The sequence below is a fragment of the Chelonoidis abingdonii genome, chromosome 9 (assembly GCF_003597395.2).
Source record: "Chelonoidis abingdonii isolate Lonesome George chromosome 9, CheloAbing_2.0, whole genome shotgun sequence".
In the NCBI taxonomy this organism is placed as follows: domain Eukaryota; kingdom Metazoa; phylum Chordata; order Testudines; family Testudinidae; genus Chelonoidis; species Chelonoidis abingdonii.
Window position 1 is genome coordinate 60623711 of NC_133777.1, and position 135673 is coordinate 60759383.

Below are 135673 nucleotides of genomic sequence, written 5' to 3' on the forward strand. Positions count from 1 at the left end.
TTCCCCAAAATATTCCCCCAAGTCCTTTCACCCCCTTTCCTGGGGAGGCTTGAGAATAATATACCAACCAAATAGGTAAACAAGGTGAGCACAGACCAGACCCTTTTAGTGTCCTAAAAACCAATCTGATTCTTGAAAACAGAACTTTATTATAAAGAAAAAAGTAAAAGAAGCATCTCTGTAAAATCAGGATGGAAGGTAATGTTACAGGGTAATTAAGATTTAAAACACAGAGGATTCCCCTCTAGGCAAAACTTTAAAGTTACAAAAAAACAGGAATAAACCTCACTCTTAGCATTGGGAAAATTCGCAAACTAAGACAAAGATAATCTAATGCATTTCCTTGCTATTACTTACAATTTGTAATCTTAGATGCTTATTCCAGGTAGGGTTTTAGGAGATGCGTTTTTCCTGCCCTGGTCTCTGTCAGTCTGTTACTACTTGGAACCACTTAAACCCTACTTTCTGTATTTAATAAAATCGCTTTTTACTTATGAGTATGTAGTAATACCTGGGGGAGCAAACAACTGTGCATATCCCTCTACCACTGTTTTAGAGGGTGAACAATTTGAGTTTACTCTGCATAAGCTTTATACAGGGTAAAATGGATTTATTTGGGTTTAGACCCCATTGGGAGTTGGGCATCTGAGTGCTAAACACAAGCCCACTTCTGTGAGCTGTTTTCAGGTAAACCTGCAGTTTTGGGGCAGGTAATTCAGACCCTGGGTCTGTATTGAAGCAGATGGCTCAGCAAGACAGCGTGCTGGGGTCCTGAGCTGGCAGGGAAAACAGGAGCAGAGGTAGTCTTGGCACATCAGTTGGCAGCTCCCAATGGGGTTTCTGTGAGCCAGCCTGTCACAGTGGCAGTGACAGAACAACAGACAGCCAAAACAAAACCTCCCCCCACAGATTTGAAAGGATCTTCTTCCCTTATTCATTGGTCAGGTGCCAATGAGGTTATTTGAGCTTCTTAACCCCTTACAGGTAAAGGAGGGATTTTATGCTATCCTTAGGTGTATGTTTATGACAGAGTGTTAAAAGTTAAAGTTAATCACAATGAGTGATCCACAATCAAAACTGAAAGCCCTGAGAGATCTTCAGTGCAGGAAAGATTAGCTGAATAAAGAGCCAAGCAAGCTCATCAAAGACAGATGGAACAGCTTGCTGCTATAGAAAAAGCTGCCCAGGAACGCAGAAGGCAAAGACTGGAACCTAAGGCAGACTTAATGAAAGTCCAGTTTACAATGATGTTGGTATGTTGTTTAATAATGATGTGGTAACCATATTTAATCAGGGTAATGTCATAACCCAGTCCCAGAAAAAATATAAATGTGAATCCTCTGTATTATCTGTAACTGACAGGGAGATCTGTGAAGGGGGGTGGGAGGGGTGTTGTATGTGTTTAACCAGGTATGCTATAACAAGGAAGAGAGTGTCTCTAGCCTTGGGATTGTGGAAAATAGCTGTTTTTCCAGTCAATAAACCAGTTTATATGGTGAATGTCTGTCTAATATCTCAGGGTACGTCTACACTACCCGCCGGATCGGTGGGTAGTGATCGATCCAGCGGGGATATAGTGTCTACTCTAGACACAATAAATCGACCCCCGAGCGCTCCCCGTTGACTCCTGTACTCCACCACCACACCAGGCAGAGTTGACGGGAGCGGCAGCAGTCGACTCACCGCAGTGAAGACACTGTGATGAGTAGGTCTAAGTATGTCAACTTCAGCTACATTAGTCACGTAGCTGAAGTTGCATAACTTAGATTGATTCCCTCCCCTCCCGTCCCCAATGTAGATCAAGCTTCAGAAGTGAATCTGGAATTAGATGAAGTGCAGAAAGAAGCTCAGGAAAACATTTGTTAGAGCATATTAATGTTGATCGTCAGTTTAAAGCCCTAACTGAGGAAGGAAAGGGTAGATTTTTGGTGGGTGATGGATTGCTGGTAAGTGAAGTTTGTAAAAATGAGCCTGACCCAGATAAAAGTGATGTGCTTAAAGTAGCTCAGTGTGATGAGCAACTGTTTGTGGAAAGCAACAGTTTATCTGTTGATGAGAAAGCAAGCTGGAAGCAATGAGAGTGGGAGCATCCCCTTAGATCTTAGCAATCTAAATGTTCATCTTTATGACAGCGCTCATCCCCTTCAAGCTGAAAATATGGAGGAAGATGACAATCTTGATGATTCAAATAAATATGCGCCACACTTGAGCGACACCTGCACTATGGGATATATCATCCCCTTACTGCATGTTTGCATATCCAGTTAAATGTATTTAAAAATATCACATTATATGTAAACTGAGATACTAGCACAGAAACTTATTTGAATAAACTTAATACAATTGTCTGTACAGACTTTTTCCCAATGTATGTAATGTCTTCTTTATTACTTGTATTTTTAATAGCAGAAGTTCTGCAGTTCTCAGAGACTCATTAAAATTATTTTCCAGCACTGAAAGTCATTTTTCAAAACACAAGTTTGAGAAAATACTACATTGTCTTAACATACATCCAATATTTTATCGTGGACTGTGAAATGATCTTCTTTATGTCTCTCATTGATTTCTGTGGTAGAAGACTTTAATTTGAAATGTTTAATTGATTCAAAAGCCATAAGGGACCATTGTAGATAACACATACCACCTGCATAATATGGACCATATCTTTTACAAGAACATCCAGTCTTAATTTTAAAAGTGCCAGTGATGGAGAATCCACTACGACCCTTGATAAGTTCTTCCAATGGTTAATTATCCTCACTATAAAAAACAAACTCCTTATTTCAAGTCTCAATTTGTCAATATTCAACTTTTAGCCATTAGCATCATTTCTCTCACACCCAATGCTGCACAACATCCTTGCACAAGTTCAATCTGTCTGGGTAAGTGTGACCTTACTCAGTGAGAAACTCTTCCTAGAAGAGATTTTTTAGAGAGCATGGGAAATTTGGAAGGGCATGGACAGATTATTTCATAGGGTCCTGCTGCAATGGGCAAGGGGAAGGGCCAGGAGGCAGTACAGAGGCATGAAGCATGGGATGGCTCTGATACCTGATGGATACCAAAGATTTGCAGATGTCAGGGCCAGGGCCGGTGCAAGGAAGTTTTGCGCCTTAGGCAAAACTTCCATCTTGCTCCACCCTCCCCAGCTAACCCCGCCCACCGCCCCCCCATGGCAGCTAACTAGCCAGTTCCCCTCCCCCCTGAGGAGCCCCCCCCCCCCCCACCAGGGCAGCTAACCCCACAAGGGGAGCCCCTCCTCACAGCAGCAAACCCCCACCTCCACAGCAGCTAACTCAGCCCAGGGAGCTCCCCCATGGAACCTAATCTACCCCTCTCCCCGGAAGCTAACCCCACCCCCCTCTGCGGCAGCTAACACCGCCCACCACGGCATCTAACTCCGCCCCAGCTCTCCTCCACTGAGCACGCTGGAGCTGCTCTAATTCTCCTCCCATCCCAGGCTTGCGGCGGCGATTGGAGGAGACTTAGAGCACGGGCTGTGTGCTCAGCAGAGGAGGCAAAGTGGAGGTGATCTGGGGTGGGGAGCGGTTCCCCTGTGCGCCCCTCCCCCCCGTTACTGTGGGCGACCCTCCCCGTGCCCCCCACCCCAGCTCACCTCCACTCCACATCCTTGCCTGAGTGGGCTTTTAGGCACCCTCAACCACTAGGTGCCCTAGGTGGCTGCCTAGTTTGCCTAAATGGTTGCACCAGCCCTGGTAAGGGCCAATGCACTGTACTGTAGTGAGGGGGAGAATCCTAAACTGTTGGTGGAAGAATGAAAGGAAATGTTGCAAGTACAAACCAGCTGCCTCCACTCCTTGTGCAGGAATAACCTTCATGGGAGACAATTGGGGTCAATATTTTCTTTCACCCTTTTTGTAACATCTATACTTACTGCTGAAAAGCAACCACTTCTGAGATGGAAGACATAAATTAACCACTGCACAGTACACATGCACAAATGTAGGGGGTGAGAAAATGTTGGTCAAACGCAAGCATTTTATATTTGAGTTCAAGTTCCTCAAGGCTTGGGCTCATATTCAAAGATGCTGCTGCACTGCATTATCAGAGGTGCTGTCCCTGGGTTGCTGTCACTAGTGACACTCTACAGTCACTATGCTACTAGTCACTAAGGCAGTGTATAAAAAACAAATTGCTCATCTCATTCTAACTGAACAAAATTAAGCAAGACGCTTACATGCCCCTTTTCTTACTATTACTGGTATTGAGGTAGCACCTGCCGGCAGCCATCAGGGATTCATGCCCCGCTGATAAGCTAAATTAACTTACATATTTTAGGGAACTCTTTCTCTAACAATACCCAAACATTTTATCTCTAGTTTTAGTATACAGAACATTAGCATTTCAATCTGCCTAAATCCAAAAGCTGTTAGCTAATCAAGAGAGATTATCTGAATAGTACTTTCTATTAGAGGATAGAAAAGCACTTTACAATTAATCAATCAATCAATCCTCAACACACACCTCTGAAGCTGGTGAGTATTATTGACTCCGTTTTATAGACTGGGAAACTAGGTGCAGAAAGCAGAGCTGCTAAGGCCTGATTTTTCAAAAAGTGAGGTGTGCAAAATATGTATCTAATATAAATGGGTAAGTACCCAAACAAGGTGGATAATGCAAATGGACAGTTATATGTCTGAACAGCTATCTGCATACTCAGGATTACTCATGGCTAAACAAGGCAAACACCTCATCTGTTTGTAATGAGGCCCTAAATTATGTGACCTAGTCATGTAGGAACTTAGCTAGATGATCAAGAATGATACCTAGAATGGTACTGTGAAGTGTTAAGTCTCATTAGTGAGTCATTCTTATGACATTAGAGAAACTGAGATTACTAGGCTTTCAATCAGTATTTAATTATCTTAGTGATGGCAGTGATTCACAGCTCCCAACCCAGCATAACTTTTAAAAAATTCCCTCCCACATGTATTTTTCCAATTACCTGTCACTTTGAAATTGTGAGTGGTTTTTCATAATGGTTTTTGTTGATTTCTCAGTAAAATCATAGTAAAGCCTCTTTTACAATAGAACAAAGATCCATAAATGAGTCAATAGCAAGAACTTGTGATGCTAGATTTTTATATTTTAAATTGCTATTGAAATTACTTCAGATACTTTTGGGTTAAAATCATAGCAAAGATGAGAACTAATCTGATTTGATTTAAAATTCTCAATAACAGAGTGGTATCCATTCATAATGCATTTAATATAGAACAGACTTTATTATTCCATCATCCTTCTGCTGTTTTTTGTCACTCAGCTGTAATGCTGCCAATGTATTTTCCCTCATTCTAAAGATTATTTTTCTCATGTTTATTACAAAAACTCCTTAGAAACCTAAAACAGAAGTATGGTTCCTTTACTAGCATTATTTCTTATTTCACACATGAACCCTGCTTTGTTATTTAGGGTTGCTAGGTAGTATGCTACTTGTCTAGGTTTCTTTTAAGGTCACAGAACCACTTGGTTTGAGAAGAGAGCAAATACACATAACAAAAGTCATGGCACATGTTTGGATCTACCAGTCCAAAACGGTGGCATTTTAGTGATAATAATTCAGATAGCAGCAGAAGCTACCACTTTGCTACCAGATGAGGAGGTACCACTAGGACAGAAGAATGCGATTAAAATATTCATTTGTTCTTAATGATCTCAATGTAGAGTGCCGACAAATTATACAAATACAGGTTTTCTGTGTGAGTGAGTATCTCAAATCTCTCTTCTGTTACTCTTTTCTTGTAATTGAATGAGATTTTATAAAAATATTTACTGCTAAATTAAAGTTATGTAAAAATAGAATGTATGCTTAACAGAGTGCTCAATTGTTTAATTTGTTTTACTAGAAATAAGTGTGTAGTTTTTAAACTTCAGAAACTATCTTAATTATAAGTACAATATCATATTTAAAGAAACCCCACACTGTTTGTGTGATCTGCCTGATGGTTAGCTGAGGCCCAAGAGATATTTCTTGAGTCCAGTAAAAATCACTTCTTTAATAATAGTAAGGGAAGAAGGGGTACTCGCCTAGAACCCACCAGAACGGTGTTCAGTTCCCTGCTCTACCACAGATTTCTTGGGTAACCTTGGGTGAGTCACTCCCTCTCTCTGTGCCTCAGTGTCACCTCTGTAAAATGGGAATAGCACTTTCCTACCTCACAGATTGTGAGGTGATTGGATACTATGGTAATGGGGGACACCTAAGATAGATGGTACAGTGAGCAACTGTCATTTTATAGCACTGATACATAAAAGCCATCAATATCATGATCACCACCACCAGTTATCATGTACAATACTACTGACCTTATTGTGTTAACATTTGGTTACTACATCAAAAGCATTTAAATTAATAATTTATTAGCAGCGGTTTTGATAAAGAGGGAGTGTATTCTAGTAGTCAGAGAAGGGGGATTGGAATCAGAAGGTCTGGGTTTCAAATATGCTGCAGTATTATTGCGTGACCTCAGACAAACCACTTAATCTCTATAAACCTGAGTTTATCTATACATAAAATTGAGATGATATTTACTTATCCCTCAGAGGAGTTGTGAGGATTAATTAATATCTAATTAATCTGTGTAGGTCTTTGAGATCCTTGGTTGAAAGGTGCTATATAAACGAAAAGTATTTTTATTAATTTTAAAATTATTTGTATAAATGCTTTAGCTTCACTGACTTATGCAGGACAAAAATTATTCTTTCACAACTAGAGAGAGCGCGTCTTTCAGATATTACGTTAGCACATGCATATATCTTCAACAAGTTCAGCACCCTAGATTTGTTGGTGACAAGTTGCCCAGCTGAAGATTTGGGCTTCAACTGTGTTGCTGCCCTTGTTTTGGACAGCTGATAGCCTTTTCAATAGAGGAGAACTTGCAAACAATAAGTTAGGGGATGTTAATCTGGAGCCTGTGAACACTGACCCCCATCCCTTTAAAACTTTAATTAATTAGTTTATGATGTTACTTCTCTGTTGTAATTTTCAGCTGGTCTAGAAATTAATTTTTTCTAACATGCTGGGAAATTGCGCATTTGACAGGAAATAAATGTGTGTGAGCTTTGATGTTCTTATCTCATCCCCCTCATCCACCCCTCAGAAAATTACAGCTACACTTATTCAGTACTCACAAACAAAAATCTTTGTTCAAAGGAAGATAAAGATGCTTTGAGTGCTTTTTTTTCCTCCCTGTACCCTTCCAGAATGAGGCAGTTGAAAGCCTGAAACCTAAATCCCTGAAAAACAGAAAAGGGCAGAGTTAAGATAATACATCTCTCACCACATCCCCATACAATCTTACCTCTGCCTCTACGCAGATGACAGTAGGCTACTTATCCATTCCTAACCAAACTGGCCATTTTCTGCATGCTCACTCTAATAGCAAATCATTGCTCTTTTTCATGCTCTCCAACTGACTCAAACTGTCTTAGCTGTAGCAGTTAGATCTGCGAAAGAGGAGATTGCCTGAGCTCACATTGCAGCCTTGGGAAGCTTCCAGCTGCAGCTACAGGCTCTGAGTGCTTTTGAAAAATGTTAACAGTTTAGTTCCTCCAGAGCTTTGGGTATTAGGGAGGCATATGGTACTGTGACCAACTGAGGGACTCCTTAGAGCAGCAAGCAAAGGAGGGTAGAATTAAGGCTGTGTGCAAAAATGGTTATAAGAAACAGACAATTTTAAAATCATATAATTGGGAAGAGGAGGTAGGGAGGCTGTATCTCACGGATCACTCTATTAAATGACCCCAAATTTGCACCACAAATTCTACCTAGGATCATAGAAATGTTCAGGTCAGTCTGACTATGCATATGAATTTTAGAATATTTTGAAATAAAAAAAAAAAAAAAGAAAGTTTTGGTCAATCTTACCTATAGACCTTGGAGGGTGATACCATCATTTTGGTTTCAAATTCAAGTAACAAAATCTACTTTGGATCTTTCTCACTGTATTTATTTCCTCCTCTATTTCTCAAAACACTTCTCTTAGTCTGCTGGAAAAGGAGATAACTTCCTCCAGCATCTGTGCATCATTTGAAGCTCATGGTATCTCTCTATAATGTGGAAAAAGCTTCAGTGAGTATAGGCAATTTGTTTTGCCATTTCCAGAGGTAAAAGTAAGCTGATTGGGTCCAGAGTACTGGCAAGAGCCGGTACACAGTTGACTGTACCAGCAGGGGGCAGCTTCCCCAGTCAGGCAATTTTAAAGGGCCCTGCACTCCAGGCAGCAGATGGAGCCCCTGACCCTTTAAATCGCTGCCAGAGCTCTGCTGCTGGAGCCCTGAGGTAGTAGCAGCAGCTGGGAAGCCCTGGGGCTCCCGCAGCGATTTAAAGGCCCCGCCCCTGCTGCCAGTGAGCCCTGCCCCTACCCGACCGGAGGGAGCCCCCAACCCCCCTCAACCTGTCCCCCAAGTCGCTGAGTACCAAAGTACCGGTAACTCTCTTAAGTTACTTTCACTCCCGGCCCTTTCCTATACCAATGTTGACAAACCTTGCAAGTCATTCATAAGTTTGATTTTTTTTTTTTTAAAGTCCACAACTGCTGCCTGGAATCATTTGTTACATGAGAACGGTCCTCACCTGCTATTGATCTCTTCCCCCAAAAGTAAGTGTCTACAGCCTTCTGGCTGGAGAGAAAAACTTGAAAATGCGACTCAAAAAGTCACCAACTGCAGACGATGTATAAGACGAAGCCTGAAGGCCACACCAATCTCACAATTTTTAGGGCAAATCTCGTGACTTTTGAATCCTTAGGGCTGGCACTGTACCTGGGAGGGCTAAAGCAGCGGAGAATCCCAGTCCCCGCTACTGGCACTTCCCTGCCTGCTTGGCCCAGTGCGTCGCTCCCGTTTAACCATCATCTATAGCCTGGGTCACTAGCCGTTTGTCCCCCGTCTCCCCCACGTCCCGATATTTTGTTTTTGTTATCTGGCCACCCTAGTCACCGGGCCAGCGCCTCAGGAACCTCCACGCGCTACCCAGAGCGCAGCAGGGAGACGCTGCACCGTTCCCCTCTGGGGGGCGCAGCTCACCATTTAAGCGGGCTTTAGGTTACCGAGCTAATCAAGAGGGTTAACTGTCACCAGAACTGGAGGGTAGACTGGGTTCTTTGCCAATCAGAAACAGTATCTGTCTCCAAAGGCGGAGGAAAGCCGAACCTCTGAGCCAATCAGAAGGTGTATCTATCTCCAGGAGCGGAGAGAAGACCGGGCTCTTAACCAATAAGAAACAGTATCTATCTCCAAGGGCGGAGGGAAGGCGAAGCTCTGATCCAATCAGAAGGGAAATTTGTCTCCAAGGCTGGATGGAAGGCGGGGCTCTTAGCCAATCAGAAGGAGTATCTGTTTCCAGGGCTGGAGAACCCGATTGGGATCGGGGGAGCGCGTACGCGCGACCTGTTGGCTGTAGCCGCGCGTGCTGTGTGCTGGGGCGGGGCAGAAGGTAAATACGGGTAGGCAGTCGTGGTGAGAAAGGCGCGTCTGTGCTGTAGCCGTTGGTCCAGGATACCGCTGCCTAGCCGGCCATGGCGGTCTCTCCGGTGGAGGTGGTCGGGCTGCCGAGCGAAGAGGTGAGGTTCGTTGCCCGCTTTCCGGAAGAGAGGCGGGCGGCGGGAGGGCGGGCGGCAGCTCCTTTTTGCTCTCTCCATCTTTTCCTGCGTGGTGCCCGGACCCTCCCCCTGACAGGCCTGCTCTGTTGGCATGAGGGCCTGTGGCTGTGAGTCCATGTCGTGGGGGCCCAGTACCCTCCCCCCCGCCTGTGCCAGCCTCAGTGTGGTGCTGGGCAGTGTAGGCAGGAGAGGAGCCCAGATGATGGCTGTCGTGGGCTGGGGCTGTGCGGTGCCCTCTCAGGGCTGGCAGAAACCTACCTCTTAGGGGAAGGGATGTGACCGATCTTGGGGCTGGTCTGTAATCGTTTTTTTTTTTGGCCTCTACCGAGTGGCTGCTGCCGCCACCCAGATGTGTCTGTCTCCCTCTCTGAACGTGGCAGTAGGTCTCCCAGCGTCCTTCCCCGAGAGCGCTGGCTGCTGGGTAGTCCTGTCATCAGCGATGGCCCCTGGAGCGAGGTGTTTGGGTTGGTAACCTGGTAACTTTCTTCTCTAGTGGTAACAGAATTTACTGTTGGTAGATATCCTGGGGATTATCTGAATAAGAAAAATTAACTTCATGTTATGAATGGTTTGTGGATTGCCTGCCTCTTTGAACAAAATCTGAAACCTTTCCTCCTTTCTTGGAAATCGGTAGTATACTTTCTAAATCTACCAAAGTCAATATTCCAGTAATCTGAACTGATACCTGTTTGTAAACAATGTATAGGGAGGATGAGGGAGACGAGATGATCCACTTTTTCTAAGCATGCTAAGTAATTCTAGGTTTGGGCTGTACATTTTGTTTGGGTAGTGTTATCTTAGAATTTTAACTCTTGGGTAACAAACTGATTTTTAGAAACTTATGTTTAAGTTTGCAACATGAAGGTGGTAATGAAGAGTGTAATGTATCCAGGGGGTTTAAACTGCACATATGTGTGCAGGATGTAGATACTGGCTATCTGCGAGGAATATAGTTGTAAATACTTCATGACTCTTTTTATTAGTGAACTTTTTAACTACTACTTTGTTTCAGTTGAAGGTAAGACCCTTGAAGTTTTCCAGTGGTTGATTAATTTAGGGGTACCACTCTTATATACTATCTGTAATACACCTGTGAAATATGAGTAGGAACTAATTCCTTGAAGGACTGTTGGTGGCATACACTCTTGCAAGAAGAAATGAACTCAACTTTTGTTTTTTTCTCCAGGTATATAGTGATTAAAAGTTGTTTTTATTGGTGAGCACTTGAGTGTCCTGTGTGAAATGCTTGGAGTGTTATCTTTGAGCCAACGGGGTATATTTTACCAAAGCTGTCTTTGATCAACTCTTGTGTATCAGAACCTACACATGCTTTATGTAAATATATTTACCTTTCAACTTTTGCCACTATTTGAGTGGTTCACAAACATTAATTCATTTTTACAAAACCCCTCTGAGGTAAAGGAGTGGTATTATCCACATTTTTACAGATGGGGGAACTAAGACACTGAGATTAAGGTCTGAAGTATCCACTGACTATTTTGGATGCTCAGTTGGAGACATAGAGCCTGATTATTATTTTTTTAAGAGTACTTGACATTATGTAGCATGTATATGTTCAAGTACAGCTGCCATTGACTTGAGTTCTAGCTATGAGTGCTCAGCACTTCTGCAGATTGGATCAATGGTCTCAAACTGAACATCCAGAAAATGAGGCGCGCATCATTAGTGACCACCAGTGAAAATGTTGGTTTGAATAATTTCCTTGCATCACACAAGAACTTTATGGCAGAAGCAGGGATAGAATCCAGTTCTCTAGGTCATGTTTCAGCTGCCTTAACCTTGAGACAGTTCTTTCCCTTCCTGTAATCCCCTGCTTATTCACTACAGATGAAGGGGTCCTACAGACAATAGCCTCCTTTACTACATAACCCTGATTTGCCTCAGCAGCTAGTCTGTCTTGTGTACTGAATGAGGCAGGGGTCCTGTGGAAAAAGTAGTATGTGATCATGTAGTCAAAGAATGTATCATGATGCATACAAACAAGGGGGTTGAATTAATGTTACACAAATCATCTTAATTCTGGCGTTTCCTAACTTTTGAGTGTTTGGCTTTGTAACCTTAGTGTTGTTTGAATGTTTTTTCATGAGTAATCTTAGATATAGCTTCTCAAATCTCTCTATCCATTTCTTGCCCTCATCTACTTAGTCACTACCCACTGAACAGGAAAAAGACAAGTGTGCAGATAATTCTTTTGCAAATGCTACTGTCTCAATATAGTTTTAAAAAATCATGTTGACAAACTTCCTCTTACTCCACTTGTTAATCTTGAGCCACCAGCTTCTAATTTTCCCCAGGGGTGTTGAATCCCCGCTCATGCCCAGACCCCGCCCCATCTTCACTTCTTCTCTCAACCCCCCACCCCACTCCTTTGCTTTCCACCCCAGGCCCCATCCCCACTATGCCCGTTCCCTCAAGGCCCCACCCCCACCTCTTCCCCGCCTCATTCTGCTCTTTCCCCTGAGTGCACCCCATCCTTGCCTCTCCCCCTCCTGCCCAGTGCCTCCTGCACGCTGGTGAACAGCTGTTCTGTGGCATGCAGGATGTGCTGGGAGGGAGGGGGAGGAGTTAATTTGTGGGGACAGCAGGTGGTGGGAATGGGGGCTGCTGGTGGGTCTAAGCTTGCCTGCTAGTGGGTCTAAGCACACACTAATTGTGTTTCTGTGCATGCTCCACAGAGTCTGTGCCTATGCCTTGGGCTAAAGAAAGCAATGCTTTCAAGTGCAGTTTCCACCTCCCGGTGGAACTTTCTTTTACAATGCTTTTTGCCTGAGGCTTTTTTTGAAAATCACTCATTGGCTTTAGCTAGTGCAGAAAGAGGAGTCTGGCCTGTCTTTTGGAAATAGGTATCTGTGTGCGTGCTCAGTGTGTGCTCTGAAATTACTGTTTGCTTGGTTAAAGGGTGCAAATCCAGGTGATGGTTCGAAACTGTACATTTGTGTACACACTGAAACATGACTTCCTCTCTGCCAGGGTAGTGATGATCCTACTGATGTTTCTTAAATGTGCTTTCTTTAGTACTGGTGCAGTTCTTGGTGAAAAGTCCTTGGCTGTGGGACTTGCTTCTTCCAGGTGGCACACGAAATCTCAGCCTTACTGACTTCTAGTCTTGCATTGCTCTTACTTTCATTGGTCAAGTATTTGCTATTACTGGATCACTTTAATCTGTTGAAGTAGTATAAGGGAAAAAATTTCTTCTGCTCTGCTCTACTCTGCTTAATTGAATCTGCCACAGTATGGCACGGCTCCTGTATGAGGAGAAATTAAGAAGAGGGGGACTGAGCAGTCCCTTTTCCAAGCTGAAAGGGAAGATATGATTGAGGTCTATAAAATCATGAGTGCTGTCGACAGTAGATAAGTGTTGTTTACTACTTCTCATAACACAAGAACTAGGAGTTACCAAATGAAATTAATAGGCAACAGGTTTAAAACAAAGAAAAGGAAGTATTTCTTCACACAATGCACAGTCAACCTGTGGAACTCCTTGCCAGAGGATGTTGTGAAGGCCAAGACCATAACAGGGTTCCAAAAAATCAGATAAATTCATGGAGGATAGGTCCATCAATGGCTATTTGCCAGAATGGGCAGGAATGATGTCCCTAGCCTCTGTTTCCCAGAAGCTGGGAATGAGCGACAGGGGATGGATCATTTGATTACATGTTCTCTTCATTCCCTCTGGGGCACCTGGCACTGGCCATGGTTGGCAAACAGGATGGACCTTTTGGTCTGACCCAATAGGGCCATTCTTATGTAATGGGTGCAGCATATTTTAAAAATAATCTACTAAAATTGAGGGAGAAAAGTATCAACTGATGCTTAATTCTAGTACCTAAATAGACGTTACAGAAGCAATCTCAATTGAGTAAGCTGAAAAACAGGAAGTGTTTCTTGCATGTTTGTAGTATGACAAATATTGTCATAATACAGAAGTAGAGCTAGCAAAGAAGCCTGCCCAGAATATGACACAATATGTATTCAACCAAAATGCCTCCCTTCTATCCTACTGGAAGACCTTGAAAATAGATCTATAGCTACACAATGAAATTGCTTCTGGATGAATAACGACTTCATAGCCTACTTAGTTAAAGAAACGTATCCGAAGTCTCTCCTATGTACTCAGCCTGGAGAGAACACTTCTGATCACTTGTTGATTAAGGAGACTTTTTTTTTTTTTTTTTTTTTTTTTTGGCTTGTAAATTGCAGAGGTTTTCAAAATTTCCAAAACAGAACTCTATGGTGCCAAGACAGAGGATATTTTGAGCTCTTCATGTTGCATTTCAGGGAACAGTTTAGTAATAGGACAATATGGTACATTTCCTGCTTCCATGCTCTTCATATTTCAGATCTTGTATCCACTTTTCAGAGGACTTCCATTACACAAAAGCTCATGTTTTCTGCAAATCGCAAAAGATTTTTTTGTGAACATCTGGCATTTCATGAATTCCAAAAAGTATTCACATCTAAATTTCTCATTCCTTAGCATATACTTCTTGACAATGTAGCTTATTCATATGTTGCCCAGGGCCATCAGGCTAAGAGGTTTTTATTACCCATAAACCAACAGAGGGCTCCATGTTCCAGAGAATTTAAAAAGCAAAAAATAAACAAAGAAAAAATTAATCTCCCAATCTTTCTTATCTGTCTGAAACCAAGTAGACCTCTCCCTTTCTTTCTGTCTAGCAGAAGGACTTTCTTCTGCTCAGCCTCTTTTCTGCTTAATCCTGAGGCAGGTCACTACTGCCACTACTATTCAGCTCATGTGGCAGGGCAAGGAGTTTGGAAACCAGTGGAGAGGAGGGCAGACAGATCTGACAAGGGTGCAGGGGAAGAACTGTGACTAGCTGGGCAAACAGACTGGCTCAAGAAGCCAGGGGAAGTGTGGATGATGAGGATGGTTGAGAGCCCTGGGAAGGGAGACTGGAACTGAGAGTTGGTGGGCTGAGAACAAAACCAGTGGGTCGGGGCTAGGAATACATGGGCAAGGAGATAGAGCAGGAGTAGAGTGGAACTAGGAAGGGGGAGACTTGGATGGAGGAGTCTGGAAGGATGAGACTGAGGGAAGGAATCTAGGATCAGAAGTCTTGGAGCAGAGGCTAGAACTGGGACAAAGAGCTAGCGGTGGGACAGACAGCTTGGAGAGGACAAGGCAGAAGAGGTCAAGCTTGCAGGGATGGACAGAACAGTCTCTGCCCACTAAAGCACACACCCGTTCTGAGCCTAGGATGGATATCAAGATTCCTGAGGCTCACCATTCCTCTTCTGTCAGCAAATATTTCATGGGTTTCACAGATGTGCATCTCGTCTCGCTGCAGTGCAAGTCCACATAAAAGTTCGCTCACCTATTACTGCTGTCACTTACACCATTGGATGAAGTCTGAGGTCTGAGCCATGGAGCAAAGGTTCCAGCTTTGCTGAAATCCAGTGTGGTGTCAGTATGACACTACATGATGGAATTTGTTTTCCCTAGGTTTTTAAAAACCTGGAAAATTACACATACAACTACCCAACCTTAAGTTGGTCTCCTTGTGTATGTGTATTATGATGAAGTCTAATTACATGATCACATACTATTTTTTTCCCTCAGAACACACAGGCCTCGTTCAGCACACAGCAGAGAAAATGCTCATTTAATGAGTAGTTATTCCGTATTTTTCTACTCATAGTTTAATGTGTGGCCCATTCCTTATTTACATAACACTATCCAAACCCTGCTGTGAGGACAGAATAATTCCCCTATGGGCAGTTCTTTGGTGCTCACCACTACAGGATCTGAATGGGGCTCAAATGGTAATTACTTTCAAAATGCGCCTGTGAAATGAGTGGGTATTTGATCACACTTTACTGATTAAACTCAGAAGTATCCACTAACTTGGGGTGCCAGATTTGTGACCTGATTTTTGAGTACTTGGCATTATATAGGACTTGATAGGTTCAAATGACAGCTCCCACTGACTTCAGTTACAAGTGCTCAGCATTTCTGCAAATCAGACCTTAGTGCCTGCAAATTAGGCACCAAGAAATTGAGGAACACGCAGTTAGTCACCACCTGTGAAAAGCTTGGTTAATGTGACTTGTATAACATTGCAATGCAATTTGGTGGTAGAGGCAGATATAGAATCCAGTCTTTCATGATGGCATTCAACTCCCTTAACCATGAGACCATCCTTTATCTTTCTGCAATCCCTTACCTCATTCACTATACAGCTTCCAACTTCTGCAGCAAATAACGCATGGGTCTTACAGTTGCTTTCACTACATAGCATTGATTCATCCCCAGAGCAGCTCCAGCTTGTGCACTGAATGAGGCTGTGGTCCTGTGGAGAGAAATGTGGTCATGTAATTAAAGACTACATTGTAATACATATACAAGGATGTCAAGTTAAGGTTGCACAGGCAACCTTAATTCTAGCATTGCCTAGGTTTTGAATCCTTGACTTAATAACTAACATTTTAATGTATTTTTGGGTATACTGTACCTATTAATAAATCAGGAAATAGTAATTGCTATAGATGATATTGAATTGGAATTGTATTATAACCTACTCATTTTTTTCACCTATCCAGAACTTTCTGAAAACCTCTTGGTCTGAAACATTCCTTGCTTAATGTCACCTTGAGATGACCTTTGTGTTAAGTTTTAAGGAAAGAAGGACTTTTAGCTATGTGAGTTACTGTAGAATGGGACAAAGTGTACTTGGTGGTCAGATGCTTATTCTCCTGATTCTTTTTCCAGTTTTGCAGCTTCCCTACTAACCCATATTTGTTGTTTATAACTGAGGGAATAATCGGTTTTGGGGGCTTTTTTCCAGTTTGCAAGTGGACTGAACTTAAAATAAAAATTAAAAAAAAAAAATGGTTTGAGTTGAACCCAAACTCTTCTCCCTCCCACTTTTTTCTTCCACAAATCAAGAAACCTGAAAACTTCATTTTGGAAACACTGCTGCATGGTGTTTCCAAAATGAAATTTCCTCCTCAGGACCAGCAGCTGGTGAGTGAAATTGACGTTCTTGTCTGTTTCAGAATGGACAATGTCAACTTTGCTCTGCAGCTGCTGGGATCCCAGGGCCTGTCACAGACTGAGAACCTGGGGTTTCCAGGTACTATGGGTCTGGGACAGATCCTGGGAGCCCTAGCTGCTGCTGAGTGAAACTGACATTTGGATAAAACATGTCAGGCTTGGTGAGTAATCACTGGAAATTTCCAATGAGCTCTGCTTGTGGCAAAAGGTATCAAGCCAAATGAGCAACAGCAAAGGGGGAAATTCTCAACTTACTAGCACAAGGGTGGGCAGACTATGGCCCGTGGGCTGGATCTGGCCTGCCAGCTGTTTTAAGCCGGCCCTCGAGCTCCTGCTGGGAAGTGGAGTCTGGGGCTTGCCTCACTCCAGCTGGGGAGCAGGGTCGGGGGTTGCTCCACACTGCTTCTGGAAGCAGTGGCATGGCCCTGGTCTGGCTCCTATGCATGGAACTGCGGCCAGTAGGAGCTGCAGGGGCGGCACCTGGTGTAGGAGCCGACTGCTGCTTGTGGAAGCCCCCTGAGGTGAGCACTGCCTGGAGCCTGCACCCGTGTGCGTCTTTCCATGCCCCAACTCCTACCCCAGCCCTGATCCACCTCCTGCCTTCCAAATCCGTTGATCCCAGCCCTGGGCACCCTCCTGCACCTCATACTGTTCATCCACAGCCCCACCTCAGAGCCTACACCCCCATCTGGAGCCCTTACCCCCCCTCCAGCCCAGAGCCCCCTCCCACATCCTAAACTCCTCATTTTTGTCCCCACCCTGGATCCCACATCCCCAACCAGAGCCCGCACCCCAACCTCAATTTTATGAGCATTCATGGCCTGCTGTACAATTTCTATTCCCGGATGTATCCCTCAGGCCAAAAAGTTTCCCCATCCCTGCTCTAGCACCTTATTCACCTCACTCAAGTCTGAACATCTGATTTAATTGGGACCATTTGATTAAAATGCCTGGACAATCATTCTTTCTAAATAATGCAAAAAGCTGTAATTATGCAGCTAAGGATTAGAGTTAGGGGAAACTTCATTGCAGAACTAAGAGTGAAGAATTATAAGCATCAGTAGACCTTTAATGAGATGATTCAGTCCATACCTGTTAGTGGAAAATATTACAAACTAAAAGAGGGGAATACAACAAATGTAGATAATGTTAAAAAATAGTGTTATGTCCAGTGAAGGAAGATGAATTCATGAGTTACCATTGTTTTAATACAAACCAGTCAGTATTTCTTACTGATGAGTTGCTTATTAATTACAAGCTTTTCTGAGCTTTGTTATGATTGCCATTGAAGCTGACTAGGTAGGAACTCTTTCTTGTATAAACAAAACCCACATGGATATTTTTTGTGGTAAGAAGACTTTTAATATGGACCTGACTCCTGTTCCTCATGTGAAACAAAAAGTCATATTTTAAAAAGAAGACTGTAATGGTTTGGTGGTGATCTTCTGACACTAGTACTAAAACCAGAGCGTTTCTGTTGACGTTTTTACAGCCTTGTTCAGTTAACTATCATTCAAGTCTCTAGTGAAGTTCAAAACTTTACAACAGTCAGAGGTGTTAAATTTATGTGGTCAATGTAGTATCGTTGGAACCTGAGATGAAAGCTTACAGTATATCTATGTAAAAATACTTTATGCAAGTAGATACATAGGATTCCATGGCTTATTATACTAGTTCCGAATTAGTGATGACAGAGCTGCAAATGAGTTGAGAGCTGCAAATGGGTTTTCAAACTGTTTTTTGGGTTACCTACAACAATTCAAGTTCATAATACTTGCAGGATTGGATTAAATATCTACATAGCATCATAGCTTGTTACAAGTCACCTTCTTAGCTATGACCATAAAATAATTTGATTTATAGCTCTTAGTCTGGAATATTGATTAAAAGAGGATGAGACATTGGGATCTTCAATTTTTTTAAAAAAAGTCTTAGTCTTATTTCAGAGGTAACACTGGAGAGAGAACATAAGGAACTGGGGGGCCCGCACTGATAAAGTACAGAAACTTTCAGTTTATACAGCGGAATATAAAACTGAGTCGTCGTCATTTCAAAGTGCAGATGCATGCAGAAGTTTAGGAAATGAAGATTACTGTTGTGTAATCTTGGCCCTCTGGTACTGAGTATATTCACAGGGCCCTGGACATTCGGGAAAAAAATTGGTCACTATAGTTAAGGATCATTTAATCTTCTATTGTTTAATGGCATAGTCTATCAAACATATTAAAGAAAGTTGACGTTGTTGGCATGGCTCAAGACACACTGATGCCATTCCATTTATAAGACTTTGCCATGTGGTGACTATCTTATGCTTATATGGCTTGTGCAGTTTTATTGAGCCTTGGACCATATGCACGTCTAAAATGGTACTTTGGCTGTCAGGTCAGATTTCCCATCTTTAGTCTTATCTGATTCTGGTAAGCTGTGGTGACGAGCCTTCCCTATTTTATCCTTTGGCTCTCTTGCTGGCATCCTGGCCCTTTATAATGGGGACGACCTGTAGAAAAGGATTCCTAGAAGACGCAGTGTCTCTCAGATATGAACGGTGTATGCCTATGAGAGTAGGCCCCCAGACATGGGGTGACCTGAGATGGAGGGTACTGTCATAGGCATGTGATAAGAGACCTGAACTGGACCCTACAAAACTACTTTGCCCTTGCAAAAGTAATTCATGCTCAAGGTTTCTCAGGCATTACAGTGGAATACTCACTTTCAGGTGAAGCTTTCTCTGGCTTGATTTCCTTTCTTTACCATACCACTACATTTATTGATTGTAATGGAGAAGTACTGTTACATAGTCAGTCGGATCTTGCAAGCTAAGCAGTTTATGCCTGATTAGGAGACCATCAGGGAACATTAGGTTAATTTAGTGAGTTGGCACCCTTTCCTGATAGTAATTACTAAAGCATTGGCTCAGTATGATGTAAAGGGACATTTTTTCTCTTGGAAGTCTTGTCTTTCAGATAAGACTTAAATGCCCAAGATCACTAGACCTTGAGTCTTTCACAAACAAAAGTTTTTTTTTGAAAGAGCAAATGTGAACCCTGGCTTTCTGATGAAATTCCAGCTAAGGTAACATTATTGAATTGCATTTCATCAATTTAGGTCTGATGTAGTATTCAATTTCTGCCATTTATTGTAGCTGGCGATTTCCTTTTCACAGGTGGGTCAAATGATTTTGCTCCCTTACATGTCACATGGGTGGAATGAGGTATGATACTACACTAGAGCTGGTGGCAACAATTTTCCACTGGTTATAGTGCTGGTTTAGTGAAAGCTCCAGGTGGCCACTAATGTGTGGTGTTTTTTTTTTCTTTTTCGTTTTAACTACTTTATCTTAACCCCTGTTCAGAGGAAGACTGAATGACATTATGTTTGAACACATGAATAGCTGCAGTAATGATCCTACTGATGGAAAAGTATAAAACCAACAATAAAAACTTGTATTAGGAGGACTCAGTAGCCATTTGTTTAAATAATGAAATGGGTTTAAACATCATCCTATGTGTTCTAACACTAGTTCACCTGCACCTATTGCTGACACTTGTTATCAGGTACAAGTGGTCTGTCTATGGAGCCAGGAAGTCGGTCAGATTATGTCTTGGGTCACCAGTCCATCTGCTGTCAGCACTCAGTGGTGATCTCAACAATTTTTATACAAGTTGGCTTGTATCCATTTCCTTTTGCTGCTTTCTGATGTATAAAGATCTAAACTGTCTTAATTTTTTTAAACTTTGGACAAATCTAGAATGTTAAATATAGCTGTTCCTGATTTTGCTGAAGACTATTTGAGGGGAGAATTTCCGAACCTGTATTATTGAGCTTCACCCTAACTGAGTTGCTAATTCTAACATTCTCTTGAACAGTCACTCATTTCAGATGAATATTGTTGAACACTTGAATAAAAATTCCTCCTCCATTCAATTGCTCAGCTTCCAATGTCAAATTTTGTAATACCATTACTTCACTAATTTTCCAGTCACTTAGTGCGCTGAGATAAAGAAGAGCTGCATTCAGATATTTAGACAAAACTCAAGTATGCTTTTGGAAGGAAGATTCAGGGAGACTTCCAGGTGTTCATAGATAATACCAGAGACAAATAAGATGAGTACCCAGACTCATTGATTTATAAGTCACTTTTAACTCTAGAGATGTTTCTGCATGTATAGAAGATTCAGCACTCTGCTTCCTGATTCTCTCATTTCCAGTAATGATCATCTAGTTGCTACGACAAAGAGTCCTGTGGCACCTTATAGACTAACAGACCTGTTGGAGCATAAGCTTTCGTGGATGAATACCCACTTCTTCAGACGCATGTAGTGAAAATTTCCAGAGGCAGGTATAAATATGCAGGCAAGAATCAGTCTAGAGATAACAAGGTTAGTTCAATCAGGGAGGATGAGGCCCTCCTTTAGCAGTTGAGGTGTGAACCACCAAAGGAGGAGAAAAGCAGTTTCTCCTTCTAAAAGCATTCTTGAGGTTTTTGTCTAAAAATCTGAATGCAGCTCTTCTCTATCTCGGCGCACTCACTGACAGCAGTTTCTCCTCCCTTGACGTTCACACCTCAGCTGCTAACAAAGGGCCTCATCCTCTCTGATTGAACTAGCCTTGTTATCTCTAGACTGATTCTTGCCTGCATATTTATGCCTGCCTCTGGAAATTGCCACTGCATGCATCTCACGAACTGGGTATTCACTCACAAAAGCTTATGCTCCAATACGTCTGTTAATCTATAAGGTGCTGCAGGACTCTAAGTATGGATCTGTAAAAAGCGACAAGCACGGCTACCCTTCTGATAGTTGCTACGAATACATGCATGCCGTTTGGCTGCAGACAGGAAACAAAGTTGAAACATTTGCCTACCGTTGTTAGGCTTGGAAATTCCTGTTGAGTGATGGAATTTATTAATCTGTGATTTCGGTGTTCATTTTCAAAATGCAAGCTCCTTACAGGTTAAGTGTTGGATAGATTAAGTGAGTTAGTGGCTTGAGAAGCATGCTGGAAAGGGCACTCCATAAATTTAATATTGTAAAAAATTTTATGCTAGCAATAAATGAGTGTAACTCATGCCATACAGTGATCTTAAACTTGGTGCATTTCTGTCATGCTATTTCATAGAGACAAGGTGGATGAGGTAATATCTTTTATTGGAGCAACTTCTGTTGGTGAAAGAGAGATACTTTCACGCTTACAGTGTCTACAGTGTGGTGTTGGGGGTGTGTGTGTGTGTTTGTGTGTTTTGTTTTGTTTTTTAAGTTGCACAGAGTCTGAGCCCAGGTCAGCTGACTTGGGCTTGTGGGGCTCAAGTGGTGGGGCCATAAGATTGCAGTGTGGATGTTTGGGCTGAAGCTTCCCTGAGACGCTCCCTGCCAGGGAAAGGTACTCTATATCCTCACTAAACACAAGGTGGAACAGATTGTTTGGCGTAAGTAGTTCACCTTGAATGGTCTTTTACAATGCATGTTAAAATCTCTGCAGTTATAGGACAAAAAAGGGGGTTAATGGATTGCAGATTGTTACAATAAGTCATAAATCCAGTGCTCCAAATCCATGAATTTTAGTGTCTAGCAAAGTTATGACTAATTTACGAAATCAGGCAACTTGTCTCACTCCTTAGAGATCACCGCATCTACTTATCCAAAACATAGCTTGTGTAAAGCCAGCTTCTGAATCATTAGTTCATTCTCCTGTCTTTCTCTGCCACTCTGACTATCCTTGTGTACTGCTGTACACAAAACGCTACTCAAGTCTAGATTCTGTTCTTCCCTTCACCAGCACCCCGATTTCCATGCTCTAACTCAGTTTATTCTGTTTGTGCTCTCCATCAGACTTGAATGTGAACTTTTAAATTGTTAACATGTTTTCTCACTTGAGCTTTCAGTACTCGCACATCAGAAAAATAGCAGAGTAGGTCTTGGCAGCTATGCTTTATCTTTATACTGTGTGCAGATTATGAAGATCTTAGAAATTCACATCATACTGACTTTTTAATAGTAATCTGTCATGCTTTTGATTACTGCACTATTTGATTTATTTTAATATTATTTTGAAACTGCATTTCTTGGCTAGGTTTAATGGTGACTGTTTCTTGACCTATGCAAATGGGGGGCGGGAATAAGAACATAATTAGAACTAAAGAATAACAGGATGTTTTCACCTCAAGCCATTGTTTCATTCCAAGCTAAGATCAGTGGAAGACTTAGACATTTTAAAATTTGAAGAGGACGATGTAGAATAGCCAACATTAAACACTGATTTACTTTAAAACTGCTTGATTTATGCTAGATTTTAAATGTTTTCAAACCAAATTCCCTATTCTGCTCTCGATGGCTTATACACCTCTACCTCAATATAATGCTGTCCTCGGGAGCCAAAAAATCTTACTGCGTTATAGGTGAAACTGCATTATATGGAACTTGCTTTGATCCACCGAAGTGTGCAGCCCCGCCCCCTGGAGCACTGCTTTACTGCATTATATCCGAATTCGTGTAATATCAGGTCATGTTATATCGAGGTAGAGGTGTAATACCTTGTGTGAATTCCTTCTGAAAATGTTGCACTCTGAGTTAAAAGCATGATGCTAGATGAAATACCTGCTCTTTCTGGAAGCTGTTCTAATATATAACCTGTTGTGCAGCCTTTTTCTTGAACATTTTCTACTCTGTACTTAGAACTTTTTAAAACCCATCTTTAATTTCAAAGGTTATACCCATTCACTACTTAGACATGTCTAGAAAACGATGGTATATATGCTGTGGCATTTAAATGCCTGTCAGTTTATACCTGTCCATACACTGTTGTCATCACTATAAAGCTACTAGTTACAGGTTCAGTTTCTCTCAGTAGCTATTGATGAAGAATGCACACTAATGTGGATTGCCAGTTCCAACTCTGCTACAGAATACTGTGGAATCAGGATGGCCAAAGAGTACTTACAGTGACACGGAGTCTTCATAGTCACCATTAGCTATTTCAGTATATTTGTAGAGCAGTGATTCTCGGCCTTTCTAGACTACCGTAGCCCTTTCAGGAATCTGATTTTTATCTTGCATACACCAAGTTTCGCCTCACTTAAAAACCGCTTGCCTACAAAATCAGACATAAAAATACAAATGTCACAGCACAGTATTACTGAAAAATTGCCTTTCTCATTTTGTCTGTATTAAATTTTAGTTTGTACTGACTTCACTACTGCTTTTTACATAGCCTGTTGTAAAACTAGGCAAATACCTAGATGAGTTGATGTACCCCGGAAGACCTCTGTGTACTTCCAGAGATACACATACCCCTTGCTGAGAACCCACTGCTCTACAGCTTTGCAAAGAGTAGACTTAACTTACTATTCACCAATTCCTTTTTCTGCTTGAGGGACTTAATATCTCTGACCCTTCCAGTCATTGCCCTAAAAATATATTCAGCATGGTAGTCAGCACATCTTGTGTGCCAGTTGCTGCCTGGATTTGAGGAGTATTCTCAAATATCACGTTCTGCATAGAAAATGCCTTCTGCTTAATTGAATGCTTAATTCACTAAATTCCTGCTTTAGTCAAAACACTACAATAGCTCTCTGCTAGAAAGATACGTTACTGTTGATTATTTTTTTTCCCCGTGCTACCAGTCTGACACTCTGCTGAAAGTTAATAGCTGAAAACAATCTTTATCTGTATTGCAAAATACCTCTGATACCTGCCAACACTAATTGCTGTCACTACAGGTACTGCAGGAATGTTCAGTGTATGTCTGGAATAAGACCTATATCAGCATTTATTTTCCTGGGACTTTTATGAATTTAGACCTGGGTGCTGCTAAACTTCTAACATGAATCTTCATGATTATCATGTTTTGCTGGTGCGCCATTAACTCACCTGTTGTACAGCTTCTCTAATTGTTGAGTTAGTCACATGACCTGGTAAAATTTTGAAAGTTTTTTTTTGTGTGTACTTTTTATTTTAAGTTGGTAGAGGTGTCTATATAAGCATAACAGCAAAGTTAGCTTTCTCCAAATACCATTCTACATTAGTCCTTTTTTTGTGTATAGATGAGTTTTATGCTGACTCTTGGATTTGCATGGTTTTGAAAGATAGGAATTTCAAATTTATTTTGTGAATAGTGCCAAATACCTTTTACAATTATGGTCTATGAATCAGTACGTACACTTAAGTCCTAATACCAGCCTCAGTGAAATCCAACCCATACAAATGGGAAATGGTGCTTTTCAGTCTCTGCCAACTCTCTAAGAGAAACTTGAAGCTTGCAGAGCTCAACACCAGTTTTCCTCTGCATCACTAATGCAGATGCTTGATTCTGCAGTATTTGCACAGTTTAAGGGAGTACTGCTACAGTTGGGATCACAAAGAGGGATCACAATTTACTCACCTGCGTAGGGCCCCAGAATAGCTAGGGACAGCCCTGCTCGCATCTTTAAGAACACAAGACTGTTCAGAAAGTTGCCAGTCGAGATAGTCTTTCCTCACCACTGGATTACCATTGGTGATATTGAAATGCTAGTAGTGATTCTGGGGTACCCAGCCTACCTCTTGCTCCCCTGGCTCATGAAGCTGTATTCTGGCCATCTTAACAGCACCAAAGAATGGTTCAGCTACTGGCTCAGCAAGTGCAGAATAACCATTAAATGTACTTCTGGTAGGTGGGAGGGGTGCTGGGGTTTTTACTCACTAGATTTGATCTCTGTGAGGAAAAACATCCCAATGGTTACAGCTGCATGTTGTATACTGCTTAATATCTGATTGGCAAAGGGGGAAAGCTGCCTCAGGGTGAAGGGTGAGGTTGACCTGCTGTCTGCTGAATTGGAACATCCAGAGGGCTATTAGAAGAGCCAACCATGGACTTCTGTGGCGGAGGGAGGCTTTACTGTAGCTGACTAGTAAAGTACTCTTTTAGAGTTCTGTGATGATTTTCTGTGAAATAGTATCTTGTGTACTTTAGATTTTATGTTGGTAGTAGGGTGACCATATTTCCCAAAGGGAAAATGGGACACCATGTGGGGCTAAGTCAAGGCTTCTCTCCAAGTAGAGCTGGTGTCACTGTTCACCAGAGACCTGATTGGTCCCCCCCCTCACAGGGGTGGGGCTGTTGTTACTGGCATTGTCCCCTTGCATGGGCTGGCATCAATGCGCACCCCCCCATTCCTCTGCACTGGAGTGTTTTGACAGAAGTGGGTCTTTGTCCCATTTGCACTTGCCAGCTTGATCAGTTGGCAAGAGCAAATGGGACAAATGCCTACTTTTGCCGATATCACCTAATGAAAAGGGACTGTCCTGGCCAAAACGGGACATATGGTCACCCTAGTAAGTAGGGTCTTTGCCTGCTGCTATGAGTTCCATAATACTTGAAGTACATTCATAAATATCACTGGTCCTTTGCCTTCTGCTGTATATTCCGCAACCCTGGTGTGAACTCATAAAAATACTCTGGCTCTCTAAAAAAAAAAATAGAACTTGAGTTTTGTTAACTGCTGTTTGGCATACAATAAAATTAAAATAAAAACAAGGTTAAAAGCTTTTGGCAAGAATCCCTAGTGAAAAAGAAATAAATAGTAAACATTGATGCCCATGTATGTAAGCAGTAGTTCAGTGAAGTTCATTGTGGCTGTATACACACCAGCCTGTGATTTCTGCCCCCCCCCCCCAATAGGTCCGCATGTGTGTAGCTAATGTTCTTATCCTGCAGTGTGGTGGAAGAGGTAAGGATATACACCGCAGTGCCATGCGGAATGCTGGGGGGGGAGGGGATAAGAGCAGTAGCCAAGGAGTTCTCAATGACTGCTAAGGTTGCTGAGTGTGATCTTTGGGCTATAGGTCAACCATGCTCTGCAACTCTTGTGTATGTTGCCTGAGCAGCCACTCTGTTTTCAGTCTTTCCTCCTCTTTTGTATTCTAAAGGGTCCTCTAAGATCTTTGATCGTGGTCTAAGACAATTGCGGCTTGAAGGATCTCACAGAACATCACCTCCCTAGTCCTCTTCTTTCTCATTCTGATCAGGGTCAGATGTTCGGCAGGTGTAGAGCTGGGGGAGACCCCTCGAGGCTGCTGATCAAATCTAATAGTGTATCTATTTGTTTTTTTGGTCGGGGGGGGTGGGTGTCTCAAAACTCACTTTGACTCTCTCAAATACCCTTAATAAGAAAAGCTTATTGACCCTGTAGCTTTGGAGCACCTTGCTACAGACGTCTCTCAAGCTCAAAACCATGGTGAACGTGGCCTGGCAGAGGGAAATAATGTCACATGTTGCTATATGGTTTGTCCCCCTCCCTAGGTACAGATGCAGGGAAATGATAGTAAATATATTGACGCTGTTTTCACAGGCAATGATTTTTGGCTGATATCTCTCACTTGATGGTGACAGAAGCAAAGCTTGGCTGTCCTAAAGTTACCTTGCCCCTAGCCTGTTAACTTCTGTGGTGCTAGCCAAACTCAAGACAGAGTGGTGTGGTAAAGTGTCCTATCCTGGAGGAAGAAACAGGGCTGCCATCCATAGAAGTCATCAGGAGAGGATTGTAGAGTATCTACATGAAAGTGTCATTGAGATCTCTAGAGGATGAGAATCAGACATTGCTATTCTGATAAACAGAGGACTCCGCATAGGCCCCTGCATAGCACAACAAGCCAAAGAAATGAAAAGTGGAGGCTGATTCTACCTCCGTTTGTTGTACCTGTACCCCATTATGCTCACCTAATGTGGCTTGCGTAACCAGATTGCCATACAACTCTTTCTAGAATGTACTCTCTAACCTTTTGTTTTACTGGGATAAAGTGAGAAGAAAATAATGAAAAATCAATCAGTTTGTCTTAATTTGCACCTGGCCTATTTGCCGTTTTTATAAGAGAACACGGGCCCTGGGAAGAATGAAGGGGGGAGAAGGTTTGAGGGAAAGGAAAACAAATAAACAAAAAACATACTGCAAGGAATAATTCATGTACACACTTATCCAAACTCCCTCCCCCTTTGTCAGAGGGCTCATCTGCGCTTCCCTGGCAGGAATGGCTAGACTCCTCTGGAGTTTCAAACAATTCTAGGCTCTCAGCGTTTTTTGAGTCCACTGCCCTCCACTCCCTGCCGTGAACAGCAAGGAGGAGGGTCACTGTCAGAGGCATCAACTAGGGATGTAAATATTGTTTAAAAAGTTAAACTATTAAAATTATATCCTGGGGTCAGCCAGCAGATGCGGGCCGCCAAAGGCTGGAGATTAACAGTTAGGCTGGGTTAACCAATAAGACCAATGATTACCCGTTAATCGTTTACTATTTTACATTCCTAGTATCAACAGTCATCTGCAGGGTACCAATGGGGTGACCTCTAAGTCTGGCATGCAGGTCTGTGGTGCAGCACCAGGTCTTGTGTTGTTCTTGCTTGCTTTGTGGTATGTCTAGCATAGTTTCTTCACTTTCCATGCTGCACTGCTGCTGATCCCTGTCGTGCCCCATTGTCCAAATCACTCTGCTCCATCTATTCATAAAGTTGTTGTTTCTGTGAGTGAGCCGTAGCTGTACTTGCACAGCCTCTTCTTCCCACAGTCCAAGGAAATCCTGTACTACTTCCCTCTTCCAAGCTGGAATACATCTAATAGCTCTGTGTATACGTGTAGCTGGCCTGGTCACTTGAGCAATTGGATGCAAACAGCAAAAGTGGAAAGTAAGGAAAAGGCATTTCAAATGTACATGGGGAGGGGGAGAGGGGGCTGAAAGGAGATGATGGCAGGAGAACAGGTGTCCAGCCTCTGTGACCCATGGGCAGTGGAGATTGACTGGAATGGTCACTGTTGCAGGGACAGAGGCATTGTGGAATGTGTGCTGGAGTACTGTTAGTCAATACAACTAATGCAATGTCTACTCATTCTGTGTTGATTTTACTAGGATGAGCATGGCTCTGTGCTGCTCTGAGATGTGGTGTTACTGTGTCACTGTAACTGGCCGCTTACCAGGTGGGAAACCAATTTAAGTGTAGCCACATGTATAACTAAGTTGATGCAAGTGGATTTGTGTTGACTTAACTTACTAGTGTTGACCAGGCCTTTGATCCTACCCCATCATGAACTTCTCTCCCACTCCATTCCACTACTAAAGATTTTCAGAAGAGAGTGGTCTTGGATGAAACCATCATGGGCAACTGACTTGTTGTGACTAATACAGGTTAGATGTAGCCGTGTCAGTCCCAGGATATTAGAGACAAGGGGGGGTGAGGTAATATCTTTGAGCCTATTTCTGTGGGTGAGAAAGAGAAGCTTTTGAGCCACAGAGCTCTTCTTCAAGTCAGGGGCCCCAGCTGGAGGAATAAAAGATATCTTGCCCACCTTGTCCCTTGTATCTTGCCCACCTTGTCCCTTGTATCTTGCCCACCTTGTCCCTTGTAGTGACTAATATAGAACTCTACCTGTGGCCAACAGATATGCTTTTGAAGAATGTGGGTGTTTATTACTGCCTAATCCTCCAGTTTTAACAGTGCGAATATGGTGTTACTTTGCCATTTCTTTTTTTTTCCCTTCCAGATTAAACTCTATGTACTGTATATAAATTTTGGCTCTTCTGACAGAATCCATGAAGCCCCTTATGCTCCTAATTTCCATTGAAATCAATGGACATTAGAAACCTGAATACAAATTAAGAGCCTAAATTCCTTTGTGGATTTTGTTTGACACCCAAGTTTTTATGTAACCAAACTTCATTTTAACCACACGAAGCAGCAGACTGTAATAAGTCTCCAGTTTTGAAAATGCTGTCACAGGTTGTGCCTTTTCAAAGAGTTTTTTTGGTCTACAAAATCTTCTGAGACTGCATCTTCACCCAGTGTTAAAGTTAAGACTGGTCATGTGCAGGCCTAGCCATTCAGGTGAATAAAAATACTTGAACTACTTAAAGCTTGCACTGTTTTTTTTTTATCTCCTTTTCTGAGAAGCTCTGTATATGCTGGAATTTGTTGAATTTTGTATCTCAAGCGTATCAAACTATTGCATAAACTCAGACTTGTCTTGGGTTGTTAAATGCATGACGTGAAATACCATTCATTCTTAATTCTTGTACTGAAGCTTTATTGATAGAATACATTGTTTATGCCAACAGTCTAGTATATTCAGACTGTTGTATTGAGCTTTGTATATTTACTAGGTTAATCTAGTGTTAGCTCATGAGCTCTTGACTGACTACACTCTGGGTGGTGTGTTTTTTGAGTCTCCCTCATTGAACTGTTCAACAAACTGTCAAGTCTAATACCTGGTGGTTCTGTTTTTATGATGATAGAAATGAGTGAAGCACCAAAATCTGTTGTAGCTAATGTGTTTAACAGACTTGGGGGAGAAGCAAAAAATAGCGTAATAAAGTCAGTTGTTGTAGCTTTGCAAAGAGGGTCCTGAGTCTAGTAAGGGGTTTGTTTTGGTGGCTCGTGAAATGGGAGAGGGCAAAAGGACAGCATAGCCTGAGTCCTGCAAGATTTCCAGTCCCCCACAGGACTTCTGGGGTGGGCTTGAGATCTCACAAGATTTGGCACCAGAAGGTTTTGAGGGATTTTGCATGAGATTTGAATCCATGATAAGAGTCATGCTCAATGCTATTTTCTGTTGCTGATTTCCAATAGTTTAATTCACTCTCCCACCTTTATCTGGTCACTGCAGGCTGTGATTGTTGCCTGCTTTGGGGTTGGAAAGGAATTCTTCACTATACCAGCAGATTAGCCAATGCTGGTTGGGGTTTTTGCCTTTCTTGTAGTAGAACCTCAGGGCTGAGTTTTGGGCTACTGAATGGCTGGAATTCTCCTCCTCCCAGAGGTCACAGTATGGACCAATGTGAGTCATTTAATTGTCACAACTTTTGGCAGGTGCCCAGTGCAGGAATTTACTGGTTTAGGCTCCAGATCCAAAAAGGCAACATGGGAGACATCTCCTTTCAAGGTGGGGGCATCATGTCTAACCCCTTGGGAACAAATGCAAGCCAGGGAGTGGGGCACTACTCCAAGGGACTACCTCGCCAATGCACTTGATGGCAGTGCTGGCTGTGGTTGGGTCTATGTCCCCTCTTGCCTCAACCCTTGAAAGAGGCAGTGATGCTAGTGGACGAGTGGAGGCACCTAGAGACCCTCCTAGTGTGGTGATTGGCTCCCCCTGCAGAGGAAGCCTTCAGGAATGGCAAAGGATCAGTGAGCTGGGAGTGACTGGTGGGCTGTCCCTCAGCAGGAACTTGGGATGTAATTTGACTAATAAAAATTGTAGCCTGGTTAAAACCCACATCACATGTCATAGAATATCAGGGTTGGAAGGGGCCTCAGGTAGATATCTAGTCCAATCCCCTGCTCAAAGACAGATTGTCCTCTTCCATGCACTGAACGTGCAAAACTACCATTTGACTTCAAGGTTATTAGCCCAAAATGACTTTCTAATAATTTTAAATTTGGGGATGGGGACAATTGCTTGTTCTCCAATCTGAGGTTGTAGGAAGGAATTTTTTTTTTTTTTTTTTTGCACTCCATCATGGCAAATCCCGAAGGGCCGTAGCTCCCTTGCAGGTTGAGCATCACCTGGATCAATTTCTAGCTAGGTCCTTTAAAATGAATATCCATCCACACTATTTTATGGCCATCATTGGCAATCTTATGCCAACAAAGCTTTTGGCGACTGCATGATTGCCAGTGATGTAGCAGCATCCCCCTCCCTGAGCCTGGCTGCCAGGGGCAAGAGTTGAGTGAGCCAGATTCCCCTCCCTCTGGCATGTTTCTGGCTAGCTTGGCCCCTATCTGCAGAGGTGGGGTGGAGGGGCACCACCACCTCTGCAGCCAGGCTCTCTCAGGGAGCTGCTGCACCGCACAGAGCAGCGACCCAGAATGGTCACTTTAGCCGCATGAGATGCAGTTCCAGCCTGCCCAGACACGGCTGCCAGGGAGAGAGCAGAAAATGCCGTGGGGGGGTGGTGCAGCAAGAGGAGGACAGAGTACCCTTCACTCCCATGCAGGTAACATGGTGGGGAGAGTGGCAGCGGACCTGGGCAGGGAAGATGTCACTAGGTAGAGGAGACATGGGGCAATCACATGTTCTCCCCTTTAGATTGTCACCCCCTTCACCCACCCTCCCTTGTTTGGGGCAGCATGAGTAATTTGTGGGCCCAGCAGGGAGGTCTCAAACTGCTGGTCCCTTACAAAGCTATTATCAAAGCAGGAAATGGTTAATCCTTCTCCTTCCAAAATGGCATTGGAAGAGTTCTAGCATTCCTGGTTGTGTTGGTCTCCTAGGTCATCTCAAGAGGTCTCCTATATTAAACTTGATAAGGCCTCTTATGCTATCGTATACAGAGCCTCACAGCATGCCAACTTTGTTTTGAATATGTAGTTCCTAAATTAAGCTGTTACTGCTCTACCCTGAATAATGAGCAATCATTTCTAGGAACACCTAGAGTTTAACAAAACAAACTGTAGTGATACTGAGGTCTAGTCTGCACTAGACAAAGTTTGCTGGTATAGCTTAGCTATACTATAGCTAAACTAGCAAACCCTCCTGGTGTAGACTCAACTTAGATCAGTAGGAGTGCTTTTGCCAGTATATAGTTTATACCAGTCCCTTGACCGAAATAAGCTATCCTGGCAAAAGCACTCAGATCTGTGTAACTGTCTACATTAAGGCTTTTGCCAGTACACAAATGTAATTTTAAAAAAAAAAAAAATCACACCCCTAACTAATATTACTGGCAAAAGTTCCTAGTCTAGATCTGGCTTCACTCTCTGTTAACCATCTTTAGGTTAACTACCTACCACTTGAAGTAAAATGCTCCTGATAAGACTATTTTGCAGAAGTAATAAATGTTGACGTTTTTATATACAAATGAGCAAGCTGTTTGCGGCATATAACAATCCTTTATTCTTTCGGTTATCCTCTGTCTCTGGGAATTTCCTTCCTTACTGACTGATTCATCCTGTTGAGCAGACTTTCAATTCTTTTGGTCCTCCAGGAAAGAAATGTGTAATCTGGAGGATATTTCCCAAACATATCATGATAATTTTGGGATCTCAGCAATTCAAGTTAACTAAGATCTGTTTTTAGTATGGTGTGAATCAGTGGTGGTAATATTTAATAAGGGATGCAAGTAAAATAAATCATCCAGAATTTCAGAAGCAGATTTGTATCAAAATACAGTATCTCGATTAGACTAGTGTTCAGTCTGAAATCAGTTATGCCAAAAGTTAGTTGGGGGTTTTGGTTTTTTTGTTTTGTTTTTTTTAAAAACTGTGGTAAAAAACTTTAAATTGAGGTTGGGGTGGACTGTAACTTTATTTTATATTTCAGGAAAACACACGAATTGTGAGGGTGAAGATCATAGCTGGAATTGGTCTGGCCAAAAAGGATATTTTAGGAGCCAGGTAAGGGTATGTGCTTGGTCTGTAAAGGCGGAGTTGATGGTACATTTTTTTTTTTTTCACAAAAATATAATATTGGATAATACTCGGTTTACTATTCCATATAGTACTAATGTACATTCACGTCCTGTTAAACTTCCTTGCCAAAAAAAAAAAATGAAAATTACGCTAATTATCCAGTCTCTGACCCTTTCGAGTAAGGCTGTCAAACTGAAGACTCCTTGTTGTCTTGCGCAAGAGTCTATTTGGTCAGGTGTCGTAAGCATATCTTTCTGCAGGTAAGGCTGTAGCTAAATCACAATAGCTCAAAATATTAGCTGTGAATGCTGTAATCCCTGTTCTTATTCATGCCTTAGCAGCAGGAAGTGGCAGCTGCGTTGAATGTTAGTTAGTAGGAGCTAGACCAGTGGTCTCCAACCTCTTTATGCCCAATATCACTTTTTGAATTTAAGGGCAATCCAGGATCTACCCTGCCCCTTCCCCAAAGCCCCACCTCACTTACTCCATTCATCCCCCCTCCCCTCTGTCACTTACCCTCACTTACTTTCACTGGGCTGGGGTAGGAGGTGGGGCTTTGGGAGGGGTTGTGGGCTCTGGCCAAGACCAAGGGGTTTGCAGTGTGGGAGGGGACTCTGGGCTGAGCCTGGGGTTTGGGGTGCAGGAGTGGGTGAGGGGTATAAGCTCTGGGAGGGAGTTAGGGTGCAGGAGGGGGCTCTGGCCTGTGGCAGAATGTTGAGGTGCAGGTGGGGGTGTTGTCTCCGGGGGGGGGGGGTGTCAGGGCTGGGGTTCAGGGTGCAGGAGAGGGTTGGGTGCAGGAGGAAGTTGGGGTGCTGGCTCCTGCCAGACAGCACTTACCTCTGGCAGCTCCTGGTGAGCACCGTAGCATGGCTGCTGCTAAGACAGGCTCCCTGCCTACCCCGGCCCCACGCTGATCCTGGAAGGGGCCAATGCACCCCTGTAGCCTTGGGGGAGGGGGCAGGTGGCTCCACACGCTGCCCCTCTCTGCAAGCACCACCCCCACAGCTCCCATCAGCCTCAGCTCTCCCCGTTCCTGGCAAATGTGAGCTGCAGGGATAGTGCTTGCAGCCAGGAGCAGCATACAGAGGGAGACCTCTTCCCCCTTCCCCCACCCCGCCCACAGGGCTATGATGGCTGCTTCTGGGAGCAATGTGGGACTGGGGAAGGCAGGGAGCCTGTCTTAGCGGCAGCCCTGCTGTGGTGCCAGAGATCGCGATCAACTGAAAGATCCTTTAGGATCGACCGGTTGATCGTGATCAACCAGTTGGTGACCACTGATCTAAAGTATGGCACACAATCCACCAGCTCAGTAGATGTGGGTGACTGTAGAAGGGAGACAGGTTTCAGAGTGGTAGCCATGTTAGTCTGTATCAGCAAAAACAGTGAGGAGTCCTTGTGGCACCTTATAGACTAACACATTTTATTTGGGCATAAGCTTTTGTGGGCTAAAACTTACTTCATCAGATGCATGGACTGGAAAATACAGTAGGAAGATATATGTAGCAGTACATGAAAAGATGGGAGTTGCCTTATCAAGTGGGGTGTCGAGACAATTTAATTAAAGTGAGCTATTATCAGCAGGCTGAAACATCACTTTTGTAGTGGTAATCAGGGTGGCTCATTTCAAACAATTCATAAGAAGGTGTGAGTAACAGTAGGGGCAAATTAGCATAGGTAAATTAGTTGTTTCTTTTTTTTGTTTATTTGTTTAAGTTCTTGTAGTGACCCATCCACTCCCAGTCTTTATTCAGGCCTAATTTGATGGTGTCCAGTTTGTCAAACTATAGGCCTGTCAGTCTTACATTGTTTCCAGGCAAGATAATGGAGTAGCTGATACAGGATTCTGTTAATTGAGCATTAAAGGAGGGCAGCATAATTAATGCCATTCAATAAGTGTTTATGGAAAATAGATCCTGTCAAACTGACTGATGAAGTTTCAAGTTAGGTTGGTAAAGATAATAGTGATGCTGTAATATATTTAGACTTCTTTAAGGCACTTGTTTTTTTTAGAGCAGAGCTATTCAAAATTAACAAGTCATACGTTAAGTGATGGCTAACTGGTAGGTCTCAATATATAATTGTAAACAGAAAATCCATGGAGAGGGGGTGTTTTTAGTGGGGTCCCACAGGGATTGGTTCTTGACCCTACACTATTTAACGCTTTTACCAATGACCTGGAAGAAAACACAAAATAGCTGTTTAAAGTTTACGGATGACACAAATTGGGGTCGTGTAAATAATGAGGAGGAGAGGTCACTGATACAGAACGATCTGGATTAGTTGGTAAACTTGGTTCAAGCAAGCAAAATGCATTTTAATATGGCTAAATGTAAACGCGTACATCTAGAAACAAATATAGGCCACATTTACAAAATGGGGAACTATCCTGGGAAAGCACTCTAAAGAAGATTTGGGGGTCATGGTGGATAATCAGCTGAACATGAGCTCTCAGCGAGATACTGGTCAAAAGGGCTAATGGGATCCTTAGATGCATAAATGGGTATCTCGAGTATGAGGGGGAGAGGTTATTTTATCTCTGTATTTGGCACTGGTGTGACAGCTTCTGTAACACTCTGTTGCCAGTTTTAGTGGTCAACAATTCAAGAATGTTGATAAACTGGGGAGGGTTTTGAAAAGAAGCACAAGAGTTAAAGGATTAGAAAACATACTTTACAGAGCTCTATCTGTTCAGTTTAACAAAGAGAAGATTAAGAGGTGACTTCATCACTGTCTATAATTACCTATATGGGGAACAAATATTTCATAATGGGTTCTTTAGCAGATAAGGGTATGTCTGGAGGTTGAAGCTAGGTAAATTCTGACTGGAAATAAGCTGTACATTTTTAACAGTGGAGGTAATTAATCATTGGAGCAATTTAGGATCATGATGGATTCTCTCACTGTCAATCATTAAATCAAGATATGATGTTTTTTACAGCCTATGATCTAGTTCAAAAGGAATTACTTTGGTTATGTTCTTTGGACTACAGATGGTCAGACCAATGATCACAGTAGTCCCTTCTGGCCTTTAAATGAACAAGAGTTGCGAAGATGCTTACATTTCAGCATTTTAAAAACTAATTAAGAATAATACTGACAACTGTTGGAGTTTTTTTAACTTCAGCCCTTTTTTTCCAGTGATCCTTATGTGAAAGTGACAGTCTATGAGCCAGTGAATGGAATCTTTACCAGTGTTCAAACAAAAACAATTAAAAAGGTTAGACTTACCTTTTTTCCCCTTATTTTATCAAGAATCCAGTTAGAAAGCTAAGATGGGAATAAGTAGGACTGCATTTCCCCCTTACCTCTTTGAGGGTAAGAGTTGGGGGAATCTAAGGAAGGGAACCTTCTATAATTTATAATTTACACTATTAGTTCTGCAGCTCAGCTGTGGCATTGCTGTGGAATTCTCATTTCAATATGTTTCTTAATGGCAGGGAATGGAAAAGGGATGTATAGTCTCAAAAGTAGGCCGTACATGGGGAGGTGTGGTGCCATCATGGGGCCTTCACCTTTTCTGTCCCTTCCTCCATCTCTAGCATAGCTCACTGAAGAGCCATGCTGCTATTGGTCCCTCTATGACACGTAGAGGGGCAAGTAGAAGTTACGTTTTTAGCTCACTAACCTCAAGGCCACTGACAAATAGAAAATCAGTTGGATTTACAGGGGAGCATTTAGCAGTCACTGTTCCCCAACTTAACATGCACTCCCTAACTGCAACAGTGGCATTCTTTCTGTGCCTTTTCCATGTGCACTGGCCAGAATCTAGCAATATTTGTTTGAGTTGGCTCCCTTCTGCACTACACTGGAGGAGAGCATGAGGCCTGGTTTTGGGCCTATGACTGCTTGTATCTTAACTCGCAAAGTGAAAAACTTGTTTGTTCTTAAGAGAGTGTCACCAACTGAAATGGATGCAGATCTTCAAGCAAGACAATAGTACAAAACACTATGTGTAATCACAATATTGTCTCTTTATCTGTAGACCTTGAATCCAAAGTGGAATGAAGAGTTCTTGTTTAGAGTAAGTGCCTTTATTAGTTTGATTACATATTTTTACATTCTTTTATGTAATATGCAAGATATTTGTTACCAATATGCACTTAATACTACTAAAACAAATACGTTCACAACTTGCTGTGCTGTATTGCAAAATACCATCTTGTAGTGAATTTTCTTTGTGGTTGGGTAGAAATTTACAGAAGAAGAAAAATAGCTCGTATTGATACATCAGAAACAGACTGATTCTGTAAACTATTTGAGGTGGGTTATTAAATACTGATTTTCAGTTGAAGAAATTTTAATATTCTGAAACACTATTATTCTGAATAGACTGCTCTGCTCTTCCTAATTATGTAGTTCTGCAGCTGCATTACTTTTGGTGGGGAATAGATCTAACATTTAACTTTTTCTTAAATGGCTTATTAATCTATTTTACATGCACCAAACCAGCCTCTAGAGGGCATGCAACAACTTCAAAATTTTTATACTTAATTCTTCCTAACTTAGACTCCAGTTCAGGATTTAAAAAGATAAATCTATTTCAAAGTAAATTAGATAATTCAAAGAAAAACATTGATGAGTTGCTTAAAGTCATATTAGCCATTGTTCTGTATTGATCTGGTAGCAGTGGTAACACCTGAAAAACATGGATAGATAAGCTTGATAACTGAGCCATCAGCTTTAAACAAAGTATGTAACTACTGAATTTGTCATCACTTTTATAGAGTTATATTGGTAAAGTTTCTAGAGAAAAATGCAGAAAGATGTGCTTGCTGAGTATTGGGAGTGGGAAGTATTGGGTGAGTACTGGGATTGGGGAGGAAGCAGAGAAACAGAAGTTATTAGATCCTGTAGACTGTAAGAAATCCATTTTTGCACCATGCCATGTCTTTCCCCATCCTCTCTTCAGGATACCATTTCATGAGGCCATATGTAAGAAGGAAATTAAGAGATCCAAGACAGATATTGTAGAGTAAATAGCTAAAAATAAATACAAATAAGAGATTATGTAAGTATTTCGGAAGGGAGCTGGTGGACCCACTGGACCACCAAAAGGTAAAAATCTGGGAAGATAAGGATATTGCTGAGAAACTGTTTTGAGGTGAGGTCTTCACTAGAGCAGGAGAGTTGTTGAGGTACTATTGGAGATTGATGTGTCAAAAGAAGAGGTCCTGGATCAAATTGACATAATAAGCGTCATGCCATCTGGACCTTGTGACCTATCTCCAAGACTTCTGAAATAATTTAAGAATTAAATGGATCAGCTGTTTTGAAAAAATATGCAGCCTTGTTAAAACAGACTACTGTACTAGAGGATAAGAGGGTTGTAACTAACACCTGTATCTTTGAAATAAAGTGCTTGGAATGATCTTGAGAGTTGAGACAAGTAAGCCTGCTCATGTTCATGGTATATTGGTTGAAATGATAACTAAAGTATAGAATGCATACAAGATCATTATTTTCTAGGACTAACCAGCACAGCTTCTACATTCCATGCTTATCTAACATAAGGTCTCAACAACTTCTCACACAGTTCTTTCCCACTCGCCTCACACAATCCTTGCTTCTACAAATCTCACATTATTAAGTCTACAGGTAGCCTGACTCTTGCTCACATAAGAAGACTAACTGTGAAATCCGCTTCAAATCTCTGTCAGTTCTTTCTCTGCTTCCACAATTTGGACCTGCAAAAGGCCTCTTGATGACCCTTACAAGAGATTACTAAAGAAACTAAGTAGTCATGGAGTGAGAAGTATATTAATAGTCAAGGGTCAGTAACTGGTTAAGACAGGAAACCATTGGAATAAATTATCAGTTTTCCTCATGGCAAAATATTAGTGGTGTGACAAGGCTCCATTTTAAGACTGGGTTTTCTGTTTTGGAAAAGGGGAGAGCACTCGGTGATATCTTGCAGATAACGCATCTGCTTGGGGTTAGTCAAGACTAAAGAAGAGTGGAGTTTTCAGAGATGTGAACAGGCAAGGTGAATTTCATGCTAAATGAAATTGTGTGCCTTCATGCGCAGTAATGCACATTGGAAGGAGTAATTTAAATTACTTGTATATGTTAATAGATACTAAATTCAATTTGCCTAAGGAAAAAAGACCTGAACATCACTGTGACTAGAATAATGAACACCTTTGTTCAATGTGCAGCAGCAGTCAAAAAAGCAAATAGAACGTTAAGATGCATAAAAGATCAGGGTGGAGAACAAAATGGAAATTATAATGACCTTATAAATCAATGGTATGCCCTCACTTAGAATACTGTGAGTTCTAACTGCTGCATCTCAAAAACATAGCAGAATTAGATGGAATTGAGAGGAATTAAAGAAATGGAAAAACTCAGAGCAGAGATAATTAAGTTTGGACCCAAAAGCAGACACAATGATGAATGGGTACAACAAAGGTAGACCAAGAACTTCTGGTCACCTTTTGCTGTAACACAAGAACAAGGGTACATCGATTAAGTTGAAAGGTGGGAGATTCAAAACTAACTTTACAATTTTTCTTACAATCTAAAATTAAACTGTAGGACTAATTGCCATAGAATATCAGAGGTCGAGCTTTGCAGGCGTTACAAAAAAGAATTGTAGTCTTAAATGTATAGGAAATATGCAAGTTTATAGTAATAGGGTTTTGACAGGTATATACCCTGAAACATCAGAATTTAGAAGGCAAATTTTAATTACTGGATGGTGGGGAATGGTTACAAGAAAACTTGGGGGCAGGTTAAATTATCTGGTAAGTACAGGATTTCTTGCACCTTTATCTGAAATACATGGTACTAGCCCCTCCTGGGGACAGGGCAGTAGATTAAGTGGACTGCATTACTGATGTCGTATGGCAGTTTCATTGTTACTTCTGTGCTGTTTCACCTAAATAATCAAAAGTACCTCTGCTTCAGTGTGGGGGAATGACCTAACTAGTTTGGGCATTCTACAGCCAGGGCCGGCTTTGGCTTTTTTGCCGTCCCAAGCAAAAAAAACAAAAAAAACCTGCGCAGCAGCCAGAAAGGCAAAGGGGCAGGAGGAACGAACTTGCTGCCCGGCAGGAGCAGCAAGGGGAGGGAGCGGGAAACCAACCTGCCTCCCCGGCCGGAGCAGCAAAGGCGGGCGGCAGGAAACCAACCTGCCTCCCCGGCCGGAGCAGCAAAAGGAAGGGATGGGAAACCAACCTGCTGCCCGACTGGAGCAGCGAAGGGTGGGTTGGGAATTCCGGGAAACCTGCCTGCTGGTCGGAGCGACAAAGGGGAGGGGGGCTGTTGTAGCTTCCTACTCAGATTTGAACCTTAGCGTTCATAAACTGAGAAGCTAGCATGAACCCTCTAAGCTTAATTACCAGCTTAGATCTGATATCGCTGCCACCAGCCAGGAATTTCCAGCCTGGGAACTCCTCGGGCTCACCAAAGTTCCCTGGGGGACCCCAAGACTCAGATGCCCTGAGTTAAAACAAAGGAAATTACACTCCTCCTCTGTTCCTCTTTACCACACTCCGGGGCTTACTCTGGACAGTACAGCTTCAAGTCCTTGAAACACAGCACGAGAGGATTAAGTATCTCTCTCGCTCCCCCTCCTCCCCCTGAGGCTTTTCAGATCCACCCTCCGTAGATCTAACACAAAACGATAATTCTCTCCCTTAGTTCTTAGCCTACCCAGAGAAAACTCAGAACAAGGTCTTAAAAGAAAGCTTGTATATAAAGAAGAAAACCAACATATCTCTCTGTATCAAGTTGACAATACAAGGATCAATTACTTAAAAGAAAAAATTGAATAAAACCTTATTCAAAATGAAATACATTTAATAACATTCAGCTACGACACATGAAACAAACACAAAAAAGCCTATGTTTTTACTACTTTGTACTCACAACTTGGAAACTGAAGGGTTAAGAAGCTTGAAGATAGAAATCTCTTCATAGCCGAGAGGACAAAAGACACAGACCAAACATTCCACTCTTGAGCTTTAAAAATCCGGTTTCCTGATTGGTCCTCTGGTCAGGTGTTTGGTTCCCTTTGTTAACCCTTTACAGGTGAAAGAAACATTAACCCTTAGCTATCTGTTTATGACAGGGGTGTGAAACAAACCTGCCGGCCGGAGCAGTGAAGGGGGGCGGGGCAGCAAAGGGAGGGAAAAACAAAAACAAAAAAAAGAAAAAATACCTGTGGAGGGACGGGCGCGCGGGTGCAAGGGGACTCCCAGCCCTGCAGACCCCGGACAGCGGAGTGCGCACCCCAGCTAGCGGGGGTGGGGGGGCTGGAGAGAGAAGGGGGTGGCCAGGGCTTCCTTAAGCGGGGCGCTCGCCATGCAGCCCCTCGTGCCGCGCCGCCTGCTGGGAGGGCTCCGCGCCGCTCCAGTGGCCGGGCTGCCGGGCCGGGCTTGCTGCAGACCCGGCACTGCTCCCAGCAGCTCCCCTCCTCTGCGCTGCCGCCCCCTACAGGGCGGCAGAAGCAGCAAACCAAAAATAAAAAAACCTGCAGGGGCAGTGGAAGTGGTGAAGCGCCAAAAAAAAAAAAATATTAGACAGAATGCTGCCCCTTGGAATCTGCCACCCCAAGCACTAGCTTGCTTGGCTGGTACTTGGAGCCGGCCCTATTTACAGCATCATTGGAGCTCCCAGAAGAAGTCTAGCAGTAGTAATGGCCCTCCTACCTTGATGACTGCCTGATAAGAGCCAATTCATAAAGATGTGCATCTCCTTTATCCCCTGGTTTAAAAAGTGAGACATGATGGAACCGGGGTTTGATCATAGCCCAAGCCTTACCTCATTGATTCCAATACACTGATTTACTGGATGTAGTAGTGGATTTTCAAGCCCTTGTGCCCAAGCTACTAGATTTCTTTGTCTCAGAAGCAAGGTCAGGTTCTACCACTCAACTTGAGGTCCAGTCTGACAGCCTCAATGCTTGCTGGATGAATGTGTTATTTATTGTTCTGCAAGAGTTCTTAGAATTTCTTCAGAGCAAGAAATCTTCTGCAGGAAACTTATTCTGAAGTGAAACTGCTTCTCCATCTGGGAAAGATGGTGAAGATGAAATCCTTCAGTCTTCCATTCCATTTGTCTTGGACTATTGGATCTCCCTCTTATTTCTGAAAGTTTGTTTTTCTATTGGAACTTGGCATTTGTATTCTTTCCTCCTACTTAAAGAGCTTAGTCTATGTTTTACCTCCTGTTCAAGAGCAGTCTCCATTCTGAGACATGCTGCTTTTGAAACTGACATTGCAAGGAAATTCTGGTAATAGCTCCATATATTGAAAAAGAGGGCATTCCTGGTGGTGAATCAATTAGGTAAGTTTACAAGATAGAGGAATTAATGGATGACCCATAGTGACACACTCTATGCTGTATCCTTATAGGGTAAGGATGATCCTTGTCCCTATGTAAACTTCTCCCAAAAGTGGCTTCTAATTTGAATTAAATTAATCCTCTAACCTATGGTATTTTACCATAAGCGATATTCACTACCTAGGGTAGCTGAGTTATATACCATATGGGACTAAACCATTTTGAAAATCAGTTACCTTCATATGCTACACTAAGGGTTGCTCGTTTCTACCCAGATTGTCAAAGTGGATCCAACTCCCCATCACTGCTGTCAGTTAGCAACGATCCAGATACCAAAAAGGAGATGAGGATATTGCACCACATCAAAGGCGTTTTCTCTCTATGGAGATATTTAAGACATACAGTAGAACTCTGCTACCTGATCTATGGCAATACTTTCATGCAGCATTATTTACAGGATTTAGCTGCTATATGATACGGCAGGTTAAGGAGAGCAGTCTTACAATCTTTTTTCAATTGTTTTTATAATGAAAAATACAAAAGGGTTAATGACCGTATATATTCCAAAAATAGTGCACAGTGCAGAATTGCCAATAGAATTCTGCAATTTTACAACTTGTTAAAGCTGCAAGACCAGACAATACTACATACACATAACGCGATAGGATGGGAGTCACAGTAATAAAGACCTAAACGAATAAGGAGAAGTAAAGAGAGAACAGGGCGAGAATGGGTTAGATAGCATTCTTTAAGTATCTCAAGATTATTTTTTCCCCAGGATCCAAATATCTTCAAATTCATGAAGTTGCTCTCTACAGCAATTGGCAATTCTTTCTTTGGCTAATTACTCCTACAGTTCCAAATACCACTGTTCTGTTCTGGGCACAAAGCTACTCTTATACTTTGGTAAAATCACGTGCTTGATGTTGATCATTGCCCTCAAGAACCAAAGTGTGTTTGCGACAGAGGAAACCCAACCAGCAGGCTATTGAAGTCCAATACTATTTTAATCTTTGTGTCCATCTCTTTCCACAGCTGATGGACGGTCCTGTAGCATATGCATCAGGATTCTTTCTTTGTTGCAGCACCAACAAATATAAAAGTAAAATAAGATTCCTCAGACCCACCTCCTTATGTTTCGGGCTGCTTGACAACACAAGTGATCTGAAATTTTCTAATGAAAATAATTTCATTGCACACTTTTCCATCTTATCTGGACAATTAGCGTGTAGGGGAAATATACATTAATGGACATTGCTGTCCAGGAAGTACGAAGCTTGCACGTCCAAGGTTTGCTCATAGTCAGAAGTACAGATCTGTACCGGCAGATCTTTCAGAAAGAACCAGAGTAATGCTAGCTTTGCTCTGACAGTTGTAAACATTTCAGATATACAAGGTTATTTGTACATATAGGACGGATATTACCTTGTACAGGGGTGTTGATGCAGATACTAGGGTGAGAACTCCTGGGTGGCACGCCACTTTTTTCTGTTCAAAAACTTAGTTGTGACACTTCCATCAAATTGGTTAGTTTTCTTTGAACAGCTTGGTTCCTGCAGCATTTGTTTTGCCGTGGATGAAAGCAGGCAGCCTTATGTGAAATAAAGTGAAGTGTAAAATATGCTTCATTCCTGTAACAATTCATTTGCCTTTCTGAGTTGTATCACATCTCCACTCAAGAACTTTTCTGTTTTGACTTAGAACTCTCTATAGTTTTTAGTAACAACTTGTCAAATGATTTCTTCAGAACAATGGCTGTTCAGTCTCAAATATTCTGTGCCGAACTTAATTGTGTAGAACTGTCCATCATTTTCTTTAAACACAATAAAGAGTTATCAAGAACCAATGTGTGGCTGAAGCCAGACAAAATGAAATTAGGCACAATTTTTAACCGTGATGAATAGTAACCTTTGAAACAAACCGCTAGGGGCAATGTTTGATTCCTTGTCGTCAGATCAAGACTGGATGTCTTTCTGGAGGATATTCTTAGTGAAACGCAAGTTATTGGGCTCAATACAAGAATAAGTTATATATTTTGGCCTGTAAAATACAGGAGGTCAGATTATGTTATCTAAAGCTCCCTTCTGGTTTTAAATTCTGTGAATCTATAAATGCACAAGGTTTGAGTCAGCGTTTATAGTAATCATATTAAAAGTTCAAATTAATTTAGAAATAATTAAGCATTTTATAAGGAATTGTCCTTATAGTGCCAGATTTGTGACCTGTCTAACTCTTCCTGTTTAAGCTTACAATATTTAGCAAAAACAAAATACTACAGCTTTCCAAATACCTTGACTAACTAATAACTGTTAATCTCTTCCTCTTTCCTAGGTTAATCCTCAGCAGCACAGGCTTCTTTTTGAAGTATTTGATGAAAACCGTTTGGTAGGTAATTGTATATTAGAATATTTCTGTTCTTGAAGACAAGCATGAAATCACGTTTAGATGGACATGTATTAAAAAGGCAGCTCTGTAAGAAATTAATTTTGATAAACATGTCAAATTTAAGGCTCATCTTTTCTTGTTTTGAAGTCACTACTTTCTGTAATTCAATACAAAATTACAAATTTTGGAATCCAGTGTCGTAGATATAGTATCTGCTTGTTCATAATGTTTTCATGGATTAGTCTTTCACCTGATTTAATTACCTTTATCATTTGAGTGGTTGTAAATGTTACAGAAATTTAATTTTGGTTGTGGTGACTCTCTTAAATGATCTAATACTTGTTTTACCACTGCCAAAATCCCTGTAGTAAAGATAAAGGTTTCTCTGAGATTAGCCTGGATTGATTTAAATCAGTGATTAAAACAGCAATTTTTATCATAATTTAAATCAGCAAGAAGGAAACATGGATTTTTAAACTTACTTTGCAATTTTACCTTACCTAGAAGGTTCATTCCCATTCTTCGTTATGATTAAATATGTTGACGAAACCAAATATAGCCTTCTAACTAAAGTTGGTGCTAGCTGGGAGAATACACTAGATCTATACACATTTATTTATGAAATAAACTTTAACATACACTTATTTGAATTCTTAATTTTAACATTTTTGCTGAAAAGGTAAATTATGTTTCTTTACTAGATGGCTTTTTACTCAGGATTTGTGCCACCCTATGATTGGATGAAAACTGGAATTCAGTTAAAAATGTATAGAAAAAGCATTTAAAAATTGGTTGGTTTTTTTTTAAACATTATAGTAATTATACTGGATACAGAAGAGAAGAAAAATTATCAAAATCTTAGATTTAAAAAGTAGACTTATTAAACAACGTATTAACTGTAGTTAATGAATTGACTTTCTGGTCACCCATGGGCCAGATTTTCTAAGGTACTTAGACACCTAAAGATGCACATAGGCATCTATCCTTTGTAAGTGCCTAGTGAGATTTTCAAAAGCACCTATCTGCATCTTGAGGTGCCTAAATATCTTTGAAAATCTGGCCCCATGTCCTTCAAGTTCTTAGAAGTAGTAGAGCTTATCCTCTCCCACCTGGTTTTAAGTCATATAGAGGCAGAAGAAAACAAGCTTTCCTGCTTTTTCAACTCTCAATCAGTTTCTTAACTTTGAATGAACTAGTACAAATGAAAAGAAATATTCTCTCTGCACCTACTATGTAAATTGAAACTAAAAATATTTATGGCAAAAAATTTTCTGCGAAACCAAAACTGAACATTTGAATTGATATCAAAAGATAGAGGGTTTCCCCGATTTTGTATATATTTTAAAAAGAAGCACCTTTTAACTCAACTCTGATGGAGCATATTTTTTTTTAAATTGTATTAATTTAAGCAAATTTTAAGGCTTAAATTTGAGGTTATAAAACAAGTTGTTATAACTTGAAACAAATTTATTTTTAGAACTCCAAATTTGATGTTTTTGCTAATTTTTAGTTAAATATTTCTGTAATGTTATATTAAATACTGTTTTTTATCTACCTTCTTGGAGACTGGCCATTAGAGCATCAACTTTTTCAGCAGATTGGCAAATGAATCCCATAAAATGACACTTAGGCCTTGTGCTTCAGCTTTCATTCAAACTATAGTAAGAGTGCTCAAAAGGCACTAGGATTTGACTGTTAACTAGGAGTACAATTTCTAGAAGCACCTGTATCCCATTTTCAAAAGTTACTTAGGCGTCTAAATCACTTAAGCACTTGTGAAAACTTTACCCTAATGAAAGTATTTAAAGGGAAGGAAAAAGTATGAAGGTAAAAATCATGATATAAAGATGGGCAGAGTGTGAGCTTTTGACATTAATGAGAAAAGAACCATATGAGTGGAAGGGACCTCAAGAGGTCATCTAGTCCAGGCCCCTGCACTCATGTCAGGACTAAGTATTATCTAGACCATCTCTGACAGGTCTTAAAAATCTCCAGTGACCAAGATTCCACAGCCTTCCTAGGCAATTTATTCCAGTGCTTAACCACCCTGACAATTAGGAAGTTTCGGAAACCTCTCTTGCTGCAATTTAAGCCCATTGCTTCTTGTCTTATCTTCAGAGGTTAACGAGAACAATTTATCTCCCTCGTCCTTGTGACAACCTTTTTTGTACTTGAAAACTGTTATCCTGTCCCCTCTGTCTTCTTTCCCAGACTAAACAAGCCCAATTTTTAGAATCTTCCCTCATAGGTCATGTTTTCTAGACTTTTAGTCATTTTTGTTGCTCTTCTCTGGACTTTCTCCCATTTGTCCATGTCTTTCCTGAAATGTGGTCCCCAGAATTGGACACAATATTCCAGCTGAGGTTTAATGAGTGTGGAATAGAGCGGAAGAATTACTTCTCATGTCTTTGTTTACAACAATCCTGCTAATACGTCCCAGAATATTTGCCTTTTTTGCAATAGTGTTAACTTTATGTATCGCTTATGATCTTTTATGACCCCCAGATCCCTTTTTGCAGTACTCCTTCGTAGGTTGTCATTTTCCATTTTGTGTGTGTGCAGCTGATTGTTCCTTCCTAAGCGGAGTACTTTGCATTTGTCCTTTTGAATTTCATCCTATTTACTTCAGATCATTTCTCCAATTTGTCCAAATTTATTTTGAATTTTAATCATATCCTCCAAAGCACTTGTATCCCCTAACTGATTGGGATTGTCTGCAAATTTGATAAGTGTACTCTCTGTGCCATTATCTAAATCATTGATGAAGACATTGAACAGGACTAGAACTGATCCCAGCGGGACCCCACTGATATGCCTTCCAGCATGACTATGAACCACTGATAACTACTTTCTGGGATAGGCTTTCCAACCAGTTATGCACCCACCTTACAGTAGCTCTGTCTAGAGTGTATTTCCCTAGTTTATGAGAAGATCATGCGAGACAGTATCAAAGCCTTACTAAAGTCAATATATACCACATCTGCCACTTTTCCTCCCTGCCCCCATCCACAAGGCTTGTTACTCAGTCAAAGAAATCTGTCAGGTTTGCTTGACACAATTAGTTCTTGCCGAATCCATGCTTAAAACTAAACGCAATATCTTATTACTCAATCTACAGTGTAGTTCAAATAAGTGTTGCCTTTTCTGAATTGCAGTGCCTTCTCTCACACTTCATAAATATGAGACTATTGCTGAACACGTACATATTCTCTCAGCTGCTGCTGGGGTAATGCTGACAGACCCTGTCTGTCAGCGGATGGGATCTAATCTCGGGCCTTTGAAGCTTAGTGCATGAGCCCCTACTGCATGAGCTAAAAGCCACATAGTTATTAGCTAAGGCTGTAGCAAACTCATCAATCTTTAGATCAGGGATTCTCAAACTTGGGCTCATGACACCTCAGGGGGTCACAAGGTTGCAAGCTGTCAACTCCGTGGGGCTGGCAGCCCCAAGTCCCCATTAAATTACATTATTTCCCCCATTTTTAATTTATAAGGGGGGGTCACGCTCAAAGGCTTGGTGTATGAAAGAGATCCCCAATACAAAAAGTTTGAAAACCACTGCTCTAGATGGTCCAGGTGCCACTAGAGGGGGACAGAGTACTACACCAGACTTGCATGGGTTACATACTTCCTCTAACTCAGGAAGTACGTCCCACACTTCAGAGACTTCCCGGATGATATCCTGGATGAGACCCTGCTTGTAACGCTGACAGATCCCAGTTGTCAGCTGGCAGGATTAAACCTGGGATCTCTGAACCTTAGTGTATAAGTCTCTATACTACATGAGCTAAAAGCTACATGGCTGTTTGGGTGAAGCTGTAGCAGACTCATCAATCTCTAGATGGACTAGATGCCACTAGAGGGGAACAGAGCGCCACACCAAGCAGGCCTGGGTTACACTGGCAACAGGTTTCATAGATTATTTTTCAGTATGCACCTTCGTCTGCATAGGATTCCAATATTTCTTACAGAAAAGACAAAATTCTCTGCCAGCACCAGACTATGGGAATTCTTCATCAGCCTTGTGAACTTCCTCATTGTGATCTTAGAAAGAAAGCATGGTAGAATTGCTCGTGAGGTGGAGCAGTCTTAGGAGATATGAAGAAGTAAATATGGCTTCTGTCTTCAAATCATTACTAGAAGACAAGATTCTGTGTCAGGTCCAATTGTACCCACTAGTAGGATTCTAGTGTAGCTGAGTGGACTGACAGAGACCAGCTAAGATACTTACAGGTGGCCAGACACTACTGTTTTTGCTATCCGTAACTGGATAAATGTTAAATTATGAGAAGTCTTGCTACTGCAATTCTTGTTTACAATCAGGATACTGACTGGTAACAAAGACTGCTTCTTCCTGGTAGAGCAATTTGATGTGGGAGAATTAGTGTGCTCTGTACATGGTATGCACAGCTATACAGTAAGGAAAGTACTGCTGAACCATAGTCATCACTGTTGTGAAAAATTGTTGAGATGATATTTGAATGGGATTGTTGCTGTATCTTGCCAACTCTTTCCCCATCTCAATCCAGAATTGTGCATAAAAAAACCCTATATCATCCTGTGGTCAACCAGGCCATAGTGGATCAGAAGTCATTTCATTGTCAAAAGTAACCAGGTAGGGTCATGATTCAAGAAACTTAACATCTAGTGTGAAAGGACACACTTAACTTAAATCCAGAGCTACTACTTCCTTGCTAAAGCTCTGACTGCTTATCTCGTGTTTAGCATAGCTCAATAAAGAAGGAGAAATAATGCTTAAAATGATCTTTGTAGTGAATAATTCTGCTTTCTTGCTATTACTAAGTTTTATCAGGTAGTAACTTTCTATAGCAAACTTGGGTTACGTGATACGTTTAATTTTGTTGTCCTTTCAACTAAATTAATCAAGTCAGACTATTAAATTATAAAGTCACTTTGGTTCTATTTTAAAAAAAATAATGTTTTGTTTTCTACCAAAACTAGAAACTCAAAATATATTGCTTAATGGTTATATATAACTTTCTGAACTCTTTTTTTGGAGTCCAACAGTTGTTTCTCCAAGTATAACTTTGATTAGTGATACTTGATGAAATAGCTGAACTGTTTTACTTATTAGTCTTTTTGTGACTAAGTTATTTTATGATGTTGATGCATTTCTAACCACAAAATTTGGGTAATGAGGTTAAATGAAGCCTGACATAGTATTAAAAAACAAACTTATTGCTTACTTGGAAACAAAGTACTGTAAACTTGGTCCTGGTTCTTATTGGAAAGGAGATAAAAACTGTTAGTTTTAGTGCACACTAACCAAAAATATAGCAAGTGGCATGTAAATATTGAGCACAAACTATCCAACAGTATGACCTAGGAAAGGATAAATGGTCTAGTGTTCTCTCTTGTTTGAGCTTTACTGGCAGCAGTAATTCACTCCATGTTAGTATGTTAGTTTCTGTAGTTAAAAGTACATTGATAACCAAATGTTTACTGCTACTGACACTTCACAGCGAGACTACCTTTTTCCAGAAATCCCACTAGGTGTCAGCAAAGGGCCTTTTCTGTCAATGTGGCAAACATCCAGAGAAATTCTGTCATTTTAGTCTTACATGTTTGGCACAAGTTACCAGTATATTTTTACCTGGATTATTCTAATTGTGTTTCCATAGTGTTTTTCATCAATGGATCTCAAAGCACTTTACAAAGGAGGTGCAATTGTAATATATTCTTGTTACTATAGTTAACTGTGAATGCATGAGATTACTATACATTCTGCATACAGTATTTTATACAATCTGGCTTTTGAGTAGTCTTCATCTGTAAATTGTATTCCATAGATTATGCAGTCATTTTAAATATGCAAGCTATACTGTACATCTCTAGAAAGACTATGTGTAAATTTCTCTAATCTGTACCTGTACAGACCTAAAGATTGCATGCCAAAAGCATGGTTGAACACTTAGTAATCTGCATCTATAATTCATAAATAACCAGATACTAGTCCAGAACATGGACTACTGGCCAACACTTTAAGCGCTTAAGTTTGAAATGTAAAAAGTTGTAAAAGTGCAAAAAATCTAACAAAGTGTACCTTTAACCAGAAAAAGGCTAAAGTATATTCATTAGGAAAGAACCTCTATGCTAGGCTGAAACCTTGAGTGACAAAAGAAGAAATTTTATGGCTTTATTTAACCCAATTACATCTCACTCAAAATGAAAACCAAAGTAATATGGCACTATAGGATTCCATGGAATGCAAATCCACGTTAAGTGTCAGCATTTAAGTGTGATTGCCCAATAGCTTTCATAGGACTCCCAAAATAACTCTCAAATTTTTTTAACCTTTTATTAGTATGAAATGGCTTAGTTCATTGGCTTTTTCATAACTTCAGACCTCACCAGTTTACTTGCATGGGTTACTATTTGGAAATTCAATCCTAGATTTGATACTCAGTTATATGGGACTTCATTCCTACCAACTTCCTGTAATTCTAAACCTATGGGTAAAAATATTAGTAGTCATACACTGCTGCAGAAAGCACAGACACGTTGGTTCAGCTAGTGTAGCTGCAACAAGAATTGCTGTTTTAAACTCAGAGCTAGAATATTCTTGGATTTTATTCATTTATGCAAATTACAGAAAGTAACATTGAAACAAGGTTGGTAGTGTGTGTTTGTGCTGCAGCTGAGTTAAGCTTGACCCTCGTTGGAAATCAAGTGCTTTGTAAGTAAATGCATTCTGACTACATTCAATCAAAGAAACGGCAATTCAAGGATTGGCTGACTTATTTTAGGAGGTGCTTTTTATTATATGCTAATTAGTATCTTGTTGAAGTTTGGGACAAAGGCTGCGGTTTTCATGGGATCTTACTTTTGTGATGTGTTTGAACTGGATCTCAACTCTGTGCAGCTGCCTCTAGCCTTTCTGCAAAAGGAGCTTTATGGTTCTTACTTGCGAACATGTGTGCAAATGAGAACAAATGGCACAACGGTTAAGATTGCATTTTGCAGCCCAAAGGAGCAACACTGATCCATTATCAGAAATCTCTGGAGATGGTTTGGATGGTAACGTTCTTGTGTATTTCCAAAGACCTTCACGGAATTCTGCACCTGATATTATACAAATTAAGGTGATTCCCAGGCAAGCTGTCTTTCCAACGGTAATGCAGAAAATAATTAATCAACAGCAGCATTCAACTGTTTCTTCATTGCAAAAGAACAACAAAAAGAGCACCTCACTGCAGATTTCCCTGCAGTCTAGAAGGTATAGTGACTGTTTTCAATCTGATACAGTAGTTGCTAGTGAAGACACTTTCATCAGTGTTGGTAATGAAGGAAATGCTTGTAACAGGAATATGGCTGATTACAGATCTAATATGCTAAACAGTAGCAGCCATTTGAGCAATACTACCATGTGCACTGGCAATCTTGACAGTGTTGCAGCGAATAACAGTGGATCCCTCAGTAGCACTGGCAGTGACTATGAATCGTGTACAGGTATCGCTAGTGATGGAGGCTCATACAGCAACAGTATAATCAGTGACTGTAGTAGTTGCACTCTTTCCACTGGTGATGATATCTGTAGCAGTATTGTATATAGTACTTCTTCATATAGAAGCACAGCAAACAAATGTAATTCCTATAGGAACAATATATATGAGGAAGATTTATGTAGAAGTAAAAATACTACTTTTGATCAAGATGGTTTGGAACAAGTGAAATTGCCAATGAGGAGGAAAACTAAAATTCCACTACGACGTTTTTCATCTTTGGTCATCTTTCCTAGGAGTCCTTCCACTACCCCACCAACTTCTCCAACATACTTGGGTCCTCTACCAAGCAGGGGATCTTATCAAACATCACATCAGTTCGTTATTTCTTCTACTGAACTGGCACATAATGAAGATCAAAGAACTTCTTCTAAAGGGTTCCTTTCAACAGCAGTCAATGGACTTCGACTATCTAAAACCATTTGCTCTCCTGGTGAAACTAGAGACATTAGACCATTTTACTTGAATAATGCATTACAGGACAAAAATCAGGCTGCAAGTAGCGCTGAGCAGACAACTTGTAAAAAAATATCCAACAGCTTCCCTTGTATTTCAGTTCATTTCACTCAGCAAAGAGAATCTGCATCAAGGGATGAAATGGTTAATGGTTGCTACAGTCCAGAGTTATCAAAAAAGGAATTAAATTTGCACTCTGATGCAAAGTACCCTAATTTAAAACTGATACTTAGCACATCTGCATGTTTACCCTCAAAAAAACATTCTGAGTATCAGATTCTTATAAACGAATTAGAAAGACCAAATACACAAATGAGGACAACCCACCATATTCTGCAAAGAAGTGTTTCATTAGAAGGATCTTGTCAAAAAGTTTCTTGCTGTTTATCCAGTCTTAAATACAAGTGTCCTAAGGCAGAGACATCCCAGTTGCACATACAGTTCACACCTGGAAATGAAGGAAAAACTCGTGGCTTTCCAAAAAATGCTAGTATCTGCAAAAGGGAATCAAATAGTACTTTGTGGAGGCCCCACAAGGTGAGGTATTTTTTTCCTTTGAGAAAAACTAACACTGTAAATCCTTCTTTGCCAGTGGATCTGAAGTAGTAGAATGATAGCCTTTGATCAAAGCATAAATACAAGGCATTTATAAATGTTACAGTTATGTTAATTTATTGAAACATTTTTGTAATACTGAATAAATTATGTATAATAAATGGGGTGGGGATGTGAGAGAACTTTTTTAAATCTCATTTGGTCTTTCCTAGAGTCTAGTTTCCTTTTTGGTCAAAATTCTCAGTCAAGCACTTAACTTCAAATATTAATTCAGAATCATAACTGATTCATTTACATGCAGATAAATGGTTTACCTTATTATGTAGTCTAGATATTGAAGTTCTGCTTGACTTAATCAAATTTGAGCTAAAACTTCAACTGTATAGCATAATCCACAACAGAATTATTTTTTGCTGAAATATCGAGATTTTAAAATGCCCAAGAATGAATGTTACTTTATAATCTTTGATTTACTTTGTTTTTTTAAAATGTTTTTGCCGTAACTTGCTGTGAGTAGAGAAGTAATTATAAGTAGATTTTGAGTAGAGCAACTGTAAAATACCATTTGTATCTGTATACACCCTGAGCCACAGGAATTTTAAGCGTTTCCTCCCCTTTTTATTCTAGCCACTAGTTCAGCCCAAGCTTTATACTGTAACTTAATATTTTTCCAACAACATTGCTGTTCAAATTAGTTCTTGAGTTTAGTAGTCTTAACTTTTTTAAGTAATAAAACTCCTTTTGAACTAAACTTGAGAAATTTGTATCTCTTGTGTTAACTAGTGATGCAATTTATATTTGTTAATAATGACAGTCAAAGCCACAAGAAAAGTAGGTTTATAAACTTGTTTAAATGATCTTTTGTTCTTGAAAGTCATTCTGAAATTCTTGCAAAATTTCAGACTCGCATAGTGCTCTAAATTAGGAATAAAAGTGGACAACAATGCCACAACTAGGCATTTTTACAAACATTATTAAAGTTTTAAGTACACACTACCCTTAGTGAAGTGACATTTCTACTATTTTACCACCTTGCTGATACAATGAAAGGGGAGTTGCAAGTGATCTGCAGTTAACACTAATCTGGAGAGTTGCTGTAGTATTACCTCGAAGTCCTATCCTGCAGATTTTAGTTCTTTCACTGAAAGTATTGCCTGATTAGGGTTTGTTTATTTTCTTTATTAAAATCACTGTCTCAGTACCTTTTTTATTTAAAACAACAACAACAAAAAAACAAAAAAAAACCTCTTAAAATATTGGTCTGAATTTTAAACTTTGACAGAAAAATCATCGCAGTGGATCATAAGTTATCAGCGTGTAATCTTTGGAGTATGTACTTTTGGAAAAAAGGCTGTACTAGATTGTCCTGGGAAACTTTAAATCAGTAAGCAAACTCTTACTTAAATTGCAGTGGTGTTGTGGTTGTGAAATATTCCCTAATATGTAGAAAACCACGTAGTCTGAACCTGCTCATTATAGAAAGTCCATTAAGAAGATGAAAAACTGTTTAATCATAGTGCTTTAAAGTGTTTCTCATGGTTTTCCACTTACAGCTGTTGTGCTGTTAATGTCACTTGTCAAAAAATGTAAAGCAAATTAAATTGTTGCAAATTCAAATTAGAAGCCCAGCCTGTGAAAACAAATACTTGAGTGAAAATTCCAGGCAAACTTCAGTCTTCTAAAGAAAATAATTTTGAAATTGAGTTTCTTGGCAGACATGTTCCTGGGTTGACCCCTCCTGTGATTCTGGCAACCTTTGAAGCACTGTGTAGCAAGTAGTGTGTATCTATTACTGAAATGTGTGGGTTTTTGATTTGGTGAGTGTGGTGTGGTGTGTGTGTGTGTTTGTTTTTTGTTTCTCCCCCCCCCCCCTTTTCTAGCAGTGGGTATTAAGTTTCATGGTTAAAACCTAGAAACATGATCCTGGACAGCCAAATTTCAAAGGGGCTGAATTGTCTTTCAGATGGTGCTCACAGTTGTGAACACACTTTTCATGCACATGTGAATTACCTTCATTTGTGCATGCAAAACAGAATGATGGCTGCCTTTTGAAAAGTGGACACTAAATATGATTTGCAGCAGTTAGTGAGTTTCAGATCCTTTGTGTAAGACAACATGCACAAAGACCCCTCTCTCCTCAATTGACCCTTGACCTTTTACAAAATGAGTTTTTACAAACAGTTCTGTAAAATAGTTTACCAAAATAAGCAAAAAGAGCAGATTGAATTGACTTTGTAGTATTTCAGCAACCTGTTAGAAGAAAAACTTTAGACAGTAATACATGTATCATAAGTCTTTTTAAAACATATAATAGATTTCTACTGTAACAGTTTGTTAATTATATAGTAAATCTAATTATAGTGGGGGTGTTGTGACTCATTTAAAAACAACTCCCAAAATATTTCTCTTGACTCCAGTTAGTCTGGGTTAGTATACTGATATGCTGAGTCTGGGTTCAAATTTAACAAGCTGATATGGGAGTAGCATTTAGTAATGTCAACTATCTGTGCAGAGCAGTCATGAAATTAAATCAGTACTTTGGTTAGAGACTCCAGTGTCTGAAGCAGTGAAAGGTCTACGCATTCTTTTTGTACGTGCCTAGCTACTAGCCTTCAGCCACATAGTATCAGGTTTCTTGCTTTCCGTAATCAACAGCTTAAGTCAAATCTGTGTTTTTAAAATTTAGTAAGAAACTTCACTTCTGTGACAGCAGGCCTTGAAGTATTTTAATTGAAAAGTGTGGGAGAATGGCTGGACCATGTCTCTCTCTTCATCTTCATTTGAAATCTAGCAAGGGAACCTTGCAGTAAGTTGTGCAATGTATGTGGAGGAGGGGAGAGGATTAAATACCCTGACTGCAATATCAAGGTGTTTGGCCTTGTCTTGCTGACTTATTATTTTAGTTCATATGCCTCTTCGTTGGGGTGGAAATTGTTCTGTAGCAGAAGTGTTGAACTAATTTACATGAATTAGGCTTTTTGAAGGGGTGGAAATGGGCAGAGGGATAGAACAAGTTACCTGGTCTCTTATAAAGGCATATTCCAAATTTGTGGGGAGGGAGGGTAGAGTAGTAGTACAAGTCTACTTCTTTCAGACCTTCAGTTGGAGTTTGCTTACATTACAGTTTCTGCTATTATGGTATGCCACTGGCAGCCATGAGGTTAACTATTCCTTCCAGATCAGAACCATTTTTACTTTGAATGCGTGAACCTGGTAACTAAATGGGAAGTCTGTCCCCAGTAATTAAGTATAATTCTGTATTAGAAATTTTAAGGTACATTTTAAGATGTATGAGGATAATGTTAATACTTTCCTTTTTTTACTTTTACTTAACTGATTTTGCCAGAGTTCCAGGTTTGGTGAAGGAAATTTTGCAGCACTTACTAGAGCAAAAAACCTTAAAACTCACACTTTTTAGAGCTCATGAAAGCTTTTGTACAGCTAGTCTTGTGTGAAGGAAACTTTCAATTTTGAACACTCGGACCCCTCTGAACAAGAGTGTACTAGTAACCAAAAATTCAGTATTCCGTAGTGAGTTTTACTTGGGGGTCGGGGGAGAAATGCTTCTGAAGTTCTTGTAGCAACTATGTCAAACTTAAGCTGCATGGAGCATCAGACTTCAGCGTGAAGTCCTATCTCTTAGGAGACTTACGTTGATCAAGACACACAGGCAAGCAAATGACAGATGCATGGGATGGATATAAGCAGCAAGCTGTGACTTTTTATTTAATGCTGGTGAGGGGTGCTATGTGCCCATGCTGTACCTGTACCTGGAGTTTAACTGGTTCTAGTGTGGGGTTTCAGAGCTACCACTATATAACCGGTAACTCAAAGTAGACACTCCTTGGCCCACTCTTAGAACTCAACTCACTGCTGAATCCTTTCTCCTTCCCCACTCTGTGTGAGAAGGGAAAGGTTATTAAGAGGGAACCTCAGTCTGGGAAGACTTCAGGTCTCCTCTGCTCTTAAGACACACAGTCTACCAGCAGAATCCTAGGTCTCATATACTTCTGGGAACTGGCCCTTCTAGGCTTTATTCGCAGGGGACACGAGCCACAACTTGTGATAAGCTAAGTGGTCTTAACTTTGCTAATGTTAAACTTTCAAGTCTGATTGTTTTCAGTCCAACAGTCCCTACGTGATGCTGCAAGGAACACAAAAAACCCTACCAGATCTTTGCCAGTTTGTCCTCAATGGGGAGAAATTCCTTTCCTGTCACAAAACAGGCAGTTGCTCAAACCTTCGGCATCTTAAAAACACTGTTCTAAACTAAAATTAAGGGGAGGCAGGGTAGGGCAGCAAGCAGGAGCAAGAGACTTTTCAAAAAAATATGGGAGAATGTAAATTGGTAGGTGGGGTGACACAAAAGTCATTCAGCTAGCCTGATCTCGTCGTCTCCTCCTCCCCGCCCCCCGGAAGTCAGCCCTTAAGGGGAGGGCAGCCCCTGTCTTGCTACAGGTGATGCATACACTCTTACATCTCCCCTGTGCTCTCCAGACACTGTTACATTCCCTACAGTCCAGTCAATGTTTCCCCTCCCATTGACTTGGGGGCGGGAGGGGCATTTTTATTGGATGTCAGAGCTAATTAGTGCATTTTAATGTTAAATGTATCATGACCTTTAGCTAAACTTAGTAAAAACTTGGTGATTAGCCTTTTCCCATTTAATCTACCATTTTTCTCTCATCTCTTCTCAAACCAGATGTCGTCTATTCCTACTTGGAGGTGTTTTTGTTGTAACATCCTTTTCTCCCCGCCCCCATGCTCTTGCTCTGCCTCTGGTTTGACTTGTCTATAAAGCAAAGCATGTTAAATTAATGTGAACTTTATCCCTGAAATTTCCCAGTAAGTTAACAAACCAAAGAGTTTGCTTTATGATTTCTTTTCAGATTACTAATCAGGCAAACTTTTATCAAAATTTTTATCATGAATGGATGCAATATCCTGGTTTTCCTTCAAGTTTAGAAATGTTTCAGTACTTTTATAAGGTGCTGGGTCAACAGCTCTAGAGACTGAAGTCTGTTTAGACTCTAAAAAGGTGTATTACAGGTTATGGCACTGCTTCCCAATAAACTGCTTCAACTTGGGGCAAAATAACTAGATATAGATAACTGTCAGAAGTTAAACATATTAATCTTAGCTCTAGAAAATTAAATGATCAGACACACAGCTCTATTTTAAGACAAGACAAAGTACTTGACTTTTGGTGGGGAGAAGACTTGTAGAAACCACTGTGTGGGGAAAAATCTTATGTAGTTTGTTTTATCAAAGATATTCACATGTTTTGACTTAACTGTGAGCCTAGCCCACACCTTTATCTTAATAGCTTAAAAAATAGTGAAAGTAACAGGATCCCCTATGTTAACTTCCTAGTAAGTATTGAAGAACATAATTAACAATTTTGCATTTCTTGGAAATTCTGAATGTTGAGGTGTGGCGTGTCTGCAAGATTCATAGTGCGCTCTCAAGCATTAAGGGAAAATTGAAGATCTTCTCCTTTTTGAAAAGCTAAGATCTTGTCATTATGGTGACTCCAGCTAGAAAGAATTCAAACCTTTTATACCAAAAAGATTATGCTAGTTGTAGCCTTCCACAGTCCTCTTACAGCCAGCTCCTATTTTGTATTTTCACCAATGTTCCTCTTCATTTCTAAGCTTTGCCCCTAAATTCAATGTTATCTATTGTTTTCAGAGTTTTATGTGGTCTTCTTTTTTATCACTTTGCCTTATACTCCTTGTTCTTTAGTTTCTCCCTCCAGCCTAGTAGTGGCCTCTAAGAGTGTGTCTCTGGTGCAGTTAAGCAGCCATGGTTTGCTCATGTCAGCTGGCTTGGGCTATGGGACTGTTTAACTGCTGTGTGGATGTTTCGACTTAGGCTGGAGCTCAGGCTCTGGGACCCTTGGCTTCCCTGTCATTTTCTGCAGGGAATCACAGGAATTCTGTGGGGTGCGGGGGGCATGCAGAATCCCCCCAAGAGTAAAAAGGAGTCTGAATTAATTTCTCATTGCCAAAACTAGCACCAATAACTCTAAAAATTCTAGATGAAGAGCTGTTAACTACCTTGTGAGGGAAGCTGATAAATAATGCATCATCACTCACTTTCAGATCAGTCTCTAAAACATATGTGCCTGTTTCTGGCTAATTCACGATTCCAGCTTCTTGAAGTCTGCAGCTCTGAACTGTTTGTAACTTTTCTTTACAGCATCAATAGTTCACATACTATTGGAGCTAAAGCAAAATCTTATTACCTTAGCCACCTGGTGTCTTCAAAATCCTAATGTGCTTGTGGAGCTGAGAGGGACCTTGAGAGGACATCTAGTCCAATCCCCTGCACTCGTGGCAGGACTAAGTATTATCTAGATCACTCCTGACAGGTGTTTGTGTAACCTGCTCTTAAAATCTCCAATGATGGAGATTACACAACTTCTCTAGGCAATTTATTCCAGTGCTTAACCACCCTGACAATTAGGAAGTTTTTTCCTAATGTCCAACCTAAACCTCCCTTGCTGCAATTTAAGCCATTGCTTCTTGTCCTATCTTCGGAGGTTAAGAAAAACAAATTTTATTCCTCCTTATAACAGCCTTTTACATACTTGAAAACTGCTATCTTTTCCTCTCTGTCTTCTCTTCTCTGAACTAAACAAACCCAATTTTTTCAATCATCCCTCATAGGTCAGGTTTTCTAGACCTTTAATCATTTTTGTTGCTTTTCTCTGGACTCTTCAATTTGTCCACATCCTTCCTGAAATGTGGTGCCCAGAACTGGACACAATACTCCAGTTGAGATCGAATCAGAGCAGAGTAGAGCAGAAGAATTACTTCTCGTGTCTTGCTTATAACGCTCCTGCTAATACATCCCAGAAGGATGTTAGCATTTTGGCTTTTTCCCCCACCAGCATTACACTGTTGACTCTCATTTAACTATGGCCCCCCAGATCCCTTTCCACAATACTCCTTCCTAGGCAGTCATTTACCATTTTGTATGTGTGCGACTGATTGTTCCTTTGTAAGTGGAGTACTTTGCATTTGTCCTTATTGAATTTCATCCTATTTATTTCAGACCATTTCTCCAATTTGTCAGATCATTTTGAATTTTAATCCTATCCTCCAAAGCACTTTGCAGCCCCTCCAGCTTGGTGTCGTTCGCAAACCTTAGAAGTGTACTCTGTATGCCATTATCAAATGTTGATGAAGATATTGAACAGAACTGGACCAGAACCAATCCTGTGGAACTCCACTTGTTATGCCCTTCCAGCATGACTGTGAACCACTGATAACTACTGTCTGGGAACAGTTTTTCCGACCAGTTTTGCACCCACCTTATAGTAGCTCAATCTAGGTTGCATTTCCCTAGTTATTGAGAGGGTCATGCGAGACCATATCAAAAGCTTTACTAAAATCAAGATATACCAAGTCACTGCTTCTTCACCCTCCCCCTCCCCCCGCCGCCAAATCCATAAGGCTTGTTACCCCTGTCAAAGTAAGCTATCAAGCTGGTTTGACACTATTTTTTTTTTTAACAAATCCATGCTGACTGTTACTTTTCGCTTATTATCTTCAAGAGGTTTGCAAGTTGATTTCTTAATTATTTGCTCCATTTTCTGTCCGGGTACAGAAATTAAGCTGACTGATCTGTAATGTCCTGGATTGTACTTATTTCCCTTTTCAGAGATGGGCGCTATATTTGCCCTTTTCCAATCTTCTGGAATCTCTCCAGTCTTCCATGATTTCTCAAAGATAATCGCTAATGGCCCAGATATCTCCTCAGTCAGCTCCTTGAGTATTCAAGGATGCATTTCATCAGGGCCTGGTGACTTGAAGACATCTAATTTGTCTAAGTAATTTTTAATTGTTCTTTCCCTGTTTTAGCCTCCTGTGATCCTACTTCATTTTCACTGGCATTCACTACGTTAGACATCCAGTCACCACCAACCTTCTTGGTGAAACCTGAAACAAACATCATTAAGCACCTCTTTCACTTCCACATTTTCTGTTATTTTTTCACCCTCATTGAGTAACGGGCCTACCGTGTCCTTGGTCTTCCTCTTGCTTCTTATATATTTGTAGAATGTTGTCTTGTTACCCTTTGTCTCTGGCTAGTTTGATCTCATTTTGTGCCTTGGCCTTTCTAATTTTGTCCCTATATGCTTATGTTGTTTGTTTATATTAATACTTTGTAATTTAACCTAGTTTCTACTTTTTGTAGGACTCTTTTCCGGTCATTGAAGGTCTGCTGGATAAGCCAGGATGGTCTCTCTTGCCATACTCCCTATCTTTTCTATGCAGTGGGATAGTTTGCTCTTGTGCCCTTAATGTCTCTTTTTGAAAAACTGCCAACTGTCTTCTATTGTTTTTCCCCTTAGACTTGCTTCCTGTGGGACCTTACCTACCAACTCTTTTGAGTTTGCTAAAGTCTGCTGCCTTGAAATCCATTGTCTTTATTTTGCTATTCTCCCTCCTCTACCATTCTTTAGAATCATGAACTCCTCATTTCATGATCACTTTCGCCCAAGCTGCCTTCCACTTTGAAATTCTCAACCAGTTCCTCCCTATTTGTCAAAATCAAATCTAGTCATCCATGAACTTTTATTTATAAAGAATTAATGGGGAACTGACCCTGGAGATAAACTACTAAAATGTTAAGTCCTGTAAGCCACTAATTCATCCACGATAAATTATAGCTCGTATTTTATGCTCTCCATTTATTGTCACAGGACCCACTACTATGGGTAGTAACTGAAACCAATCTACTTACTGTTCAAAGTAATACCTACGGTTTTAAAAATTAAATTAGGCCATCAAACAGCACAATGATAATGACTTATAAGCCACTAACAATTCAGGCTGTGTTGTATTTGATAAAGGATTAGTAGTCCATTATCAATAATGAGTCATCCAGTCCCCCCCAACAGTTTGTACGTAATCGGTGTAGTCAGGTGCACTGTGGATAGTTTTGAGGGAGGTTGCAAATTGTTTTCCAAAGCATTTATCAAAAACTTTCTCTTACAGTTTTTTGTGAAATAATTTAAATTATGTTCCAGTTCAAGATGTAAGAAGCAGCAATTCAGTGTTAAATTTGTTGTGTAAAGATGCACATTTTATTAAGAGGACTTAAAAACTCTAGCATGGAAGGCAGGACAAAGGGAGAGTGGGGGAGGGGAAATACCTGGCGCAGGACTGTGGCTCTAACTACTACAGAGATTCTGGGCAGCACTGTAGCCTATAGGACGGCCCAGGCAGGCTGCTGGGACCTGAACGGTCCTGGAGGCCTGTCTGTTACACTGAGGGCCCATCCAGCCCCTAAAACCGCTCAGAATTAAAGCTACCTTAGCTCTCCCCTTGCCCTGGGCTCAGAGTTCTGTGCCACACTTCAGCACAGGTCTTAGTTTCCCTCCAAAAGCCAAAGAGTTTCACAGGTTGATCAAGCAAGTGAAATTTTGTGACTGCCACCCTCCAAATGAGTCATTTGTTTACAGCAATTTTCTACCCCACTCTGAAGGATTGCCATCCATTCCTGTTAAGTGTTCTTTATTTCAAATTAACTTGCTTCTAAAATCTCTGATGCCCAAAGAGTTCTGCTCTGGGAATGCAGCCCATGAAATGCTTACAGCTTATTTTGGTGTTACTTTTTGAATTATTGTCTATAATCATACCCAGTTACAGATATTTACATCATTCACTTTTTTTCATCAAGGAGCTTTAGGGTAAATGAGAAATTCTGTGTGACCAGGTGCGTGAGGTAATACCTCTTATTGGGCTGACTTCTGTGGGTGAAAGAGACAAGGTTTCCTGAAGAGCTCTCTCTAGCTCAAAAGCTTGTCTCTTTCATCCATAGAAGTTAGCCCAATAAGAGAGAGTAACTCACCTACCTTGTTTCTATACATTATATAAAATGTAGACTTTATTTGAAAAAGCTGAAATCCATATATGCAAGATCCTGAGAAACTATGAATTTTTTAGAAGGGTATCAGAGTTAACATGATGCTTGAGAAAGGAGTAATTCTGGATGAGGCTACAGACAAGCATTCATTAGAGGGACTCCTATTAGGCCATATTAAAACTAAAATGTAGCTGCTCTACACTAGGAACACAGGAACAAAATAAATCAAATCTCTACTTTTGTTCTACATTACATACAAAAAGCTACATTTTTAAAATAACATTAAGGTTGCAAAGTCAATTATTCAGAAGTTAGGAAATACCAGAATTGTTTGCCGTTGTAACTTTAATTTGGCCTTGTTGTGCATGTGCATATGCGTTATAATAGCATTACAATATGATCACATACTGTTTTTACCTCCCTACTGGATTTTTACCTCATTCAGTGTATAGAACAAACTGTGCTCATTCAATGAGTACCTATTCAGTTTTTTTTGTTTTGTTCTCACTGTTAATATGTGGCTCCATGCTTCATTTACTGCTTGCTATTCAGATGCTACTCTGAAGGCAGAATTATTAATTCCCTCATGGGCTTTTCTATGGTGCCATCTCTATAAGACTGTAAGAATGGCCATACTGGGTCAGACGAATGGTCCATCTAGTCCAGTATCCTGTCTTGTTACACTGGCCATTGTCAGATGCCTCAGAGGGAATGAACAGAACAGGGTTGTTGAGTGATCCATCCCTTGTTGTGCAGTCCAGCTTTTGGTAGTTCCAGGTATAGGGACACCTGGAGCATGTGGTTGTATCCCTGACAATCTTGGTCCTTGATGGTCCTATCCTCCATGAACTTATCTCATTCTTTTTTAAATTTATTTATACTTTTGACTTTCATGGTATCCTTTGGTAAATACTTCCACAGGTTGACTGTGTTGAATGAAGAAGTACTTTTGTTTATTTTAAACCTGTTGCCTATTAATTGCATTGGATGACCCCTGGTTCTTGTGTTTTGTGAAGGAGTAAATAACACTTACTTTCTCCACACCATTCATGATTTTATAGACCTATTAATCTCTTTTCTAAACTGAAGTGCCAATATTTTTTCTCTCCTCATATGGAAGCTGTTCTATACCCCTAATCATTTTTTTGCATTTCTCTGTACATTTTCCAATTCTAAATATCCTTTTTGAGATGGGATGTCCAGAACTGCCCACAATATTCAAGCTGAACATGCCAAGGATTTATACAGTGGCATTATGGTATTTGCCTTATCTATCCCTTTCCTAATGGTTCCTGACATTGTTAGCTTTTTTTCTGACTGCTGCTGTACATTGAGCCAATGTTTTCAGACAGTCCAAGATCATAATCTTTTTTTTTAAATGGTAACCATTAATTTAGGACCCATCATTTTGTACGTATAGTTGGGATTATGTTTTCCAATGTGTATTACTTTGCATTTATCAACACTGAATTTCCCCTGCGTTTTGTTTCCTTTGAAACTCTTCACAGTCAGCTTTGGACTTAACTATCTTGAGTAATTTTGTATCATCTTCTTACTTTGCCACCTGACTGTTTACCCCGTTTCCAGATCATTTATGAATATGTTGAACAACACTGGTCCAGTATAGATTTTGGGGAACCCTGCTATTTCCAATTTCCCTGTGAAAACTGATAGTTTTTTCCTGCCCTTTGTTTTCTATCCTTTAACTAGTTACTGATCCATGAGGACCTTCCCTCTTATCCCATGGCGATTTACTTTGCATAAGAACCTTTGGTGAAGAGACCTTGTCAAAGGTTTTCTGAATCAAGTGCATTATATCCACTGGATCACCCTTGTCCATATTTTTTGGACCCCCCCCCCCGAATTTTAATAGATTGGTGAGGCTTTATAAAAGCCACGTTGACTCTTCCCCAACATATTATGTGAATCTGTGTCTATAATTCTGCTTACTATAGATAATTCTTTTACTATAAGTTCAACCAATTTGCCTGGTCCTGAAGTTTAGACTTAACAGCCTGTAATTGCCATGATTGAATCAGGAGCTTTTTAAAAAAACTTCGGTGTTAGATTTGCTTATTTAACCAATAGCTTATCTACCACAGTAGATCTGCAATTTTCTGTTTTTTGAGTTCCAGAACTGTTAAGTGAATACCATCTGGTCCTGATAACTTGTTACTGTTTTTTAATTTATCTATTTGTTCCTATAATATGAGTGCTTTACAAACACTAATTTTTTTTTTTCTTCACAACACCCTTGTGAGGTGAGATCTTGTCCCCATTTTACAGATGCGGAATTTAAGCACAGAGGTTAAGGTCAAAACATCCACTAATTTTGGGTGCCCAGTTTGAGATGCCTAGGACCTGATTGTGGTTTGGGGGGTTTTTTTGAGTTCTTATTATAGCCTTTCATATGTTCAAAGTACAGCTCCATTGGCTTCAATTGCAGCTGTGATTGCTCAGCGCTTCTGCAAATCGGATCTCAGGGACCCAGAAAATAAGGAATAAACAATTAGTGACCACCAGTGATCTCCTGATTTAAGTGACTTGCCTAGCATCACCTAGGAACTCTTTGGAGAGGTGAATAGAATCCAGTTTTCCAGGGCAACAGTCAACTGCCTTAATTATGAGCCAGTCCTTGCTTTTCCTGAAATCCCCTTCACTCCCCACCTTCCAACTTCTGCAACAAATGAGTCAATGTTCCACAAACAGACTCCTTTACTACAGAACATTCATTTGTTCCTGGAACAGGCCCATCCTGTGTAATGAATGAAGCAGGGGTTCTGTTAAAAACTATATTGTGTAAGCACAAAGAGGCTGAATTAAGATTACTCAGGCAACTTTAATTCTGACATTTCTGAACTTTTGTGCACTTGATTTCATAACCTCCTTAGTGTGCTTTAAAATATAGCTTTCTGTGTGTCTGATTTTCCAGGTTTAAAAAAGCAGACTAAAAATAAATCCTATATGGCATCATATTGACACTATATGTCTCATCAGCACAGTTAGAACCTTTAGTTCAACCACACAGAGCTCTGCCACTTGAACTAATGGTGTAACTGACCAGGATGACAACCTACTACTGTTATGTGGACTAGCACTAGAGGGGAATTGGACACCCTCTTTGCCAGGTGGCTTCCCAATACTTGCTGACAGCACTGGAATGGTGAGACTCAGAAATCCTGGATTCTGTTTCCAGGCTCTGGAGGGGAATGTGTTTTAGTGGGCACTGACCCTGGTCTTGTCCAAGTTCCATTCTCACTTAGCCTGTCTTAAGCCTCAAGAGTAGAGATTCTCATCCCAGTTCCAGTCTCTAGTGTAACACCTAGTTACCCTTCTACCCCAGGGTCCAGTCCAGTCCCCCACTCCAGGTCTGTTTCTTATCCTCTCTGCATTTGAATCCTACAGCTTTGTGCTCCATGCTGTCTCAACTCAGCTGGGAAGCACTGAGAGCACAGGAGAGAGACTCTCTGCTCTCAGATCTGATGCCTAATCTGGTCTGCAACAGCCCAGAGCTGCAATTGCAAGGTAAACCCCCTTCACCACCATTTCTGAGACTGAGCTGTGTTAACAGTGCACATGCATTTTGTGGGGATGGCAAAAGCATTTTTGACACAAAGGGCACCCCCTACCTAGTTTAAGCCCCTGATCCCAGGCATGGGGATGCTAGAGTTTTTTAAAGGAAAGGTCACCAGAATTTTTTTTTTAGAGTGGGCAAAGCACTTACTGTTTTAACTGAAACGTTTAAAAAGCCTGGAGCAGTTACAGCATAGAAAACTTAAGCCCAAACAGTTAGTTTAGCAAGTGAAAAGCAACTGAAAACAGGGTTTTATGGGAAGCATCAGGCAATCTTAATAGGAGGTGCTATCAGCCCCACCTATAATAAGTTCTTACGCAGCCATCATCGCTGTAATATGAGTGCCTCCCAGTAATACATTAAACAGTGTGACTAACATCTGTGACATGGTGTATTCATTCTCTTCCCTAGGGGGAGAATTGTGTGTGCAGTGTGGTTTGGTAGGGTTCTTAATTGTGTGGGTTTTTTTGTTTTTAAATGTACACACTGCTATATGATTAGTTAGTGAAGGCAAAGTTGAAGTGTTCCTTGTTCATTGAACAAGTCCTGTGAGGGTTCATTCTCTAGTCCTTAACCGGCCCCCAGTCAGCTGCAAGGACTTGGATTGGCACACAGTCAGTTGTAAGTGTTCTTAAAATAGTCTTAAAAAAATTATGAAAGGGACCAGTGGACCTTGATGAAAAAAGCTTTTCTAGCTTATACCTAATCAAAGATTTGGCACTATTTTCTGAATAGAGTTTTGGGTGTTGGCCAGTGGAACATAGAAGGCCCAATTCTGGATTAATTCCTCCGCTGTATACTGCTTTAAGACCTGGTGGCCTAGCTCTTTGCGCAGTAGCTTATTTGACACATCTGCATATCAAAGTAGGGGGAACTTGAATTACTGAGGACTAAACTGTTCACATTGCTAACTACTGACTTGTACTATGTTTGTATTGTACATAAGTGTGCGCAAGTAATATCTGGCTTCTGTCCCTCTCTAACCCTTGTGAAAATAAACTGATTTGCAAACCTTCCACAGTAAACAAGATCTTAATGAGGTTGTTTGGATAGTAAACTTGTAAGCACAAGTACTCAAAGTAACAATCATTAAATGGAATAACAAATAAGAAGGTTGAGAAGAAATTACTGTGGACTAAATGTGAACTTTAAAAGAAAATGATTGGAAAATATAGGTTCTATATAAAAGGTATTTATATATAGTTGCAGAAACAGATTTATTTTTGCTCTGGTCTATATGGAGCACTGGTGCACTTAAAATATCTTCAGAAGTGGGAATTAGTGAAGATAATTTGAGTCATCTAACTGCTGCCCGTTAGATGGTAAAATTGCTGAAGCATGTTATGCTGACACCTTGCTCTTGAAGCAACTGTCAAGGGTGCGTTTCATCTATCAACATGTGTTGCATAAGAGCCTTGCATCTGACTGTAGGTGTTTCAGCTTGTGTGAATGCTAATAGGATTTTAAATCTGACTAGCTGTCATGTATATCATAGTCAAGTTACACACAAGACAATTAAATAGAATTGCCTAATGTTGACATGACCCTCCACTAAAAATGCAGTAGGGTTCTGGTGCCTGGATCTCATGATGATATATCTAGCACAGGCATCTTATAATCCTGCATTTATCACAATCTCTGGAGTCGTCTTTAAAAGGGTACTAAGTTTGATGTTAATTGAGTTAATGCAGTCAATTATTCTTGTGTATGCAATGTTTCTGCACACTAGTTTTGGCAGTCCTCGAACTGCTATCCCACATTGCTTTGCAGGCATCCATTACTTGTCTGTTTATCTGTGTGCCGTCTGCTCTGTGGTCAAGCTGACTGGATGGTCCTCTCTTCTGTTTTAAAAACTGGCACAGTACTAACATTGGATCATTTGCTCCTGGATTCCAGTATGTTGGCATTACAGCAATATTCCAGCAGCCTTTACAATGTGCCCCGAGCAGCCATTTAGAGCCATGCTGAGACCCTAAATCTCATGACTGTCTGGGGAGAAGCATCAGTGCAACAAGCTCTGGGGATCAGCCACTGCCATAAAGATATGTTTGTGGACATTGCTATTCAGATGTCTTGAAAGGTTCAGATGGTACGCCGACCAATGCCAGATAAAGAGCAAACGGCTCAGGAGAACTTATATTAAAACCAGGGATGCTAGGATGGAAATATAACCTTCCATATTTTGAGGATCTGGACAAGATATTATGCAATTGCACTACTATTGAGTCTACAGCCCTCCTGAGGAAGAACAGCAAGAATCATCAGAGAGGAACATGAAAAGGGCAGTGTTGCGCTCTACTTGGAAAGCCAGAATCTGTTTGGGCCTCAGGAGCCTGATGGCATCTGGGAAGCAAGCCTGATTCTTGGCAAGAAACCCAGCTTGGGACTCAGAGGACAGATCCTATACTGAGAACCTGAGCTTGTAAATATCTTTAAATTTTGTTATAAATACTGCTGTACCAGCTCCTGGTCCAGGTATCCCATGACTTTAACCATATTTGCCAGATGTAAGCTAGGAGCCTTTCTGAGTCTCCAGCTCCTTCTTCCCTGCTTTTTGCAACCCATGCTTTCCCCCTTCATTTGTTGAGTACCCCATACATGATTTGAAAATGACAGAACTACTGCTGTCTTCTGCTAAAGCTACAATCATAGACTGTTTACAAGCCCAGGCCCTGAAGGCATGTTCCCATTCACTGGTTTTCCTTTTTCCTCCCCGCATTTGTCCTACCTGGTCAATTCCCCAAACAAAACTCCAACCATTTTCCTGCTCAAAGTGGCAGTATGGTACAGCCACAGCCTCTACTCAACCCCCCCTCTTGCAGCATATTCAAGTAATGAAAACATTCAGTTGTGTGAAATTCAGCGGATTGAGACAAGGAGGAAAAAAAAGTTTTGCTTAGTATTCTCAGTTTACATGAGGTAGACTTGGGCATTACATGCCCATAAGGGTCCGAAGGGTATGTCTACACTAGAGAGCTTACAGTAGCACAGCTGTACTCATGCAGCTGCGCCGCTGTACAATCTCCTGTATAGCTGCTCAGTGCCAACAGGAGAGAGCTCTTAAAAGTTGACTTTATTAATCCACCCCCAACAAGTGGCAGTAGTAACACTGTCCACACCAGCACTTCGTGCAGAACCCAGTCTGTTTTTGTTTTTCTTTACTTTCCACATTTCTGCTGGGGAAATACATAGCCTCAGTCTGCTTTCTACACTGCACTTCATCGTTGGAACTGTCATCACTCAGGGGTGTGGAAAAAACACGCCTCACCCCCACTCCCGAATGACAAAACTTTTAATGAGGAAAAGTGCTGGGGTGGACAGCGCTTTGGCAGCAGGAGACATTCTCTTGCCAAATGGCTTCATTAGTCAGGAAAACAGAGGATAAGCTAGGTCTCTCAGGATAAGTGGAGCCATCTCCACACAGCTAATGTCTATAGTGATCCTAGAGGCAAAGTTTCCTTTATTCATTATGGTAAACAAAACTGAGTTGTGAAAGATCCTAGCATTGTGGACCTTTCCAGTCCACCCTGCATTTGTGTGTGTGAACCTGTCACTGTGGTCAACCAGGTCTTGGAGCATCATGGAGAAATACTTCTTACTCCAAGTTCTGGTGTGGGTGGCAAATAGGTATACAAGTACCATCAGTCGCCCCAGTATAATTTGGGAAACCCCAAGTGGGCAAGCCATCTGTCTTCTGAGCATTACAAAGCTTTACAACCCAGTGCAACGTTTCCTTATGCAAGGTATTACACAGCTGCATGACAGAGGCCAAAAAGTCAACCTCTCTATGCTGAATTGGTTCCCTACACTGGTAGCATTCAGGCCTGCTTTCAGATAGTAATGGTGAACCTCCTCTCCATGGATATGGGACACCACATGTGGTACATTGTCACCGCATCTCGGGGGCTAGTTCAGCACATCTCACACAAGGTTGCCTCCGCAATCCTGAAATTTTCTCACCGTTGCTGATCATCCCAGGTCTGCAGAACGACCCATTCCCACCAGTTGATGCTTGTTTCCTGAGTCCAAAATTGGCGTTGTATGATGTAAAGCTACTCCAGGAATACTTGTGTTTGTAGCTGTTGCTTGGAGTCATCCTTGTGCTTCTTCCTCCGCTGCTGCTGCCATATCATTTGCTCAGTGGTACAGCGGACAAAGTCCAAAACACCTGCCTCTAAGAGCTCAAATGAAGCCCAGACAACCTCTGTGTAATCTCAGCAGTGCAGAGTACTGTTGGGTCCATGCTGGCACACAGCAATTAGAAACTGGTTCTGGTTTACCCAGAAAGAGAGAATGCATGGGACAGAGCGCAATCGGGTGGTGTGTGTGTGTGTGTGTGTGTGAGAGTGTGTGGTGTTTTTGTTTTTTATTAATTTGAGCTCATGTCCTAGAATACCACTGGCTTCTACCTGGCTTTTGCTCTACAGCCCGCAGTGTGCAATGAGGGAAAAAATCCAGGATTCATCAAGCTCAGCTGTGAAGCAAAGGACCATGGGATACTCTCCAAGAACACCACACACTCACTATGTGCCAAACCCTTGACATGTACAGAATGATGCAAATTGAAAGAGGGGACAGCCATCCCATGTGCATGCTATTAATATGGCTTACACATCGCACATCAACTAATGCATGTCAACTCAACTAACTAACTAAACTAACCTTTGTGTGTAGACCATGCCTTAGTGCATGGCAAGCTACGGTGTGAATGTACAGCGCAGTAGTCTGCTGCACACTAAGTCGTCATATAAGGCCTGTTACCTTGCACTTTAAGTTCTGTAGTGTACTTTGACATACTAAATAGGGGTATGTCAGAGCACACTATAGAACTTGGTCTATAGTAGCAGGGTTCATTTGTACAGTTAGTGCAGGGCAAGCTACTGCGCTGTACATTTACATCCTGGCTTGCCGCCTATTAAGTATCCATGTTGACAAGCCATCAAGAGGCCTGTGTGGCAAGATACTGTAAATACAGTTTCTAGAATCCAGGAGTTTTGGAAATAGACATTTTTTTAATGTTTCTTTCTAGTTTTAATAAATGCTGACAAGCACGATATATTAGCTAATGAAGCAAGTGTTAAAGATTCCTTTCATGTCTCAAATTAAAGGATTGTTTTTAGGGTTGGCTTTGCCATCTATGATGAACCAACCAAAGTAAATAGTTTTCAAGTACATGCTACCGTATAGGTAAAATTAACTTGAAATCATTCCTATTAGATATAAAATACATTACTGAATAAAAACTTTATGGTATCTATGGAATTAGTATTTTTAAAGTATTATTGTAATTCAATTTTGGCTTTTATACTTTCATGAAAACTGTTGTGTGAATTACGTAAACCTTTTCGAAATTTGTATAAATCAAATTTTGCTGTCTTGCAATTTTACCACTACCATTTCTCAGTGGTGTGTATTACCATTTTATTAAGCAAATTGCAGTAGTAGAACTTTCTTGAATTAGTTGATTTATACTTTAATCTTTGTAGTATGAAATGGAAACTATCTGGGGCCACTTTGGTGGCTCATGAAAAGTTGTTCATTCTCGTCAGTCTTTTATAAGGAACATTGATGTCTGGGTGTTTTAGTAAAAAGAATGTTCCTTTTAAAGGGATCCATTGAGCTCTGATTTTCTTAAGTGGCAATAGTCCAGATCCATGTTTGTTTTGTTTTGGCTTTTTTTCTGTTTTCAGTTGATACCTTGTGTTTCTCCAATAAAAACTATATGCTTTCTCATCTCCCATACAGCCATAGACTTGTGTATGAAGACTAGTTTAATGTGCAACTGGTCAAATATTTATGCAGGAAAAACTAAGCACGTTGAGTTTCTGCTTTCGCTGGTACAAGCACTGAAATGTTTATTTTAATAAGGAAAGTTGGTAGAGAAAATCCCTTACTTGAACACTTAGCTCTTGCACAAGAGCTTCTTAGAAAGTTACTCTGAAGAATGTAGTAATTAACCAGTGTGCAGGTGTTGGGTTATTTTTTTTTGTTTTTTTGGAAATGATTGATTAACTGGAGCACTTTGAGAACAATCCTAGCATGTTCAGCTAGACAAACCATCCTCAATATAAGTTTAAAAACAGATTTTATGCACTTCATGATGGTAAATGAAGAAATGTTCAGAAGCCTCACTGTTAACTTGGACTTCAGACTTATGAACTTCAAGTATTCAACCAACAGATGAGTGAATATATTTTGCATGTTAATTGTATCAGGTTTCAGGGTGATTAGCTTATTTTCTTACAATAGCTTTTCTCGTTAAGACTCACTTTATCATTGTACGAGTCCTTTAAGGGTTGTGTCTGAGAATGTTTACCAGCTGTCTTGTGTCCTTGTGTGCTTTTAACTCAGGTATTGGTTAAAAAAAAAAAAAGAAAATTTAAATGTGTTTTATGTTGATTTATACACTTGTGGGTTGGCAAGCAGAAACTTTGAGTTTCTCTACTTGTTAAGAAATTAGTTCTTGCTTTCAAGCATCTACTTTCCCTGCCTCTTCTGAAGTGGGTCTGAGCTCGCATGAAACTGATATCTAAACAAACTGTTTAAAGTCTGCTGCCAGTGTACTATGTTAGCATATACGATGTCTGGGTTTCAGTGCTATTTTGGAATTTATTCTCTGAAGCCAATGGCAGTCAGACTTGTTTATAATAAGACATATTGCTAAAGAGCACTCCTGCTACCTAATCCATGTATTAGTATGGACTCCTCTTGACCTCCAAACTACTAGTATCAGTAAAGGGTTTTAATTTTTGGTTGGAAGAAAGCACTGCTAAAAGGTTGATTATCAAGGCTGGGGTGCCTAAAATAGCAGGAGAATGAGTACCAGAAATGAAGTGGATAGTAGCCATGCTGAAGAAAGATACGATCAATAAGAGTTCTTTTAACAAAAATGTAAAATAGAGTTGATTTTTGTCCCACGTTCCAGTTTCTTTGGAAGGCATGTTTTATTTGAGGATTACCAAGAACTTGACAAATTAAATCTTCTCAGATTTCTGAGATAAGCATTTAACTTCTTCTTTAAAAATCAATTTGTAGGTGAACTTGATAGCTATATTTTTTCCAGTAGCTCGTGGATGTTATAATTTAAAAAATAGCTGTGCTGCTTCCAGTTGGGAATGCAGGGAAGCTTCAGATATGAAAGCTTTTGTAGCACTTTTTCCCATACAAATTTGTGAACTAAGAAATGCTTTGGCCTAAAAATGATAATGAGATACGCATTCAGTAATTTTGAGGCTTTTGAAATCGTGGGTCTCCCAGTTTGTAATACATTGTTCTTTTTATACTGGGCCTCAATACCAAGATTTTTGGAATTCTAATGAGCAGTATCATAAGCTAACTGTCTTTTGTGTTCAGCAAAATTAAATGTTCCCTCTGTCAACAGGTCCCCAATCTAAAAGCAAAACTGACAAACAGATCTGAAGAGGCGGGGTGTTAGGATTATTGATAACGTTGGAAAGGATTGTTTGAAAAGGTACCAGTAGGTTTTAGAGAAGTGGTTCCCAAACAGGGGTTCATGAACCCTTGGGGGTTCACAAAATCTATCAGGGGGTTCTCAGAAAAAAATTCTGTAATGGTGGACAGAGCTGTCCCTCGGGACTCCGAGCGCAGGGGCCAGCAGCCTGAGCCTCATACCATGACTTCCTGACAGAACAAGTTTAAGCTTTGTTGTAGTTGTGCATTGTTTGCCTGGACTGCTCAAGACCCGAATGCTTGTGGGAGGAACTCTTTAATTGAGTTGGCTTCTTAAATATCTTCATGCTGTTTCACATCTGGTACTCCTTGAAACATGTAGGAGGCTTAATCAAAGTGATAGGAGCAAAATTAATGAAATCTTGGAAGAGTGTTGCCATTTTCATAGAATCTCAAGGTTGGAAGGGACCTCAGGAGGTCATCTAGTCCAACTCCCTGCTCAAAGCAAGACGTATCCCCAACTAAATCATCCCAGCCAGGGCTTTGTCAAGCCTGACCTTAAACTCTAAGGAAGGAGATTCCACCACCTGCCTAGGTAACCCATTCCAGTGCTCCACCACCCTCTTAGTGAAAACGTTTTTCCTAATATCCAACCTAAACCTCCCCCACTGCAGCTTGAGACCATTACTCCTTGTTCTGTTATCTGCTACCAGTGAGAACAGTCTAGATCCAACTGTCAAATTCCCCCTCATTCTTCTCTTCTGCAGACTAAACAATCCCAGTTCCCTTCAGCCTCTCCTCATAAGTCATGTGCTCCAGCCCCCTAATAATTTTTGTTGCCCTCCGCTGGACTGACTCACACTCTCTCTCCCCCTCCCTCCCTCCCTCCCTCCCTCCACTTTTTACACATCCTTCTTGTAGTGTAGGGCCCAAAACTGTACACAGTACTCCAGATGAGGCCTCACCAATGCCGAATAGAGGGGAATGATCATGTCCCTCCATCTGCTGGCAGTGCCCCTATTTATACAGCCCAAAATGCCATTAGCCTTCCTGGCAACAAGGGCACACTGTTCACTCCATATCCAGCTTCTCGTTCACTGTAACCCCTAGTCCTTTTCTGCAGAATTACTGTCTAGCCATTCGGTACCTAGTCTGTTTTCATAATGTAATAAAATTAATAATGTAATGATTGATTAATAATGTGTAATAAACATGTCATAAAAAACTATTTCCAAGATCACGGCTTGTATCATTTATGCTCAGGTAAGGGAGAAAGTCCCTGGAAATATTCATTTTTAGGAGGGGTTTGTGAGATTTGATATTTTCGTGAAAGGGGTTCGCAGGTGGTTAAAGTTTGGGAACCACTGTTTTTAGAGGCAGAGATATTTTTGAGGGCATGAAGAGTGGTGTAACCATGACACACAATGTGGAGAGTGAGTGGCAATGAGAGACAAAAAGTGAAGGAAGAGGGTAGGTGGGGGGAGTTCTGTTAAGCTGAAATTACGATCATTGATGTTGAGAGCGAGAGAAGGGACACAGAGTAGCCAGCATTGGAGAGCAAGTTTATCCATTCCTTTTTTTTTTTTTTTTTTTTTTTTTTTTTTCATAATGTCTTTGCTTAATGCCTGCAGCCAGTGGTGTTTTTAGTTACATGACCTATATANCACACAATGTGGAGAGTGAGTGGCAATGAGAGACAAAAAGTGAAGGAAGAGGGTAGGTGGGGGGAGTTCTGTTAAGCTGAAATTACGATCATTGAAGCTCAGAGCGAGAGCAGGGACATGGAGTAGCCAGCATTGGAGAGCAAGTGTATCTATTCTTTTTTTTTTTTTTTTTTTTTTTTTTTTAATCATAATGTCTTTGCTTAATGCCTGCAGCCAGTGGTGTTTTTAGTTACATGACCTATATAATATATTTTGTTGCCTTTGTAAGGCCTCTAGCACTAACACACACTGTCAAAACCCAAATTATAAGTGAACATAAAACAACTCACATGTGCTGCAGTGATACAGGGAAGAGTAAACATTGCATAATCAGTTTTTTCTCCCTGTATTGTTTTCAATGGACCTTGGATTTATTCTAACTGTTCAATGCCTGTTTAAAGTCTTACTTTCTTTGGAACGACAGAATTGGTAATCAAGAGTAAACTGTACAAAATTATTACTTACTGTCAGTCACCAGACGTTGTACTATAAATAGGCTGATTTTGTGTGACACTTGATCATTGATGGCTTGTAAAGTAAGCACACTGTTGTGTTGCCACATTACAATCATGTCAGCTGGTCAAAGGTGCTAAAACTGTGCCTATGCTAATGTTAAGGGGCTTGCCATTTGTTGGCATAGCTTATTTAAAAATAGCACTGTCCTTGTGTGTAGACATATACCCATTATGTAAAAATGAGCAGAATTCGCATATTTTGGTTTCAAAAAGTTAATCATGTTACATGACTTGCTAAAAGGAAGCCTCTAATTTGATAGGTTTTGCTTCAATTTTAATATTAAATGTTTAAAATATATTTTTAATAATTTAATTTGTATGAATGTGAAAAGTCTACAAAGGTTAAAAATGTTTAGACTGACTCTACACACTGTAAGACTTAACCTGTCTAATAATATATCTAGAAATCTGGTACTTTGCTCTGCCAGTGAATATGCCTCAATCACAGTTGGATGAAAATGACTCCTCAGATTCTGCCATGTGGAATGCTGTTGCTGGTAGATGAATGAACAGAGAATAATGCTTTTTCTCCCTGCCCCCTTCTTGCAGCCTGGCTTTAAATATAGACTGATTCACCCTGCAAAACTGTCATACTGCTTGACCCATTTAACAGTCTTGGTTGGCAGAAGCAGAGATTGCAAGTCAACACTGAAGTGTGAGAGTAGCGGGTTAATTTGTACCAGCCTATATATGTGTCACTAGTTCCTAAGATCTATTCCTCATCTTCATTAGTACTTGTCAATTTCAGTTTGGTGTGGCTTTAAACTGATACTTCTGTCTGAAAATATGAACTGTTGTGTAAAACACTGTAGTCTGTTATGGTTACTATTACTAGTATGACTAAAAAAATAGAGTTTGATTTTGTTTCTTAGTTTATTTGCATTTGACAGCATTCAGTATGTCCATTTCACATTTTTCCCTGGATGTAAATCACATAGCTCAAAAGGGAAAGCGAAATCTAAAAAGAGTGGGGGGAAGATTGTAAAACCATATTGGTGTGGGATAAACATAATACCTGAAACAATTACTAGCTCTATCTCTTGAAAATAATTTTTTTAAGTTGGTCTCCCTTTTAATAACAAACCTTCCTTCCACTGCAAACTAACACTTCAATTTAAAAATTGGATGGCTGCATTTGTATGAAAATCTAGCATGAAATTCAGGAAACTGTTCCTTTTGTTCTCTTCTCTAAAAGTTTCAGTGCCAGATTTCCAATCAGGTTCTAAAACTAGATGAGAAACCTTCCACTGAACTTTTTGTTTTTTGGCATCATGAAGAAAGCATACAAGTTTTTAAATAAAATAGCTAGTCTGAGTCTGTATATATACAATGTCCTTACTAACTTTCAGCCCTAGACAGACCCCAAGTGTTCAAGCTGCTGCTCTCTACTAAACAGATGGCTTAAGATACTCTGATTTTTCCAGCTTCTGAAATAAAAATGCATAGCTTCCTTCATTTATATTGTAGAGCCACCATACTAAGATGCTAATTCCTGTCTTTTAGTTCCTTATTAAATAGCGTTTTGCTATTAACTTCATCAAGCATATAAATGATGAGACAACAAAAAGCTTAACAAGAAGAAAGTTATACAGTAACTCCTCACTTAATGTCCTCCCGCTTAACGTTGTTTCAAAGTTATATCTCTGCTCCATTAGGGAACATACTTGTTTAAAGTTGTGCAGTGCTCCCTTAAAACATCATTTGGTTGACTTTACAAGGGAGCATTGCACAAGTTCCTCTTCTCCACCTCCCTCCCAGCGTTTCCCCCACTGCAAGACAGCTGTTTGGCAGACCATAGGACTTTCTGGGAGGGAGCACGCGAGTGGGGAAGCTGCCCTCCCGCCCACTCGGCAGGCACGGCCACCCAGAACGCAGGGGCTTTAGGGCCTGCAGGGCCCTGGGCTAAGGGGGCCCCAGGGCCCTGGCACTGCAAGCATGGGCTGGAGGACTCAGGAGGAGCACGGGCAGCTGTGCAGCCAGTGGCCAGAGAAAAGTGATGCTTTGAAGGGGAAAGCGCCGCTTCTCTCTGTCCGCTGGCTGCCTCTGCTCCTCTTGAGTCCTCCGGCCCATGCTCGCAGGGCTGCATTCTGAAAGGGGCTTTAGAGCTGCAGGCCCGGGGCCGCCTTAGCCCAGGGCCCTGCAGCCCCTAAAGCCCCTGCGTTCTGGATGGCCCTGCCTGCTGGGGGGGGGGGGGCGCAAGCTCCCCGAATTGTGGCCATGGGGGTAGTGTCGCTCTGCACAGAGCCACCTACACACTCCCTGCACCAAACAGGAGCTGCCCTAGGTAATGCTCTGCACCTCCTGCCTGCCCCAGCCCTGAGCGCCCTGCCACACCTTAACTCCAGACTCTGCACCCCCAGCCCTGAGCACCAGGGGTAAGCCAAGGGCACCTCCAGTAGTGAGCTGGAGCCGGTTCTTCCCAGTTCACAAGAATCAGTTATTAAAGGGGCCAGCGGGTGGGCAAACTCTGGTCCGCGGGACCATCCTGTCCGGTCCTCCTGAGCTCCCAGCTGGGGAGGCTCCCCTGGCTCTCCTCCACTCACCCCCCCGCCCCACCTCACAGAGCCTCTGGGAAGCTCTGCAGCACCTGCCGCTTTGAGCAGCATGGTAAGGGGACTGGACCAGGGCTGGGAGGAGGGGCAGGGAGCGGTTGGAGGGGGCAGTCAGGGGATGGGGAATGGTGGGTTGGGTAGAGTAGGCGTGGGAGTTCCAGGGGTCTTTTGGGGTGGTGGTGGATAGGGTCAGGGCAGTCAGGGGAGAGGGGCTAGCTGGGTAGGGGGTTGGCTCTGGTCCCAATTTAAAGGGCCAGGGTGGTAGAAGCAGGAGTGCCCCCGGAACCCAGGGGCAGCGGGGGGGCTCCAGGGGCTATTTCAAGAGTCCAGGGCTCTTGCTGCCTCTGCTGCCCCAGTCCTTTAAATAGCCGTGGGAGAAGCAGGGAAGCCCTGGGCCCTTTAAATAGCCCCCGGAGGCCTGGGCTGCTGCTGCTACCATCCCGGGGTGGTGGGGGGCACTTACTTTACAGGGTGGGCTGGGACTGGCTCTGACTCCCTAGGCCCTGCCCCTTCCGGGAGCCAGAGCTGGCCCCAGGGGACTGGTAAGTCACTGGACTTACTTTCACCCCTGGTCTCGGGAGGGGGTAGTCAGGGGACAAGGAGTGGGGTGGAGGGGCTTGATGGGTTGCAGGTTCTGAGGGGGACAGTCGGGGCAGGATATGGGTTGGGGTCAGATGTGGGGGAGACAGGCATGTGGGACTTGTACTCACTGCGCGGTTCCCTACTGGGTCTTTGTCAGCACTTCATTGAGAGGGGGTGACGGGGGTGTCTTCACTGGCTGTGGGTGAAGGACCCGCCACTGAAATGCTGCCGAAAACCCAGAGTGAGTGAAGACACCCCCACCCCCCCCCGCTGCCAAAGTGCTGCCAAGGACCCAGTAGGGAACCAGTTATTAGGATTTTGGGAGCTCATTGCTGGGCACCTCCCCATCACAGTACAGTACTGTACAGTATATAATGCCTTTTTGTCTGCCTCAAAAAAATTTTCCTTTGAACCTAACTCCTGCATTTACCTTAAATCTTATGGGAAAATTGGATTTGTTTAACATTGTTTCACTTAAACTTGCATTTTTCAGGAACATAACTGCACCCTTAAGTGAGGAGTTACTGTACATAATTTCAAGTTTCATTATGCATTTGTAGCCTCTACATCCCAATGTTCTACTTTGTCACCATTTTGGATTCTATTTATGATATCAAAACGAGAAGGGGAACCCTGTTTATATTCCACATTATCCTCTTAAACTGAGCAGTCGTCTTACTTTTGTGGCAATTTCACCTACAATCTTGTGTTCCAAGTCTCGCCAAATGAAATTGTTTTATAGCAGTTAGGTTAAGGGCCAGATTTTGAAAGTTATGTAGGTGCCTAATGGGATTTTTAAAAATGCCTACACAGCTAACTCCTATTGATTTCAAGCTTAGGCACCAGTCTGCACCTTTAGACTCCTACATACCTTTAAAATTCTGGCCTATAGTGTATGAAGCTGAAATCTGAACAAGCTGCCTGAAGCTGTAAAATGGTCTGAACTAGACATTCTGGGTTCAAGCTTGGTGGGAAATAGCAATTTCTTGCTTATAGTCCAGCAAGTTGCCTAAAATGTAATTGCTCTTCACAGTATAAAGGGCTCTGTGGGTTTTTACCAAGCTTTAATACAAGTAAAATCTTGCTTCATTAAGAGGTGGATCTCTGAACATGCTTTAGAGATCTACAGTAACCCAATTTAGACCAGAAGCCTTTCCTTCCTTTCATACTCTTAAGTGTCTATGCCCTCGAATTTTATTCCAGTGGAACATGAGTCTCTCCTTAGGCCCTTCGGTAACTTCAGGTAAATTGCATTTCTGACTGGTATAGTCAGAATCAACTTAGCTCAGGTAGCAATTCTCATAATAAAGGCAGATTTCTACAAGCAATGGAATTTCAACACACAGCACTCATACTGTTTTTATGTTGCATTTGCTTCCTTTCTCTTTAAAGTTTGTTTCATGAATAGGCCATGAGCTGCTTTACAAGTATGGAACATATCTGATACAGTTCTCATACTAATGTGTTAGCCCTATGGTGAGTTGATTTGAGCCAGTTTTGCAGCCTTTTCCAAGTTACTTTGTTAGAGGTGACTTGAAGGGTCAGAAATGGGTTCGTACCCTTTTTAAAAGACTCTCCATAAAGCAACATACTAACATGTTGTGCGAATTTATGTGATAAATGTATGTAGTAGTCCTTGCTTTATTCACTTGGAAATTAGAGATACAAATTGGGTGAACTAATATCTTCTATTGGACCAACGACTGTTGATAAGAGATAAGCTTTCGAGCCACACACAGCTCTTCTTTGAGCATCTTGTCTCTCTCACCAACAGAAATTGGTCCAATAAAAGATATTAACCTCACCCACCTTCTGTCTCTACTATCCTGGGACCAACATGACTATAACTACACTTACTTTGCAAATGTCAGGCATATAGATTCTCCTCTGTCTTGCTTGCAGGCCTCCCTTTTGAGAGCTGTCTGCCCTTAACTGAAGTGGTGGGCATATTGAATCTATTAAGGTTTTGTTTTGTTTTGTTTTTCTCCTTAAACTGTAGGGCGTTGGTTAAATTCTAGTTTACAGTTTTTCCAAGAAGGTGTCCAGGACAGCTTTAAGTTGAGCAGCTATCTCTGCAATACACCATCACTCCACTGGGGTTGCAGATGTTTGTTTCTCATTTCTACAATGCTGAAAAGTTTTGTTGGTTTTTATCACTGCTGTCTCTGATTAGTTTTTGCCCCTGGTCTGAGACATTTTCAGTTTTGGTAGAGGTCTCTAAAGAGTAAAGTAGCTACAAGTGTTAAAACTGCAAGTGAGCAGGAGTTTGAGAGTACACTTCTACTCCACCTAGAACATTGAGAGTTGTCACACAGTCTAATATTTGAAAGCCTCTCTAAAATGAGAGCCAAAATAGTAAACCACAGTAATAAGGAAACTCGGAGGTTAAGAGGAGGCTGAGTTCAAACCAAACATCTCTCTGCTTTTAATGTTGCAGACCTGCAGGACAATAGTCTAAATACTAGCTTGCTACAGTAAAAGTTAATGAGATGAATGCAGTTTCTCCAGCTTCTTGGAAAATCAAATAGATTAGGGAACAAAGTATTGGAAAACTTAAGTGTGTGCTCTTGAAAATTTCTTCCCAGCAAGAATAACAGGAGTTTGTGATGTAGCCAGAACTTTTTTCCAAACTTAAAAGACCTGAATTTGAATTACTTCATGAGGTTGACACTTTTGCTTATGATTTGATGATTTACCAGTGTTAAAATGACATTGAAAATACTCAATTTATATTTCCAGGAAAGGCATTAATACCAGAAAGCAAGCCCCATATTAATCTTCATTGTTTGTTTATATGAAATAATTGCTAGTTGAATTGGACAGTTTTTTGTTTCATATCCTTCAGTAGTTGTGCTGAGGACTAATTGTGTAAACTTGTATTTGTTTTTTTTTGTTCTAGATGAAATGTATTGCTTAAGTTGTGAGTTCTGCACTCAGTTGGAGGATGTCATGAACAGGTGTCTGGGGTTACAGCCGCCCTGGCCTTCCCATTTTGGGAGGGAGGTTTGAGGCTAGCATAAACAGTCTATGCGCATTGGTGACTAGCTCTGCTTCAGGAATCAGCGTGCATCATTCATTGTGTTCTCATAGCTGAGCATGGCTAGGTTATCGAAGCATGCTTATTGGATATTTGAGTTCAATAGATACTTGCTCTGTCAATGGGAGGGTACATGACTAACATTCAGTTAAGAATAAAAGTAGACCCAGTGTAAAGAAAGTACAGAAAGAAAGCACTGTCTAATGGTTAAGGCAGTTGAATGCTGCCCTGGGAATTGGAATTGGATTCTATCCCCACCTCTGTCACAGAGTTCCTATGTGGTGCTTGGCTTTATTCCTGGGCTGGAGGAGTATGCTCATTTCATGTGTGGGGATATTATAGGAGCTGTCTGGTTAGCACTAGAACCTGTAAAGAGATGGAGCATGCTCACTGAGGAATGAATTGTTGTTTGCTGCTTAAAAAAAAAAAAAGTCTCTGAGCTTTATCCCAATGGATTCCCCTCCCTCCCTCCCCCCCCCCGGTCAGATTTGTATGGGATTTCATGGGATGGCAAAAGGCACATCTCTGGAAGTGGGTGGGCTTTGTCAAATTACAAATCCTTGCTCCAAAGCTGTTCAAAGAAAAGGTGACCAAAACTGAACATGGGTAAAACATATTTTTCGCTAAGCTCATTCTTAGAAATGGCTGAGTTGTTTTTGCTGAAATCTTCCAGTAAATTTATGCCTGAGGCAGACACCTGGAATGTAAGCTTTCAGCCCATGTAGTTAAAATTTGGCAAAGTTATAAGAAACTGAAAACAGGGTCTTGTAATTGGAAGTATCAGGTAACCTTAATAGGCTGTGCTATCAACCCCATCTATAATTGTTTCAAGTGCTGATGTGTATACTAAGAGCCCATCAGTTTTTACTCATTGAGGGGGTGACCAGGGAAGTGGCTTGATTTCCAAGAGTCCTTTAAATCAGTGCTTCCGTTAGGTATGATAAAAGATGTCAGGCTTGAGGGAGGGTATTGGAAGAGAGGGTAGTGAACATTTGTTTCTGAGTTTTATACAATCTACATTACATAAGATAACTTCCAATTCTTAGAATGCATTGCAGTATTAGCTCATGGAAAGCCCTAGAGACAATATTTTCTGGGTTTATTGCTACATAACATTTTTCATGATTTAATTGTTTTGTTGTTTTTTTTCCCCAGACAAGAGATGACTTCCTAGGTCAAGTGGATGTTCCTCTTCATCAATTACCGGTTTGTATTTAAGATGACATAAAGCAATCCTGTTGGCACACACAATTATATATTATTCATTGGGACAAAGATATAGCATCAATAGACTTTATTAAATTCTGCCTTTTCTAATCTTTTGGCACAGATCTTTTAGAACTAAAATAATGCAACCTAAACAATGTTATGCTTACATATGGGCTTCTACTAATAAATGAGTTATCTTACTCTTTATTCCTGAAGAAACTGAGGTTTGATGTTCATACCCAAAAGATTAGACTGACTCATGTTGTTCTTATTTCTCATTCTAGTTTCCTGTAAGGTACAGAGGACATTTAGAAGGCTTTCTTTCTGATTCCTCTTAATTTTAAACATCTTTATTTTTAAATACTTTTTTGCTGAAAACAGACAGAAAACTGACACAGTAAGAAGAAATAAAGTTTAAAGTAACCTAGTTGTGTACATTTTTTATTCTGCAGTTTTTCATCCATTTCCAAACCTTCAGCTTTAAGGAAACTTATGCAGCAAAATTGGGGATGAGAGGAAAATAAATTAGAATGACTAATGTTTCCACTTGCGTGTAGTGCCTTCATCCAAGGATCAGAAAACTTCACAAATTGCTAAAGAAATCTTGAAGCAGCCATTTAAAAGTGGGAAAACTAAGACAGAGAACCCAGCCAAGAGCAGTTGTTCTTCCTACCTTGATGAGCTGTGTTGAACTTGGTAAAAAGACACCAGGCTTCACAGTAATCCTAGCCACATAGGATGGGGCAGGAAGTACAATGTTTGAGGTGGTGCCATCGCAAGGGGAGACATTTCCATTGATGGGAATGTGGCAGCAACAGCAGTTCCCACAGGTCTCTGAAGACAAGTGATATCAGACTTTTTTTCCCTTCTTCTTTCAGTTTGGACTCTGTGTATTCTTCTTTGCTGATTAGCTGTTTTGACCTTTTCTCACCCATCTTCCTCTGTAACTCTGTGTTCTCCATTCCCAGCCTTTGCTTTCCTCTTCTTCAATGTCACGTGTACTTCCTTTTCCTACTCCTTTGCTCGCCCACAACACTTCTTTTTTCTTTTTTTAAATAAGACTGGATTTAACATTTGCCAGCTATCATTCTGACTGCGTAACTGACATCTTTCTTACACTCATTCGATTATAAGCTTTGACTCAGGGTCTGTCTTAAACAAACGCACAAAACCAAAATACAAGGAGACACCAACACTGAGGCAGTTGGGTGCTATCTAAAGGCAATAAATAATCTACACTGCAAAGTGATCAGAGTCAGCAGTAGAATACTAGACCACCTGCACCTGCATAGTCAAAAATTTGTTATAATACTTATAGAAATACAAATAGGAGAAACAATGGCACTACCTTTTTTTTTTCCTTTCTTTTTTTTAAAGTAAGGCAAAATTACGTTGAGGGCTACAAAATGCTGCAGGCCCTCGAGGCTTTGGAGGCTCAGGATAAGAGATGGGACTCTCCCAACTCCCAGTTTATTCAAACAAAGAAAAGGTTGACAGGTTAAATTGGGTTTCACTTAAGAAAGAAACATATTAAAATGCATAAACCTAGCCTTTACTTAATTTTTCTTATGCTCCTTTTCCCTCTTCATTCCTAGTCCTTTCTTTCTCATGATTTTCCCTTTTTCCCATCCCCACTTGTCCCAGTCACACCGAAAATATAATAATTTTGCTGAACCACTTTTTAAAAAAGATTCTTAGCAACCACGTGTTGACTGATCCACAATGACCAGTTAAAAGCATGTTTACGGTTCTTTAGATCTAGTCAAGATCTAGTTCTTTAAATGTTACCTGTGAATAAAAGGAATGCATTCCATATAGCAAATACAATAGTGCATTCCTGTTCACCTTGAAGGTGAAAAGAATTCTCAAATTTTGTGCTGTTAGACACTTTATCCTGTGTCTCTTCCCATCTATGAAATGCAAATACCACAACTATGGGAGGTGAGAATTAACTGGCTCTAAAATTCTGTAGACCAGTAGATCCATGGTCTTAGCTCTAAATTTGATGAGTATTTTGGAATACAGAACACAGAACTGATCTATTACTGATGTCAATAGTACTAAACTACCCTCAAAAGAATACCATGGTGAAAGTATTATTGGGATAACAAGAACTATGCACAAGCCTGTCTCTCAAGTTCCAGTTAGAAAGAAGATACTTTGCTATTGGAAAAACTGAGTTCAGAATACTAGTTGCAGTGCTGTGTAGGACATGGTGGCCTTTGTTTTTGAGGAGCTGTTGGCCAGCTCCTCTAGTGAAGAATGAATAAACAAAAGGAAGAATGCAAAATGGAGTTTATTATAACAGAGCACGGTATAGTCTGATCGTCATTACGAATGGCAAACTTCAAGTTTTAGGGTTATGTCTTCAGTGAGTGTAAATCCAGTGTAGCTGCACTGACTTCTGTGGAACTATGCTGATTTAGGACAAAGTAATAGTCATAGAATTAAGGATCTGGCCCTCAAATCACTTATGCATAGACTTAACTTGCATAAAAGTGAATTATACAGATGCACTCAGAATAAGCCTCATTGACTTCTGCAGTTGCTGATTTGTACATTAAAAAGTAGGGCTGTTGATTAATCGCAGTTAACTCAGGCAATTAACTCAAAAAAATTAATTGTGATTAAAAAAAGTATCGCATTTAATCACACTTTAAATCACACTGTTAAACAATAGAATACCAGTTGAAATTTATTAAATATATTAGATGTTTTTCTTCATTTTCATATAGTATTCTGTGTTGTAATTAAAATCAGTGTACATTATTTATTACAAATATTTGCACTATAAAAATGATTAAAAATAGTATTTTTCAATTCGCCACATACAAGTACTATAGTGCAATCTCTTTGTCATGGAAGTGCAACTTACAAATGTAGATTTTTTTTTTTTAATTTTATTTATTTTGTTACATAGCTTCACTTAAACAAAACAATGTAAAACTTCAGAGCTTACAAGTTCACTCAGTCCTAATTCTTTTTCAGCCAATTGCTAAGACAAACAAGAATGCATGTCCTCTGGAATGGTGACTAAAGCATGAAGGGACATACGAATCTCTAGCACATCTGGCACATAAATATCTTGCGACACCGGCTACAACAGTGCCATGAGAACTCCTGTTCTCACTTTCAGATGGTGTAAAGGAGAAGCGGGCAGCACTATCTTCTGCAAATGTAAACAAACATGTTTGTCCGAGCAATTGGCTGAACAAGAAGTAGGACTGAGTGAACTTGCAGGCTCTACAATTTTACATTGTTTTATTTTTGAATGCATTTTTTTACATAATTCTACATTTGTAAGTTCAATTTTCATAATAAGGAGATTGTACTACATTCTAAGAATCACAGAATACTTGTATTAGGTGAATTGGAAAATACTGTTTCTTTTGATCTTATACAGTGCTTGTAATCAAAAATAAAGTGAGCACTTTACACTTTGTAGTCTGTGTTGTAATTGAAATAAATGTTTGAAAATGTAGAAAACATCCAAAAATATTTAAATAAATGGTATTCTATTGTTTAACAGTGCATTTAATCGTGATTACTTTTTTTAATCACTTGACAGCCCTAATAAAAAGTGATGGTAGAATGCTTCTTACTTTCAGAGACTGCTAACGGGTTGTTTTTTAATACTGTATCATTTCTTTAACAGAAGTAATGAGATTTTCAGGGCAATAGGTATTGGATATTCTGAAAAGATAACAGCATGGTAGCTTTTCCTACATACTGCAAAGAACTACTGCACTAGAAAAGCCCTCTGGTCGTCTTATTGCAACAAACAGTTGCAACTTCTTGTTTTAGTCATCTGAAATTCCTCTTACCAGTGTAATGAACTTCTTTTGCTCTGTAATGTCTTTAAAAGCTGGAAATCATTTCCATGTGCAGCAGAATAGAGTTGTCTGTTATACTGTTACATTATCTTCATATTGATAATAGTCTGCCATAATTGGTTACGCTTGAGATAAAAAACTTTCAAAAATATGCTTATAAATATACATGAAATTAAACTTTCATATATGTAGTTTGCCATTTAAACTGTTGTTTGTGCAATTATCCAGTTCACATATGCAGTTTAGATATCCATTTATGCAAATTTAACCCAATGTGGAGTTTGACTTCAACATTTTTTTTTTAAATCCTATTTTATGTTAGGCAGGGGCTGTCCTTTTGTTCTGTTTGTACACGAGCTAGCACAATGACGTTCTTGTCCATGATAGGGGCACCTAGATGCTACTTTGTTTAATCCTTGATGTTCTTTTCCATGTTAAGTTATTTTCAGCTAATTTACTTTACACGTTTTGCATTTCTCAGTTTGGACATGGAAAACAGTTTCTAGTCAACTTCTGTATTTTCATGCATTCCCACAATTCTGTAATGCAGATATTGCGGGGAATATTGTAACTTTAGAAAATTCTCTCTTTTAACTTAAATGGAGTACTTCACTGGGTCTAGAGCTCTGTAAATGTGTTTCACAGATTTCATTCTGATTCTGCAAACATTTTAAACACAAATATGCATTGTGTTTAGGATTTGAGGGTAAAGATGATTTGTCTTCAAGCTGAGTGCAATTCTAAAATTTCAGAATTTTGAGATCATTTATCTAATGGTAAGATCCCTAATTTATACTGATAGAAGGCATTTGAATTTAGCTTAAATATCTGAAGTATCAGAGAGAAACATTTTTTCTTTCAGAACATCAGTGCAAAAGATACCAGATTCAGAAAATCCTTTGAACCCACGCTATTAGATTTGGGCCTAACAAGATATTATATGTTGCCTGAAATCCTAGGCTTGGTAATGGTAAAATCCTAGAATTTAGAGATCAAAAAATGTTTTCCTTTTGAGATTTGTTTTATGATCTTTTGAATTATGTTTACTATTTCAAATTATAGAAGTGCAAGCATCCCTGTACTATGTATTTTGACCTCTTGTAAATCAAAGTATAAAATTTTAAGGCAAGAGCAACGATTCCTTGTTACAAGTCTTTTAAACAAGGAGACGTTATATTTTTGGAAATGACTGTTTGACATAACCAAGTACTTACATAACCATAAATACTCCTTATCTATCAGTTAAGTAATGTGTAAATGCATTGCGAATAGATATAGATACATATACACTATAAAATGTGAAAATAATACATAAGCAGTTTCACTCACGTTTCTCCCCCAATACATATCCCGCGATCGATTAGTGCTAATAAAGTTTTGCACTTGTCAGCCTGATTAGTTAGCATATAATCCAGAAATCTGTTTCTTCTAATTGTGTTGTTTACATTGTCCTAAATCAGTTTCTGGATCTATTTGGGCATGCAGCATTCACGCTAAATCTGCTAAGGAGCCAGACGCCTTTGGATACACAATAGACAGGGGCTTTTTTTGAAGTACGTGCCTGGATAGATAGTACTATTTTCCCCCCCCCCCTTTAAAGCTGGAACAGTTCCATGTAAAATCATTTTTGACTAGTGGGGTACAGATACAGTACATGTGTACATTCCCTTCTCCCCCAAGCATAGGATACAAATGATTAAAAATTATTATTGAACTAGTTTGGAATTACTCCCCAGAAATTTTGAACAACCTATCACTTGGTAAACATTTGTGTCAGGCAAGAAATTCAAAGTTAAGTCTCTCACTTTCATTATCACATAGCACTGTAAAATCAGACATTTATTGTAATGGTTACAGAATAAGTGTTAGCTGTGACTTACATGTTGTGATTTTTAAAGAATAAACTATAGATGTAATGTTTTTAAGATGGCCCTTTGCATCTAGCAGAAGGTAGAACGAAAAAAAAAAATTCTCTGTGTACCTGTGACCTCCGCTACATTGCTGTAAAATTACAGCTGAATATGTAATGTGCCTTGTGGTTTCTTGTGAGTCAGATTCACTTATGTGCATGAGAAGCCAGAGACTTGCAAGGACTCATAATGTTTTGTTTGCTGTTTTGTGGATTCTCTGGCACTAGAGCTGGAATGCAATTATTAAATCTGACCTATATTTTTTTTATTGGTAAAATATTGAGTGTGGGAAGGATATGGTAGCACTTGTATTAAATGTGGAGTATTTGAAAATCGCCTCTGTTCCGGGCTAAACACAATTGCCTCAAACTTCCCCTGCTCCCGCTTCCCCCAAGCATTAGAAACTATACTGTGAGGGAGAAAGGTCAGAGTATTTTTTCAGACATTAATATCTTATTCTACTAAAATCTTTTTGTTACATGAAGAAAATGTCTGCCCTCTTGGGAGTGGGGGGCAAAAGAGGCTTAGATTTAAAATATTTTTGAAGATGCAAATGTTTGATTTTACAAATTAGATTTGACAAACAAACATTGTTTCATTCCAGACAGAAAATCCAAATATGGAGAGACCATACACCTTTAAAGATTTTGTTCTTCATCCAAGAAGGTCAGTAAATATAAAAAAAAAAAAAAAAATTAAAATATTAACTTTCCTGTGCAAACTGTAACGTGCTATGAACTGTAGCTTCTCTATGTACTTTTGTGTCACCATAGTATCTGAGCACCTCAATAAAGCAGTATATTCTTCTTCGAGTGAGTGCTCATATCCATTCCAGTTAGATATGCGCGCGCGCTGCGTGCACGTTCGTCAGAAGACTTTTTACCCTAGCAACACTCAGTGGGTCGGCTGGGCACCCCCTGGAGTGGCGCCGCTATGGCACTGGATATATACCTCAGCCCACCCAGCCACCCTTCAGTTCCTTCTTACCGCCCGTGTCGATCGTTGGAACAGTGGAGTGCGGCTTAGCTGACCTCCACGCCCCCTAGCTACTCGTAGTTTCTCGTTCATTATCATGTATATAGTTATAATTCCATATGTGTGTGAGTATAGTTATACGTTTCTTCCTTGATAGTATAGTTAGTTTAGTAATAGTCAGTGGGGTTCGGGGAGTAGCCCCTTCCCCAGCACCTCAATAAAGCAGTATATTAATGTAATAATAAATCAATGTTGGCACTTGTTTAAATTTCTGAAGACTAATTTTAAATTATAACATTTTTTTTTCAGCAGCATGTGAGATAAAGTTCCTGGGGCTAAAATAATAACATAGTCCACTTGTAACTGTTATACATGACATCGTAAAATCACTACCCAGTATTATACCATATTTGAACCATTTTAGCTGTCAACTGTATTCTCCTCTAATCTAGAAACGATGTTCTTTTTTGTGTGTGACTTAATCCAAGTAAGTTACATTTGACTGCAGTTAAAAATATAATTTATTTTTTCATTTAAAAAGTATTTAGTCCTATAAGTATATATTACGGAAGCCAGGAATTTTAAAAACACAAACAGTGTGAACCTTATTATTCTATCCCTGACCCAAACACTACAGTTTTCATCTTCTTTTCTACATGTAGGCACTTAAGCTACAGAAAATTGAACATTGCTTAATTATTGCTGAAAATGTGCCTACATTTAATAAACACAAACTTTTTAAGGAAATATGGATGTTAACTTTTTCCAATTGATTTCTGTTTAAAAATATAGCTAGAAAGTCTTTGTGCTGTAGTGGAATCTTCGTTTCTTTTTAACTAACTAGGAAGTAAGGGTAGTATTTCAAATTCAAAAGAGTAAATGAATGTCGTCTCCAAGTTACTTTCCTTTCAGAGTTAGGAAAGGCATACATATTTTTCTTTTTTGCAAACCTATGAAAAATCCACACTTGCTGCATTCGTAAAATCCCCTCAAGTGCTGCTATTGTTGTTCACAAATCTACCTCAATAGTCTCTCCAAGACATGAGTTTAACAGTGCTGTACAATGGAAAGGCAGTGCCACAGATCCAGAAGTGCTGTAAAGCCAGCCAGTCAGTAGGCAAATTAACTAACCCCATTTTCAGAACTGTGCTCAAATTGACCTCAACAATCAATAAACCAGGTTAGCTAATTCTCTGAAAAGCAAAAAGATAAAATTGATATGAAAAATGTTTTCACATTCCTAGTATTACTGCAGCATAGCGCTAACTACTAAAAGGTAATTTTAAGGTTTTTGAGGAGAAAAGTAGGCATGCAGAACTGAGTGTTCCTCTAAATATAAGTTTTCCAGTGTGGTCTGCGCTAAACAGTAGTTCAAACACTGGCTATCGGTGATGGTGGTGGTATACCTCTTAGTTTTTTATCAGTTTGCATTGCACGTTGTGGAAACTTTCATGAGAGCACAATGAAATTGCCTTTTCAGTTCACTTAATAAATATTATGGCCTACTCCAAAAAAAAAAAAAAAAAAAGAGGGTAGAAATATTTCACTACCAATGTGTAATTGTTGCTAATTAGTTATTACTTTGAAATAGAAGTTATAAATTTCTTGGCACTTCAGATTAAACCTGTGTCTATAATTGTAAATGTTCAGTAATGTTATTTCACCATAACACTTGAAGTAATAAAACTGTTTCAACTAAATTTTCACAAAAGAATCTTTGTCACATACTTTAATGAGATAGCTGGCAAATTCCTATTTACCTTTGAAAAATCTGGTAACTGGTTTCTCTGGTTGCACTACTCTTCCTCACCCCAAGAAACTTACTTTTTCAGGATTATAATCAGGTAAACTTGATGTATTCAAGATATATTGGAGCATAAGCTTTCATGGGTGACTACCAGACTAACACGGCTACCCCTCTGATACTTGATGTACTCAGACATCCACTCTATAGAGATTTTTGATAACAGAACTAAGTAGGCTTCCTAATTAAATATTTGGGTCTTTTAGGTAGCTTTTTGTGTGTTACAAAATTTCAAGATTATTTCAAAGCTTTCTATTTTATCTTGAAAGTATCCCAATAGCAACTTTCACAGTAGATGCCAATTACCATTGCTTTGATAGCAAAAAAAGTACAGATTATTTTTCAGACTGTTTAAATCAGATTGCATGGTTTTTCTGTATAGGATTCGTAGTCTGAGCAAAAGTTACAAAAATAATCTTGTATTTTTCACTAGTGTGACAAAATGGTAACGATTTTATTTAATATCATTGTAAAATAACAATTTTTTCTCTTCTGCAGTCACAAGTCAAGAGTTAAAGGTCACCTAAGATTAAAAATGACATATTTACCTAAAAACAATGGATCTGAAGAAGAAAACACAGAACAGGTGGAAGACCTGGAGGTGAGAAAACTGTTTGGTGCTGAAGAGCATATAGTCTGACTTGTTCTTGTAACTCTAGCTAATAAAAGTTGTTAGGCATAAAAAAATCTTTTAAAAATGATGAAGCTGCAAGCAACCTTGTAGAAATTTGATAAATCAGTTAGTTTGGTATCAGAAGGAGATCCAAAATTCCTGTACCATGTCTTGTTTAATTGTGATGTTAAAGCATTCCCATCATTTTTTTAAAAATTTTTCTCACCTTTATATAGCTGTAATTCTGCAGAAAACAGACAGCGGTTGTAAAAATCTAAGTCAACAGATGATGATGATACAAGCAAAAATATTTGCTGACCTCTAGCTTTAGTGTCTATAAGTGATTGGGAATAACATTTTCCAGTATTTCCATCTTCCTATGTAATATTGTTAACCAGTCATCATAATGATGATCTGCTCTGTTACAAAAACTTGAACTTTATCCAGTGGAAGAGAGTTTTCTTTCTTTAGCTATTTTATTTTCTAATTATTTAGTAATTACATCCAATTTAGATGTAAAGGTCTTTTCCCCAACTCTTTAAACAGCTATTTCAACAGCACCACTTCTGCATGTGTAGATAAAACAGTTTCTGTTATGAAACCCATACATTAAGCAGATACATCTACTACAGATTTATGGAATGGACCCTTGCATATGAAACTCCTTAATTTTAAAATCCAGTGAGTGTCTTTCCTATTCCCAAACCAGAAAATAACAAATTTATATATATTAAGCTTAAGTAGGATTAAGCTTAAGGTGCTACAGTAATACAAATAATAAAAACAGATACTGCTCCTTCACTTCTCTGTGTCCATACAAGTTTAAATTTAGTTTGTGGCAATACATTTTAAAGTGGCTAGGCCCATGCTATGTACATGCTGACACTGAAAAACAACTAATAAAATGCATTATCAAGGACTTCATGGGGAAAGCTAAATGGTGTGAGAATTGTTACAGTGGAACTGGATTGTACTCCTCCCTACATCTCACTTAACATTTTGTTAGTGCTGATTGCCATCTTAAAATACTTTAAAATCAATCCATGTGCTGTAGACATTTTATATTGGGAAGTCTAAGGGATGCACTTAAAATCCAGGAGTGAAGATAGCTTAATACTTATCACAGAAGATGTGATTTTTTGATAAGGTATTGAATAAGAGGACAGTGGCTTGATATACTGGGACATGTCTCCTTTTACAGGTTTAACATTAACTAAGTAAAGGTACTTAACATTCATTAGTTATTAACCTTGTGTCTCATAGCCTGGCTGGATTATATTGGACCAACCGGATGCTGCTTGCCAGCAGCAACAGGAATCTCCTCCTCTACCTCCAGGCTGGGAAGAAAGACAAGATATCCTTGGTAGGACCTACTATGTCAACCATGAATCTAGAAGAACACAATGGAAAAGACCAACTGCTCAGTATGTCCTCTGACTTTTAAGATTCAAAGTATACTTTACTGTGACTGGCAATTCATTTTTGTCATTCTGTACAATACTGCAAGTCAAGGAATGAATAGCTCAGGAATTAGTAGTGGAGATTTTCATTTTAATTTTTTCTGTATGTCCACATTTCAAATAAAAAGTGTATTAAGTCTGATTAGCTAAACTGTTTTAGTTTACTGCTGTTTGAGCCAGCTAAATAATGCAAGTTAGCTAACCCAACTTAACACCTTCTATTTACAGTGTAGACTTACTATAATGATCAAAAACATTTGTTATACTTTGGCTGGTGAGCAATTCAACTTGCACAGTACTCAGTCCATTTTCCAAAGTGACGAATATTCACAAGTAGTTTCCATTATGCAGGAAATACATATAGTCTCAGCAGAGACTAATAATGATTGTGCATGGAGAAGAAATTTCTTTCATGCCTCTAATACTGCTTCCTCTTTACCAGTAGCAGTCACCTGAAATCCTTCTCATGTGGTTTGCATAATCTCTCCTTCCAGCACATGAACTATTAAAATATTTTTGCTGTTTTGTTCCTTTGTTTGACTCCTCCTTCTGCTCCCTATTTCTCTCTACTCTTCTGCTTTCTCCTGAACTTAAGTTCATTTTGTAGCTTCTGGTTGCTACTCCTATTGGGAAAAGTGGCCATAAGCAATGGTTTTGTTCCTAGTCTGGTCTGTTACAAACTTTACTGTTGGTACTGTTTATTGTACTATTGCTTGCTTTTGTTCAGGGACAATCTCGCTGATGTTGACAATGGTAATATTCATTTGGAGGCACAGCATGCATTTACCCATCGGCGACAGATAACAGAGGAAGCAGAAAATCTAGACAACAGAGATTCTCCTGAGGTAAAAACTGTATGGGTTTAAAATACAAATCAGTGTTTGCCTGTAGTCAAAAGGTTTGATTTGAGGTTTTGTAACCTAAAATATACTTTTTTTTTTCTTTTTTTCTCCTGAAAAAAAGAGCTGGGAAGTTATAACGGAAGATGAGGCCACTATGTACAGCAATCAGAATCTTCAAACACTACTGCCACAGAGCAGTTCTGATATGCAGTCTCACCTGGCAGAAGAATTGAATATCAGACTTACTACCTCTGGGAGTCCAGCCACTGGCCAGTCAACTTCCTCCAATGTAAGATAGCAATATTTTTCCAATTGTTTTAACGTGAATAGTAAATCTTCAAATTATTTTCCCAAAAGCCAATTCTTACCCAAATTTCTTATAGCAAATATTACGTAATATCACTTTGTAGTTACTGTACTGAGAAACTCTTAAATTAAGAGGGGAATACGAGTCCTAATTAGCTTCAGATAATTTTTTTTTATTTTGTCAGAGCTAGAATCCATATTTCAAACCAAGAGCATCCATCATTTAACTTCATTTCTAGCAGAGGCTTAAGGATAATCTTGGTATACTAGACCTACTCGCCAAATAAAATGTTTTTTCATGTTTCCTCACTTTGTTTTTGTAAATCAAGACTTTTTCCATGAGACCTGAAGTAGCATCTGCATTGAATTACCTGAGGTCTCAAATCTAGCTTCTGTTCTAGCTATCATGCTATTTAGAATACCACCAAAAAGTGCTACAGAAGGACACTACAGAAGGACATTTCCAGAACTGTACTTAAATTTACAGCAGTACATTTTTCAGGAGATATTAATACCATTAGCATTTCCTCTCGTGTGGGGTAAACTTGAGAGAAATAATTTACATTACTAAGACGGCGAAGTCAGGGATTGGAGACAACTGTGTTGTAACCTGATGCATTTTGAAAAATCCCCATACCATTAAAAGAAGCTTAGCCAGGGAGGTAAGGTGTGCTAAGCCATCAGAACTTTTGAGTTTTAGAATTTTCACTTACATCTCTAGTCCTTCTGATTTTGAAGATGCCATTCCATATATGAACTGAATGTAAACTGATAGTATTTTTGTGAGTCTGTAGACTGGCTTTTCCAGTGCTGCTGCTCTTTGCTTTACTAGCTAACACTGTACTCAACGTGGGGTTTGTCTACACAATGGGGTATCACACACTAAGTGGTGTGATTTCTAAAGTGCACTAATGTGTTGTGCATTAATTGGCCTGTATTAGATCCTGCTGATGTGCTTTAAGATACTTTAAATATTTAGTGAGCCACTAGTGGGGTTTACGCACACCAATTAATCTGCAGCATATTAGCGTGCTTTAGAAATCACACCCCCGTAGTACACATTACCCTTAATTTCTGCAGTTCAGAATCCTGTGGACAGCAGTGCAACTGTCACTTCATATTGTGGCTGCTTGGGAAGTCTGAACAGGAAAAGACGCAGAAGGTAAAGTTATTTTTAGGGAAAGGTCAGGTGCAAAAGATATCCTGTGCACCTCCCCTCCCAAAAAAGAGATGTAGAAGTAGAGCCTCGCTCTTTCTTTACAGTGTCCAGAAGACTAAAATAAGGAAGATCCATCCTTTCACTGCAGTTATCAACCTCTGAAGGGACTTGAAACAAAGCCTGCTCAGTTTCAGCAGCTGGAGTATATATGCTAGTAATATGACATGCTGGAGTAAGGTCCAGAGTTAACATCACTGTTGGAATTCCATCACCTTACTCAGAAACTAGATGACTTGCATGTTGCCTCCTTAGTACCGTATATACTCATTCATAACCCAAATATTTTTGGTAAAAAAGTGACTCATCAAAGAGCGGGGGTTGGCTTATAAACAGATCTACACCAAAATTTGATGATATTAAACTCTATGGAATCATTGAATTGAATATCAAATATAGGGATTGGCAACTTTTGGCACGTGGCCCCCCAGGGTAAGGAAGGAAGAGGCAGCCAGTACATCCCTTGGCCTGCGCCACTTCCTGACGCCCTCATTGGCCTGGAGCAGTGAACTGCAGCCAGTGGGAGCTGTGATCGGCCGAATCTGCAGACGCAGCAGGTAAACAAACTGGCCCGGCCCACCAGAGTGCTTACCCTGGTGGGCCACGTGCCAAAGGTTGCCAATCTCTGATCTAATACATTGTAGTTTTGCTTGCTTGGAGCGTCTGCAGGCATGGAGCTCTTCAGCCCCCTGTGGCCACAGTTTGCTATTCCCAGCCAATGGGGACTGTGGGAAGTGGCACCACTTCATGCAGTTCCCAGTGGCTTGGAAAAGCGAACTGTGGCCACAGGGAGCTGAAGGGCTCCATGCCTGCAGATGCTCCAAGTTAAACAACATGTCCCAACCCCCAGTGGCTTACCCTGATGGGCTGGGAGCCAAAGTTTTCCAGCCCCTGAAATATAGGGTCGACTTATGAAAGGGTCATGCAGTTTTTTTGCTATTTTTACCTATCCATCTTCGGGGGTCGTCTTATAAACGAATGGGCTAATGAATGTGTATATACCGTAGTTTTACTCCTCTACCTAATAGGTGTCTGGTGGTAAATTTTGGGATCCCTAACGTCAGAAGCATGAGTCTAGTTACAGGAAACAATAGCAATTTTGTAATAGCTGTGTCCTCAGGCTCAACTGTATTTTATAAATTAAATACTTAATGTGACTGAATGGTAACAATTCTAGTATCTTAATGCCTGTATATCAATTCATAGTCATTTGCAAATGGCGTTAGCTTCACTAGGTTCTAAACAGAAGTGCAAGTAGTAATAGACTCCATGAGCAGATGGTTAATACCTCTTACAATATTTTAAATAAACATTCCTTTGCTGAAAAAATGAGGTATCTTGAATGAAAACTGAATATTTTCTTTGTTGCATTATCATTACATTGCTCGGTAGCATCAAAAAAGCAACCATCATAAGTGATTTACAGTTCTCTTTCATAATTTCAAGAACCATTCCAGCAGAAGAGGTAGCCTGCAAACATACAGAGTTGAGGAACAGCCTGCACTTCCTGTGGTAGGTTATATTCCAAAAACCACACGATTTTGTAGAGCATAGGAATCTGAAAATTCACTACTTGTGAAAGAATTTTTTTACCATGGGTAAACTATTGAAACACAGGTGAGATTTGACCTTCAGCTTCTGGCAGCTATCCTGACAAAATCAAATTGTGGGGCTTGCAAGATTGGAGTCCCAACATACGGCTTCCATCTTCCAAGTTCACATTTTTAGTTTAATGATGGATTTAATGTAGGGTTGTAGCCTGGAGGAGGGAAGAATTTTAACATGTAGATGTGAGAGTTGTTTTGTTTTTTTTTAAAATAAATCATCTTGCTTTATCAACAATATAATTCTAGCATTTTTGCATTGTGCTCCCATACTCCATTGCAGCTTCGTAGTAACTTAACAGCCATAAATTCTAGGCTAAAACAGCCAAACCGAAAGAGATTTTCTTTAAACATATTTTCCATCAACTCAGATGGTTGTTTTGAGTGAAAAGGATGTGGTTGGCTTCTATGGTTTCATGTTATCCAATATGGATTTAAACATCTTTACTGTGTTTTACCCACTATTTAAACAACTAAAAACTTTCCCTGTGTGACTTCTGATTTGGGGAAATCTGATGGATGAAGCTTATTTGCTAGTCAGTAATTTCCTACAGTAATATTTTCCTCTTTAATTTTAGTTACTTTCTACTTCATCTGGATTACCTCCAGGCTGGGAAGAAAGGCAAGATGAAAAAGGAAGGTCATATTATATAGATCACAATTCCAGAACGACTACCTGGGTAAAACCTGTTGTGCAGGTATTTTTTAGTTCTCTCCATTGTTTCATTCATATATCCTGGAATTAAAAGATACTGAATAGCTACTTCAAATCAAATAATCTTTTTGAATACACTACACAATGATGGAACTTGTGTAGAGACCCATTCGGTGAAACCAAAGTCTGAAATATGTAAACCATGTTAAAGACTAGTGGTCAATATGTGAGGGTAGAGAGCTGGTATTTTTCATATGTTAAACCAGTTCTCTTTATTATTGCTGTATTGCACATTATTTTTTTCAATACTCCAGAACAACCCTTTGTTCCTCAACTCTCCTCTAGTCCTGCTTCAAGAACTTTTTAAGGAAATTCTTATTCCCTTAAATTTTTACATGGAGAATCTGAATATCTGACTGTACTGCAAACTATTCTGTTTTATGTAAATGTCCACATTTATCAAATGCATTTTAATGTATAGAACCTCATGCATTAAGCAATACAAGTTGTATAAATGGGCCCTGAAACGTCTTAGTATTGCGAGGCCTTTAAGACTGCAGTAAACTTTGAGACCTTAATCAGTGGCTATCACTCAGTTTTGCTGATACTCGGTTTGAGCAAATCTGTGTAGTGTGTAGTAGTTACCTTATGAAAAAGTCACCACCAATCAAAGAGACAGGTACTGCAGTAGGAAGAAGTATGTTGATCTCCAAGGTTTTAAAATAGCTTTCTTACCTACCAGTGGGAAGGGAGTCCCAGTCTACATAACATGATACATGAAAGACCAATTTAGAGTAAGCTGCTCCCCCTCGTGACAATTTGAAGAGAGTCAGCCTCAGTACAACTACAGCAATTAAACATAAACTGACAATAGAAAGTTGCATTTGGAGCTGGATTTGGAGTAAACTTTTCAACACTCTGTTCTAAGCAAAGGCGTTGTATATCTTAAATTTCTCATTGGAAATAGTGTAAATACTCTGTTAGTGTTGATTGTCATACTGCTTCAGAGATAATACTGCATCTCTTGTGAGAATAAGAGGGACTCTATCACTGGGAACAACAGGGAAACAAAAGTAGTTTATATTAATAGGAATTCACTATGTTCACTTGAGGGTTTAAATGTACCATTGGCATTTTTATCTAATTTTGACATGCCTGCAATGAGATCATACTCCTGTAGCTATCACATCAGTCAATTACTTGATTATGTCATCAGACTGAATTGAGTATTGAGTGAATTACATGAATTTAGTAACAGGAGAGAATTATTTGGGAGAAACCTATTTTAACGAAATATGTTTGAATAATAAAAGGGTTGAGGAACACTCTCTGGAATAACAAAAATAATGGAAAAACTCAGAGTAACTATATTTAACTTGCCTGGGTACGAAGGTGTCTCTTTACAGTAAACGTATTAGGACCACTCCATTCACATCTCCAAAAACCCTTGCTATTTTCAGCTTTTAACATGAATTTTTTATATTACACTGGCTTTGTGTTCAGTCCAAAATGTACATAACTTTATTTTTCTTATCTAATATGATAGACTACAATAGAAACAAGTCAACTATCAACTGTCCAAAGTACTCCAACAGGACGTCAACCACAAACATCAAGTGATTCATCAGAACAGTCTTCTAATCAACAACCTGAAGTAGAGCAAGGATTTCTCCCTAAAGGCTGGGAAGTCCGACATGCACCAAATGGGAGACCATTCTTTATTGACCACAATACCAAAACTACTACATGGGTAACTTGCTTTCAATTCAAAAGTAATTGCCTAAAGTCAAATCCTGGCCCCATTAAAGTCAATGGGCATTTTGCCACTGACTAAACTGGGGTCAGGATTTCATCGCATATCTTTTTTCAAAGTAGGGTTATCCTATTGTAGATTTAATGTGTTAGTTGTATGAATCAAACTAGTGCCGGTATCCTATTTGTAGTATTTATCTTCCGACCTCATGCAAGAGGTGGTATACTGTCAACTTCTATCATTGGATCAGCAAGGAGGTAAGAGGGCTCTGTAGGACATATCAGGGATGGCGAAATCAGGGGACAGGAAGGGGCTAGTGCCGCTGCAATGGAAATATTGGGGAAAGCTAATTGTATGTTTCTGTCCCCCTAATATTTTCTGCCTCCACAATATCTCATGGAGTCAAGAGCAGAACTCTGTTTCCACACTCAAGAAGGTGGAGGTGGGAGAGGGATCCAGAGGGATCCAGAGGGAGGAGCTCGTGCTGCAGTGCACAAGGTCAGGCTGTCTGCCACAGAGTGGGTAGGAGCGACTCTCCTCTTCCCTCCTTCCAGCCATCAGGGGTCCCAATGGAGACACTCGGCCCGAAGGAGGGGCAGGAGCATGTGCCCAGCCATCAGGGCTAGATGGGAGTAATGGGGCATCAACACATAGGGCACCAGCTGCCTGAAGGGATGGGGAACCACAGTACACCAAAGAACTGCTGTAGGAATGACAATAGGAACTGCTGGGAATACCTCTTCCGAGCTGGGAGCTGACTATTTCTCTTCCTCCCCCACCAGCTGCCCCCAACCAAGTTTCAATAGCTCCCCCTCTTATCCTTCCATTCCCAGCAAGCTTCCACCTCCTTGGTAATCAAGGCTGATGTATGTAGTTGAACACACATGCTAAGAAGAAATTGATTGAAGCACTCTGTCTTGCAGCTGCGAAACCCCTATATTTTGGCAGATGACTATCCGTCAGCAGTTCTGTAAGACTGTTGGAGGTGGTTGCAGGCATGTGCTGTTAGTGGAAAACACCTTTGTAAACTTCAGGCTTGTCTGCGTGGGCAGGCTAGCACTCAGGGAGCTAGAGTGTAAATTTAAAGCACACTCGCTACACTAACTTGCCATGTAGGTACTCTTACTGTGTACTAAGGACATGTCTACACTTACCGTGGATCGGTGCTGTGGCAATCGATCCACTGGGGGTCAGTGTAGTGGCTCTAGTGAAAACCTGCTGAATCGACCGCCAATTGCTCTCCCATAGACTCCTGTATTCCACCGAAACAAGAAGTATAAGGTAGGTGGATGGGAGAGTTTCTCCCGTCGACCCAGCCTGGTGTAGACACGGCAGTACGTCAACCTAAGCTACATCGACTCCAGCTATGTTATTCACATAGCTGGAGTTGCATAATCTTGCAGCAGGTCCTTAGGTCAACCTAAGAGTAGTTTAGCTAATACACTTCCAGAGTGCATTAAATTAACTTGCACAAAGGGATTCTTACTGCTCAGTAAGACTGTCCATGTGGGGAGTTAGTGTGGTGTAGCTAATGTGCACAGCTGTAAATCTTACTACCGTGAACATACCTCATGTATACAATTCAGGTTGTGTAGGGTATCCATGAATTTTTAAAACTACAGCCTGCAGTACAGATGATCTTAGTGAAGCAGCTCTTAGTGAATAGTTTAAATATTTGAAGATCCAAAACTTTCCAAACAACGAGTTAGGGCTCTTTTCAGGTGGTAGAGAAACATTCAGGTTTAGGTAGTAGATTCAAAATGAAGAGTAGTCTCTTCTTGGTTGCGGAAGAATTTCACTCAGAGAATCAAGGTGTTCCAAAGACATTTTGTGGAATGGTTAACCTGATTCAATTGCTCTTAAACAAAATTGGATTCATGAATATTGTTGCTAATAAGATGAGAATTTAGATAAGCCTGGAAACTTAAAGGTGACCATAAGGAACTGGAAAACTGAAAATTCCTGTGACGCTAGTTTGGCTAGGGAATGTGTATTAATTGTCTAGCTCTGAGTAAGAGTAGTCTGTCTTGGTCATTACAAAATCAGGAAAGCATTAAAGTAGCATTAATCCTTTTCTCTCTGTTAAGAAGTGTTTTATTATGTTTTCAAAGGAAGATCCAAGATTGAAAATTCCAGCTCATCTGAGGAAAAAGACATCTCTAGATCCTGTAGATTTAGGCCCCTTGCCAGTAAGTGAAATTGTGTGTTTTTTTGTTCTGAGGCTGATCTAATTTAAATATTTAAACTAGGTTAGTGCAAACAAAGTTATGATACACTTTTAATATATTTAATATAAAGTATATAGCCAACACTCAAATTTTGAATCACATTGCTGAGACTTCAGTAATTATAACTTGATATAATATACAAATACTGCAATTCACCTACTATCTTGATTAAATTGTTAGCATTTGTTGTAGACAGGATATAGAAGAATTAGTATTAAAAGATTACTCTTCTTATAGCCAGGATGGGAAGAGAGAACTCACACAGATGGAAGAATATTCTACATAAACCACAGTATGTACAATATAGTATCTCCTTGTAAGTTATGTAATTCATTACTGAATCAGATCTAAATTAGTGACACTAACTTAAATGTCTTGCAGATACAAAAAAAACGCAATGGGAAGATCCTCGATTGCAGAATGTAGCAATAACCGGACCAGTAAGACTTTTTATAGAGATTTTTTATATTTTTGAAAAAAATATTAACAGAAGTTAAATGAAATTTTACCACTGTTCTCAAATATTCAGTCTCGAATGCCTGATTTCTGTAGTGCTTGAAAGTAACAGACTTGAGAAGGCATATCTGAAAATGAAATATCTGTATTTCTAGATCTGTTATCCCTTAGAAGTAATCTTTAAATGAAGAAGAAACATTGAGTCCATTTGAAAAGCAGAGAATTTTCTCAATAGAGAAAGCAATATTTTTGAAGTTACTGACAACTCTGTTTGTGGTATATTTAGCTGTGCTGTGCAGAATAAAATGAATTTAATCTTTGACCTAACATAAGCTTGCAGAAGATGAAACTTTTTCTTTAAAAGAAATTTATTTCTGTTCCAAAAGGAAACTAATTTCCTAGCTGTGATACTTAATATGACAGATAAAACTGTCAGCAATGCTAATTACAAATTACAATTTCAGACAGGATTTCAGTTTTAAAACATTTTTTTTTTTTTAGTAATGAAGTATCTTTTTACTTGTTTGTTCGAAGGCTGTGCCTTATTCCAGGGATTATAAACGAAAGTATGAATTCTTCAGAAAGAAGTTGAAGAAGCAGGTTAGTGGTCTACTAATACCATACAAAACCATGAGAAACCTCTCAATATAAACTCAATAGGCCAGATTTTCCAATGCTTACTCCATTGCAAGAGCAACATATGAGGGTTGGAAAGCAGCCAGATCAGGCAGCTGACAGTTTTCCCCATCGGGAGCTTTCAGATGGCATAAACCCAATGTGCTTGACCTCTCCCTCTTGACACTAGCATAAAGAGCATGTCAGGGAGGGATGGGGGGAGGAAGTATGGCTGTAGCAGGCTGTGTTCTGATAACTCTAAACTAACATAAGAGCATTCCTGAGGCTATTATAGCCAATACAGGAAGTCTGGGTAGTGCAGAGTCTCTCTGAGAATCAAGGAGCCATAACTAGGTCCCTGGTGGTCATGATCTCCCCCATCCCTACCTGCTCCATCTTTGTAAATGTGGATTACGGGCTTGTCCACACGGTTCAGCAATATGGACTAGAGGGATGTTGATACTGGAATATGTTAACGTGCACTTGAGAACTTTTAGTTTGTGCCATCAGGGACTACATGGCCCAGTTAATGTGCAACATTTTGGTACATTTTAAAATTCACATCCCTCTAGTGCACTTTACCACACTGTGTAGACAAGCCTTAAGGTAGGGACTGCATTGAAAATGACTGAACTTATTGTATGTGATCTGTTGAAAACTGAAAAAACATAAAGTGAAAATTTTGGTGCTAGGGTGCCATCTGGCATCAGGGCACTTGGTTTGATAGCCATACTAGGCATATCATTACCTGTATTCGTCATGACACCGAGAAGAGATTTTTGATAGTAGATAATTGTTTAGCACAAAAAGGCATAATGGAAGATGCAACTAAACAGCTCAGATTAGGGGGAAGGCACTTGATTTAAACTATGAGGGTAACTAACCATTGGAGCAACTTACCTAGGGATATGGTGGATTCTCCACTATTTATTTTAAATCAAGGTTGGATGTCTGTCTAAAAGATATTGTGCAGCTCAAACAGAAGTTATGGGCTTGATAGCAGAAATTATTGGGAGTGACTCCATGACCACTATTATTCAGGAGTCAGACCAAGTGCAGTGTTGATTATTCAGTTCTCCTATTTTTCCTATTCCTTTTCAGAGTGATATTCCGAACAGATTTGAAATGAAACTTCACCGTACAACAATCCTTGAAGATTCTTACAGAAGAATTATAGCTGTAAAGAGAGCAGATTTCCTTAAAGCAAGACTCTGGATTGAGTTTGATGGTGAAAAAGGCTTAGATTATGGAGGAGTGGCCAGAGAATGGTTCTTCCTTCTCTCTAAAGAAATGTTTAATCCCTATTATGGATTGTTTGAATATTCTGCCACGTAAGTAAAAAGGAAAATACAGGTTGGGGGAAGTAGCTTCAGTTTAATCTCCAGCATGAACTTAAATGCTGCAAATGTTGTTATAATTTTAAGCAAGTTTTGGTATATACTACTGTTGGCTCAGCAAGAGAATATTGTGTTGTCCCAGAAACCATAGTCCTATATTTTACTGTTAGTCTGAAAGGAACTGTCATAGTCTTTGTACTGACAAGTGTCAGTTTGCAGCCAATGTCTCTGTTCCTATAATTCTTTATAACATTCATGATTGGCTATATATTTAGAACAAACACAATAACATTTCTTCTTGAATTAATGCTTGTGTCCATTCTCACTTTACAGAAATGGCTGAACAAATTTGTAAAATAAGAGGGATTTAACGGTAACAAACAAAACACAGTGAAACCCTGATCCCATTAAAATAGTTTTACCGTTTTCTTCAGTGGGGCAGTGACTTCACTGATGGTTTCTGTCGGTGTTTTGAAACTTCAGTCCTACTAAATTTACAGTTGCCTGCACTTAACATGCTTTAATATTAAATTAGTAACTCTATAAACCACGTGTTTTTATGAGCGATACTAAGATTTCTTTCAAATCATTAGCTGTGGTAATTGTTCATGCAAAATTTTGCAAATGGTGTTTTCTTCCTCTTAGGGATAACTACACTCTGCAGATCAATCCAAACTCTGGATTGTGCAATGAAGATCATCTCTCGTACTTCAAGTTTATAGGACGTGTAGCTGGAATGGCTGTTTACCATGGCAAGCTGCTGGATGGTTAGTATTTATTCTGCATAATACAGTATGCAGATCAATATTGTGTTTTTGAATTTGATTTATCTAACTTGAATACTCTTTTTACTCTTTTGAGGCTTTTTTATTCGACCTTTTTACAAGATGATGCTTCAAAAACCAATAACGCTTCATGATATGGAATCTGTGGTATGTAAATTCTGCTGCCATCATGCATGTTAAGTTTTAATCTTTACACAAAAAGTTTTTGAATACTAAATACAAATGTACACTTTGAATCCTTAGCTCCTCGCTTCTTAAAACAAAATACATGTAAAATTTTCATAGATGTTGAAGTGGCTTAGAAGCCTGAGGCCCACAAAAAGTCACTGGGATGTAAACTACTAAGTCATTTAAGCTCACTTGGAAACTTTAAACCATCTGTGATGTTCACTTAAATTATTTCTAGGACAGCAATGTGGTTTAATGTCTTATCACAAAGGACCAAGAGTTGGGTTTCCTGTCTTATTCCTAGTTCACTACTTTATTTTCTGACGTATGATTATCAAAAGCAGTATATACCTTCCACACCAGGATATTGGGTAGCTTAATTAATACAAAGTATTCTGAGATGCTCAGAATAAATATCATAAATGCAAAGTGTTGTCTTTTATTACAGTTTTTGTTCCCATAGTAATAAAGGTCTTACATTAAATTTTCACCTCTTTGGCTTCCATCTTTGGAAACTAGATGCCACATTATGGAAAATATTTTTCCAGTAACAGCATCTGGATTGTTCATGGGTCCCATCTAGAACAGTTGTTTTAGAGTATTCTGTTTAGAATACGCTATTCAGTGTCACTATTCTTTTCTGTAATATATACAGTTAATATACACAGAATAGTAATATAAATAGACCATTGGCAGTATCATGTATCTGGAATCTTTTTGTTCCGACAGTAACAAAGGTCTTGCCTTAAAATTTCACCCTTTATGGGATTCCATCTTTTTTTGCACTATTGCGTGCTCTGAATGCTTTACGTTCTCAGACCCTTCATAGTTACGCCTAGCAATATAGGAGAGAAGAATACTCCAGAAAAGGCTAAAATGTAAGGTCACAACATTGTGATGATGTGTTTTGTACACAATCTTATGTTCTATCAGCACTGAAGATATTTCAGGACTTCTATTTTAAACTTTAATGTCTGTTTTTTCTCTGAGTGTTCATCTGCACAGATTCCATTCTTCGTGTGTATGCACTTCATGCATGTGAAATTGGGTTCTTTTGAATAGCAGTGTGTCTTGGGTCTGTACCTGTGCCCACTGCCAGGATCACAGCAGGCTCTGATTCCCACCCTCTCCTCCTGAGCTGGTGACAGAAAGCCTCTCCTAAGGCTCCATCCTCCAGAAGTTTTAAGGTGGAGTCCCATACCAATCCCTTGGCATGCAAATCCAAGTTGATATCAGCTGTCCTTTCCTATTCCAAGAACATTGACGCCGAAATCTATAGGAAGAGTCTTGGTGCCAAATATAGTGGTACTAACATTGCCAGCACCATCCACTTAAGCACTGGGAGTCATGGCATTGAGCACTCCCATACTAAGACCCCTTTCCTCAGCGTAGACTACCTACTGTCTAGGTCAGCACCACTACTATACATGGTACCAAGACCTTTCTGTGGGACTGGGGACCAGATTCTCCTTTCATTGAGAAGCAATGGGAGGTCATTACCAAACCACCCAACCAAGCTTCCAGTTCAGATGCTGGTTTTAGTAAGGCTGTTCTACGGTCTATAAGTAGACCACCACTTCCCCATGTAGTGCTGTGGCAATTGTTTGTTACTTGCCAACAGTGGAATGGGTACACAGTCTTTCAGAGAATGAGAGAGAACTGTTATTTCTTCTTTGAGTGATTGCTCATATCCATTCCAGTTAGGTGTGCGCGCGCTGCGTGCACGTTTGTCGGAAGATTTTTACCCTAGCAACACTCAGTGGGTCGGCTGGCGCCCCCTGGAGTGACACTGCCATGGCGCCAGATATATACCCCCTGCCGACCCAACCGCCCCTCAGTTCCTTCTTACTGCCCGTGTCAGTCGTTGGAACAGTGGGGCGCGGCTTAGCTGATCTCCATCTCCCTAGCTTCTTGTAGTTTTTTCTTCGTTATTGTGTGTATAGTTCAATTTTCTATATTTCTACTTAGTTTTATTAGTTCTTTAACGTAGTTATTGTGTATAGTTAAGAGGGGTTGGGGATTAGCCCTTTCCCCTCACCCAGTGCCAGGGCCCATGCCCGGGTCACCGGGTTTCAAACCCTGCTCGGCTTGTCGTAAGCCGATGCCGACAGGAGATCCTCACAACTCCTGCCTTAAGTGCCTGGGGGAATCCCACCTCGCAGACAAGTGCCGCATCTGCAAGGCCTTCGAGCTGTGGACGAAAAAGGAGCGGGACTTTCGTCTCAAACAGCTCCTGATGGAGCACCCCTTACTCCTCCGCCCTCAGCACCAAGCGCCGGACAGTCTGCACCGGGGAGAAGTGCATCTTCAGCACCGGAGCGCATCGGTACCGCGAAGGCCCCTCGGCACCAACTGTCGCCGGCCCAGAAGCCTGTCCAGCACCGCTCTGTCTACCCTTGGGTCAAGGGGCACAAGACTCCTGCGACGACCGTGCCTACGTCACAGTCAGAGCACCCACCGAAGTTGGACCACCCGGCACCGACAACTGCCACGGCACCGACAACTTCAGCGCCGTTGATTCTAGCCTCGCAAGAGCCGTTGAGTCCAATGCCTGACAGTTCCCCGGCACACGCCATGGTTGAGCTTATTGTTCCCTCCATGCCGGAGGCATTCTCTATGGCAAGGGAGCTGATTGCCCTGACAGACCCTGCACTGCCTCAACCGCCAGTGCGGGTTATCCAATCAGTAGGTAAGCTGCCCTGCTGAGACCATCCTCGCTCGGCACCACTGAAAGGCACCCGACACGATCTAGGTCCCGCTGGCCTTCTCGGTCCCGTCACCGATCCCGGTCCCAACGCCGCTCGCAGTCCCAGTACCGCTCTCCATCTCGGTACCGGTCATACTCACGGCACTGTTTGAGATCGCGCTCGCTGACCCGATGCTCTCGGCACCAATCCAGCTCCCGGCACTGTTCACAGCGTCGCACCTCTTGCAGCCGCTCTCGACGTAGAGCTTCGAGGTCCCGGTCGACCTCCTGGCACCACTCTGGTCGCAGGTCCCAGTCTCATTCCCAGTACCGGTATGGCGCCCTGTACCGTTCTCTGGTGCCGTGTGGAGACGGATCAACCAGACGCAGAGACCCTTCCCAAGTGGTTTCAGCTCCTCCATGGCCGTCTCGCCACACATCAGTGTCATCACACGCAGACAATGCCTCCCACTCATACGACCGTGATTCAGATACTCACAGCCGAGTCTTCCAAGAGACCCACGGCCCAGACCAGGCACCTCATCAGTGGTCCTTCTGGACACCTTGGGCATATCACCAAGCCCAAGGGGGACCCGCAGTGACATCACGCTCCATTCCATCGGAACACCGGGTGCCAGAGGCCACTGTCAGCCGCCCCCCCTCCTGCAGGTACGGAGGAAGCTTCCATCCATGCATGGGACCCTCAGGTCCCACCGAACCCTGATGTCCCCCATAATCAGGAGACCATACAGGACCCACTCGTCCCGGGTCTTTCATCTTCCTCTTCCCTGGATGAAGCGATAGCGGGGACATCCTCATCGGGCCCACCTCCAATTGACCTCAGGGCACACCAGGACCTCCTGAGACGCGTCACCCTGAATATAAACCTCCAGGTGGAGGAGGTTCCGGAAGTTGAGGACCCCGTGGTAGATGTACTGTCAGTGGATGCACCAACTCGAGTGGCCTTACCGTTCATTCAATCAATTCAAGCTAAGGCAGATACCATCTGGCAATCTCTGGCATCTATTCCGCCCACGGCCAGAGGAGTGGAACGAAAGTAAATGGTGCCCTCTAAGGGGTACAAGTACTTATACATGCACCCTGCTCACTGGTCGTACAGTCTGTAAATGAATGGGAGCGCCATGGCCAGCAAGCCCCTGCCCCAGAATCTAAGGAGGCTAGGCGCATGGATTTGTTGGGCCGTAAAATCTACTCCGCAGGGGGTGTCCAACTCAGGGTGGCAAACCAGCAAACCCTACTTAGCAGTTATAATTACAACACCTGGGAGGTGGTAAGGGAATTCACAGAGCTGATCCCACAAGACTCCCGCCAAGAATTTAAGGCACTATTGGAGGAAGGAAAGAAAGTGGCAAGAACTTCTCTCCGGGCCTCGCTGGACGCTGCTGATTCGGCAGCCAGTACTGTGGCCTCTGGAATCACCATAAGGCGTATATCATGGCTTCAGGTGTCAGGCCTGCCACCTGAACTTCAGCACACTATCCAAGACTTGCCATTCGATGGCCAGGGTCTTCTCTCCAAGAAGACGGACCGTAGGCTACAGAGTCTGAAAGATAATTGAGTGATTATGCGTTCACTTGGGATGCATACACCACAGACTCAACAAAGATCCTTCCTCACCCAACCTCAACGCCCTTACCCTCCGCCTAGACCAAGACAGGACTTTGGCAGGAGACAAGGTCAAGGCAACCGCAGACGACAGTCTGGGCCTCAAGGGGGTCAGAATAACGGTCCCTCCAAGTCAACAACAGGATCCAAACCGAACTTTTGAAGGTGCGCCCGAGGGCGGTTTACCAGTTGTCTCCCAGGATTCTTTTCAGTTTTACAACCGCCTTTCCCCTTTCCTCCCTGCGTGGACCCAATTAACCTCAGATCTTTGGGTCCTACGCATGGTAGAATTCAGATACCACCTCCAGCTTCTTTCTCTCCCTCCCTCCCAACCCCCCTCCTTGTCCCTCTTCAGGGACCCCTCTCACGAGCAATTCCTCTTGCAAGAGGTATGGACACTCCTTGCCATGGGAGCTATAGAGGAGGTACCGAAGGACTTAAGGGGCAAGAGGTTCTATTCCCAGTACTTCCTAATCCCCAAGGCAAAAGGAAGCCTCAAGCCTATCCTAGACCTGCAAGGACTGAACAAGTTCTTGAAAAAGTTGAAGTTCCGCATAGTATCCCTGGGGACAATCGTCCCATCTTTGGATCCCGGAGACTGGTATGCCGCCCTCAACCTGAAGGATGCATATTTCCACATTTCCATTTACCCTCCACACAGACGGTACCTCTGGTTTTCAGCATTTCAGCATCAGCATTTTCAGTTTACGGTCCTTCCGTTTAGCCTCTCTGCAGCCCCTTGGGTATTCACGAAATGCATGGCTGTAGTCGCTGCCTCCCTCCGTCATCGTCAAATACATGTCTTCCTGTACCTTGACGATTGGCTCATTCGGGGGCCCTCCGAGGCCCAAGTCACCAGTCATGTGGGCGTCGTCAAGGACCTCTTCATGTGACTAGGCCTGATGATCAACCGAGAGAAATCTACTCTAGTGCCCACACAAAGAATAGAGTTCATTGGGGCCATCCTGGACTCCAATTTTGCAAGAGCCAGTTTACCATGACCCCTATTTCAGGCAATAGTATCAATCATACAAAGCCTTCAAAACTTCCTGACAACTTCGGCTCGCACTTGTCTCAGCCTCCTCGGTCACATGGCTGCCTGCACGTTCGTGACCAAGCACGTCAGACTACGTCTGTGTCCCCTTCAAACTTGGCTCTCCTCGGTTTACCGCCCAGGCAGGGACGCCATAGACATGGTAGTCATCATTCCCCCGAGCATCCTATGCTCCCTCGACTGGTGGCTGACACCCTCCCTGGTGTGTGCAGGACCGCCGTTCCATCTGCCATAGCCCTCCATGTCCCTGACAACGGACGCGTCATCTCTCAGCTGGGGTGTTCACCTCGGACATCTTCGCACTGAGGCCTTTGGTCGTCTCAGGAGCTGGCATTACACATAAATGTCCAAGAACTAAGAGCAGTCCACCTGGCACGCCAGGCGTTGCAGCAACACCTGCGGGGCCGTTGTGTCTTAGTGTTTTACAGACAACACAACGGCCATGTACTACATAAACAAGCAGGGAGGGACACGATACTCCCCCCTTTTGTCGGGAGGCAATCCAACTATGGGACTTTTGCATAGCCCACTCGATAGACCTGGTAGCGTCCTTTCTCCCAGAAGTTCAGAACACCCTGACAGATCAACTCAGCAGATCCTTCCTGTCTCACGCATGGTCGATTCGTCCAGACATTATACATTCTGTCTTCTAGAAGTGGGGATTTCCCCACATAGACCTCTTCGCTTCCCGCGAGAACAGAAAATGCCAGAGGTACTGCTCCTTCCAAGGTCTCTCCCAGCGTTCGATCTCGGACGCTTTCCTGATTCCATGGAAGAGCCATCTACTTTATGCCTTTCCACCATTCTCGTTAGTTCACAAGGTCCTATTAAAGCTCTGCAGGGACAGAGCTCGCCTGATCATGGTCGCCCCTGCGTGGCCCAGGCAACACTGGTACACCATGTTGCTCGACCTGTCGATAGCCAACCCAATCACCTTGCTTCGTCATCCAGACCTCATAACTCAGGACCACGGCAGGCTTCACCACCCAGACCTGCAGTCTCTTCACCTCACAGCATGGCTCCTGCGTGGTTAACCCAGTCAGAGTTACGTTGCTCTGCCCCAGTGCAACAAGTACTCCTGGGTAGCAGAAAACCTTCCACTTGGTCTACGTATCTGGCCAAGTGGAAGCATTTCTCCTGCTGGTGCGAACCACAAAATGTTACTCCCATTGAGGTCTCGATCCCCACTATTCTGGACTACCTCTGGTCTCTCAAACAGAAGGGCCTAGCGGTATCATCATTGAGGGTGCACTTGGCGGCCATTTCTACCTTCCACCCAGGAGAAAGTGGCCGCTCCGTGTTTTCACACCCTATGGTTTCCAGGTTCCTTAAGGGCTTGGAACGCCTATACCCTCAAGTACACCGCCCTGCCCCTACCTGGGACCTCAACCTAGTCTTAAACAGACTTACGGCTCCACCATTCGAGCCATTGGCAACTTGCTCGCTGCTATACCTGTCCTGGAAGACAATTTTCCTTGTAGCCATTACATCGGCCAGATAAGTCTCCGAGCTTCGGGCGCTCACGGTGGACCCACCGTATACAGCCTTTCACAAGGACAAGGTGGAGTTGTGACCCCCAACGTTCCTCCCTAAAGAGGTATCAGCCTTTCATACCAATCAGGACATGTTCCTTCCGGTCTTCTTCCCGGAACCACACTCATCAGGACGGAAACAACAATTGCACTCCCTAGATGTCCGTAGGGCGCTCGCATTTTATATTGAACGGACGAAGCCCTTTCATAAATCGCCCCAACTCTTTGTTGCAGTGGCAGACCAAATGAAGGGACTACCTGTCTCCTCCCAGAGGATCTCCGCTTGGGTGACGGCATGCATCCACACTTGCTATGACTTGGCTCATGTTCCCTCGGGCCATCTCACCGCACATTCTACCAGGGCTCAGGCTTCATCTGCTGCCTTCCTGGCTCACGTACCAATCCAGGAAATATGTCGCGCAGCTACCTGGTCCTTGGTCCACACCTTTGCTTCGCATTATGCTCTGGTTCAACAGTCTTGAGATGATGCAGCATTTGGCTCAGCAGTTTTGCATTCTGCCACATCTCACTCTGACCCCACCGCCTAGGTAAGGCTTGGGAATCACCTAACTGGAATGGATATGAGCAATCCCTCGAAGAAGAAAAGACGGTTACTCACCTTTGTAACTGTTGTTCTTCGAGATGTGTTGCTCATATCCATTCCAAACCTGCCCCCCTTCCCCATTGTCGGAGTAGCTGGCAAGAAGGAACTGAGGGGCGGTTGGGTTGATGGGTATATATCCGGCGCCATGGCGGCGCCACTCCAGGGGGCGCCCAGCCAACCCACCGAATGTTGCTAGGGTAAAAATCTTCCGACAAACGTGCACGCAGCGCACGCACACCTAACTAGAATGGATATGAGCAACACATCTCGAAGAACAACAGTTACAAAGGTGAGTAACCGTCTTTTACCTTACAATAACTATGGTTCTTTGAGATGCGATGTCTACCCAGATTCCATGATTTGTCCTCCTTCCCCACTGATTGGAGTCTTTCTCCTATTGGATGCTTATTGGTGATGTAAATGAGTGAGGGTTGCAGCTGCCACACCCTTTATGCCCTCATTTACAGTGAGTGAGAAGGTACTTAGGTCCTAGGCAACCCCCTGGACTCTTCTGTTCAAAAGAATCTGATCTCACTCTCATGGGCTATGTGCTTACCAAGAGTGGAATATGTGGCAACGACAAATCTTGAACCACGGTCACTGTAAGGTAAGTAACCATTCTATAGCTTAATATCTAATAAAGTGTGTTCTGCCTAATTTCCAGAGTTTGATCATTTTGAGAATGAAAGACTAGTGACCAAATACTGACCGCAATATCTAACATTCTCAGGCTTGATCTGCTGTTTCCAGATTTTTAGCTCACGTAGCAAACTTGAAGATTCATATTATTTTGCAAGAGATTTGAAAAGTTGTACTGCAGCAGGAGCACCTGCTTGAAGACTGGAGAATCAAAGCATTAGCCCAAACATACTCATATTTTAGAGAATATAATTATACATGAATTGATCTTGTGCCTTGATGAAGTACTAGAGTTTATCTAATCCTTCACCCTATGCGCACCATGATTAGTACTTTAAACAAGAGTACCCACCTTTATTGGGAGGGAGTAACTTGTGGTGGGCAATGTCCCATCCTGCTGATGGAAAAGGAATGGCACTGAAATTGGCAAGGGGAGAGAGTAAGTACGATCCATTGTTCTTGGCATGTGAGGATGCTGATTAAAGTGAATGACAGAAAATGGGGGATTCCTCAGCTCCAGCAAAGATGTGGAAGTTGGGAGTATCCCATAAAACAGAATAAAAAATACTTTATTCTTTAACCAAATTTTTCTTGTTTGTTTTGAAATTTCACTCGTTTGGATCACTGCATCATTAGGTGCACCTTCCAAAAAATAATGAGTTGTGCCTCACTTTTGAAGTACTCAAATGTAGTTCTTCTGTCTTCAATGTTGAAGGAAGTGATTTGTCTCTGTGGGCTTAACCAGACAAATATAAGTAGTTTCTCTGTTTACAGTGAGTTAAATGAAGACCTCAGTCTTTATTCAGTTGGGTTGGGTGTAAATATGGAACATGCTCTGTCTGTTTCAAGTAAGTCTTTTATATTTTCATTCTTAGGATAGTGAATATTACAATTCTCTGAGATGGATTCTTGAAAATGATCCAGCAGAATTGGATCTTAGGTTTATTGTTGATGAAGAACTCTTTGGACAGGTTTGTATATTGATGTTTTGGCTATTCTACTTTATATAAAGTAAAACATTTGTACAGTGGAACTGAGTGGGTTTCTCTGTACAATATTTAAAAATAGGATAAATACACGTTCACTTCAGAATTGTGTTGGGCTGTTCACTCATGCTTGTTGCTGTGGCTGGTACATATTCACTTAATGTTTTGCTAAAGTAGTTATAATTTGAGAAATGCCTGGGAAATGGCTGTTTCAACAAAGCTTTTGACACAATAAATTGTGCTTTTGACTGAACAGCAGCTACCATTTTTTAAATACAGCTGTTGTGGTAAATGCTTCTGCAGATTAAAATAAACATTCTAAAATGTCCTGTCACTTAAGTCTCAATGAAAACTGCATCCTTGTGATGGTTCTAGAAGTCCTGGAAATGAACAGAGATATTTTTGAAAAATACTGTTAGAAGTAGGTTTCCTTGACAAGTGTGAACATACTTCTTTGAGTTACACAAGCAAAAATATGGAACTAACTTTGTTAGTGGAGGGAATCTGTGCAAGACTTAAGTAATGTGGATCTACCACTGGTCTTCCACAGAAATCCCAATTTATAATTGTTAACCAGATATAAGCATAATAGTAGGTTTTATGGTTCTGTGGGTGCATGGCCTTAAAGTAATTAGGATTGCAAGACAGGAAAATAAAAATCTAGATGTGTAACAGTCTGAAAACTCAGGCTGTATACTGAGGTTCTGGTAGCAATAAACCACTGCGTAGCAGATGTGTGTCAGTGCACTGCTCACCAAAAATGCTGTAACTGTTTTGTAGGTGTTTTTCTAAGAAATCTTGAGGAAAAAGTTTGGCTCAGTGCAGATTGTGAAGTTAGTAAAAATATACAGTATTACTGAAAACTTGTGTGCAAACTTCGTGATTTACTGTACTTGAGTCAGATAACTGAGCTGCTACATTGCAATCTGGCACCGCTGAATTGTGTATGTATGCGTAATATAAAAAGGGTATTTATTCAGGTGGCATAAGAGAGTGGTGCTATCTATCATAGTTTTCAGATTCTTGAAGAATTAACTGAACTAAAAAAATACTTGATGTTTAAACTTGCATTCTGTTGAGCACATACTTTGTGTAAAAGAATGTTTCTTGTTTAGACCCATCAACATGAGCTAAAAAGTGGTGGATCAGAAATAGTTGTCACCAACAAGAACAAGCGGGACTACATTCAGTAAGTAGTTGGAGGACCGTCTGTGGAATATACCTCACCTCATTTCAGTTTCTCTAAATACAGGGTGGTCTTTGTATTGTTTCATTGAGTTTCTGATTGTCTTGAAGCAAGCTGTAGTCTTGACGTGGTATGTGCATTGTTTGTACTTCAAATATTCAATTTTATTTTACAGTCTTGTAATTCAGTGGAGATTTGTGAGCAGAGTCCAGAAGCAGATGGCTGCTTTTAAAGAGGTATTAATTTCTAAATACATTGTATCCTTTTTAAATCTTTCCTATCCAATATTAAGAAAAATATTTTGGAACACAGCATCAAGCTCCAGAGGCTGGATTGCTATGACTGTAAAAGAGTCAGAGCGGTCAGATATTTGATGTATGATTTCAGCTCTGAATTATTTTAATGATACTATTGTTAAGACCTATCAGCTTTTTCATTATACATCTCCCTTCACATGCCTAAAAATTGACTTCTTGTCCAATCCTGAACAATCCTAGTTGCAATACAAGTGATTTTTTTACCAATTCTGAAATCATTCTTTACACTTTTGTTACTTAAAAAAATAAAATTAAGTTTACTGGAATTGAGTGACTTTAACTTTATTTTTCTCCTCTTTATACAAATGGCACTGTAAATCACTAGTCCAGTGGTTCCCAAACTGGTTTGGGAACCATTGGTGGTCCATGAAGAGCTAGCTGGTCAGACGATGTTGACTTTCCAGCTGCTGAACAGTTTTATAGGCTAATAAGCATGTACATGTACTTTTCCATATGTAGGAAATTACTATATTTGCCACAGGGATGTTGTGATTGTGAATGAGTCTCTGTAGTAAATGGGAGAGATGGTGAATGAGCTGGTCTTCTCAGATTCGGCCTGCTCTTTTTTAAAACAAAAAAACACCCTGTACCCTCTGAGGAAATTTAAAGCCCTGCATTATTACAAAGTTGGTATGGTTTTCAGTAAATAAGGATGAGACTGACTGACTGGGCATAAATATTCAACAGCTGTCTCATTGACTGAGCGCATTCTATCCTGTTAATTGAATGAAGCAGGAGTCTTGTGGAAAATAGTCTGATGTAATTAGACTAGCATAATGAATATGCACAAGGGAGCAGAACTTTTTACCCAACAGAAGTAGAATTGAGATTCCTGGATTCTATTCCTGGTTCTGGGTCTCCCATGTAAGACACTTGGGTTCTATTTGTGACTCTGCCAGAAATGACTGTATGCAACTTGCCAGATCCTTCATTGTATCCTCTGTGAAATGGGAGAAATTATTTGCCAGCTTCCCAAGCCAGAAATATATGGCCTTGACAAGTATTGATGGACAAAAATGGAGAGAAGTGGTAATGTCAGCATGAGCATGCCTAGTGTAGCTGGAACAACACTGAAACTGTTTCAGTTTGCATTGGAAGCCAAATCTGTTTCCAGGAATGATGGAACAGAAGGTTTTCATACAGCCACCTTTGCACCTGACGTCTCAGGATCTGCATGAAGTACAGCTTAGCGGGACCCAAAATTGTGGCCCAGGTGTGTTTTGAAAACAGTGCTGTATTTAATGTAATGCCTTGTCTGTAGCTCTTGGAACGTGGAGATCTAACTCTTAATGGAGGGGGAAGGGGCAGTTTAAAATATAACTTGGTTTTCAGAATTTTTTTCTATATTTTAGGGGTTTTTTGAACTAATATCTCAAGATCTAATCAAAATTTTTGATGAAAATGAACTAGAGGTAAGTGTATCATAGAACAGGAAACAAATTCTGTTGGAACCATATTTTGACGACTTACATTTTGGTATTTCTCATTTGTGTAGTTACTAATGTGTGGACTGGGAGATGTGGATGTGGCTGACTGGAAGCTATATACAAAATACAAAAATGGCTACAGCATAAATCACCAAGTTATACAGTGGTTTTGGAAGGTAACAACAAGCTCTAACTATTTATGCAAAAATCTACATTTTTAAAACTGTTCATCAGCTGTAAAGGTGTATCATTTGTTTAATAGAAAAAAGTAAATATTTGTACATTAAAGCTACAAGTAGGGAACATAAGAACTAGAAATGTATGTTTAAGTATATAATACAGTATTGATATGTATCCTATTTGAAAAGCTGTATAGGCTGCTGGGGTTAAATACATTCACTGTAGCTAATCTGGTGTAATTACACTAAAGAGTTACTAAACTCTTGTTTAAGTTACAGGAATCTGTCTGCTTGTTTATAACATCAACAAATGTCAAAGAAAGTAGGGGCCAAATCTGGGAGGGAAGTATTTTAACTGCCTTCTGAGTCAGTAACCCTACTGTTACTGTGCTACTTAAATAATTGAAGGTGAAAAAAGATTCAACCAAAATATGTAGACTTCATGGCTTTTAAAAGCATGCAGAGAAATAAGATGTATTTATTACAGAAAATAACAAGAATTAGGCTACCTTTAAGATGCAGGAAAAACAAGTAAATAGTGTATCACGAAATTGCTAACCAGTGTAACATTAAAAAATTGAACTCTTTCAACTAAGTCTCTTAAATATAATTGCCCTGTACAGGCAGTGTTAATGATGGATTCTGAGAAGCGAATAAGATTACTTCAGTTTGTCACTGGCACATCCCGTGTACCTATGAATGGATTTGCTGAGTTGTATGGTGAGTTCTTATAGTGCTATTCATCCAACTTGGTAACTGGGCTAATCAACATAAAGAACCATTCTGTGAGTCTCTAAGTATTACTTCTTCTTCCTGTAGGTTCAAATGGACCACAGTTGTTTACGGTTGAACAGTGGGGCACCCCTGAAAAACTGCCAAGAGCTCATACCTGGTAAATATTCTCTTCGCTTATGTAGATTTTCATGTGTTGAGAAGTAACTTTCATCAAAAAGACTTAAGAGTTTTTTCTTCTTTTTTTCAGCTTTAACCGCTTGGATTTGCCTCCATATGAGTCATTTGAAGATTTATGGGACAAACTTCTCATAGCAATTGAAAATACTCAGGGTTTTGATGGGGTTGATTAGGCCACAGAATTTAACATGCGATGTTGTTCCAGTGCTGCGATTTCTTTTCAAGGGTTTACAAACAATTTAATATTTCCAGGGAACCTACTGTTCATTCAGTTGTTTGACTATTGAACTTTCATAGTGTAATTTGTAAAACAAATAAGTGTTAAATTCACCAACGCTCTTAAAAACATTTTGCCATTTTCAGTAATACGTATTTTATTAGTGCCCACAAAATGTATAGTGGGTAGCTTAACCCCACCAATGCCTCAAAGAGTAAAATGTCTTTCAACAATTACCTCTTCTACAGTATTTGCCAGATTATCTTACATTAAACTACTGAAAGTAAAACTGTGAAACAATGTTTGCAAGTGTACATTTGAAACATTGCTGCTCTTCTGAAGAGTAACTGAAATGATTAAACGGTTTGAGGAAATTCAGTATAATGCAATATCCTATTCTGTGCTGCTTCAGGCTGTTTACGACAGATCTGCCCAAAGCACCTTATTGTTTAGTATATTGGCTAAAACATTGGAAAGCATTTGCATTTCTTACTCACGTCAGCTTGCAGAATATTAACTGACTATATAAGGTTTTTTTAAGAATTCTGTTTCGACTTGCTTTTGTTAAAATGCAGTTTGACAAAACCAGGAACTTTTATAAGACACGCTTGAGTAGCATATTTCTGAATTGTAATAAGAAATTATATTCTTTTTGTCTGAATTCATATGCTATCATTGATTTCATGAGTTTTCATCACGTTTTTGATAAATGTTAACAATGGATAATATTTCAGTTCAGTCTTTTGCAACAAAATAAATCTTAAAACAGAATTTGTCTGAATACCACAGAGTATTAACTAAAACTGACAGTTAAATGCCTTTGTTATCCATTCTTGCAGTCTTGCACAACAAAACAGTAAGTACATGTTTACAGGGTTTTATGGGCCAAATTCAGCCATCTGATATGTGCAAACTTTACTGACATCAATGGGAATTGGGCATATGAATCCAGGAGCAGAATTTGGCCCTGTAATATGTTTACAGGTTATGCTAGTTTCTATATCTGCATTTTTATATTTTTTATTTCTTCTCTGATAGTCTAGAAACCAAATTTGTTAATACAGTATAACCAAAGTCATAGCCAATAATGTGTAATTTATGGTAGGTCAGCTCTTCTTATAAACTTAGCTTGATGTGTTTTGTACATGTGGATATTTTGATATGTGTCAAGTGCTGGTTAAAATGATTATCAAACTGAATTCTGAAAAAATGTATAACGTTACATGCCTGGCTTGCTTTAATTTGAACATTTTGTTAACCAGTATGATCTCGAGGCAATTACAGTACATAGCTTTGGCCAGCAATTTTTTATTCAGTCACTGTCTTTTAAATATGCAAAAACAAAAGTGTAGGTCATCTCTATAAAGACATGTAAATTATGTAACACATGTAATAGGTCTTAAGGGGTATTTAAAATCCCACTTTGTTTTATTCTTCTTTAAATTGGTCTTTAATGCTGAGTATTACATGTAAATAAAAAGTAACTTATACAAAATCCTGATAATCTAGATGCAGTTTTGTAAAACTTGGAATGATATATCAGTAATTCTGTATAGATTTGAATGTGGCAGTATTTGTTGCATACTTTAAAATATAAAATATTCACAAATAAAGATCCTGAAGCAGTAAATAAAAATTTATTCTAATAAAGAAATTGATTCATTGAATTCAAATTCATGTCAAGAAGCTTAAAGAAGCACCTAGTTGTCGGTTCAGATTTGTTAATGTATTGAGAAGATCTATGACTATCCTCCCCCATTCCCAAGATGTACACAAATAACTTGGATGGATAATTTTCACCATTAATTGCATGACTAGGTATGGAAGCATTACACATAGGAAGATTTTAGGGTGAAACTGTGGTTCCACTGAATTTTTGCCACTGACTTCAGTGGGACCAGGATTTAGTTACCCCTTAATCTTAGAGGGATATTAGACTAAATGAACCAAAGGTCTTACCTGGTTTGACATTTTCTGGTCACCTAGAAGAACACGATCTATTCTGAGCTTGAACAAAGTTTTAATACACACTATGGGAGCAGTAGTGACATCACATTTAAACTTGTAGTAGATACTGCAGATCAAGAATGCCGAAGTGTCAATAAACTAAACTTAAATTAAAACATATTTGATGCATTGGAATTTTCCATGTTGATTTTGTATGGATTGGGTGCATATGCAAAGAATGACCCTTCCAAAATGATGACTACTTTTTTTTCTTTTTTCTTTTTTTTAAATACCTTGTCTCACTCTTTTTGGATCCCTTTAGCAAAACACAGCTACAATATTTGGCTCACACGTTATAGCTGCTAAATTGGACAATAACAATTAGAAGCAAGTCCCCTTTTTACTCTTTATTTTAAAAGTACTGTTAAATACCTCAGTTCCATCTTGTATTTGTAAGTGTGGACACTATTTTCACTATGTAAGTTACTATGAATGTGTTTTCCACCCAGAAATTAGTTGACACAATGTGTCAGACAAAGCAGATATTTTCTGCATATGGCTTAGGCCAATTGTTCTCAACCAGGGGTACGTATGCAGGTATGTAGAGGTCTTCCAGAGGTACATCAACTCATCTAGATATTTGCCTAGTTTTAAAACAGGCTACATAAAAAGCACTAGCAAAGTCAGTACAAACTAAAATTTCGTAAAGACAATGACTTGTCTATACTGCTCTATGTACTATACACTGAAATGTAAGTACAGTATTTATATTCCAACTGATTTATAATTACAAGATTAAAAATGAGAAAATAAGCAACTTTTCAGTACTGGTGTGCTGTGACACTTCTGTGGTTTTTGTCTGATTTTTGAAAGCAAGTCATTTTGAAGTGACGTGTAACTTGGGGCTACACAGGACAAATCAGACTCCTGAAAGGGGTACAGTAGTCTGGAAAGGTTGAGAGCTACTTACTTAGGCTGACTGTGTTGATGCATAGGTGTCATATTAAGGGTTAATGTCTCTCTTACCTGTAAAGGGTTAAGAAGCTCAGTGATCCTGGCTGACGCCTGACCAGAGGACCAATGGGAGGACAAGATACTTTCAAATCTTGGTGGAGGGAAGTCTTTGTGCTTTTTGTTTGGTTCATTGTTCGCTCTTGAGGCTAAGAGGGACCAGACGTTCACCCAGGTTCTCTCCAATCTTTCTGAATCAGTCTCTCATGTTTCAAAATAGTGAGTACTAGCCAGAAAAGGCGGATTAGTCTTATGTTTGTTTTCTTAACTTGTAAATGTGTCTTTTGCTGGAAGGATTTTTACCTCTGTTTGCTGTAACTTTAAATCTCAGGCTGGGTGGCGGGGGAGTCCCTCTAGTCTATATGAAACTGAATACCCTGTAAGCATTTACAGAGATACCCTGAATACCCTGATTTTACAGAGATAATTTTTATTATTTTCTTTCTTTAATTAAAAGCTTTCTTTTTAAGAACAGGATTGATTTTTCCCTTGTTTTGGAATCCAAGGGATTGAGTCTAAACTCACCAGGGATTGGTGTGGGGGGAATGGTTAATTCCTCTATGTTTTAAGATCCAAGGAGTTTGGATCTGTATAGCTTCCCAAGGCAACCCAGGGAGGGGAAAGTCTGGGGAAGCGGGAAGGAGGGAGAATGGTTTATTTCTCCTTGTTTTAAGACCCAAGAGCTTTGGGTCTTGGGTTCCACAGGGAAGGTTTTGGGGGAACAGGAAGTGTGCCAAACACTATATTTTGGCTGATGGCAGCGTTATCAGATCTAAGCTAGTAATTAAGCTTAGAAGGGTCCATGCAGGTCCCCACTTTTTGGACGCTAAAGTTCAAAGTGGGGAAAAAACCTTGACATGGTGGCACAGCGATGGGATTTTATTTAAAAACCAAAAGCCAGTAGGATTTTTTTCTTTCCTTTCTAGCTGCTTGGAAAGCAGCCTGAGGGCAGAGGTGTGAAGTTTTTTAACAAGGGTCTTTGTTAAGAGGAGGCTCAAGCTGTGAGCCAGCAGACAACCAGCAAAAGGCACTTACAAGTGAATTGTTTTGTTTCTTTCTACTTCTTGGATATAGCTAGTTAGAAAATCTCTGTTAACCAAGCTACCCTGAGCTGAGTGCCCAGTCAGTGGACTGCAGGGGGGCGTTGCCAGCACAAAAAAGCAGAAAAATGAGTTCCAAGGAAGCAACTAAACAGGAGCTAACAAGGCTGGAAACAGGAGAAAGCCAAAGCAGCTGACCACAGGAGAGAGATGGAGAGGAGAGAAAGAGAAGAGCAAACCATAGAGGCTGCCCACAGGAGAGCTATGGAGATGAAACAAAAAGAGCTGAAGATCCAAAGGGAGGCCCACCAGCAGGCCATGGAATTAGGATTGGCTGTTCCATCCTGCTTAGCCTTTGCTAACAATCCTTCTCCAGGTAGTTTCCCATCCCAGAAAATTCCCCACCTACAAGGCAGGTGATGACACTGAGGCTGCCTTAGAAAATTTTGAAAGGGTACAACATCTCTACAGACCAGTACATGGTAGAGCTGAGGCCACAGCTTAGTGGACCCTTAGCAGAGGTGGAGGCTGAAATGCCTAAGGAACACATGAATGATTATAAACTTTTTCAAACCAAGGCCAGAATCAGAATGGGGCTAACACCTAAGCATGCCCCTCGGCGGCTCAGAGCCCTAAGGTGGAAACCAGATGTGTCATTTACCCGACACACCTACCACATTGGAAAGAATTGGGATGCCTGGATATGAGGAGCAAATGTTAAATCTCTAGACGAGCTGTCCCTCCTAATGCAAATGGAACAGTTCTTAGAGTGTGTTCCTGAAGAAATGGAAGGGTACATCCTAGATGGGAAGCCCAAAACTGTAACCAAGGCGGGGGAGATTGGAGCTAGATGGGTGGAAGTGGCAGAAAAGAAAAACGTTACTAGCAAGGGGAGCGAATATCACAGGGGGCAAACAGAAAATAAACCCTATCACCGGGGGCAACACAAGACCCCACCTACAACCCCAGGAAAGCCCCAGACACCCTATTGTCCCACCTCACCAGTCTCCAGCAACCCACCTCGGCCCAGTGACCAGTCAGCTGGGCGATGCTTTAAATGTAATGAACTGGGACATATAAAGGCCAACTGCCCCAAGAACCCCAACCGAGTGCAGTTCATTACACTGCCATCACACCAAAGATCCCCAGCCCCAGATGCCTCTCAAATACCCTCAGAGCAAAGGGAAACTTTGAGAGTAGGCGGAAAGAAGGTTATCGCGTGGAGAGACACTGGGGGCACAAGTGTCAGCTATCCACCAATCCTTAGTAGACCCCAAATTCATCAACCCAGAGGCCCAAGTGACAATTTACCCATTCATGTCAAAATCTGTAGATTTGCCTACAGCTGAACTGCCTGTCCAGTATGAAGGCTGGTCAGGAATGTGGACTTTTGCAGTCTATGACCATTATCCCATCCCCATGCTACTGGGGGGAGACTTGGCCAACCAGGTGAAGCGGGCCAAGAGGGTGGGAATGGTTACACGCTGCCAAGCCAAGCAAGCTTCCAGACCCATCCCTGTTCCTGAGCCATCCACAAGGGCTCCATCTGTTTTACTAGAGACCCAGACAGAGGTGGTGGACCCGGATCCCCTGACAACGACTGCAACAGCCACAGTGCATCCAGTCCCAGAACCGGAACTGGAAAAGCAACCAGCACCAGAACTGTTGCCAGCACTGACGCTTGCTTGCATACCCATCTCCAACCCCAATGCCAGAGGGCACCAGCGGGCCTGAACTGGCAGAAGCAGCAGACAACCCTACCAAGAGGCTCAGCCAGAGCCTGAAATATCGCATAGTGCACCAGCGGAAAGCGATTCACCATCAACGAAAACAACCCCTCACCTACATCGCTTCCAGAGGGACCAAATCCACAGTCTAAGGAGGAACTGATGTCTCCAGCCTCAAGGGAACAGTTCCAGACTGAGCAGGAAGCAGATGACAGCCTTCAAAAAGCTTGGGCAGTGGCACCGAGCACCCCACCGCCTCTCAGCTCTTCTAACTGATCCCGGTTTGTTGTAGAACAAGGACTTTTATATAAGAAGACTCTTTCTGGTGGACACCAGGAAGACTGGCATTCTCAAAAGCAGTTGGTAGTTCCAACTAAGTCCCGGGGAAAGCTCTTAAGCTTAGCCCATAATCATCCCAGTGGCTATTCTGGGGTGAACAGAACCAAAGACAGGTTGGGGAAGTCCTTCCACTGGGAGAGGATGGGCAAGGACGTTACTAATTATGTCCGGTCTTGTGAGGTGTGTCAAAGAGTGGGAAAGCCCCAAGACCAGGTCAAAGCCCCTCTCCAGCGACTCCCCATAATTGAGGTCCCATTTCAGCAAGTAGCTGTGGATATTCTGGGTCCTTTCCCAAAAAAGACCCCCACAGGAAAGCAGTACATACTGACTTTCGTGGACTTTGTTACCTGATGCCGAAGCAGTAGCTCTAAGCAAACACCAAGGCTAAAACTGTGTGCCAGGTCTTTAACAGACATTTTTTGCCAGGGTTGGTTGGCCCTCTGACATCCTTACAGATTCGGGAACTAATTTCCTGGCGGGACCATGAAAGAACTGTGGGAAGCTCTTGGGGTGAATCACTTGGTTGTCACCCCTTACCACCATCAAACAATGGCCTGGTGGAGAGGTTAATGAAACTTTGGGGCATGATACGTAAATTCGTAAATGAACACTCTAATGATTGGGACCTAGTGTTGCAGCGTTGCTTTTTGCCTACAGGGCTGTACCACATCCCAGTTTAGGGTTTTCACCATTCAAACTTGTGTATGGCCACGAGGTTAAGGGGCCATTACAGTTGGTAAAGCAGCAATGGGAGTTTTACGCCTTCTCCAGGAACTAACATTCTAGACTTTGTAAGCAACCTACAAAGCACCCTCTGACACTCTTTAGCCTTGCTAAAGAAAACCTAAAGGATGCTCAGGAAGAGCAAAAGACCTGGTATGATGATACATACCAGAGAGCGTTCCTTCAAAGTAGGAGACCAGGTTATGCGTCTTGAAGGCGCAACAGGCCCATAAGATGGAAGCGTCATGGGAAGGGCCATTCACGGTCCAAGAGCACCTGGGAGCTGTTAACTATCTCATAGCATTTCCCACCTCCTCCCTAAAGCCTAAAGTTACCATGTTAATTCTCTCAAGCCCTTTCTTCCAGAGACTTAAAGGTTTGTCAGTTTAAAGCCCAGGGAGAAGATGACGCTGAGTGGCCTGAAGGTGTTTACTACGAAGGAAAAAGTGTCGGTGGCGTGGAAGAGGTGACCCTCTCCACAACCTTGGAACATCTGCACGGGCAACAGATCAAGAAGCTGTGCACTAGCTTCGCCCCATTGTTCTCAGCCACCCCAGGACGGACTGAACGGGCGTACCACTCCATTGACACAGGTAATGCTTACCCAATTAGAACCCCACCCTACTGGGTGTCTCTCATGCCCAGCTGCCTGTGAGAACGGGAGATCCAAAACATGCTACAGATGGGTATAATCCGCTCCTCTACCAGTGCATGGGCATCTCCAGTGGTTCTAGTACCCAAACCAGATGGGGAAATATGCTTTCGCGTGGACTACCATAAGCTAAATGCTGTAACTTGTCCCGACAACTATCCAATGCCGCGCACCGATGAGCTATTGGAGAAATTGGGTGTGCCCAGTTCATCTCTACAATAGACAACCAAGGAGTACTGGCAAGTACCGCTAGATGAACCCGCCAAAGAAAGGTCAGCCTTCATCACCCATGCAGGGGTGTATGAATTTAATGCGCTTCCTTTCGGCCTGCGAAATGCACCCGCTATCTTCCAAAGATTGGTGGATGGTCTCCTAGCAGGATTGGGAGAATATGTGCAGTTGCCTACCTCGATGATGTGGCCATTTTTTCTGATTCATGGGCCGAACACCTGGAAAAAGTCTTTGAGCGCATCAGGCAGGCAGGACTAACTGATAAGGCTAAAAAGGGTCAAATAGGCCAAAACAGAGTGACTTACCTGGGACACCAGGTGGGTCAAGGAATAATAAACTCCCTACAGGCCAAGGTGGATGCTATCCAAAAGTGGCCTGTCCCAAAGTCAAAGAAACAGGTGCAATCCTTCTTAGGCTCCGGGTACCATCCACACCAGAGGTCGTGCAGGTGGTGCAGGAGATCATAACCCTCCTGATGCTGCCTACACCGGCTCCAGTGGTTCCCCGGTCATGGGGTAAAGCTGTGTTTGGACCACCACGGTCCCCACCTCAGCACCAGCCGCCATGCCTCTGATCATGAAAGGCAGATACAGCACAGCCCTATTCAGTCTCCAGACCTTGGGCACGGGCAAAGACACTTGAGGCACAGCTCGCTGGTGACCAGGTGCAGACCTCTGGAGACACAGGCCCCCTGGCAGGAGTACCAGTCTTGGCACCCCTCCAGAGACCAGTCATGTGGTTGATGGACTGTTGCCGATTCCTTCAAAGTGCATCACCATGTGCAGGTGCTTCCCAGCATCCGGGCTGTTCTGATTCACAGTCCCGCTCCTCATCCTGGTACTGTTCATCAAGTGTGAGACATACATTGCCAGCTCCAGGCCATCACAAATCCATTGAGCACTGCCGGTGGAGCACTCCCGAAGACCCCCTTCCAGATCAGACTCCAGGAGGAGTGAGTGGCACTGGTCCACTCTGTCCTGGTCACCTGGGAGTGACCATTCAGGATCCAGCCCTGGTCCAGAACAAGGTTCCCTGGTGGCGGGCCAAGCTCCGATACCAGTGGTACCATCTACATCATCAGCACCGAAACTGGCCCCATGGCCTCAGGCCCAGTGCCCAGCACTGTGGTACCCATGGAACCCAGGGAGGTTCACCTAGGCTGCCCACTCAGTGTCCAGAGCCTTAGAAAGACCAGCTGCATCTCTCTTCCACCCTCCTCTGGTGCATGAAGCCTCGGACACAAGGACCCCGCAGGTCCAAGAGGGAGTAGGGGAGCAAGCCACTGGGTCACCAATGGTTTTGGAGAGCCCTATGGCACTGGCATCTTCCTCGTCATCACCAGACAAGGCTATTAACAGGGTCCCCTCCCCCGGTTCCTCCAGATGATCCTAAACCACACCAGGAACTATTGAAGAGGGTCACTGACAACCTGGGCCTTCAGGTGGAGGAGCTAGAGGAGCTCCCGGACTCTCTTTAATGTCCTCTGCTCCACAGCACCAGCCAGGATGGCTTTGCCCCTTAATGATGGGATCTCAACGATCACCAGTGCCTCCCTGGCCCCCATCTCCAAGAGGGCTGAGCACAAGTACTTTGTGCCATCCAAAGGCCATGAGTACCTGTACACTCAACATGCTCCCATCTCCATAGTGGTAGAGGTGGTTAACCACAGGGAGCAACAGGGTCAACCTGGAGCTACCCCTAAGAATTAAGACTCCAAGAGACTAGACTTATTTGGGCATAAGGTGTATTCGTCCTCTAGGCTCCAGTTGAGGGTGGCCAACCATCAGGCTCTCCTGAGATGCTATGACTTTAACATGTGGCAAGCCGTGGCCAAGTTTGAGGGCTCCCTTCCTGAGGCTTCTAGGAAGGAGTTCCGGGCAATCATGGAGGAGGGCACGACTGCGGCCAGAGCAACGCTCCAGGCGTCGTCAGATGTAGCAGACACTGCCACCTGAACCATGGCTGTGGCCGTTGCTATGCACTGGGCATCCTGGCTGCTCCTCTCTGACTTGTCCACAGAGGCTCAGCAGTCGATGCAAGACCTTCCATTCAATGAGCAAGTCCTGTTTGAGGAACAGATGGGCAATAAGCTCCACAGCCTCAACGACTCCTGCACAACCCTTAAAACATTGGGCCTGTATGTTCCCACCCCTGCTCGCAAGCGTTTCAAGCCACAGTAGCCTTAGGGCCAGGGGAACCACCCTAGCCAGGAGTCTTCCCATAAGAAATCCAGAGGCTACAAGTGGTGTCCTAGCCACCAGCCTCTGCAGGTTTCTCAGTCCAGTTAGACCCTCAATAAGCACGGGCAAGAACCCATTTTGAGGGTATGCCTGAGGACGACCTACCAGACTATTCTCAGGATCCTTCCTCCCTGCGTAGGCATCTATAACATTGGATCAAAGGGTCCTCAGCGACAGCACTGTAGATATTTTCGAAGTGCGTGTTGGTGGTGGCTGCTTACCTCAGACATCAGGCTGTCCAGATCTACCCGTACCTCGACGACTGGCTAGTCAAAGGCAGCTCCAGGTCTCGGGTCCAAAGGGATGTTGCAATGCTGTTAGCCACTTGCCGTTGCCTTGGCCTGTTGGTAAATGACAAAAAATCCATGTTAGTTCTGGTACAGAGGATAGAGTTAATTGAGGTGGTACTCAACTCGACCTGCATCAGGGCATTCCTGCCGCTGAAGAGATTCAGGGCATTGATAGACCTCGTCACAGAAGTCTTCACATTTACCCTGACCATGGCCAGGGTTTTCCTGTGCCTCCTAGGTCACATGGTAGCGTGCACATATGTGGTGCACCATGCCAGGCTCCGGGTGTTACCCCTGCAGCAATGGCTGGTGATGGTCTATTCCCAGTCCCAGACCACCTGGAAAAGGTTGTTATCATCCCTGCAACAATACTTACTTCACTGCAATGTTGGACTGACCCTGGAAAAATCCAGGAAGTAGTTCCCTTAATCAGCACGCCTCACTCAGTCAGGTTAGTTTGGGACGCCTTGGACTTCAGCTGGGGGACACACCTCAGCAATCTCCAGACCCAGGGCATGTGGTCCCCAAAGGAAATGACATTATACATAAATGTTAAAGAGCTCAGGACACGTGCGGTCTTCCTATCTGACCTGTAGGGCAGAGTGGTCAGAGTCTTGATGGACAACACAGCCTTGGTGTTCTACATCAACTGACAAAGGGGAGCACGATCCTCCGTCCGCTGCCACTTCATCTCTGGGACTTTTGCATCAACCACGGAATCCACCTAGAAGCTTGTCACCTCCTGGGTGCCAAGAGCTTGCTAGCAGATTATCTAAGCAGGGACTTCTCTCACCATGAGTGGGTGCTCCACCCAGAGGTAGCTGGCATGATCCCCCAGAAGTGGGGAATTCCCCCAAGTGGATTTGTTCACCACCAGGCAGAACAAGAGGTGCCACAGATTTTGCTGCAGATGGGGTCTGGACAAGGGCTCCCTCTCCAATGCCTTTCTCCTGCCATGGGCAGGAAGCCTGATGTACACATTTCTTCTGATTCTGCTCATCAGCAAGGTCCTAGCGAAAATCACACCTTCATGTCACACTACACCATCACTCAACAGGTGAGGGATGATGCAGCCTTTTGGCAGAGCAGTCCTGCATTCAGCAACCAGGTGAATGCCGACCCCTCCCCTCCTCCGAGGAAACTGCTTGGGAGTCACCTATTGGAATGCACATGAGCAATCACTCAAAGAAAAAAAACAGTTATCTACCTCTCATAACTGTTGTTCTTTGAGATGTGTTGCTCATGTCCATTCCAAATCCCACCTACCTCCCCTCTATTGGAGTATTCCAGCAAGAAGGAGCTGAGCAGGCAGAGGAATGGCAGGGACTTATATACACTGTCATGAAGGTGCCACTCCGGGGGCTCCACAGCTGACCCAACGGGTACCACTAAGGGAAAAACCTTCCCATTGTGCACAAGGTGCACTCACACACCAAGTAGAATGGACATGAGCTATACATCTCAAAGAACAGCACTTACGATAGGTAAGGTAGGTAACCATTTTTACTTCGCAATATGTTGCTCATGTCCATTCCACCACCTGTCCTCTTTCCCCACTGTCAGAGTTTGCGGCAAGAAGGAACTGAGGATGGGGGGAGCCGGCGGCGCCATATATACTGCAGCTTGTGCACACCACTCCAGGGGGTGCCAAAGCTGGTCCCCTATGAATTTTGCTGAGGGAACAAACTTTTGGCACTAGTGCACATGGCAAGCACGCACATCTAAGCGGAGTTGACATGAGCAACACACTTTGAAGAACACCAGTTACGGAAAAAGGTAAGTGTGTTTCCAGAAAGTCTATGTGCCTTAATTTAAGTAAACCATCTGAATTTTCTTTTCTAGAATAGTGGTTCAACTTCATTCTTCTGCACCCTGCTCCTTCCCCAGCAGTCCCCTCCCCAGCAGTTTGACTGCATATTTTATTCCCAGGATCAAACATTCTATGTTTCACTAAAGATCAAGTTCACAGGCTCGTAGTTAACGTTCTTTAACTGATAATGTGAAATAATGTCAGCATGAAAAAGCTCCACTACTTAACAAAATCCAGCAGAGGGCATTATAAACTAGCTTTATATATGTTTCTGGATGAAATCATTATGTAAGATCTAGAGCAGGGGTGGGCAAACTTTTTGGCCTGAGGGCCACATCGGGGAATAGAAATTGTATGGCGAGACATGAATGTTCACAAAATTGGGGTTTGGGTGTGAGAGTGGGTGCGGGCTTTAGGGTGGGGCTGGGAATGAGTTTGGGGTGTAGGAGGGTGTTCTGGGCTGGGACCAAGGGATTCAGAGGGCAGGAGGGGGATCAGGGCTGGGGCAGGGGCGTGGGAAGGATGCAGGTTCTGACTGGGGGGTCTGGGCTCTGGGGTGAGGCAGGAGATGAGAAGTTTAGGATGCAGGAGAGTGCTCCAGGCTGGGATCAAGGAGTTTGGAGAGCGGGAGGGGGATCAGGGCTAGGGCTGGGCAAGGGGTTGGGGCATGGGGAGAGGCTCAAGGGATGCAGGCCAGGGCTGGTTCTGGGCACCAGCATTCCAAGCATGTGCTTGGGACAGCCCTTCCAAGGGGTGGCATTCCAGCTCTTTGGGGGGTGGCACTTTTCAAGGGGCGGCATTCCAGCCTTTTTTCTTCTTCTTCTTTGCTTTGGCGGTGGCACTACGGCTTTTTTTTTTTTTTTTTGCTTAAGGCAGCAAAAAACTTGGAGCCAGCCCTAGTGCAGGCTACAAGCGGCGCTTACCTCAAGTGGCTCCCAGAAGCAGTGGCATGTTCCTTCTCTGGCTCCTACGCAGCCAGGTGGCTCTGCATGCTGCCCCATCTGCAGGCACTGCCCCTGCAGCTCCCATTGGAATGTGTAGGAGTCAGAGGGGGGCCATGCCATGGCTTCCAGGAGCCGCATGGTGTGGCCCCCAACCCTGTGCCCCAGCCGGAGTGCTGGAGCGGGGCCAAGCTGTGTGGTCCAGCCACGTACCCAGTGCCATGGCCAGACCGGGGCCAAGTTGCATGGTGCGGCTCGCGGGCCAGCTTAAAATGGCTCGCAGGCTGGATTCAGCCCACAGCCGTAGTTTGCCCACCCTTGATCTAGAGAGATAGTATACAAGCAAAGCATGCATGGAAAAAATAATTTCTCATTCCCCAAGGAGACAGAAAAGATTAAGGTTGAAATCCTGACCTCCCACTGAAGTTACTGGCAAAATAAAAAATCATTGTCCTCATCGTTCCAAGGGTGAGAGGGAAAGAGAGATGTTGACCACGTAGATGTTACTGACCTATACTGTACAGTGAATTCTGCCTGTACAAGAGGGAAGATAAGGCATGTTGCAAAAAACATTTCACAGGTTTGGAGGAAAGATGGAAGGCATGTTCCTGGATGAATGGGGTTTGGGAGGTATTTCTGTTTGATTGATGTCAGGGGATCTCAAACTTTTTGCCTGCATGAATGACCCCATTTTGTGACTTACTGTTTCCCGTAACCCCAGACGGCAACAGATAGTGCTAAGGAATTTACACATTAAGTACGTTATTTAATGCTCTCTAATGTGACAGATGGGCTTGCATGTTGCAACACAGCTTCCCTAAGTCCAATGGTGGTGTAGAAATTGTGTATCTAATCTCCAATGTGACATTGATGGTAAATTGATTCGGACCCTTGTTGGAAACAAGTATTCTGAATCCAGCTTCACACAAACACATGCTTGTGAATGGCATCATCAGTTTCAAGGTGCATGTTAAGCATGTAGCATATTCAGCTGCTGGCACATCCGTGACATCAAGCATGCACTGACAGGGGTTTTGCACCCAATCATACTTTGTCATGTCCCAGTTAAGGAAAAAATGATGCTGAGCTGCTCACCTGGGTGGGAGACTGAATAATTTCATTGTCAGCCAGAAAATTGCAAAGAGGTGGGAAGTAGTTTGTCTTCAATAGATTATTCTAGAAAACCATTTTCTTCACTCACTGAAGGAGGCAGGAGTTCTTTCCTCGCAGGCCTGTATTTAGTTCATTCAGTTTTTCAAATCTGTCTATGATATAGGCAAGAGGGCTCATCTTCCTTTGGTCACAAAGAAAATCAACAAATTCACTCTTTTTTGCAGTCCATTGCACAAGCACGCAGCTCATCTTTCAGTTAAAAAAAACTGACCCAGTACTTTTTCTCTTGAGGGCCAATGAGCTTCAGTGTAAGGAACAATGTTTCATGAGTGGACCCTGTTTCTCCACACAGTTTTGCAAACAGACGTGCTAAGAGGCTGAGTGTTGATGTAGTTCACAATAGATTAAAGCTGCTGCAAAACTTCACCTAGCTCTGGACTCAGAGCTTCAGATGCCAGCTGTTCTCTATGAGTCATGCAGTGAGTCCACACAGCAGATGGAACAACTTCATTTACTAAGAAAGCTTCATCATATTTTTGAGCACATTTCTTGGGCTCTTGTTTTTCATTCATAAGTTCATCACTAGACTCACTGCTGGAGGTTGAAGGAGATGCTCTGTGTAAAAAAGAGTCCATTGTGCCTCCTATCACTGATCAGAAAGAGGAATTTACTGTTGAGAAAATGAGACCAGGACTTAGGAAGACTCTGTGTGGTGGTATTAGGGCAGCACAGACCACGACTTACAATGATCCTCTATTCTTGAGTTCCAACAGGGTACTCAGGTGCCATAAAAGAAGATATTGGCCCTGTCTCAAGGAGCTTGCAAGCCATTGCAGATCCCATCTCCGAAAAGGCCAGCACAGGCTCCTACCAGCTGGAGCAGAGAGGATGCTCTGTTGATGGGGCTGCTGCCCCCCAGATAATGTTCCTGTGCTGAATGCTTGCACAGCCAGATGGTGCAAATGGCCAAATTAGCATCTGCGCAGTCTCCTCCGCACAGCCAGTGTGTCCAGACCTGCTCCACAAACACTGCACCAAGAGGCTGCTGTTTTGATCTACAAAATGGTGGCCCCACAACACACAACGTTACTTCACATGCGCCATACCTGCAAGGTCATGCTGTGCAGAGTCTGCCATTTTGTAGATCAAAATTGGCAGCCTCCTGGTTGTGCATATATATCAGCACTCCAGGATCAGCTGTTGTGTAACTAAGTCTTCCCTTATGCATTAGAAGCACTGGTTTTCAGCAAGACAACTTCTTTATTTTTGTTGAAAATTCAATTCTGTCTTTAACTGATGCAACTTGTTGGCATGGATTCAGTTCTCTTGCTGGCTGTACAGTCTGTATTTCTCTTTTTTTATTTCTCTAATTCCATTGCAGCATTCTGGTTATAACATAAGGCATCTCTTTAATGGTTTGCTACAGGGCTAGAATGAATAATAATTTCCTCTGACTACAACTGAGGCTTCGCATTTCTCGTGGTACTATATATCTGTCAAGTGAGGCCATCAGAACCAGACTCTAAAGGCAAATCCTCTTCAATCTCCCCTAATTCCTCACGTTTGCAGCGTTTCCTATAAGGAGCAAACTTTCTTTTTTAAACTAGGGTGAGGTCGGGGGATCCACCTATACCAAAACTGGGCAAATACATTCAAATGTTACTGTAGCTCTTTTTTTTTCTCCTTCTCCTTCTTTTTTCATCTCACTTCTCTCTCCCTAACTCCATTTTTTCTCTCTTTGTTTTATGTCTAAAACTGGATGGTAAGCTTTTTGCAGCATTTTTTCGGTAAAGTCAGTAGCACGCTCTGGGTGCTACGTCAGTAATAATGGAAGAGACGTAGTTTTGTAGGGATACAATTTGAATCAGAAGGTGCTTCCAACAGGAGATCAGCCCAGATATCCAGTGTTCACTCTTTCCTTGCCTTTTGGTGGTTACTTAAATGTTAGTTCTTCTTCGAGTGATTGCTCATATCCATTCCAGTTAGGTGTGC

The 135673-nt window shown here is 41.3% G+C and overlaps 1 protein-coding gene across 7 annotated transcripts; it reads left to right on the forward strand.

Annotated features, from left to right (window-relative positions):
• Positions 1-9343: 9343 nt before the first annotated feature.
• Positions 9344-121271, forward strand: NEDD4 (NEDD4 E3 ubiquitin protein ligase). Of its 7 annotated transcripts, XM_032777638.2 has the most exons (29): positions 9344-9584; positions 32939-33012; positions 36166-36244; positions 37010-37048; positions 44644-44697; positions 83639-83689; positions 90040-90101; positions 92713-92815; positions 94091-94251; positions 95015-95132; positions 95251-95418; positions 98098-98163; positions 98834-98953; positions 100457-100660; positions 102775-102852; positions 103129-103183; positions 103273-103331; positions 103882-103947; positions 105064-105293; positions 105945-106066; positions 106161-106231; positions 115269-115364; positions 116495-116568; positions 116741-116801; positions 118235-118294; positions 118378-118485; positions 119112-119208; positions 119308-119380; positions 119471-121271. In XM_032777638.2, exons 1-29 carry the CDS (start codon positions 9540-9542, stop codon positions 119571-119573), a joined length of 2697 nt encoding a protein of 898 aa, XP_032633529.1. In that variant the 5' UTR covers positions 9344-9539; the 3' UTR covers positions 119574-121271. The 7 variants fall into 7 exon arrangements, with proteins under 7 accessions (XP_032633529.1, XP_032633530.1, XP_074925696.1 ...); XM_032777639.2 differs by lacking the exons at positions 9344-9584; positions 32939-33012; positions 36166-36244; positions 37010-37048; positions 44644-44697 and adding an exon at positions 49228-49312; XM_032777635.2 differs by lacking the exons at positions 9344-9584; positions 32939-33012; positions 36166-36244; positions 37010-37048; positions 44644-44697 and adding an exon at positions 51233-53213.
• Positions 121272-135673: the final 14402 nt, after the last annotated feature.

Excerpts from the sequence above, each read along its gene's own strand:
- NEDD4 (XM_032777635.2), top strand. The coding sequence starts at position 51,651 with ATGGCACAACGGTTAAGATTGCATTTTGCAGCCCAAAGGAGCAACACT. Across the intron at positions 103,184-103,272 it reads AATATTCTACATAAACCACA|ATACAAAAAAAACGCAATGG; the intron begins GTATGTACAATA and ends AATGTCTTGCAG. Across the intron at positions 116,569-116,740 it reads AACAAGCGGGACTACATTCA|TCTTGTAATTCAGTGGAGAT; the intron begins GTAAGTAGTTGG and ends TTTATTTTACAG.